At 41.7% G+C, this 128,702-nt stretch overlaps 2 protein-coding genes across 3 annotated transcripts in view; both read right to left on the reverse strand.

Moving 5' to 3' along the window:
- LOC146811212 (uncharacterized) overlaps positions 1 to 13,722 on the reverse strand; it is a 101,691-nt gene extending 87,969 nt beyond the window's left edge. The window contains exons 1-7 of the mRNA XM_085618256.1: positions 13,685 to 13,722; positions 12,718 to 12,783; positions 12,356 to 12,421; positions 11,797 to 11,850; positions 6,682 to 6,723; positions 2,715 to 2,789; positions 185 to 250 (exon numbers count right to left, since the gene is read on the reverse strand). Coding sequence (XP_085474382.1) covers positions 185 to 250; positions 2,715 to 2,789; positions 6,682 to 6,723; positions 11,797 to 11,850; positions 12,356 to 12,421; positions 12,718 to 12,783; positions 13,685 to 13,693 — 378 coding nt within the window. The 5' untranslated portion in view covers positions 13,694 to 13,722. The remainder of the gene's footprint in view (positions 1 to 184; positions 251 to 2,714; positions 2,790 to 6,681; positions 6,724 to 11,796; positions 11,851 to 12,355; positions 12,422 to 12,717; positions 12,784 to 13,684) is intronic.
- A 42,350-nt stretch (positions 13,723 to 56,072) lies between these two features.
- Positions 56,073 to 119,613, reverse strand: LOC146811213 (uncharacterized). Of its 2 annotated transcripts, XM_085618246.1 has the most exons (18): positions 119,504 to 119,613; positions 118,236 to 118,313; positions 111,751 to 111,791; positions 110,786 to 110,851; positions 110,408 to 110,473; positions 109,868 to 109,921; positions 104,725 to 104,766; positions 100,854 to 100,928; positions 98,295 to 98,360; positions 93,755 to 93,787; positions 86,099 to 86,131; positions 82,875 to 82,907; positions 82,390 to 82,422; positions 78,048 to 78,080; positions 77,855 to 77,887; positions 58,995 to 59,018; positions 58,884 to 58,898; positions 56,073 to 56,270 (listed from the first exon to the last, which is right to left on the reverse strand). In XM_085618246.1, the coding sequence occupies exons 1-17, from the start codon at positions 119,550 to 119,552 to the stop codon at positions 58,890 to 58,892; spliced, it is 768 nt and encodes a 255-aa protein (XP_085474372.1). In that variant the 5' UTR covers positions 119,553 to 119,613; the 3' UTR covers positions 56,073 to 56,270; positions 58,884 to 58,889. The 2 variants fall into 2 exon arrangements, with proteins under 2 accessions (XP_085474372.1, XP_085474373.1); XM_085618247.1 differs by lacking the exons at positions 58,884 to 58,898; positions 58,995 to 59,018 and having other exon boundaries at positions 119,504 to 119,610.
- Positions 119,614 to 128,702: the final 9,089 nt, after the last annotated feature.

A 128,702-nucleotide genomic window follows, 5' to 3' on the forward strand; every position in this document is an offset into this window, starting at 1 on the left:
GGGAAGAGTATCTCAGATGATGAGAAGTGGAGGTACATAGGAGTCATATGAAAATCACCTTTTGGCACTTAGTTCTCACTTCTGCCAGAATCCACTAGAAAATGTTTGCCTTTCTATCTTTCGATGTTTAAATTAGTAGGCATTGAACAGACAGGAATATATGTATTAAAGAAAGAGCTTTTACCAATATTCCGGTCAAACATAGGCCAATTTCACCAGCAGCAAGTCCAAGGCCATGCAAAACTCCACCCTGTAAGAGGACAGAAGAAAATAAGCCATAGACACCTTGTAGTAGAAGCAGACCAGGCCGCACAAACAACATCTATTTGAACATTCAGATTTGTAAACTGGCTCCATATCCCACAATTGCCTGTTAAATCTATAGGGCAGATTTTCTCACAAAAGTTACACAAAATGTGTTTTGTGATTGAAAGTTGGCTGAAACTAATATCCATTGATTTGCGGCAAGGGGGATGTTCCATGGATAGTACAACTTTGTTTCCATGCAACCACCCACAGTTATTCATGCGAAACCTCATCTCCTAACAATAGTAGCCAAAGTTTTGCACCAACAAATAATGAATCTTTGAGGAAAGTGTAAAAAGAAGAAACATTTATATTTCTCTAAACTTTCCCAACTTTGCATATGTGCTGCAGACACATCCAAAGTTAGGAAAAGTTTTAAAGTTTGTCTAGGAACAGTATTTTGCAATAGAAGGGTACTCTTCCAGTACAAAACCTGTGCTAGACATGATGCAGACAACTTTGTAATAAGGTGCAATGGTGTGTGTATGTGGCGCTAGGGAACTTAAATGTGCACCAGTGCTAGGGGAGAGCAGGATATTTTAGAAGATATGGTGGTTTTCTGCTCTCCTCCTCTCTCACAACACCACCAGCAACTTTGGTTGCTGCACTGCATTTGTGACATCTTTGTAAATCTGAGCCTATGTACCTTCTAAAAATGAGGACTTGCACTGTCTGCAACACGTTTAAAAGCATGAAATGCAGTCATTGTTGTCAGATCTCTCATATACAGGCTACTTCGCCACAATGAACAGATCTGTGATTATGTTGTTAGTCACTTTCTTAGACACACTGATAATTCAATAGAGTCACTTAGCAGTCATTTCTTGGTTTGGTATCAATGATTATGGCCCTCTTAAAACTCTTATGAGATTCTGTGCTCACATCTGTTTTTCTAATCCTAATTTCTAGACTCACATTTGCAGAGCCTCCGTAATCACGAGAGATACCACTGTCTGAGGAAATATGAATACCACAGAGCTCAGTTTATCCCCTTTGCAGTATTACCTCCCAAACCACAATGTGCAGCTTGAAATGTGAGATAAAAGTTTAATATGTGGCATGTTCTCACATCTTGCATTGTATAATTTAGAGTGTTGCTATTTTTCTCCACTCAGCATTTGCCAGATTTTGTCTGATGAAATTTGTTTTGGAATTTTACATAATGTGTAATCCAATGTCGGTGCAAACGCCCATGTGCACTCAGATCCAGATAACCAAGGCACTTCCAGCAGTGTCCCCTGCCATTTTCTCCAACAACACAATAAATATATGTCTCTGTCAGACCTTGACTGCAAAGTGGATCTGTATTACATTTATAATAGGTATGCTCTACATACCATGTTCTAAATACATGTATTTTTATATTGACATATATTTCATGTTAACATTATACTCTGTTGGCATGTGTATCTAGACCTGTATAACTCTAATGATGTTTGCAACATGTTCTGAAACCTTTCAGAGTTTGAAACAAGATGAAGAAGACATCATGGACCTGATCAAAGTACTGGGTATATTCCTCTTTGTTCAACTACCAGTTGTATGACAAAATTCCAATGGCAACGAGGGATCCATCTTCCAGCAAGTGGGCTCTGCTTTCAAGAGCTCTGATGAAGATGGCTTTGATACGTCACCCCCCCTATAGTCTAGTGATTCAGCAACGTATCCCAATGTTTCAAAGTTTGTCTAAGTAGTACTGCAATATTTACAAGTGGTTTGCACTGGAATATGCCTCCTATTGGCAAGTAGGTTCCGTAGGTTACTCCTCCATCTTAATGTGTGTTGGATTTACTGTTTCCTTTTGGTGAATTCATCTAACACCCATTTAATAGTTGTACAACTAAATATTAAAGCTCAGAATATCGAGATACAAGAATACTGTGGACAAAACATCGTAGACCAAAATATCAAAAGGTAAGTACACAGCTACATACCAGTAAGATGTATTTATCACAAAGGAACATATGCATGGAGTTAGGTACTCACCTTTGGGTAATTTGGATTCAATGTTTTATCCTCGAGATTTGTACACTATGAATATTCTGGCTTTGCTAATCAGAGGGCATACCTGTCTAATTGTTATTGATGTGCATAAGAATGGTTGCCTTTCTACGCAGACTGAATGAAAGCCCAAGCTATGTGAAGTAGTTTGCTGAGTGGTGGGTGGCAAGCAACCTAACTTTTATGGTGAGAAATATACACTCAATGTTGGCAGGTGTGCGGCTGACAGGTGGTAGAGAAACTTTACGATCTGCATCTTGTTGTAAAGTTCAGATACCACACAAAAAGGTTATCATGCATTAAGTGTATTGAAGAGTTTGTAAATGTAATGCAAAAACAAGTTTTATAAGTAGACTTAATCAGGAAATTATCAGGCGCCATGTTTTTTTGTAAGAAAGTTAACCTACCAGTGCTCCTCCTAGACCAGCAAACAAACCATCGCAAGTACGTTCCACGTATGCAATGTCTCCATAATTTCCAGACTAAGACAATTTTAGAGAAAGAGACATTATTGATTGTTAATTGATTACATTATTTTAACACCCGTTGAATAGATAGCCTTAAACATTTTTTTAAAACATCACAACACAATGAACCTATGCTGCTTTGATGAAACATGGCTAAACATCTGTTTTCTTATTACACCCTCGTTATGATGCTTCATTGAGAGGATGCAAGACCTAGGTAGGGCTTTCAAAATTAGGAACAGACTGATTACACAGAGAGAGAACATTACATTTTGTACATCTCCAAGATCATGAGCCAAAGATTTCTCTTTAGAAGAGTAACAACAGTCATAACACATTGAAAGTTATTCAATAGGCAAATGAAAAAAATATAAAAATGAAAAGTCAGATGTATGTATTTAAAAATGTCGCAAGTGGTGCCACCTAGTGCTGTTAGAACTGAATCACTGATCAGAGAGAATAGAAAATAAGCATTGGCAAATCCAATAGGTCTGGCCTATTGTTAGGAGAAATGTTTGGTAACGATTTGCTGCCTTTGTGTCAGCCCCTGCTGTAATAGAAAGAAAATGTCATATAGAGAGAAGAGCCATTTTGTTGATTACACTGAGTTAGTAGAAGTAGGCTTTACTCTCAAACAAGAGTGTTATGAAAAGGAACCAGAAGATGAAATTGACAATTTACCTGATAAAGTTAAAAGGAATGAATAATGAAATATTGCATAGTAAATATTTTTCACAACAGACCAGCATTGTCATTGTATCTTTAAGAAAGCCTATGTGTGTGAATGCCTTTACTTTATAAAGAAAAAAGGTTGCAAATCCAACATGTTGGTATGGCAGTTAATGAGTGACAAAGAGCAATTAGTGAATGGCACTTTGTCCTTAGGGAAGGTATCAAACAACAAGCAACTCCATAATGAATAATCAATAAAATCTTCATTGAAATGCTGCCATTTCAGCAAACTAAATACACTGGCATTTGTCTAATAACAGGACAACGCATCAGTCATTTCGAAAAGCTGTAAATGATAAAATACATATTGCTCACTATTTAGCAGTTTGGTAGGACAGGTAATATCGACCAACATGCATCACCTTTCTGTCTTAAGGTTGTATTTGTTTGTGATATGCTTAAACCTCAGTACCAAACCTAATATATTTCAAGCGTTCTGAAGTTTGATTTTTTGAGATACTGCTAACACATGTTATGGAGAATATATCACCTGCATATCCCCAGCAGTTTTTATTTTCATTTTGCTGTAATGAACACTCAAGTTATTCAATCTTCTCTCCCTTCACAGTGAGTGCTTGAATTTGGCATTTTTGGAAATGCTGTCATCAGATCTAAACATTTCCAAAAATGTCAGTTTAATGCGGAGTCTTTTACTTTCAATAGCCTTTGATTAAGGGACTGAGCGACATGCGGTCTCCCTATACATGGATGATGTCCTTTACATACATGACATCCAACAGGGACTTGGGAGCATCAACTCAGTGCTTGAACAACTTAAGAATGCCTCAGGTCTGGGAGTGAACTGGGACAAGACTTGTCTTGCTCCATTGACACCGTAATGCCCTCCACAGCCCCACATGGCAGGACCCCACCAGGTGCACTGGGAACCATCCACGTTCCGCTACCTTGGCGGTCACATCTACCATGAAACCCATGATCTACGTGATGGCAATCTTACGAGGGCAATTACCACCTTGAGGCCACAGATATCCTTCTGCAGCATGCTATGCCTCATGGTGCAGGTGAGCTTCCCTCTCTAAGATGGTGATGCTCCCCATCTCCTGTATTACTTCCAGAACCTGCCGGTCACTGTACCACTCTCCACATTCCACACACTGCATGGTATGTTGGGCTGCCTTATCTGAAACAAACGGTGGAGACGGGTTGCAATGAGGTCGCTCCAGCTGCCTTTTGCGTTGGGGTGACTAGGGGATCCTAACTTCGAGCATTATTATCTTGTGGCGCCGTGGCCATCAATATGGCGGGCAGTCAACATCTGGCTGAGCCGGCTCATCCTCACTGGGCCGAGCTGCTCAAATAATACATGAACTTCTGTTGCCTAATGGTAAACTACCCCTGCATTCCAATACCCTATTGAGCTTCACTCCGACACATGTGCCATACATGCCGGACATCAGAGTTAGATCTATAGGACCTTTTCAGGGATCTGCTTTGAAGTGAGAGGGTGGAACTTTGAGAGGTGGGAGTGGCAGTCACACTGGGCACCTTGTTTCACTAGGAAGGTCTTGCACCCTTTCAGCACCTACACAAACATCATGAGAACCCCCCCCCCACGATTACCTAGTGCACCGCACAATACTGGCTGAATTACAGCGGCTTTGGCATATTACAAGAACCTGAGACACATCCATTTTTCCACGCAGTCTACGTGAGGGATCACATGGTTCACATGTACGATGGCCTCTAGTTTTTGGGACTTGATGCAGCCTACAAAATTACACTGGGAACGAGACATTGGCTGTAAGAGCACTCCTAAAAATTTAGATAGGGCTCTCATCTAACCCCGTAAAAATTCCAGCAATGCAAAGTTCCAATACATTCAGCTCAACATCTTACATTGGGCCTATTTTACCTCTGAGAGACTGCACGGCAGATGTGTAAGCGAGTCTGTGTGCCCCAAATGTGACTCCGGAAATTCAGATATGGCACATATGTTCTGGAACTGTCCAGAGGCACATTTATTATAAGGGGCGGTCTTAGATGCCTTGGTAGAGGTTACGGGTAGAGTGGATCTCAGCACCATGGAGGTGGAATTATTGGGGATTTTCTGACATAGGAGATAGAGAGGCCCAACAGTCCGATTCATAGGCTTAGTCCTAATAATAACTAAACACGCAAATGCCATGAATAGGAAAGGTGCCTACCTTCCGAACATGTCCTACTGGTATGTGGCAATGTTAAAATGGAGTAAAGCTGAGTCCACAGCTCTGTGCAGAGAGGAGCTGAGGGGCCTATGAAGGGTCCCAATCATGCAGGAGTGGAATATTTTTGTGTGTGAGTTACAGGTCCACTTTGAGGGGACCAGGGAAAGGGTGTCCAACAGTGAGTCATGACTCTGTTCCCCCACTCTTTCTTTGCTCCCAAAGCCAGGCCTGGAGTGCCCCACCACCTTGGTTCATTCCCCCTTCTGAGTGTAGCTGAAGTGGTGCTGGAACGCTGTGCGTCTGCCTGCTGTGGGTGATAACAGAACTAAATATAAATTGCCAGACATAGGCCCCTCTGCATAGGAGACACAGATGTTGACTCTGGAACTGTTAGTGCTGTGCCTGTTCAAACTGTTAACCATATCATTTGTCACGGTTACATTAAAGAATAGACCAATGTCCCCTTCAGATGTTTCCTCTACTATATGTGATAGAGTGACCTAATGGGACATTACACATTGATTATCTGAATCATTAAATGATACTATACTATGTACAATGTGCATTGTGCTCATGCTAAAGCCTAATAAAAGCGTTCCTGAAAAAAAATCCAAGAGCATTTGATATTTTTTTAAGTGAACATTACATCGCATGCCGGTGCAACGCAAAAGGTGTGCAGCAGTGGGTAGAAGGTGTTGGATTTAACTCCAACACCTTCCCTACTGTTGCACACACTGGAGTTGGAATAGAAAATTAATCTATTCCAACTTCCAGTGCTTCCCCGACAGAAAGTCGGAGTGAAGTTTTGCGTTGCAACGGCTTGCAATGTAATCACATGCATTGTAACGCCACATATTCGCACATGCAGGGGCATTACTAATGCCAAGCAAAGATAACTCAACTCTTACTTTGGTATCTCTCATCCCTACATGAAATGAATTTCGAAACATGCCACAACAGTGCAACTATTCCTAGATTAGCGATAGTAACATACAGGATGGCAAACTTACTTGAGCAATCCTCACTAGTTCCATGTAGATGTTGTAGTCATTCTGTAACAAAATAAAACATATTTTGAGCTTCAGGTTCAGACAATGGCGATTAGTTGGCACTTGCCTAATAATTGGACCAGTGGATAGTTTTACAGATTTGAGAAATTGTAATAGGCGATATGAAGGAACATAAAGCATGCATAACACATCAATCACATGATTACATGAAATACATTTTCTAATTTGATCATTAGAATAAACCAATCGAACAGAATGATGGATGGCAAAGGCATGTTATGTCAGTGAATACATTGCAATATTGGGAATCTACACATTTACCTAAATCCTGATTCACCAATTCACATGCGGCAGGAGGGGGTTGAGATAACCAATATATGGTCCATTCTTTTGTGGACTACAAAACAGAAGATGAGGTCAGGTATATGAGGCTGAATGTAAGGCCAGTGAGATGAGAATAGTCCAAGAGCCCTCAAATAGATGTTGGTGGAACTAGGGCACCCTTTTAAAATTGATTAATAGTTAATATATTTATCTCTTTCTTTCCTGCCTCATTCAGAGTGTAGGGGAAGCCAAATTACCTAATTTTGCAATCACCACCAGCTCTACAATCAAAAACTCTTTTTTGTTGACTTCAAAAGGGCCATTCAATTTAGTGTGTGTCCTCCCAGTTTTGTTCCTACTAGTGTCTTTTTTGCTGGGTCTGCCCTTTACTCCATTGCAGTTTCAGACAGAAAAGTTCAGAACTGTCCCATGCACACTGAAAGAAAATTAGAAGTATGGGAGGAACATTAGTTATATTGTGTCTGAAGAAGAGAAATCTGTCTCTGTATATCTGTCTTAAAAAAATGTCAATGATGGCATGTCCAAAATCGCAGTTAACAACACAGACAATTTTAAATTTGGTGGGCCTGCCACACTTGCTTGAGGCGCACCAGCAATATGGCCATGACCCTAACTCACAATTTAGACAGTCTTTGATTTAGATATGAGTCACCGGAAGTGGGAAATTTCTCAGCAATGAGATGCAGGTAGACATCTCATTAGGTAGACACTAAATTACTTATCATGTACAAATTGACAAAGGCTCCCCCAACTCAGGGAGCCATGCATATGGTGGCGAGCTGGGCCGAACCAGGGATGTGGTGCATCATGACCTTTCTGGGGAAGGTCAGTGCAGGATTGGCTGACTGGTGGCGCTGTACCAGAAGCGTTGGGGTACTTCTGGGCCTGTCCCACCAATTTTGTCAGCTTAGCCCATAAAAGGTGCTGAGAGGCGGCAAGTGGGTCTCTTTTTCCCACTGGCCACCTTGGACAGGACGCCACCTCTCTTCCCCATGTGCTTGGAACCCAGAGTATTGCCCGCATGTTTCTTTGTTTCTCTGTTTCTTTGTTTTAGGTTCCTGCGGGCCAACGCTGATTACTGTCAGCACTATGGTAAAGGTCTTGAATATCCTTTTTCAGAATCTTCACATCCAACTTGGCAGCCAAGGTCCAGCAAATGCCTCCGGGAGCCACAGGGGCTTGAGAGCCATTTCCCGCCATACCCAAGTGCAATTTGGGAATTCCAGTACTCAGTGGTGGCTCCTGTGGGCATTTCTAGGCTATGGGGGTGAGGGGGCACTGGGGGGTTTTAGGGTTCCTTTGTTTGCATTGTTGCACCAGTATCATTCATTACTTGGTTTTGTCTGCCTTGGTCTAACTGGAATTCAGGTGAAGCGCTCCAATGCATTTGGCCGAGTTTGCACTAATGTAGTTAGTCCTGCAGGAGAAATTGATAAGGCTATTTTGTGGCTGCGTGGTTTGTATCAAGCAAACAAGCAAGGTCTTATGCACGTAGGTATTCAACTACAGAGCACACCTTAAATATGGGAATGGTCTCAAATATCCCCTTTTTAAATATTTACATTTCATCCAGTCTCTGTGAAAGGTGAAAATTCAATTAGGACCATTTATTGATGGCATCAACAGGAAGAAACAGCAAGCGGGAGCACTGCTAAGTCAACCTTTGCCAGCAAGTCCCACAAGCTTATGCTTTTCTAGACACATTCCACACCCCTGCCACTCCCAGCACAGAAAAAAAGGCTCTTCTCCAACCGAAAGGGCAGACTTGCTTTGTGTTGGTTGTCTGCAAGCCTGGTTGGCACGAGGAGGAGTCTCCTGAGATGGTGCGAGTGGGGTCAGCCATCGTTTCCAGTCCAAACCATGTGCACAATAGAATGGGTAAGTTGGTTAAGCCAGCCGGGGGGTTACCTATATCCCAGAGTGCATCAAGGGTGGGCGGTTGGTTCTCGAAGGATGGGGTACACGGCCCTGAGGAAGGTAACAAAATATTCTTGAGGACTTGGTGTCATGGCTAGGACATGTCCAATGCAATTTGTTTGGGGGGAGGCCAGATAGCAGGTAAACTATACTGGCCTGTGACTTGTGAGATCATGATTGGTTAGACATTTATGCTCTATATAAGGTATCCTTTTCTTTTTACACCAAAATAAGAACAGCATCACAGGACCCTCCAAGGAGTGCTGGCAGCGAGTTCAAAGGAGGTTACAGGGGCACAGGGGTTGGGGGTGGCCTTTGACATGCTGTCCTTACCTGCCATCCACCCCTGCGGGCACACTGGGCGCAACCTAGCACAGGCCCTTGGAGAGGCAAATGATGGGTGTAGGAGGTGTCCAAGAGAGGTATCCTAGTGGGCAGATGGGCCCCCTGCATAGGAGTATCCTGGTAAGGGAGATCCTTGTGTGAGGTCCTCCCATAAGGAGGAACACACCCAGGTGCAGCTTTGATTGGACACAGGATGTTAAGAGTAAAGGACACTGGGGCCAGTTATGATCTCACCCAAAAATGAATTTTGAGGATGCAACGGAACAGAAATGTAGTTATGGATAAGAAATAAATGTATTAGTGTCTTTGTTAAGGCTAGGCATTGATTCCTATAAACCAACTGTACAAATGTTTGTTACTGTGCATATAGTAAAATGTGTTTTTTGTCTCGTTTATATGTGTAAATAAATATGGTCAGGGATTTATGACCACAAACCCAAAAAGAAGGAGCTTGCTTGTGTTTTGACAAATGTCAGAGGTTGTTGGAGTTGAGGAGGAGGGGTCAGTCAACCAGGAGGCATCGGCGATACCAAGCCATAGTAAATGCGGCCTAAAACTACAGAAGATAGAAACTTTAGAAACACAATCTATTTTGGAAAGTCTGTAGTTGGAAAAAGAACTTTGTGCAACAAAGGGAAAAGGTGAAAGCAAAGAGGCAAAAGGCTGTTTCCAAGATGCAGAGGAAAACCACAATTGTGGATGACGAGTACTGATGAGCACAACTAGAAATTCAAAGTGAAGGAAGGATGCAGAGGAGACTGTGGAGACCAACAAAGTGAGTAAGAAGAACAATGTTGAAAGAAATCAGAGACATGTGCAATGATATCAAAGTTTAAAAGTAGGAAAACATATTTTACACTTGAATGCCAAGGTAATAGGCTCAGTGACAAGGTGAACAATTGGAATTACAGCAGGAAAAGATGCACAAAAGTAGAACACCAAGAGGGGAAGAGAAAAACTTGTGAGGTGAAGACAGAAACTGCACTCTTTATCAAAAGTTGCTAAAAAGAGTGAAGGAATATGTCACAGATGGAATAGTGATGGTAAAGAAATGCAAAGGGATTACAAAGTAAGGATAGAGAGAATGTATTTTTATTTTTTATTCTTGGTGTAGTAATTTCAAGTTTAAGTGATTGTTGCATATGAGTGTGAACTATGTGTGGTCAAAAGATGTGCACAAGAAGCCAGGGATGATCCTTATTCACGGGATGATGTCCCCCTCGAAAGGCATACTCCCCATCAGAAGATTATCTGTCAACTCCTTTATGATTTGTCATAGGCATCAAATTTCATGGTGATGCATGAATTTTCCTCATCTTCGTATTGTGTGAGCTTTTTTTAATATAAGGGCATTATTAGAATAGGGCTAGAACCCATGAGAGGCAAAAACAATACATCGTTGAAATTAGTGTTTACCATCCTCTCCTTGCAGCACAGACAAAGGTTTATCTTACGTGTCCAGCATAGATTTCGGAGGCCTGATCGATGCGAAATTTTAAGAATATACGTGTCAGATAAATTCACATAGAATGAATCAAAGCCCTTGGCTGACCATGGTCAGAGATGTTTTAAGGCATCAGCAAAGTGGGCAATTGCCAGGGCCCCCACAGTCCAAGGGGCTCCTCGGAAAGTGGACTTCCTCTCAATTCCACCTACTTCTCTGTATTAACCTCTCACCTTCTTCTCTGTATACCCCTACCCCTAGCCTTACCTCTATCTCTGTCTCTCTCAAACCAGTGCCATATTAAGGTTGGTTGAGCTGAGGGCAGGACATATTTAACAAACTTGTTGTGATCGATTTACTGAAAGTTTAACTTATGATTAAGTATTGTTTGGCATCATCTGTGGATGAATTATTAGAATTAGGTAATAAAATTCAAAGTTGTTATGAACAGGGGCCTTTCCATGTTATTTATTTACACTTAAATAATGGGTTTAACTAAATCACCTGTGTTGATTGGTAATCAAACACCATGCAAACAAAATGCACATGAAATGATGCAATTTATAAAAAACTCTGGATTATGCCTGAACACATATGTGCAGACCCACATGTTCCACATTCAATGGATGATCTTTTCCACTTTGGCTCAGACCCTTTCTAATTCTGCCTCCAGTTCGTAATGGTCTTAATTGCTTATCTATTGACCTCTTGAAAATGCCATGGGAACTTGCATAAAGTTTCATAAAATTAACATCAAGCTACCCTGTGCAAAAATTGATTATGTGGGCAAATGTTGAGTTTAAAAGACATGGAAGATATCAGTTAGGGGACTGATTAGAAAAAGTCCCCTAAAGAAAAAATAATGCAAAAGTTTGCTCTAGTAAAATTTGAAAAACGTCATATATTTTGCTGATGTAAAACAGTGTGCATGGGTCTAGTCATACCTGCAGGATCTCAAGTCTGCATCAAATAGGCTTCAACTATATTCAGTAACTGTGGCCTGAATCAATTGACCTATCACAGTGGTTTACAATAGGGTAGCCCTAGAGCAAGAAAACTCTTACCTGATTAAGGAAAAGCTGTTGGGTAGGTGTTCCACAGCTGGCTGCAGTAGTTTCCTGAGGGTAAAGAGAACTTGGTTTGTAGTAAATATATATTCTTGAAGACATCATCCACACTGATAACCCAGCTGTCAGTGATGCATCACTTTTTCAGGAACACATGTGCAGTAAAAGGTGCACTCAACTGGATGCGTGACTTGGTAATACCCTTCCTGTAAGACATTCTTTTCTGACTTGGCTCAGACAAGCAGGTTTACGTCCCTGTAAATCTCATCTGGGTTTTATATTATGTGGAAGATATAGCAACAATGTGTGGATTTAAGGACACAATGAGTTCAAGCTCCTTCCCCCTAACCCTAGATCTGCCCTGGGCGTGACTGTCGACATGCATCACTGGCATCGTTGAAAAACCCCTTGCGCAGTACCTGCCACCCCCGTGTGTCCTCTCCTCGACAAACAGCAGTGGCTGCTTCTTCTACTCAGATACACAACATACACTAGTTGAGTCTCAGAGTCAAATATCACACACAAAATATCATGACATTAAAATTGTTATCATTACCACAAATCTGATGCTGTTTTCTACAATAAATTTGTAGGATTCTGCTTTCTTGTTCACAGGCCCATTCTGAAAGAAACAAAGATCAGAGAGTTACTTCAGTATTTGCCTGTAAAGTGTTCAGGTGGGTAGGTTTTCGGTGATGTACTGTGTGCCAAGTGGCTCTGTGTGAGGAAGGAAGTTGCAAGGGCCTTCATGTGATGGATATAGGAGGGACACCAGCCTGGTCGTTTGTAAATGAGATACCCTGGCATCAACGCATTACCTTCCCATCCCCCTCTCATTGCAACAAAGCACCTTCAGCCACCCTCACCCCCACATATTTTTCTGGATTTGGTGTTAAAGTAAGATGCAGAGACTCTTACCCGGACTGCATTGTAGAGGCAGACAGACCCTTGGAATAAATAGGCAAACATCTGTGCTTGATCCTTCTGCAAGACAGTTTAGGTATAAGTCAGTACATTCCTAGATCAAAAAGCAATTTTATAAATATCCATCTGAAGCCTAATTTGAATTAATATACTCAGTCTTGTCAGCTTTGCCACAAACACCAAAACCTAGGTTAAATAAAAATTACTCCTGGCAGTATGATACTGTTCTGCTGAAATTAGTACTGAGCAAAGGTGTAAGTACTTTTTGGGGAAATTACTGACAGACAGTAAATACTACAATCAACTGCAAAGGTTTTGCCATTGTTTTAACAGGTAATAAATGAACTAGGAATGAAATTAAGCAAAATACAAAAAATCTAAATTTTAGGACCACTTAAGAGCAAAACACACATCCATTTTTACTTCATGCTGCAATACCTACTAATTTCAAGTTAACCTCAGAGGTGTTCCTAGGGTTCTTCTCAAAATGAGGCCATGAAGTCAAGATCTGGAATCAACTCTAATATACTATTGAAAGGGCTTTAAGTGGGATAAACTCTGCCCTTCAAATGTACTTTATAAATATAAAACCCCCTGAAAGATTACTACAAAATACTAAGTCCTCGAACTCCTCACCCACCAGTGATACCAAACAATTAAGCAGAGAACTTCTCACTGCACCAAACTCCCACAAACACCTACAGATGGAGTAAGGAGAACCTCAGCAAACTCTTCAATCATAATCACTCAGACCTAATGTAAAGCACCACACACTATTCCACAGGTACACCACTGACTTGTAGTTTGTCTGGTGACAGACACTGCTGATTTTTATTTTGTTTGCTTTTGTCAGCACTGTTCACCATTTGTTCCTACAGCGTAAAAGCTGCACCCCGTACCCCTTTACTTTCCATGCACCCCTATGTGCCTTAAGACCATACATGCTTGCCCTGTTACTTACGGAATACATCTTCTGTTCTTCAACACTTCCCTTAAATCCACCTGGAATGAAATAAAACATTTAGCATACCATAGCAGCATAAATAAAGTATGTGATCTGGTCTCTTGTGTGAGGTTGGCTGGAAGGAAATGCAAGGAGAAGCATCTCTGGTGGTGGACTTTACGCGTGACTGGCAACAGTAGTATTGTGTTGCGACACTCCTGTTGGGTTGATCGACTTTCACAGAAGCAATGCAAATATAGGACTGTTAGGGTTGTAGTTTGTTAAATTTATTCTCCCAGTTCTGGTTGTGGTATGGGCTGTACTCTGCTCCATGACAGGTAAACAGTAAGGAGTAACATTGGTAGATATAATCTCAAAATGTCATATGCTAACTTCTCAGGAATAAAATAATGAATGATTGTTTGTAGGTGCCTTTGTGCATTGTATTCTGTACCCAACATAATAAATACATATCCATATCCACTAAGAGGTTAAGGTAATAGAATCATTTATGTGTCCAGAATATTCAAAAGTCAAAGACCATCCAAAGCTGCATTTGAATGCACCATTAGTTGTGGTACATTTAGCGTTTGGACAAAGTGAAGAATTGACATTTAAAATGGAAGCCCCAATTGTCTCTTTTTGTTATGAAATAGCTCTGATGAAGCCAAAATGCCTTTTTTATTAAAAGGATGAGCTTTTGCCTTTGCCAAATCTTGTCTATAGAGAAATATCAAAGCATGCGTCAAGATGCATGCACACGCATGTTTGGCAATGTTGAAATTGATTTCCTATTTAGGGATACCCGTTCTTCTATGACTACCATGCACATGCACAGGTCATAATAGGATCGCCATTTCCTTTTTTTTGTGTATTTACGGTTCCAAGATGACAGATGATTACTTTGGAGAAGTTCATTAAAAAAATGTGTGTTAAGTCTCCTTTTGAGAACATTGTGCTGCAGTAGCAAAATACAGCAGCCGGGCCCACAACTCAATACATAAATAAACTACATAAAAATCAAATAGATGTCACAGGGATGGGAGGGTGTGGAATGGTAGGGGTGGAGAGTTGGCAGTAAGAAAACACTGTTGATAGGAGGGAGCGAAGGGGAAGACACAAATCAAGGCCTATATTTACAAAAATATAAGTAAGAAATAAAAGCTGGGAGTATCGGGGAAAGCAACATGCACATTGGTGGGGCAATGTGAGGAGAAAATGTGAGGAGAAAAAGCAGCATACAGGCAAGAGTGCCGGAAAACATATTTACTCCCATGAAGTCCTGGAAATAAAAGAACATTGTAGTTTCCTGAATGCAAGCACAAGGAGATGATGGTTGGAATGTCGAAACTTAAACATCAGCAGAGGACGGATACAGGTCAACCAATCAAAATAATGTGAGACCGAAATGCTCTAGGGTGGGTCAAACACAAAAATAAGAAGGAAATCCATTGAATCAAGAGGAGGGAAGGGAGATAGGCTACAAATCCCTTCAATCATGTGTAATGAAGTAACCCAGAAGCCATTCTAAATATTTGTGAAACAATAGGCCTGGCCAAAAGACAGCTAAAACGTTGTGTAGGCATGACCCCCAAAACATTTTTAGGCTTTTTTTAATAGATTTATACAGCGCAAACTCGACCCGAAGCTATTGGAGCGCTTTACATGAGCACCAGTTAAGTTACACAAGGACACATTCATTTTTTTTGGTAGGCACGGGGAGATTACGTGATTTTCCCAGATTCACAGGACGTGGAGTAGACCCCAAAGCTCGGACCTTGGTTTCCCAGCTCCAAGGTAGGCAGTCTAGCCGTGAGACCACATCCTCTCCATGTACATGCCTCAACTTATGCCTCAACTACAAGAAGTGTGGAGCGGATTTCTAGTGGAGCTATCTGCTTGGCATTATTATCAGTAACCCGGTGTTCATATCCCCGAAAACTCCAGGTGCAGTAGCACTGGACAATTTTGCCAGCTGAAAAATCTACATTGGACCACTGTACACATGTCCTGCCCCCCCACCTGATCCTTAGCGTAGGCATGGTGAATGCGTGTAATTCTCCTCCATTAGATGACCTTCTCTCCTTCCCTTTTCCATCCCTTTACACAGAGGTGCTGCAGATGTTACCAGTGCTTGGAGCTGGTGGTAAATACCTGTCTCAAACCCCTTGGAATCAGGAATAGTGTGTGAAATTGTGAAAGGTGATGTAGGTCTGCAGACTTTTCCCCATTCGGAAGGGTTTAACTCATAAAAGAAGGAATTCTGTGTCACAAAATTAGCTAGTACCAGTAATTCCGCTGCTTGGAATAAACACAGAGAATTCATCAAAACTCATAGTGGGGCTTTAGGAAGGGCCGTACCAGTGCCAAATATTGGGGGTTCTCCTGTTTGGGATCGCGGACCTACCAGAGATTGGCATGGGCCTAGTGCCACTGGTTAGGAGAGGAGAAGGGAGCTGGAGGGGGGGGGAGGTGAAGTTAAAATGAGTTTGTGTTTTTCCTTTCCTTTCTTTTTCCTTTCCTTTAATGCGCCAGCCAGGAGGTTGTGGGGGTGTATGTTGTACTCCTTTTGCATCATAAAAACGAATAATATAACATTGATTATAAAGCATAGAGAGCATGTAATTGCTCTGTTGTGGAACATGGCTCTAACTGATGATACATTTCTTTACTTTTTCAGAGTTTGATATAAGTATTTGACATGGTGTTTAAACCTTTTTCAAGTTTTTAGAAATTGTGGAGGAGGACTTGTTTTTTACATCACAATTCATTTGCTCCTCATTCGTGTTGTGTCATCTGTATGACAGAATTTTATTTTGTGTATATTATATTGGATACAGTAATTGCAAACTCAATTTTAAGTGAAATTCGGTGTATATACATTCTTAAACAGCATGTTATAAATGAAGGGTTTTGTGTTTTTATGTTTTTGTTTATCAAGTTGATATTGCAACATTTTGCAAGAACTATGCCATAAAGAGGCAGTCTCCCTACAGTGTGGATGTCTACCTTTGGTATATGTGGTCCACATGTTTGCAAGATTTTTAGAAGACCCACAAAACACCCCAACAATGCATTTCAATGGGAATATTTTCCCCAGTCACGTGCTATCTTGAGCGTCTGACATGAATCCGCTTCATGTGAACCAGTGCTGGGCACCTCTACCATGAGATCACTCTTGAATGAATCTTCTTTTACAACAATCGAGAGAAAAATACTCCAAATGATTCACTGTCTAAGATGAATAGATAGTGGATCCAACACGTTTTATCACATGGAGGAGGTGAATTACTATCTGTCAATCATAATATTTTGTAGAAATCGGAAGGGGCTGGGAAATTGTGTAGATAGAAATTATGGCTTATGAGGTATATAATTATAAAAGGTAAATATACTGCAGAATTGTATTGGTGTCTGCAACGACCTACACGACAAGCTACTATATTGTTTTACTTTTATTTTATTTCCTTTGGTGAGCATTGATATAGTGCTTGAAAACCCTCATGCCTTGTTGTCAGCCCCCTGCAGAGAGATGTGTGAAAGACAAGAGTCTGGATTGTTCTATTTAGGAAACTCAGGCAGAAGACTGAGAAACAATATTAAGCAGAACAACCAGGTTACATTGTACACATTGGGAATGCAGGCATGCCATGACATTTAAATCGCAATGCCTTGTTTTGTGCCGATAACCCCCTAAGAGAGAGCAGCATTTTCCCACTTGACCCGAATATATAGTTTATTTCAAACCAAATGTGTTATAACAAATTTGGGGGCAGACCTAGTTCACCATATTCTTTTATTGTTTGACAAAATAATCATTGCTGTCCTGCAAAGATTTGGGGCTTGAGTCGCTTTAATAAAATAAAAGTACAGAAATATGTTTATGACTTGGCCTGTACCTACATATGTGTGTTTGTTCAATTCACAAACATTGCCAACAGTACAGCTGAAAAGCAGCGCCACAAAGGAAGTTGCCAAGCTTACTACTGAAAGTGTCAATGTACCTCTCCCAGGAGCTCTTGTTCCCGGTTTGCAAAAATGTAGAAAAGGTAAAGTTCTGCACAGGAGGAATAGAGCCAGCTGTGCGAATGCATATTTCTTTTTTTTCTCAGTGAGCAGGGCCGGCTTTCGCGCTGTTGGAGCACGTGTGACAAATGACAATCATTTTTGGCGCCATCCCATGACCTCCTCCTCAGATTTCCTCATGACCACCGGGCAAAAGTACCCCTCATCTCTCCATAGCCCCTCTCTCACATACATTTTTTTTGTTTAAAGCACTGGTAAAGGCTGATTTTACTAATAAGAATGTATAGCTGCCCAAACAAATCCTTTTCAGCAACATTAGGACTAGATAACAAAGGACCACACCAGCTTCTTTTGTTGGGGGGACTCTGCAGTACTGGCAGAGCTTGAAATGGAAAAATAGAAGTGCAGGTACTCAGTTGCAGAGTACCTGCTTATTTCTGAGAAGTGCCGGTACTCTCCAGCTAAAAGTATTGAATTTCTCTTGAGAAGTGCTGGTACTCTCCCCCTCAAAATAAAAAAATTCTGGCACTCAGTTTCGAACAGTACTGGCCTATTTAAAGCACTGAGTACTGGGGAGTCTGCCCTTAATCTAATTATTCTCCTTGTTTCATTGCAGTAATTCTTTCTGGTTGACTTTGCAGCTGCCTCTGGCTGGCAGGGAAGGGAACAGCCAGAGCTTTAAAGGGTATGATGTTCTGAACAAGCAATGCACGAAGAGACGCAGGGCCAGAACCATTGAAGCGCTGTGCGCTCGCAGGTGAGAGTAACTTAATGGCCTCATTTTTTGGGAATTGTCTAGGGCAGCGTTGAAAGTGTTCTTGCTGCACTGCTCAACATCAATGTGAAAGGGCAGGAATTCACCAAATATATGAAATACGGTGCATTCCTGTCCTTTCCCACTGCGCTGGCATACAATTTGCTGCAAGTGCCAATGCAGGCATCTATGCATCATCGTGCAAGGCTGTCTGTGTTGGATGCTGGATTGTTTTTTGCAGCAAGGGGGCACCTTCCTGCGCAAAAACAATCCCAAGAGGAGTTTTTCTCTTTCTATGTGTGATATTCTGCAGCACACATGAAAAGAGTAAAAAAGCGAGGAGAACTAAAAATATTTCTACTCTCTGTACCTGCTCTGGGAGACAAAAGGTTTTGACACTGCTCCAGGTTTACGTGATTAAGTAATTCCAGTACAGTGTCAAAATCCATGAGTGTTGCATGGGAAAACCCACCACAACGCCAATGGAGCGCCTTCCTGCCATTGAGTAACGCAACACAGTGACTTGCACTGCTTTCTCTTACTCCTTATCTATGAGGCCATGCAAATCTAAATTGTTATTTAGATTTTATGAATAAAAGGTTGGGGGTAGGAGGGAGGGAGTACCAGACAGGACAGTGAGAGGGCAAAATAGAAATGGTACCTCAATCACAGCACAAGCAGCGGACGGACACTCATTAACTTAAATAAAACTGTGCTTGGTTCCTGCTCCACAGAAGGCAATGGAAGTGATACTTGACCTGCACTGGCCAATTAAGAGGCAGTGAAGAAAAGTGCCTCTAAAACCAGCAAATAGTAAGCAATAGGCGGGCTCTAAGCCCGTTATTGCAAACAATAGTGCCTTGCAAGCAAGAGCATACTCTAGCGCATTTTCACGCAGGCTCGACCCTAAAAGAGAGAAAAATGTAACCACTTTTATTAAAATGTGCAAAATACGCAAAGCCCAATAGTTGAATATTAGCCAGTTAAGTTGGGCCAAGTCAGAGGTAGGGAGGAAAGACTTGTACTTCCAAACTTGTCCTTCTACTGTTTGTTTTTTCTCTATTTTGGTGAAATGAAAATGTAACATTTATAGGAACAGGTCTGCCCTATATGTCCAGGACAGCCAGCATCTTTACCTGAAGACCCGCCTTGATAGTAGGTGTACTTCACAGTCTGCACTTGTCTCCGGTCCCTTCGAATGCTGTTTACGGTACCTGCAGAAGAAGTTTGAAATGATGTGTCTGAAGATCAGTTGCACCTTAAGATTAAGAGCTAAGCAGATTTTCATGTTTAGCACCTCCTCAGTGTCTTTCTGCAATGGGATTTGAGGAATTGCTCTGTTCTTTTTGGAAATCAAAACATTTTGCAGAAAAATTCTCCTCACCAACAAGGATTTCAGACATGATCCCACAAATGTTTCAAAGTCTCCCCGAATTTGCTTTTGCAGAGTCAGACCTTACATTTTAATTTTGATGCATAAAGAGAAGACTTAGCAGTCCTAAATGATTGTTTACACCACCGAAGACCCTGCTGTCAGAGGACATGTTTAAGGAAGGGTATTCGATATGTAATGTGCCTGTGACAGAGGCAGGACCTCAAATGAAGTGATAAACTGAGTTAAAAACAGACAACATCCTGCTGGGTGAGTGTGTCTGGCAGTTAAAGTGGAAGAGGGATGGAACTGAATCAACTGAATGGAAAGGATGTAAATATGTATATGATATACATGTTTACATTTTTGCATTTTTATTCGTCATAGTTGCTCCTCACTGCTTTCTTAAAAGTGTTATCCAATCAAACGTTTTATGACCGATAGACTGCCCTCTTGAGCTAGATTCATCACGAAATGGTTCATGTCAAAATCCATCTGCCACTTAATAGTAATTATATACATACATAGATACATGAATAGATAGACAAAGAAATAAATAAACAGAAAAATATGTATTCAGGCACAGTGGCTTCTAGATTTGAGATTCAATCTCAGTGTTCGGATCATGCTGTTTGCAAGTCAGTAGTTACTGGAAGGACAGAGCTGCAGTCTTTTTTTGCCAAGCTCGAGGCATTAACAATGTATAGAAGGGGTGTCCAGCGTAGGTTCAGTGGCACCTGATCCATGCCAGAACTTTAGGATAAGCATAAACAATGTAAATTAGTTCTGCTAAAATTCATTCCATGTAGACTTATATTTCCTGGCATGGTTCTGGCCCTCCTTGACCCACGTTGGACACCACTGATTGGACCCAGCATGATTTGGTTCAGTAGTTTGTTACCACCCTCAGATTAATGAATGGTGCAGACAGTAAAGTTACCTCTGGTTGGACAGGACACAATCATTTCTGAACTAACTAGAATTTGGATTAACTTTATCAGGGAATCTCTAGAGAGAGAATATGCTTCTTACCAAGGGAGCAGCAGAGAGCCACTACCAGGAAGGCAATGACCATCTTCATGTTGGCGAGAGGAGAGTTTGTCGATGTCAAGCTTAACCTGTTTGGATCTTGATGACAAGCTCTGAGCAGAGACCCTGTACTTGTACCAATCTCGGATGCTACATCTCAACCCCCAGAGTGACGTGGCAAGGCAGGTGCTATGGTCAGCAAACAACACACATCCTAGAGCGGTGAATTAATGTGCTTCATTGCAGTCAGATGTCAAAACCAAACATCTAGCACTTGACACTAAACCTCTAAGCAGAAAGTAAACATTCCCAGGGCTCTAAGATTTGAGCTGACGTTTGCTTTACCTACCACCTTCTTTTCCCAGCAATAATGACTATTGCCATATCTAAAAGGTATTTTCAGTCGTGAAAAAGTAGCGTTTTTTAAATTACTGTTCCTTATAATTCTGGACTTCCTCCAGTTGCAGGGATAATACCCGTATTCTCCAGATCGGACAGTTAACTTACCTGCTAGAACCAGAGGATAAAAAGCAGTGACAATATTGGTTGCACTATATTGTTTACTGTCTTCTGGAAGAGAATGGAGGGGAATGTTCAAGTTATTTTTCAGTGGCCGGGAACCCTCTGATTACTATGTGGCTACCCCTCATTGCAGAAGGATCAGTGGGCACATTTCATTCCACTGTCTAGATGGACAAAAAGATAGTGCTCTGCCCATGGCCTAGTGTTTTCCGGATTCATTGAACAATGAGGAAATGGAAGCAGCTGAGTCAGACTGAGCTCCAGAGGTTGTCATCACTCTGAGTAGGAGTGCACCTCCCAGGTTCATGCCGAACCCCACAGTTGAGATAAATAGCGTCATGCCCTGTGTCTGATTGAACTGGTAATGTTGTGTATGCAAAGATACCACCATCTTGAATTTAATGGTTGTGAAAAGGAACAGATTAGTGAAATATTGCATTTTGTGATTTCTAAACGTGAGTCTGAAAGCAAATGCCAGATTTAATGAATTCTTACGCAAGGCAGCACAGTAGCCACAAATACTGTGCCCCATTGCATGAGAAAGAGAGAGCAGGAGAGCGCCATATCTAGAGTTATGGCTCTCTCCTCTCCTCTCCCTAGCGCCAGCACCGAATTTTACTACTGAGCGCCATGCACACACCTTTGTGCCGCAGTGCAAGGGTGTGTGCATACGTTTAGCATAGGTTTTGAACTGTTAGAGTTCCTTTCCATTACAAAATACTATGTCTAGAAAACGTTTCCAAATGTGACTGTGTGCTGTATAGTGCAGCACACATGCAAAGTCACAAAAGAAAGGAGAAATGAAGCCAGTTCTCCGTCTAACACCTTCTTTCAAGTGGCGTTAAGTTTTGATGCAAACAGCTGTCTTAAATTTTTGATAGAATTTTGTGTCAAACAGCATGCGTGGTTGCATGGAAATGCCCATGCACCACCCATGTAATGCCCCCTTGATGCGTAGCACTGTTTGATGATACTTTTTGGCAATTTCTAGAAAGTAAATAACAAAAATAACATTTTGTGTTGATTTACATCACTTTTGTCATGCAAACACCCAGCAAAATGTCTGTAAATCTGACCCTAAACGTGAAAATAAAATACCACTACTATTTTAAAAGCCCTGAATCTTTCTATTCAGCCACAGGATGCACAATGCGTCTTTTCAAGGCGGTTTAATTGTTGCCACTTTAAAAGTATGTCGTGATCACCAATGGGATGAAGGCAAGGCTTGAAGATGATTCCTCATCCTTGCTTCACCTTGCCATGGGTCTTTAAGGAGGTATTAGTGATCCAAGTGTACTGCTGGAGACCAAAAACGTTGTGAGGAACCTTTTTAGAAGAGGTTGAAATAAAAATGTTTGCCAAATTGACATACTTAACACTTCCAGAAGGTTGCAAATATATGTACATTTCATGTAACATAAAGTGGGTGAAAATTCTTGCAAACAAATATTTTGCAGAAGAATTTCTCTCAGTGAGTGAAAATTCTTGAAAAAATATATTTTGCAGAAGAGAATCTCTCCCCCAAATTTTAGCAAGAAAATTCAAGCTCTATTAAAGTGTTTTGGTGGATTTGTTTTCACAGTTTAAATTCCATAATCTTCACCAAGATTGCAAAATTTTGAACAGAATGTTACATTGGATTGTTATCAACTTTGCAACTTCACACACTCAAAGTCCACACCCATGCCCTCATTCGAGGCATTAGTTTTGCACACTTCAGAAAACCTCACAAGCTGGTCTGCAGATCCACCTCTTTACCTCTTTGTTAGTGGGCTTGGCTCACCAACTATGAGGGTCTTCTCAAATTGCTTCTAAGTACTAGTTTTTAATCAGCAAGAAAGCCATATGACTCCAGCTGAAATGCCTTCCTGAACACATTCATCAGAGCTGCAGAAATGAAGCGAGCAATAACAGTGATGTTGAATTTGGCCTTTTATATGAAAATCCTCTAAATGGAGAGTTAGGGCCAGATGTAGGTAGACAATTTGAGATCGCAAATGCAGAAATTCGTAGAATCACGATCGCAAATAATCCATGTGAAATGTAGATATAGAAAAAGCGATTTGCAAAATAAAGAATCGCTAAAATTAAAGGAAAACAGTTAGCGATTCCTTATTTAGCGAATATGCCACACCAACTCCCTAATTTGTGATTCGCTAAATAAGGAATCGCTAAACAAAATCGCAAATCAATGTACAAAAAATCGCAAATAGTGAATTTTTGAAAAATCGCTATTCAGGAGTCGCAAATTAAAACTGACTAAAAGACGGTGGTAACCAGGCTTAATCTCTGTTCACTGATCCTTTCTACTTTAACCAGGTGTAGGCAGGCAGTTGGTGTTCCAGCTCCTGGTAATTTCAAATTCTGAATACCGCTCCTTCAGACTCATAATGGGGGCCAAAAGTAAATACATTTTATACATGAGCTTTTTCGCTGCATTAATAAATATAGAGTCTGGTGATTACTATTATGGGCATCATGTAGCAAATCATTTTTAAGCATGAAAAGTATCCTCCAGCAGGCCTACTTTATTTACTCACAAATGCTATTCATTAACATGTGGGTGGTAAGCCCCATCTATGCCTGCCCCCTCCCTTATGCGTGAAGATTTCAGCCACAAGTGCAGCGAACACTGCAAAAAGGGGATATACATTTTCTGATGAAAATGTTGAAGGATAACGGAGAAGTGGTTGGTTAATGAGAATATCTACTACTTAATCGGAGGACTGAAAAGGAAAACAAGGAGACGCCCAGCTAGGCACATGCAAATGTATTACCACTCCTACAAAAGAGGGTGGGAGAAGGAGGGACAGAATGTACAGGCAGACAATCATTATGACGGGAAGGTCCAGGTTAATTATGATTTCTGCTTCACACCTGATTGGATTCTTGATATCACATCAAAAAGGTGATAGGAGAATGCTTGCAATAAGTCTTACATCTGGCAATTGCTTTGAGTAGCATTCCAAACCATTGTTCTTTTGTCCACAATGCCACCTAGGATTAGACGCAAACACATTCAAATCGGTCTTACCCTTGCTCAAATCGGAACGGTCCAACCTGAACTGCCAAGCGAGGTCCTCTCTGAACAGGGACTAAAGCTCCCCAAGACCAGTTTTGCCCTGATTGGGGCTCTTAAGTTGGGTCTAGCTTAGTTCCAGAAGCACAGTGAGCATGAAACCCACATCAGTACATACCCTAGGCCACTTAGGCTAGTAAATCAAACACATGAAAGGTAAGGAGAGGATGCTTGCAATACATCTAACCACTGACAATTGCTTGGGTTAGCATTGCAACCCATCGTTCTTTGACCACCAAGACACTTCGGATTAGACTCATATGCAAATCATACCTTTTGTGTGTTTGGTATATTGCCGTAAGTAGCAAGGTTATGCCCAGACATGGGGCCCATGCTCATTGTGTCACTGGAAGTCACTACACTGGACTAAAGAGCACCAATCAGTGTGAAACCAATCTTGGGTTGCTCCTGTTTCAGCTCAGGGAGGGCCTGACCTGGCAGTTCAGGCTGAACTGTTCCCATTAGAGAAGGGTCAACAGTGACTTGCATATGGCCGGGTCCAAACTGAGGTGGGATGGTGGGTAAAAGAACAATGAGTTGGAAGTCTACCCCGAGTGATAGTCAGTGTTTAGATAACATTGTAAGCATGCCTTCCTCCAACTTTTGTGTGTTTGATATGGCGCCTTAAGTGGCAAGGGTATGCACAGATATGGTTCCCATGCTCACTGTCCACTGGAACCAGGCTAGATTTAACTGTAAACCCTCAATCAGGGTGAAGCTGGTTTTGGGTTGCTTGTGGTCTGGTTCAGGGAGACCTGGCCTGACAGTTCCGGCTGGACTCTTCCTACTGGAGCAGTATCAAGACTGATTTGCAAATGGCTGGATTAAAAATGAGGTGGGATAGTGGGCAAAAGAACGGTTGGGTTGGAATGCTACCCTGAGTAATTGCTAGTGGTTAGGAAAATTACAAGCATGCCCCTCAACACTTATTTATGTTTGATTCTTGACATCACATTCATCAATATGTCTGGTTGCAGACCGGGAGGAGGTGCTCAATTCACCTACAGCCTGCTCCCTGGTCACCCCACCCCATGTAAAAATACTGGCTGCACTCTATTTGCTGGTCATTGAATCTTTCTAGAAGGTTACTAAGTATACTGTAGGGATCTTTTATGTAAACCAATTACAATGCGTGCAACAGATTTGGAGATGTACCAGTTAATCACTGTTAGACATGGCCGGTACATGTGGATTTTCCCAGGTAGTGAGGAACTCCCCACTAGGGCTTCCCCAGCTCTTCCGAAGGGATACTCCTGGGATGTTGAAGATTCTCTTGTGTGGCCTCTGGGCACTTTCCCCCATAAATATAGTGTGAAAGTGTGCATGCCCTTCCTAATCACGTTAGGAAGGGGCAAAGACTTGATGTTCTGAAACAGGGGCTGGTCTGCCATTGCAGATCATTGTGTGCACACAGGCTTTGCGTGATTGCTCCTTTGCATCATGGTACAATTTGCGCACCCCTTAGCATTGATTGTAGTGTTAACACTACAGTCAACACTAAGTAAGCGTGCTCCCCTTACTGTTGACACTACAGTCAACACTGAGGGGAATGCATGTTGTGCAATGGTGTACCGAGATGCAAAGGAGCAAACTTTTCTGGGATATAATGTAGTGTCTGGCCACACACTTTTCCCTGCCTAAACTGATTTTTATGACCTCCTCTACCATGTATTACACATTCCTAATGTTCCCTTTTGTAAAAATTGCATTCTGGTCCATTGATTACACTCCATCCGGACCTAGCCGGAGAGTACGACCGGGCCGGAGAGTACGGCCTGGGTGCGGAGAGTACCGCCCGACTGCGGACATAAAGATACGACTCGTAAATGATCTCTGTGAATACCATAGGTCGTATAGTTAGAATATGTCTCAGATTACCTTTGTGAATTAGCCCCTGTGTGTCCAACCTGCCATTGCAGATCTGTGTGTGCACTAGCACTCGTGCACCCAGGTAAAGAGCTATACCTTGTCACTACTTATGAGGCTTGCTCTTCCTATAGGTTAACATGGAGAAGTGATTGACATAACTTCGGGCTCCAATAATGGACTGAAGTGGAGCACTCTCATAATGCTGTCTATCAATGGATTCGCATGCCAAACCCTTTTCAATGATAAAGGGGGGTTTTGGCGTAACTCACTTTGGAATGCTACTTTTAGAATATGGACTTTTCTAGGCTGTAAGAGTATTGTTTGCCCTGGTGCCTGGCTCCAGAGGACACCAGGTGTTGGGGCCGCATATCTGTGCATTCCCCAGTCAAAGTCAAAAGCCATGGGCATATCATGAGAATGACAGACCTCTGCCATTTGAGGGCTGGATGGGATGGATTGTAGATCGAGGTTTTGACACTTGGCCTCTAGGGGCCCGATCATGGCCCACTAAAGATTAAGATGTACATTCCACAGCCCCATGGTAGACAGGCCTACAAGTTAGGGGAGATATCTGTGGTTCAAAGGGAAACCCCCTAAACCACCCCTAACTTCAAAGACACATGACTGGTGCTGGGAAACAGCCTGAACAACAAAGTCAGAAGCACGCAATATCTTAAGCACGTAGTCTGAACAACACGAAAATCTTAACCACACATGGTTTAAGCACACAAATTGATTAACCACGCACGACTGAACAACGCATTAAGCACAGTAAGTACATGATGTATTATGCATATTTAACCATATATATTACACTAATAATAATTTGAAAAAGGAAAATAAATAGGTGTTCATAAAAGACTTACAATGAAAGCTAGATGGCAGTGTTTGCTTAAGATACTGCGTGCTTCTGAGTTCGTTGAACACGCTGTTGTTTTGGCAACACGACGTTTGGTGTTACCTAGGATGAAAATATTTCTGGCCCTTAATCCACTTATTTTTACTTTCATGCCTCACATTTGTTTAAATAAGCATTGAAATTAGTACAATAGCACAGTTGGGTTTCTTAACTGATTTGCAATATAAATATTACAATTCAGATTCGTAGGGCGTGTTAAATTAGCAAAATTCAATATTATCACTTCACAGATCCATTGCATTTCTATCCCAGAATGCACCCCAATATAGGTTTGCATAATTACTATGCAAGATAGATTTATTTTGTGAATGGATTAATTTCTCAGTCTTAGTGCTGCCATGTTAGCAACTAGGTAAGACCGAGCTGACATTACTGCACTTCTAACTCAAAAAGCACAAATCACGGCCACTAAGATTCTCCTGGGAAACTTAGACTAGAGCATATTCAAAATGTCCTGAGCCCTCCGTATGATAAATGTAATACTTTTAACCTGGAACCAAATGTATGTATATTTTGGACAAGATATTATTATGAAGAGCAGCTCTTTAGATTGAAAGAAACATAAATCATGTATATTGAAAGGAGGGGAATCTCCACACATATAGATTTATGCAAATGCCTGGACACAGGAAGGCACACAGAAAGCTCTGACGTGGATGGTATTAACCAATTGTGAGTGTATATATCTGCCAACTAGTAGGAGTATGCATCTTTGGGAAACAGCCTGAACAACGAAGTCAGAAGTGTCAGGTTATCAGTAGCACAAGAAAATAATTAAACGCCACTAACCTGATCAAGTGACCAGCGGGAACGATGGTTAGATGTGAAGTCTCCCAATTCCCCTGAATGCACCTCCCAACAGAGTAATAGGAACTCTACTGCTGAAGATAGCACCCCGGGGGAAAGGGGAAGGGATAAAATAACAAACGATGTGCAGCTACGCTTGTTTTGTCCCTGGTCTGGTCTAGGGTTGGGCTGACATCCTTCAGGGTTTCAGTACTACAGAGCGAAGAGAAAACAACAGGAGTGAGTAGCACCTCAAGTAAACACATATCAGTTCATTCAAAGTGAAACCATACACACACTTACAAGGAGCCCTGCTGCAACCTTCATTTGAAGTATATGTGGATACTGAAATCTTTCGGAAGGTCCACCACATAAGGGGTAAAAACAGGGAGACCATCCAAATCTCACAAGAAATACAATGCAAGATTTCAAGTAGCATCAAAATTCAAATAATATCCAAGTCTGAAAAGCGCTCCTAATCGCTGTTACAGTCACAGCCCAGAGCCAGCAGGAAAGGTAGTCACAACAACAGTTTATCGTGGAAGTGCAACAATCAGCTGAACAAAGGAGCGATAAACGTGTTATCGAGCACTAATAGCAGTTCCGTGACCTACGGAATGTGCCCAACTGTAATCCGCTGTTAAAGAAACACAGTGCAAGTGTAAAACAAAAGGAAAAAGCAATGTCGCGGTTTAGGAGAGAAGCGCTCCGGCGCTCCTCCTTACTGTTAATTCACAGCGCAACTGTAAAAAAGGAAAACAAAGTCGCGGGCGGAAGGGAAGCGCTCCGGCGCTCTTCCTTGCCTGTTACCTGGCTAATCCTAGGCTTGGAATGCCCGGTCGGAGGACAGGAACGAAGTACAGCTCTTGGCCATGATCAGGCAGCGCAGAGTCTTCGGGAAACATGAGAGACACGGATGATTCTTTAGCACAGGATCTGGCGGGTAATACCATCCGCCTACGACGAGGCTCCGATCCAAGATTGTCAAGCACTGTTCCCCGGAAGAGGAAGTGCTTAAGTAGGGGCCGGGCTACAACCAACGTTTGTTTCTGTGATATCCCACTGCGTGCTGGGGAACGTAGTGCAGCGGGCTATTGCTCCATTTGTACCGGTGTTAGGACATAGAAAGAAGGGTGTTACAGTGTGTGTAAGCCTGCCTTAAGGATTCCCGTAGTGTAATCACTACAAGAAGCTAATGGAATGCATGGTTAAGGTACAGTTAATATATTAGCAACTATTTGCATTGTTCATACATGCATGCTAAACACTTCCGTGGTTTAGCCATTGTCACAGTTCTGCTTGTTTGGTTAAGGCATGCGTGCTTCACGCAATTGTTATTCTGTCATACAAGCACTGGTGCCATCCTTCAGCAAAGGGTGAGATGAACTTCCGGGGACCAGTAAACCAGGACTGCGTGGTGTATATTGCCAGAGGACTCTGTTGTGCACATGGAGGATTACTGCCCATGAAGGGTACTGTGTGCCCCTTCTAGTGGCTGGCCTGGGACAAAGCCCTGCTGAAGTATGGTGCCCTGAAGTGTGCTCTCCAAAGGCCTGTTGGTTGGCTTCCTGTTTCATGAAGATCTCAGGGGCATCAAAGGTCTCCTGCGAGGGACCTACAACATCTACCTGTGACATCTTGAGAGTGGTGCCTTCTCAAATGCCCATCTCAGCTACTCGATCGAATTGGGTAGTGCGGTGTGAGCATGAAGCTAAGATTTGTGTCTGGAGACCAGAATGTTTGGTCTGAAGCCCTTGAAATCTTGCCTGCATTTAAGGGGTGTGGAGCTTGTATCGCAGGAACCCTGACACTCATAAGCATCTAGTTGGTGGTGAGCGGATTCACCAGTTGTGGGACTTTGTGTGGACCGTTTTAGTAGCAGCGTTTCTTTCTACCTCATGCTCTGCTGAACTTGCACCTGTGTGTTGCCTGGTGCAACCCATTCTAACATGCACTGGTCATTGTGCCTCATTTCCAGGGAGGTATGGATTTTGCCACTCTTCGTGTTTGAGACCTGAAGTGTCTGGTGTGATCCATACCAACGTGCACCAGACACTGTGCCCTGATTGCCTGCCCATGACCCTGATCATTGTGAAAGGGGGGCCTCCTCCTACCAAGAGGCTCCCCTGTCTTACTCCCCATTCATTGGTTCCTCCCTTTTGACAATCATCACAGAACACTAACTGCCCTTTCCACACCTAGGCCCTCCTTAAGATATCTTGGTATTGGGTAGTAGCATGAGAGAGATTGACTAGGTTGAAGGAACACTTTTGAGACAGTCAGAAGTGGGTCAAGAGACTGCGTGCCTCCATTGTGTTGTGGAACCTGTGGGTGAATGTACCTAGTGGCTGTAATCTCCCCTTGTATATGTCTAACTCCTAATTAAAACTTGTTAAATATCCCCACCTGCTTCCTGAGGACCCAGACTAAGTGTGACTTTGGCCGCGTGCAGCTTCATATCTAGGTGGACGGGCTGGGAATACAGAGTCAGCAGTATGTTATCCATTGATCTGCTGGGCACCAGTAGTACAGCATTAGGGTGCTGAGTGCGTATGTATGCAAGAGAGCTCCGTACAGACTGGGCTGGTACCTGTAGTAACGGGTAGCTGAGCGGAGTGAGTGTGTGTGAGTGGGAATGGTAGCCTGTGGACTGCCTGTGATTCACGACACTGGCTGGTGGTGCTGCTTTATATGTTGTCATATCAAAAGCACAATACATTTGACATTGGGTTTGCCCGTGTGGCTCCGGCCTGCAGTGCTGCCAGAAAGTGTTATTGTTTCATTTCTCTACATATCATTGATATTGTTGTGAGTCAGGGTAAACACTTTAACTGTGTGGGATTGTATTTTCAGAATTGCTATGGTAGGCCTGGGCTGGACAGCGTATCACACCGCATAAGGGTGCTCTCTCTCTCTCTCTGGGTGGAGGGGAATAGGAATTGTCCACAGCGTGCATACTATTGATATCATAACCATACAAGTGGGCCTAGTACTGTTAGTAATATTTTCAAATGGGTTTTATGCCCAAAAGTATATAATGTTTATGTGATAATGATTGAATATGTGTGTTGAATGTAAACGTTATTTACATACATCCTGCGTGAAATCTCTTTTGTGACACTCACTATATTTATCGCATGTGACTACTGTGCCTTTGCTTTACACATTGCCTCTGTGGAAAGCCTGACTTCTCACTGCCAAGCTACTCAAGGGTGAGCACAGGTTATACAGCAAGTGGATTCACCCGTTCTTAATGGGAGTGGTAGATTCTACCTGACTGGGTGTATCCCTTCAGCCAACCAGAAAGTGCTGGTTCCAACAATCACCATGCCAGATTCACTGTTAGAAAAGCAATGTTTGGCATAGGAATACAACACCTCTACCCAGTTTCCTCCGGAACTAGATGAAATTGATTCCGCATTTGGCACTTCAGCCACCCAGCCAGATAGAACAGCATTTCCAAAACAGACACCACTGGCACTCCTTCAGTTTACAAACCGTCTGTAATGACAGGGGCTGCTTCACACAACAGCTCTATTTTGCAACATTCCACATGAGTTGGTTGCTGGGGATGTTGGTGATATGTGGCTAAGGTCAATTTAACCTACTTACACTAGGTTTGCTTGTATACCTTGGGTATGGATTCACAAAGGTATTATTTCATAACTTCACCCATTCACAACATACATTCATGGGGCAAAGATTGAATGTAAACATTTATACAATGTCTGCTATATTCTCAGGGTAACTGCATTAAAAATATCATGTCTTTCCTGCATGTGATGCTGTATATTCACTCTCCCTTGTTCCATTTCCTCATTCTCTTCCATTATCCAATCGCACAGCTTCGACGAAGGTGCAACAAGGCACACACACAAATGCAAGCCATTATTGAATGAACTTTTGGCATCCTTTAAGCCACCCTTCAAATATATTTATCATACAGAAAGGTGGTCAATGACTCCCTAGAATTGCACAAGATCATTCTAGTGTATTGTCTTTGCAATGGTGCTTACATGTAGACTTTACCCCTAAACTGCGGCTCCATCCATGATCCCAGGGTAGGACATAGAACAGCTGTCAGGGTCTGCAGGTGTGTCACAAACTAGTGACCTCACTTTTCACCTGACTTGCAAGTTTGGTTGGTAAATCACAAAGATTTGACAGCTTCGAGCGGATAATGAGTTGTGAATGTGACACCATCCTCATATACAATTTTAAGATACTACTGTTGCAACATCATTACATAATTACCAAATTTGCAATTCTAAATGTAATATGTATCAATTGATATAACTTTCCTTTATTCATCAACATATTCCATATTACAAGTGGATACATGATTCATCCACACTTGTAATTTCCATCCTGCTGCTTGTTTTGTTCCAGAAACCCCCACTTGGCTAAGGCAAAAGAAGATAGGATCCCAAGTTTATACCTGGAGGAATTAGAGGATATCAGAATAAGGTCCTCAAAAATAACCCCAGCTTTTCAAGGGACTAAAAAGCCAGCTGAGTAATGCAGCACGTGTTCAAATCTGGGAGGACATTGACATTACATTGGGAGTTCATAGCAGTTGAGCGAAGGAGTGGTGCTTGCACTGGAAGGACGCCCGGTGCTGAGCATGCCTGAAGACACAGGATTTGTTAGTTGATATCCTTCAGCCTCATACGTGCTTCTTACCTATTTATCAACGCCGTGAGGGGAACGGCTGGCTCCTACCCTCGCCGCTCTGGTTCTCTGCTGTCAGCAGGGTTGTTCTGCTCCTTGCCCGATTCCAAGCACCGCCGTGAGGGGAACTGCCCGGACCTGAACTCTCCTTCCCTGGAGGCTGTGCGCGGGACGCGCCGGACGTCACTAGAGGGCGCCAGAGGCCCACATAAGCGACGAGCGCTTCCCGCAGCGCGGGACGCGCTTCTTACCTATTCATCAACGCCGTGAGGGGAACGGCTGGCTCCTTCCCTCGCCGCTCTGGTTCTCTGCTGTCAGCAGGGTTGTTCTGCTCCTTGCCCGATCCCAAGCACCACCGTGAGGGGAACGGCCCGGACCTGAACTCTTCTTCCCTGGAGGCTGTGCACGTGAGGCGCCGGACGTCACTAGAGGGCGCCAGAGGCCCACATAAGCGACGAGCGCTTTCCGCAGTGCGAGACGCGCGCGGGCTCGCCCGGGCCAAGGGCGGGCCTGTCCTTGCCCGTCAGAGGCAATATTTGACTTTCGAATATACGTCTGTAAGTACTGATGCCCCGTCTAGGATAAGCATAGAAGCAACTTATTCCTGCTATCCACAGTGACTTTATCATTAAATTGGGGCCAGCGGATCAATTATAATGGGAAAAAGGAAGCAAATGGAGGGAGGGGGCCCACTAGTAAGTAAAAGAGGGAGGAAAGCTAAAAAAGTTTCCCATCCCGCCAGCAATTGTGTTTTAACCAGGATTGAGGGCATTGTGAATGACTGTGAGGACATTTTGGGTGCCAGTACTGACTATACTCCAGCTGTTGACGGGGACCGGTCTGTGGATATGCCAGCACAAGGTCATCCCCAAATAAAAGTTGTTCCCGCAATGTTTAATATGAAGCCACCCATGAACCTTTCTACTTGTGCGGTAGCTAGATCAGTGGAGGGTACTCCTGGGTCTTCTTCCTCAAAAAACAATTTAGATCAAAGTGCCGCTATTGAAGCTTTTAGCGATTGTTTATCTGTCCAACTACCCTGTTCAAATAGGTATGCTATCTTAGATTCCTGTGAAGGTACCAGCCTAATCACCACCCCTAGCAAAGCAGGAACGGCCAAGCCCCCTGTTAGACCACTAACATGTAGTCGTTGTGGCCCCCAGAACGATGCCCTTCGACAGAGAGTGGAAATTCTTGAAAGGGAACTGGCTCTGCTGAGGGAGAAGGTGGACTTGCATGGAAACAGGCCCTCTGGCCATCCCCCCCCGCTATACCGACTAGTGTCAGCTTAGGTCGGGAATTGGTGGGTAAGTGCTCTGAGGAGGCTGGGCATGGTTTTGTGAATGGCCAAGTGTTCCAAGCTCGGACATCTACCGTCAGTTCTATCCCCCATAGGCATTCTAACCCACATTTTGAAAGGGGCTTTGGTAAGGATAACAGAGGTAGCGAACTAGATAGGCTCCCCCCAAGAGCTATCTTAGACAGTCCAGAGCAGTCTGTCTGGCCTCGTCCAGGGTCCAATAGGGGCAGATTACATACAAGGGGCCCATTTTCCACAATTTACATGACCAAGGTCCCAAAATACACTAGTTCCTACCGTTATGAAAGCCAAGAATCCCTTCTTAATAAAGTAATCCATTGGACAAGATACGTGAGGGGATGCAGGTCGGTAATACGGGAGGATGTGGCAAAAGTCACGAGGATTCAAAAAGCTGGTTCGCTGACAGACTGCATTGAGATTAAGGTATTCAATGCTGTAATTGCTGAAAATTTGGTGGCACTTGAATTTCGCACTTCCCCCCCAGGGCACTCGGCAATCCAATTTCGCAAATCCCCATTACGGTCATCGGAGGGCGAAGGAATCGAGTCCAGCTTAAATACAGTAGACTGACTGGATACTACTTCATCATCAGGCCCTGGTTTTAAAACCAAGGTGGGGAGGAAAAATGATACAGTCTCTAGTTCTTCCCATAGGGGGACTGGGCTAGAGGACCCAGGGTGTTTAGTGGCCGATTATAACAGGCACACAAGCGTAGGAGGCACCGGAATTGGGGACAACAGTTCAGGGAAACTACGCTTTCTTTCCTGAAATGTAGCTGGGCTGAAAAAAAAATTACTGCTTCCCGAGTGGATCAGGCAAAGGCCGTCCAGCAGGGGGGCTTCACATTTGGCTAAATATTTCCTTAAACTGGTCAACGCTTATGCACACAACCCCCTCAAACGACATCCTATATCTGACGGTGAAAGGCCCTAAAAATGGGTTCAACTTGGACATATTTAATGTCTATGCTAGAGGGTCTCCCGGGGCACAATCTTCCCCTACCCTAGCAATATTGGAGAGAGAATTATCCAATAACAACCCTAACTCAGTTGTTATTGTGGCAGGGGATTTTAACTGTACCTTTGAACCTCTCTCCACTGAGGACGTTCTGGGCATTGGAGAGCCGGATACTAAATTTGCAATTCCCCCCCTTAGCCTAACTCCAATCAAGAAGTGGACTCAAAGGGCTATACAACTGAGTGCCCTCACATTGGAGCATAACTTAAGAGCTGTCATTGGAAGGACACGCTCTGATTTGAGTGGGGCAAACACTCACAACAGACTCAGTTGTCCGTCAAGGATTAATTACATTTTGCTGGTCATACGGCTTTGGCATGACTTGGTGGACATGGTAATCCTTCCATCCCAGGATAGTGACCATAATCCACTTTGTATGCTTTTAAGCTATAATTGGTGTGCTTCTAAATCTCACACTGCAACAAAACTGTAAACCAAAGAGGTAGCCCCATCTCACTGTAATCGACGCCTTAAGTGGCACAGGGTCTCACATGAAGAGGATACATTGTGCAAAATTAGAGTCCTCGTTGAGCAGAAGTCCCAGGAGCTTGACCTTCTCTGCCAACCCCCTAAGGAAGCCCAGTTTTCTTTTTTTTACAAATCATTACCAAGATTTTATTGCAAAAATGGGACTGTTTTTTACCATACCGGAGTCTCGCTCATTTAGAAAAAGCCCTGGGCCCTCTAATATGTGGTACTCAAGAGCCTGCAGGGAGAAGAGACGCATGTTAACAGCATCTCTCCAAAGTAGCAATACTCTTTCTGTTAGACACGCCAGGAATGACTACGCTAGGACCATTAAGGAAGCCAAGCGTACATGGGAAGAAGTGTATTGGCAGGATCTGAAGTCCGCCGCTCTTTTAAAAGACGGCACATTGTTTTGGGGTCTGATTGATAAAGGTAGCCGTACGGGTGATGATCCGATCCACAATCATATCACGGCACAGCAGTGGCACACACATTTCACTGGCTTATACAGTGCTGACAATAGACATCCACTCCTCAATAGTGATATGCCTCCCTTACTCTCGGAAGATCCCCCTTCAGATGTGACCTCCGAAATTACTAGCTCGTGTGATTTTTTCAAGCTTAATGAGGTCTCCCTTGCTATCACAGGGCTAACATCTGGGAAGGCGGCTGGCCCCGATGGTATCCCTGGAGATCTTCTTCTCCACGATCCAAAATGATGGGCTGATTTCATTCTGCGTATACTGAATTTAATTGCTAAAGGTCACCCTGTCCCGGACTCTTGGATAGGCGCCGAAGTGGTAGCTATTTTTAAAAGAGGGAATAGGGAGGATCCTGCCAACTATAGGCTGATTAGTTTAATCGATGTCATACAGAAGGTGGTTGGTAGGGTCCTCCTTTTGAGGGTCACGAGGTGGATGGAGGATGCTAATGTACTTTCACATTGTCAGGCAGGGTTTAGACACGGGGTGGGTACGATGGACCAGGTCTTTCGTTTTTTATGATCTACTGGAAAGTAGTAGTCATTGGGAAAGGCAGTCTATATCTGGCCTTTATCGACCTTAAAACCGCATTTGACCTGGTCCCTCGTGCAAAACTCTGGCTGGTGCTGTCTGATTTGGGTTTCCCACCCCTGATCCTTGATATTATTAAACGCCCTCACGAGGGGAACTTTGCAAAAATTAGATGGGGTAATCAGGGCCAGTTGACAGAGAGGGTGGCGGTGGATAGGGGAGTTCGCCAGGGTTGTGTGCTGGCCCCAACCCTGTTCTCTCTCTATATAAATGGGGTGGTCGATTACTTAAGAGAGGTTCCATCGGATGCCCCAACCCTGACAGGGGAGAAAACCCCAACCCTCCTCTTTGCCGACGACACCCTTCTGATGTCAAAAAGCCCAAGTGGTCTTCAAAGGCTGCTTGACAGGTTTAGTCAGTTTTGCGAAGCACGGGGCTTAGTAATCAACACTTCTAAAACAAAACTAATGTTACTATCCCCATCCAAACGCTTTAGGAATAATATCTCACTTAATGGCATGCCTCTAGACACCGTGGACTCTTTTGATTACCTGGGCATCAGGATCACTAATACGATGAAATGGACTGGCCATTTAGCTAAAATGCTTCTCAACCATAAAAGGGTGGCGGGGGCAATTTTAAGGAAACAACTGCTCTCTTTTAGCAAGCCAGTCGTCTCGGCCCTAAAGGTTTATGATGGGAAAGCTCTACCTTCAGTGCTATATGGGGCGGAGATTTGGGGGTTTGAGAATACCTGCGATCTGGAGAAATCTGAGAATCACTTTTTAAGAGGTTTGTTCTCTCTGCCTTCTTCTACCCCCTTGATACCACTCCGCATGGATCTGGGCAAACGTTCCATTAGGGACTTAGCAAGATTACGCCCATTGCTTTATTGGGTCCGCCTGAGACGCACTCCTGAATTGGCCAGTTATGCAGATGCACTGAACGAGGTCATCAATTTAAATTCAGGTAATAAAATCAAATGGATCTGTAAATTAAGCAGCTGGTCACAGACATTGGATATGGGGAGGCATGGACTAACCAGACACCATCAAATAAGCAATTCATCAAAAAAGCCTACTGGGATTGGGTGAAGGGAGAGGCAGCTCATAATTCCAACCGAGGCACCCTCACTAATCAGTTCTTCGAGCATAAGTTGGTGGCTAAATGTGAGCAGTATTTGGACTATATACAATGTCCCCGCTAAAGAACCCTTTTTATGAAGTTCAGGTTCGGAACCCTGCCGCTTAATACTCTGGTAGTGAGGTGGAAAAACCAGATCTCATTATCTGCAGACTGTCCTGGTTGTCCCACCCCCATCGAATCGATTCCACACTTCCTCTTTGCATGCCCGGCATACAGGGCGGCTAGGAGGAAGTGGCTCAGCCCCATCTGCAGAAATCTGGGCTTTGTGAACTATAGGGTGGCGTTACGTTGTTTTCTAACTGATGTTTCCTCCCTGGTGGTAGTCTGCGGGCTTGCCAAATTTTTGGGTTGCGCCTGGTTGATACGTACCAAAATGCTAAGACCTCACAAGAGTTTGGACACTTGAGATATACAAGCATTTTGCTTTGTTTATGATGTGTTTTCTATTGCTCCAATTTGTATACATTTTATCTATTTATTCAACTTTTTAACATTACACGCTGTATTATGATGAACTTTCTTAAGCTGATCTGATACTGTTCATACTTTTATGATATTTTTTATTGAATAAAGTGATATTCATTCATAGTTGATATCCTTCAGCCTCATACACTGTAGTGCACACAAGGGTCCTGAAAACATCTTGATCTGAATTTTCTACTGAGCTGAGGGGTCATGAGTAGCAGCATGGCAGTAAGTTTTACCATATAAAAAATAAACATGTATCTGTGGATTGAAAATGTGTTTAATACTGTTTCAACACACAGAAACTTGCTAGTGAAAAATTATCAGTGTTTTGAAAAAGTTCAGGTCACCTTTGTCATATGGCCTTTTTTATTAAGGTTAATAGCTACTATTGTTAAATACACCTAACACATTGATCTAGCTAAATTCTTTCATGTCAGACACACATCATAAAGAGTGTGAAACACATGTTGTGGCAATTTCGACACAGTAACACACATAATATGTCATGAAAGCTAACTTAAATCTTGACTGTGTTATGCTAAGCTTCTATCATATTATGCTGTATTAGTAACTACAAATATAACCCCAAATGCATCGTCTATTTGACTCACATACGGATGTTGTTTTATTTTAATTTGAGGCATTCTGTAAAAGTAAACCTGTTTGCTAACTTTCTCTAAACAGCCCAGAAGTCATGGGACTCAGAGTTGTACCTTTCACATTTCACAACCGTATAACTCAGTTTCAAACCTGGCAAGTGAAAGCGGGATTCATTAATTATATTTTCATCTCAAATCCTTTCAATACTTCCATGGATGGAAGATCCTGCCACTTGACATTTGATACACTTTTGCAAATTAATTTTCACAGAGATGTAGGGAGAGAAAACATATATTTCTAATAGGTTTATTTTCTACAAATGTTAGCACATTGCTCCAACTGACTTATTTCTTCTAGCAAGCACCATGCTCACTCAAAATGACACTTGTCTTTGATCCTTTCCTGTGCTACTTGCTATTTTAAATTAAACACTACTTGGACTTTAGGCTTACCAATTTGTTCTGTTTTATTTTTAACTATGTGAATGTCAGGGTGACACTGCTTTAAGGAGTCAGAGCATCCTGTGTGCTAATGTCATATTTCTCTATGTAGATCGTAGACAAATAATTATGTTCAAATGGGTATTAATATGTTCTTTTGCTGCACCTTTCTCTGTCATACCCACCCACTGTCAAAAGTAGCAAATGCAAATTATACCATGCATGGGAAAGGAGAGAGTTGTATGTGACAAAGTCACTCTGTCATTGAATATTTTAATGATGAAGGATATCTACTATAGATGGATTGGCACTTGTATAAATGTGAAGAGTCAATCCTCTTCCGTTTTTGAGCAGTAACTATACTTCAATTTATTTGTATTCAGTATTCATCTTCCAATGCTCCAGCTAACACATGTTTGACTCAAACCCATAAGGCCAAGGTCTCTTCAAGGCTCCAAAATGTAAATACCATGTTATGTTTCCTTGAGTCAAAGCAGCAGCATCAATAGGTAGAATACGTTGATTTGGTCATTGATGTTAGGCTTTATCATAGATGTATCCCTCACCTCTTCTGCATGATCATGATCAAAACAGTGCATCGTGGTGGACAGTATATCAAATTCCACTTCTTGTTGAGAGAGTAGACTTCTGGCAGCATCTTTTGTCCAGCTGCAGCTCCCATTCTTTACTTATTTTGTTGTTTTATTTACAGAATATTTTATAGCCTTTTTTATTTGGAATATATTTTTTCAAATGGGCTAAAAGGAAACCTGACTTTGTTGTTGCATCGGCCATAGGCCCCCTAGCACCATGATTTAATCTTTAGCCTATAACACCGTCTGACTTTTCAACCTCGGTACACCCCTGAAAATCAAAACTTAGAGAGGATGCACCTGACAATTCGATGAACCCCAAAATTTGCAGGAGTATTTGATTTTGTGATTCCAGAGACAGATAACACATCAAAAATGAATTGTTCACGTGCCTTTGTGCTAAATATGTTCCAGAAAGCTGACCTGATGTATTGTCAGCATACGATATCCCTGCTATTATGCCCAGTACTATAATTTCTAAATGATGCTTACTCTCTGTAGCTCAGCCAGCTTCATAGAACAGGTGGATGAGTGACTATTGGCTCTATAAGTTACCATTATTTCCTGTAACTAGCAGAATTCCTCACCTTGTCTTCTTATCTACCACAGTGAGTAACATTGTTAAACCTCCATTTCTCTTGTGGTATACATGTTTAGCTCTTGTAAATCTGTAACGTAACAGAATTTTCTGAGGTGAAAGCATCTGTTTTAAGCTTTTTCCATTTATAATTTATGAATTATTAATAAATAGAATAATTAATGTATTTATATGGTAAACATTGCAAGCTTATTTGTAGGCCTGGGCGTAGTTCGCGAAGTAGCACTTCGCGAAGCTACGCAAAGTGAAGTTCGCACTACGCGAGCTACGCGTAGCACTTCGCGAACTGCGTAGTACCTTGTTCGCACTGTGCCAGATGTCGTTTTCAATGATTGCACAGTGCGGACAAGCAACCGGCACTGTGCAATCATTGAAAATGGCATCTTGCACAGTGCGAGCTGTAGTTTTCTGCTGCTCGAGTAGATTTTTACTCGAGCTTCAGCTTTCTTAACGCAAACTGGTAGTTTCTCATTGCGAGCGGTTGCGAGCATACGCGACCACTCGCAATGAGAAACCTGACCTCCTCGCGTTGGGAATCTCGCCGGGAGGTTTATTTTCCATGCTCGCGATCGCCAACTTGAAGTTGCTGATCGCGAACAAGGAAAAAGTCTCGCCGGGATGTCATTTTGCTTGCTCGCGGTCGCCAACTTGACGTTGAGGACCGCGAGCAAGCAAAAAATGTCCGCAGCACTACGCAACACTACGCTACGCGTGTTCGCACTGTGCTACGTGCAGTTCGCGTAGTGCGAAGTAGCGCGAACTTCGCAAACTACGCGAGCGTAGCGTAGTGCTTCGCCCAGGCTTACTTATTTGGTGCCTAGATGCCTTCAAAATGGTAAAAAAATATATACATACCACAAAATCAAACTACACTGTCAACTAAACAGAAAATTGCAGGGCTGCACGTAAACAATCGACCCTGCAGCGCAGGCACCCTTGTAACATGGGTCAAGGGTGCCTTCACTGATGCTAGGCAGTTTTTTTTATGCTAGCGCTAGAGGAAATGTAGGGGTGCAATGTATTTTCGCAAATATGGCTCATCCCTGAATTTTCAAAATGTCAGGGTGCAGCGTTGCCAGATTTGGCGTTACACCGCACTCTAACATTTTCTTGTATATATCCCCTAAGCGGCATTATTACAAGGGGATCTCGTCATCAGAACTTCAATTTTAGTGACGTTCAGGTGGCGATATCCCCTTCTCCTTTTTTGCAAAGTGGCGTTAAGCCACTTAAACTAAATATAATATGATTCAATCAAGAACGTTTAGTTGAGTTTCTCTCCACTCACCCTGAGGCCATGCTCATGCCTGCTGATATGCTGTTACACTGGGCTGCTGTTCTGTTGGATTTCTAAGGCCCTTGATCCAGACTTTCTCGTTTCATGTTAAATAATTTCCCATGTTAGTACTTTAGTCCTTGTCTTTAATCGTGTGAAGTGAATCGCTTGTATTTAGTCAAGTGAAGCATTTTATGTTGTGTTTTTTCTCCTTGTGGTTTAATAGAGTGCAGATTTTCTTGTTTGAATCCTTTTATATGTATTATTTTAACATGCGCTTTTGTAAGTTTTCAGTTATTCCTTGTATGTTTTGTCTCTCCATGTTCTACTCTTTTATTTGATTAATTTCCTTTCTTCGTGATCACTGTCATATTTTGATGTAAAATAAATACCATCATTGTGCTGTATACCATTAATAGCATTTGTACATAAAATATATGATATGGAACTGAAGAAGCGACATGTTGTTGTGAACAACGTGTTGGCCTTACTAGATAATACCTCTTGATTTAAGAATAAATCAACATCGGATAAATACTGAGAAATTGAATTTATATATTGCTTTTTAGTTTAAGACCTAAAAAACAGTCAGTGTTTCTGGGAATGAACATAGGACAGGAGGGTTTAGTCCTGTAATTCTTTTGAGGTCAAGTGTGAAACCCATTAGAGAGCCTCTGTTGCCCTTCCCTCTCAATTAGAGAAGACATGTTTTTCTATTGTTTTTAGGCAGCTGTTCCTCAGATCTTTAGTGTAGTTCTTCAATCAGGATAATGCACAGTCAACAGACCCCTGCCTTGTAATTCTTCAATTTTTAGAGGTAGAAATAGGGCACAGAGTCTCATATTTATTTTGTTTATGAATTGTCGCTGTTTTATTTAGTGCGACCCCATCCAAAGGTTTTGGAGTACCTTATATGAGCAACAGTTACATCTTACAAGACCACATTCTTTCTTGTTTTTCTTTTCTTTTAAGCACAGGGAGATTAAGTGATTCGCCCAGAATCACAGGAAGTTGAGCTCACACCCAGACTCAAGCTTTGCTTCACAGTGTCTTATGGTTTTTACGAATCAAATAGGACTGTGCATCTGGACAACATAACCATCAGAATATGGAGACTGAGTCCACACATATCAGCAGAGTATGTTGACCTAATTCCTAGCTAGTTCACAGTGCCTCATCTGTACCCTTAATGTTACCAGGGTGCCAGATGGTATCTATAACCTCAGAACATGAACACTCTCATTCCCCATTGAAAATTGTGGATAGAGATCTCCTTGTTTGTTGTCACTCAGGCATGCCCAAGGGAGGCACAAGAAAGATACACTTTGGATTTTCAAACATTTATTGAAACAATTGTATTCTTGTGTAAAAATTGTTAGCTGGAATTATTATTGGGACGAAGCAAAGGATTGTAACCAGCATTACAAGAATAGTCAAAAAGATATACAGTTCACTCATTATAACATTGATGTGTGTTACCATGATTATATAATTCTATTTATACTCCTATCCAATACTGCCTCCACTATCAAGATCATAGTGTGAGTACCCTCTGCCAGATCTAGTGGGACAACACAACCCCCCTTACCAGTGTATCAAGTATCAGGAAGCCAATATGATGTTTAGCAGGCTATTGCCCTTTGCAGGATGAAGATTAGAGCAGCAGGACTGCATCTCAGTCACAGTGCACAGCTTTCCAGGATACTCCAGGCAGAAGTGCTCCTCTGCAGAATTTTGCACAGATGCAGTTTATGTAATAAAAACACAGTTCCAATTGCACTGTTTCAAATGTGCAGACCTGATGTGATTGTTTGTCTTGAGACTTGGAAATATCTCCAACCAAAAGCAAGAGCATTGCATTCAACGTTGCTAGCCCTGGACAGAGGGTACAGGCAACAATGATAATATGCCTACTAGGACATGTACTGCATCAGAATAATCTCTAAGTCAGTTCTAAGTCAGCTGCGGCCGGTATGACTTGCGAGTGGAGGGGTAGGGGGTCATGCTGGGAGGGGGTCGCGCATGGAGGGGGAGTTAATTTAATTAAAAAACAACAAGATTTTTAAAAAGTACCTTCGCCTCCGGTCCTGGAGTCCCACGTCGCGTTTCCTGCTTAGTGCTCACAGGGAGCAGGCAGCCTCCCTCTCCTCCCCTAAGCCAATCGCTATGCTTCAATGGCAGTGTTGTGATTGGCAAGTACGCCGTCAGTACAGGCATCTATGGGGAGGCCGTTTTCTCCATGCAGGCTGCGCAGCAGCCTACATGAAAATACAGAGTGTGCTATGACTAGTTTGTTCGGCCCTGAGGCTGACCAAGCAGCCAGGGCCCAGAACATTGTCTAGCCACTCCTCCCCAAGCCGCCCACCCGCCCGCTCCTAACAAGGCATACCCTTCTTCTGCTTTCTAGCAGTGCGAGAAGCAGAAACTTAAGCTGGTATTTATACCATTTTACATTTCTGCTTGTTGCTCTGTGAGAAAGCAGTGGGGTGACGCTCCGATGCCCACGTGGAGAAGTAGTCCCTGCTCTAAGTATGTTATCATGTAATTGCAAGGCATGTAAAAAGTCATCTTTTGGCGGCCATGCTCCGTTAATGTTTTACAAAATACTGTGTATCTCAAGAGTACTCTGTTCCCTAAATATGTTTGTTGTTTGCAGGTCTTTCTGTCTAACCCTATAATCCATCACCAGCCACAGTGGGCCAATGAACACAAGGAGCATAGAGAAAGTGGGATGCCTTAGCTATTTTATTACACATTATTTAGATGAGACAGCAGGATCACAGTAGAATGTTGGTCAATCGCATGCATAACTGCATCTGGAAGATGAGTCCTTAAATGAAGAGTCAGAAGAGAAAAGGCTCCGGCAATTAATTTTGATTCTGTTTAGAATTTTCAAGGTGATGCAGATTCCAGGCCAGGCATACTAAAACACAAACAAACTCAGCGTCAGCTGGTTCCTAATACCTCCTTTGTCAACCTGCATTTTCATTGTTGTATATGTGTGTGTGCTCTAACAACCTCCTACTGAAACATCTTGTTGCTCTTTAGAGAGTACCTAGGACAAACACAATGTAGAATATTTAGCTGGATTTTGTTGCTTTTATTGCACAAAACGCAGTACTTTCAAACTATTTTTATTAAAGGGGTGACATCAAACACATACTTTTTTTCCAATTGCAGGCCTTGTCTATGATTTTTCCCCTCAAATCTTAGCGTACTAGCGCATTTGAACACTTGCATTCTAAGCTGCACTTACTTTACTACTGCAGTCAGTGTAATCTGAGCCGCTTCATAAAAGGTAACAAAACCTGAATTTTCTAATTGCTCTTGAGGCCCATTGTTAGCTGTTCCTTCTTGAATGCATTTCCAAAAACGTCTTGCTTCTACAATTCCAAATGCACGTTTTCAAACAGCAAAACTACAGCATTTAACCAAACGTCCCCTTCTGAACATCATATTTAAACATTTGATTTACTTTTTACTGCAGACAAACCAAACCTATAATGCTGTACAGAAAGAAGTGCTCACAAAAATATGCTTTTCTTTTTTTTAAAAAAGCAAACGTGCTATGCAAGCTTCTTTAAAATAACCAAATGAAATACCAAAGCATTTACATGCGGGCTATATCTGCTGCCCAGATCCTCTCGGACAGGCCTGAAGACCGTATGGGTATATACTAATTAGATGTCCTTAAAAATGAAAAGACATCTGACCTGAATACAAGTAAGGAGGACACATTTAATCATACTTTTACGTTATTTTCACTCCATTTTATTACAACAGGTTAGGTTTTCCCACAGCCAGTTTTACCGGGTGTGGAAAATCCTGACTCGATGTTTGCAGCAAGTAAAACTGTAGAAGCCAAGTCCCATTCCCCTTTTCTTCCATAAATCATATTTCAATCCCTGTGTGTGGTGGATCTGCTTGGATGTAATCCATTCCAGGTTGTTTCCCTCATCTGGGCATAGGAGACAAACATATATGTCTTTCTTTCTACTGCAAAGGAGGAATTGTAAGAATCGCAAGATTGTACAAAAGCCCACGGTTCATATTGTGTCTTGGCTTGGATTAGATCTCAGGAGTACAAGTGGATTACAGATGGATAAGGCAAAGTATTTCTTCAATATTTTGTCAGTTAACTCCATTGAACTTAGTGAAAAACATGGGTATGTTTAGAATTTTACATAATAAGAAATGCCAAAAAAGTGTCAGAGCCCAGTGTGCGTGCAATTGTTATGATGTAAAATGTGTGTTTTATATATTCCTTCCCACTTACACATTCGTGAGCTTTATTTAACTTTTAAACTAGGTGGAATTTCCTTTAGGCGCACTTTGTTTTGGGATGTTGAACCTAAGTACCATGCTGAAATCACTAGCATTCCTGAATCCCTTCCAAAAACCACCAGGAATTAATTTCACAAGTTAATGAAATATAATCCTGTAAACTGCTCTTTTATGCCCTATTTATCAACATGGAATCTCTAGTGGGGCTCCTCCAAAGACCCCCATCCATCCTCTGTTGATGGTTTGAACTCACCTGCCAAGTTTGAGTCAGTGCTTTACTTCTCCAGTCAGATTAGGATGTCAGGATAATGCATGTTTGAGAAAACAGACCCAAAAGATAGAGGTTAGCAATGGATGGGCCAGGTTGAGGTCTGGTTTAGGTTTCCAGGTAGCTGGTGTGATAAGTGCCCTAATAACCCAGAAATATTAGACACACAATTGATCGTGCGATGGAACACTAGCAAGAGAAATCATAAGACTTGTGAAGCAGTGCCTAGCACTGTACAAAATGTTAGAAGACTTTAAGTAATTCCAGTGTGTATTTGCTTTTGAATCCTTCAGCCTCTTGCGTAGGCTCTATGAGTTACAAGTACTATCCAATTAGTGGCGGCATCCACTACATTGCTTGTTCCTGTTGGTCAGAGCTTTCAGAGCATTCATTTGACCATTGCATTTTCCCTTGCTACTCTCGTCTGGTTTTCAGGTTTCAGTTGATGGGTCAAGAGAGATACTTGTGATAGATGAGGATCATAGTAGGAGGTGGAGGCATAGATTCATTTTCATTGTCTTCAGAAGTTGATTCTAGAGGTTTAGAGCAACTCCTTGATCTTCCGTAAAAGTTCCTTGGTTTCCCAGCAGATCGAGCCTGCAAATGCTTCAGTAGGGTCCGCCTAAGCTTCAGCCATTCTCCTTTGCTCAGGGACTCCTCTGGGAAGGTGGTGTCCAGAGGTTGCCTGCCTGTTGTATGCTGGATAAATAGTGGTTTTCACGCCATAGTACAAAATATTGAGGGTCATTGTTAGATTTGTACATGGTCCTAAAGAGTAAGCCATATTGAGACACATAATGCAGAGCAGCAGTAATTAGTCTGTCTGCACAGAACTACATAGCTCCTACATGTGCCAACTTCAAGAACTGTTGACTTTGCATTTTTTTAAAGGTGGTGATGCCTGTTTTAAGTCATGATTCAGAGACACCTAAAGCATAACTTGGCATTGTATATCAGCTGAATGCTGCAGTTGCAGGATTTGTAGTGGTTACAGTAGACAGAGTATAGCTGTACAGTGCACACCAACTAGTATATTTTTAGCGGTTAAGTAGCCGAAGGCTTACTTCCATGGCTTGGTGACGATTATGTGTAGAAATCTGCTTATGCTATAGCTCTGTGAACACCATGGGATGTAATATAAGTTGCTTTATTCTTATTTACTCTGCATTCTGATGCTCTAGAAAGTGGCGTGGCCTGCACTTTTAGCCAGTGATGGGGAATGTAACCTTGTAGGTGAATGAGTGAATAGCTGCAAGATATTGTCTCTGATAAGTCTGTGTAGTATTGCTCATATAACCTCTGCAGTCATGAACTTCAGTGTGTCTTTGAGGTTCGACATGGGAGATGATGATGGTTAGGAGGTTGCCTTTTGTGTGCTAAAGAGTTGTATGAATCTCCTTTTCCACTGTACCCTTTCTTATTCCAGTGGCCGCTCCTCCGCTAAGGTGGAGGAGCATTGCCCAACTGCCGCAAAGCAATGAAAGAAACAACAAATTACAATGATAATAACTCAAGGTTATTTTAATTGTATTTGTTCCTGCTGCAGTTTTGCAGGCTGGCGGGACTGCTCTCTTCCCAGAGCAGTATAAGAGTGGTTTGCCCACGCCAAGTGCACAATGATTGTTTGGCTTGCCCTCTGGGGCCATCCAAAACAGTCATGTGCACTTCTCGTGTTCTCCATGCAGGCTGCATTATAGCCTGCGTAAAGAAGATGCCCAGGCACCCATTCCCTGGCTGAGCACTGATCCACCTCGCTCAGACCAATCACAACGCTGCATTGCAGCATTGTGATTGGCTTAGAGGAGGGAGCCTAGCTGCTTCCTGTTCCAGCCCTGGAAAGGAGAAACTGAGATGACGAGTGGGAAAGCGGCGAGAAGGTACGTTTAAAAAAATGCTTTAGATCATGCCCACCAAGCCCGCCCACCACTCCAGATCCGTGCCGGCCACTACTGCCCTAGTCCCATCCTCTTCCTCCATTCCTTGAGTTCTGATATGCTTCAAGCAAAGCAGAGTTGCATATATTTGAGAACTAGGGTTCCTTATAGTTGGGTGGAATCCCTCCATCTCATGAAGCTTTGTCTGTGTTTTGTAAGGGCTAGAAGGAGTTGGTTTCATTCAGTTATAATATGTAGACATTATCACTGTTTAAGTATTATTTGTGCGAGTTGAATAGGTATAATACTTCATACGCCATAAATAGCTTTAACCGAATCAAAGTCTCTATTTCACAGTCTTTTAAACCTGAAGGTCCATAAGCAATAGCTCTATCTTGTGGATTCTTCCTGAAACTGTTCCGTATCCTGATGAGGAAAAAGGGAACACATTACCACACACATCAGGATTCCAAAGCACTGAGTCTCATCTCTTTCCGGTTATGCTTTATATATCATCACTACATCCTTGTAAAAAACTCTAATTGGATACCTTCTTCCCGCTGTCTAGCCTTTGAAACTCTGTCTATTTTTATTTGTTTGTTTATATGCTCGACTTTCAGTGGTTCTGTTTGTTGTATCCTAAGACAGGTAGCCAGAAAAAGTTTTGTAGGTTTCTTTATTAGCCTCTGGTTCAGGATATTAAATGTGTACAACAGACCAATAGAATGATGTTCCTTAGAATCCAGTGCTGCTCAGCCCATCTCCAACTGTCACCACTCATCCACTCATCCACACAGGCACCCAAGCATTCTATTCATCACAGTCACACCAACATTCCAATACCAACTCTCACTCTGGCTGAGCAGCAGGGCGATAGCTAGGCAGGGTAACCTGCATTAACACGAAGAGTATATGTCACTGTTGCTCCTTGAAAAAGACTCAACCTTCCATTCTGTGTTGATACTCACCATGGCTACATTGGTTAGTCTACCCAGGGCAATTGGCAAAGCGGCTGCAATTCACCTATACATGATGCTTCTTCAGTGGCCGGCATCCATCTCAACCACATGCTACTGTCACACCTGTCTCTGGAGCTGAAAATGAGTGCTTCCATGTAGCCCCCCCATATTGATTTTACTGTTAAGGTGGTTTGTCTATTATGTCTTTGAGAGAATGCCATAATGCCATTGTAGTTCAGATATTCCCTGCATAGAGGCTGCACTGTCCTGGAGGGTCAGCCTTCATCTTGCAGCACTTTTAATCCACCAATGGCAAAGCCAATAGTTCCAGTATTGTCTGTCAGACTTTTGACTTTGTCATAGTTTGTTTTGTTTTGTCAATTTGGTGAAGCGGATGGGCTCTTAACAATATGGAGCATGAACATTAGCTAAAAGCAACAACATTGTTTAGGCCTTGCAAATCAACCTTTGCCACAGCAGCCCCTGATAGGGAAGGGAGCTACTTTGTGTGGATGTTCTCTTTGTGAAAAAGTGGAATGCTGTCATTCAACCTGAAGTTAGCCACTGGTTGATGTGCCCCATGCTGAACTCTAATGGGCGGTAACTACTGGCTAAAAGAGAAAAGTCTTGGTGAATGCAAGCCCTAAAAAAGTATGCAGTGCCCTAAAATGGACTCTTCAAAACAATCCAAGCAAACATTTGTAGGACCCTATTTATTTCATAGTTTACACAAACAACCATCACCTAGCAACAATTTGTGCACCTACCGACGTAGCCTATTTCTGCTTGCCTCCGTGGACCAAACCTTTTAGCCCTAAATAGCCAGGTCCGACCCTGAACCCTTTAAGTACATAAGGTTATCGATCCAACATTGAAGCCAGTGGAGCACTTCAAGAGCAAAATGATGAGACTTTGTTTGCGTGTTAACACTATCTTTCTTGTAAGCTGTTTCTTAACAACACAAATAGTAAGATTTCTCTTTGGTATTTCTCTCTACTCTTACTTGTTATCCAGTATTTTATGTCATTTATTTGGTGAAAGTTAGGCTGTGTTTTGTTCTCTACTTACTGGAGGTGTTAATCATCATCTCACCAGAACTCTGTGACCAACCCTAGTGTTCCTAGATCCCAGAGCAACTCTGTCTACTCAATCAGTGATTGGCTCTTACAGGTTTGTCATTGCATTGGATTATTTGAGCTTCTCAAATATATTTTCAATTTGCCTTGGCATATAATTTATTGTATTGTAATTGTATTTATATAGAGTTTAATGCCATGATGAGTTATTGAAGTAATTCACAGTAAGTAGCACACTGCTCCGGAGCCCAAGGTTAATGGTTTATCCAGTGGTGTTGTTGGGTATTAGGAGTTGTCACATGTTCTAAAAACAATACATCTCATGCAGGTGCTCTAGTTCGATCTGTGTTGTATTACAATTAATGCCAGTTAGATGCTATCAATAGTGGGGGATGTGTTGTTTCAGGCAAATAGTTGATAAAAAATAGTAGGATGGTGAAGGTTAGATATTGTTAAGTTTCAGAAGTAGTGTCACAAAAAAGTAGAGGCTGTGATCCATGAAATGAGGTGTAAGCCATTTTAAGAATTACAACAAAAGAGATTAAGATGGACAGGCATTTGAATGAGAGGAGGCTAATCTCGGAAATAGAAGACATGCAGAGAATAGAAGGTGAGGAGAGGATAACACTTAAGAAAGAACAGGAATCAATTGGAAGGAAGTCAGGGTCAATTTTGCATGCTGACTTTTAGAAGAACAGTGGGAGAAGGCTTTCTGAGATAGCAAGCAAGCAGTCTGAAGAAATACACTATAGAATGAAATAACATTATATATTGATCTCCATGTGTAGGGCAAACCACTTAACCATGCAGGTTCAAGTGTAAAGATCATATAAATATTAAAAATTGAATCCTCCTTGATGTCAAGCATAGCACATCACTTTTATACATATACTGGATACCAATCTTGGAACAGGGTCAGTCCTGCATAAATCGAAGTGGCATAGAAAAAATAAAAAGCTTCAGTAAATATTCTTCTCTCACTACTCTCTATTAAAGGTTGTTTCACTCAATGACACTGGCTAGAAGCATCTTGTCAATGTGCAGTTAGAATAATACCTTGTTTAGTTGCTGAATCACATGTTGTATGCGTTTTTGTGGGTGGTCACAGTGGGGTACATTAATTGTACGTATTAGTGAATCAGAGTAGTAGAAGCCTGTTCATTTTATTATAGAAGTACCTGATCTGCTCATGTGTACAAGATGAGGGTAAAGTCAGACAATGAAAGTATATTGCTGGCTGTCCTGAAGCTGGAGGGTGGAGCTCTAGACACTAAATTGGGGACAGAAGAAACAGGGCTCTGCTAAAAATTTGATTAGGTTCATTGCTGAGAAGGGGCTGCTAATCAGTCTTTTTGTACCTCTGACACTTGGTAATTGGTGGCAGTGAAGGGTGGGACAACAGTCTCTATAGTTCAGAGTGAGTAGTGTCCATTAGGTGAGGTCAGAATGTTCTCTCTTTACCGTCTGTGTGGCTGTTGATATCCAAGAGTGGAATGTTTGCACCTCTTTCTGCTTCTGTTGTGGGTACGTCAACTGGAGGTTACCTTGGTGAAGGTGTTCCACTCTGCACAAAGGCTGTGTCTGCAGAACAGCCTGCATAGTGACTTCAAAATGGTGCAAAGTGTCCTATGCATATGGGTAAGGCTCCCTAGGTGTTTCTTTCTGCAGGTCCTTTAGCAAGACGGTTGACTTTTCCAACAAAATCAAAAAGATAATCATTTTTACACTGTTCTTTAACCACAATATGAAGTCAAATTTGACACCTATTACATAGATGCTAGAACAATAACTGCACACTACTATATCACTTGACTGTAGCATCCAAGATGGACTATGACTTATTACTACAGAGAACGAGCTGAGAGGATTTTACCGCAGTAGTGCTCAAATATTCCGATAACATTTGTTTAGCATTTAAAGGCTTTACTGACGGCTGGCCTGGAACCAGCACTGCTGACCTGTCTGAATTCCTTGAACAGAAGGATTAAGTGAAAGAGAAAGGGAGCATCATTAAGTAGACTCTGTCTGTACCACAATGCCACTAGAATTATATATTCAAGGATGTGCTGATGACTGGCAGGTCCCATAAGCTCTCTCTCTCTCTCTCTCTCTCTCTCTCTCTCACTCTCTCTCTCTTTCTCTCTCACTCTCTCTCTCTGTCTCTTTCTCTCTGGTTAACCAAGGCCCACGGAACTATTCTAAAGACTAATTTAGATGAGTTTCCTTTTTGGCTTCTGTGATAGTGATTATGGACTTATTGAAGATTAGCGCCTCCAACTGGACAATGGTTCATGTGTTTTCATTTTCATTCCCTTTCAATAAATACTGAAAATGATTTGTATTCAGAGTCATAGTTTCACACATTCGGCTACTAATTGCATTGAGTGTATTGGCAACAGTGTAATTTTGTACCACTATTTTCCGATTACATATACGCAACACTGGTTACATTTTGCCTGGACATTTGGACCAACTAACCAGTGTTTTACTCTTTTTCTTCAATTGTCGGTTGTTGAAAATGCTATTTTTCTACTAATTACAAATAGGTACTGCCCATTTAATTTATTGTTCCACTCGTCAAGTAATGCAAACGTCAAAGCAAAATTACCCCAAAATAGTGAATAGCAATACATTTAGGCCCATATTTACCTTTCTTATGCAGCGCACCACAGCTAACTACCTTGCTGTGCTGCCTGAAAGGTAAAGGGCAGGAATGTGCCATATTTACCAGTATATGCCACATACCTGTTCTTCCCTAACACTGGGGCACTTTTGGCTGCGTAACGTCAATGCAGGCACCTCTGCATCATGATAAAAGGGTGCCTGCGTTGTAGGAAGGATTGTTTTTGTGCAGGAAGGGACACCTTCCTGCACAAGAACTATCTTGAGAGCCATTTTCCTCTTTCTGTGTGCGCTGCAGAATGCAGCACATATAGAAAGAGGGAAAATGAGGAGAAATAAATATATTTCTCCTCGTTGCGCCTCACCTGGGGTGGTGTAGTATTTCAACACATTTCCAGGTCTACCATTTATAGTAAATCTGGGAATGTGCTAAAATCCGTGGATGGATGCATCGGAACACCCATGCTTCACCCATGGAATTCCTTCCTGCGGCAGAGTAATGCAACACAGAAATTTGCGCTCTGTTGCGTTACTGTAGATTTATTAAGCCACTCCACGGTACACAATGTGGCCTTGCGTGGCTTGATAAATCTCATGTAGGTTCTGCGTCAACCTTGCACCCTCTTGCTTAGCATTATGGTGATGCTAAACCTTGATAAATCTGGTTTAGAATTTAGTGGGCAGGCAACTACGTCACAAACATGATGGATATCCCATCCACCATACTGCAAGTACCCTTGGATCTAATGCACTCGCAATAAGACAGACCAGGTATTTATCTCCTTTGTGGCGGAGTAACCAGGCCACTGAATTCAAAATCAGGCCCTTAGTCACACAAGGTTTGCTCCAATGCAGTCGTTTTTCTCTTTGTTTGGCTCTCTAGTGCTGAATGCTTTTCACTCTTTCCTTAAAACCTTATTTGTTGCAATAACTTTGTAAAGTGTACTGGTCGTCCTTTGATGGTGGTATGCATTTACTATAGGCATGCATTTCATGAGGGCGATGAGCAAGCCCTTTTATGGGGAACTACAAAGTGAGAACAATGTCTAGTGCAATCCATCATTACCTCTAAAATTACGAGAACATGCAAGTATGGGGTGGGAAAGAGAAATGGTGTCATTTAGGAAACGGCAATCAAAGTAGCATATTGTAAGTACATTTCTGCAGAGACAATGTGCAGTAATAGAGGCATCTTAACTAATGAATTTACTAACTTTAAAATGCTCCCTATGTATGAAAGGACAGGTGATGAAATTACACTCAACCCCCCCCCCCCCAGCTCAGAAACTGTTTGTACAATTAGGGTACCCGTCCCTCCCAATGAGAGTCTTCTCTGCAAAGTAGGTCTGTGACCAAGGTGTGGGGAAAAAGTGCCCAGTATGTGGAGGGCTATTGGAGAATAAACCTCATACATGTATATATTTTATTTCCATGCTCATGGTTCCCAGAGGACAAAATGGCTACTGCCATTGTGTAAGAATCTTGGCCCTAGACGTCACCTGGGGGCACTTAGGATTTTAAGGAGAGATTCCTCTAGGTTGGTGGTATTTGCTGTTTCAAAATACCTTATGGTTGCCTGGATCTGGTCGTTCAAAGTGTACCCAAGCAACCAACTAGGAATTGTTAAGGTAGTTATGTAACAAGGATCAGATGAGTTCTTCTCCATTTCACTCTTAATTTAATCTGAACTGCAAGTAGATAGTTCATCATGAAATGTAACCCCTGATATTTATCCATGTATATAAGATAGATCTTTAATTCATACATATTTTAGCAGTGTTTCAACTCAGATGTATAGGTCCATGTTATACACTAGCCAAAGAGCCAATTTGATAAAACCCTCACAAATGGATATGGCCCACTGCTACTTTGTTATGTATACACATGTTTATTGCTTTGAACCCATATGTGGGTGTTAGACGTACTAGCCCTTTTATTCTAACACTTGCACTGAAAAATTTGAAAATTGCACATTAAGGTGCATATTTATAAAAGCGTTGTGTCACTTTTGCACCACCTATAGTGCATGACGCAGGGCTCTCATAAAGATTTATGAAGCCATGCAAAGCCACCCTGCATGGTTTTGAGTGGCCTCATAAATCATGAGTAAGGGGATGCAACTCAAATCTCTGTGTCACCATACAGTGCACCCAGAGGGTTTTCTCGCGCAACACCCATGGAATTTGACACTGCCCCATATTTACAAATTGATGTAAACCGGTCAAAGCTTCAAATCCGGAGTCCTCCCGAGATGAGGCGTAACCAGGAGAAATATGTTAATTTCTCCTAATTCTTTAGTCTTTCCATGTGTGCAGCATTCTGAAGCACATATAGAAACAAGAAAATGACTCATAGGATTGTTTTTGTGCATGAAGGTGACTCTTCCTTCACAAAAACAATCCTGCCTGCAATGGAAGCCCCCTTTCACCATGTTCAAACGGTGCATACGTTGACACTAGGCTGCCAAAATGACACCAGTGCAGGCAGAAAAGACAGGAATGCACTGTATTGCTTAAATACAGTGCATGCCTGCACTTTCACTTTGGCGTAGAGCAGTGCAGCAAGCTGCTTTGTTGCGCTGCTCTTTGTCAAAATGCCATAAATGAGGCCCTAAGTCTTTAGAATTCACAGTTATTTACTAAGTCTTTAGAATTTACTATTTGCACATCCATTTGGGTGGAAAAGATCCTGGTGAGGACACTAGTTAAATCTACACTTTATTATTCAAACATCTGCACAGGCTAGTGTATAAGGTACCCCAGGAACAGCAGGATGTGTCCCGTGTTTAGTGGAAATAGAGAATCTGCTGATGGGTTATGTGAAAAATTGGGACTTTAGTGCATAATGTTTTGCACTTTGGAAATTTTGGGATGTACGTATATGGCATCTATAGTACCAATTGGTTTTGTTTGTATTTGCACTTTTATGATCTTGGATTATCGAAATAAAGTCTTATGATGATGATGAAACAGCTCAACCCATTTCGCAGCACTGCATTTTGACATCAAGGTTCAATTTTCCAACTAGCATTATAGATCGCATTCATAAGTACCCCAAGTAGTGTGTGACACTTCCATCCATTTCTGGCCTTGTAGCTCAGAACATTGTGCATCATTGGCGCTATGGGTTTGGACCTTAACATACTAGTAAAATAGTAAAATGTCAGAATAGCAGGTGTCAAACATGACCTGGTGTTGCCTAGTGGACATGCTCATTTAGTGTGATACAAGATATGGTGCATCGCAAGGGTACTCTGTTCTCAATAGATGTCTGGTGTTTTCAGATCTTGCTCTCTAACCCTATAAAGCATCACTAAGCCACGGAGGACCCAATCAACACCAGGGACACAGAGAAAGTGGGATGCATTATCTATTTTATTACACATTATTTAGATGAGACAGCAGGACCACAGTAGAGTGTTGGTCAATCACACGCATATCTGAATCTGTAAGCTGAGTCCTTGAATTAAGAGCCAGGAAAGAGAAGAATCAAGCAATTAACATTCAATTCTGTTCAGAATCTTCCAGGTGATGTAGATACCCGGCCAGGCGTTACTAAAAGGAAATTACAGAAAATAGCAAATAATTGATTTGTGTGAAATAATAGAAGTACATACATACCTAAAGAAACTACTCAATGAAACACCAACAATCTCAGCATCAGTCAGTTCTCAATGCCTCCTTCGTCAACCAGCATTTAAATTTTTGTACGTGTGTGTGTCTGTGTGTGTATTCTAACACTCCCATACCAAACCATTTTGATGCTCTTTAGAGAGCACCAACGACCAACGACATTGATGAAAATTTAGCTAGTTTTTCTTGCTTTTATTGCACAAAACGCAGTAGTTTTAAAATATTTTTTATCATAAGGGTGATGTCAAACACATACTTTTTTCCCATTATTTCAGGTTTACCAAAACTCCTTGAAGTATTGATTGTATCCAACTGCAGGCTTGTCTATGATTTTTTTCCCCTCAACTGTTAGCATACCAGTGATTTTAGACAATTACTGTCTAATCCACACTTCTAAACTTTACTACAGTACTTTTTTAAATTTGAGTCTTCATAAAAGCCCTGAAATTTCCAATTGCTCTTAAGGCCCATTGTTAGCTGTTCCTCCTTGAATGCATTTCCAAAACGTCTTGCTTTACAATTCACAATGCACATCTTAAAACAGCAAAACAACAGCATTCACTGAAACGCCGCCTTCTGAACATCATATTTAAACATTTACATCACGTTTTACTAAAGACAAACCAAACCCTACAATGCTATACTGAAATAACTGCACTCAAATAAGCCCGGGCGTAGTTCTCCGCTTCGCCCACGGAGTGTACGTAGCGCTGCCTGCGTGCCGCCCGCCGCCCGCCTCCCGCCCGCCCTCCTTTTAAAATAAGGTAAACTATGATAAAAAAATAAAATAAAAATGCCTTACCTGCGCAGCGTCCGGGGGCTCCGTCTTCCTCGTTGACGACAACTTCTTTTCACAAATGTGCATGCGCGGACGCCCGCGCATGCGCATTTCTTGCGAGAAAAGAAGTTGTCAACGAGGAAGAGGGAGCCCCGGGACGCCGTGCTGCAGGTAAGGCATTTTATTTTATTTTTTTATCATAGTTTAACTTATTTTAAAAGGAGGGCGGGCGGGAGGCGGGCGGCGCGTAGTGGGGCTACGCGGAGCGCGTGAGTGTGCATAGATTTGGCCACACTACGCGATGCTCCACGTAGCCCCACTATGCCCACTACGCCCAGGGTTACACTCAAAAGACTTGTTTCTATTTAAATTGTTTTTTTTTTTAAATATATCACAATTGCTATGTAATCCTGTTTAAAATATCCAATTAATTTACAAAATACATAACAATTGACATTTGGGCTATGTCTGCTGCCCAGATCCTCTCTGAAAGGCCTGAAAACCTAATGGTTATGTAGTACTCAAAGTTGCTTAAAAGTTAAGAGACATCGGACCTGAATACAAGTAAGGAGGAACACATTTAATGCATGCTTTTATTCATTAATTTCGCTCCACCATATTAAAACAGGTTAGGTTTTCCCACATTTAGTGTTACCCGATGTGGAAGAGCTTGACCTGATTTTTGCAGCATGTAAAACTGACCTGAAAAATATCATGAGAATTTTTCTGTAGTAGCCAAGTCACATTCCCCTTTTTCTCTATGAGGGGAAACATACATGTTGTCCCTTGTTAGAAAATAAATCCCACCCAATCTACCCACCACCTTCAACCACTTCCCATCCTATGTGTGAGCCCCTGCATACATTTACCACCTGGTCAAAGAAATAACCCATGCAGTTGCGACTTCCATATGATGTTATAACTAAACAAATTGCCCTCAAATCGTTATTACCCATGCCATGGATCTAAACTGATTTTACTACTTTGTAATGGTGCTATGACGTGAATTTACCACGTGCTAAATCCATTCCAGTACCATATTACTCCTAATTAGTTCCACAGACTGATGTTTCATCAACACCTGCTGTTGTCCACACAAATATTCCACAGTGGCACATATATTTTCTGGCTCCACCTTAGAACATCTGTGCACTGAGCCACATGGCTGAAAAGGGCTGTAATCTTTTTTTCCGTGGCAAAGAATTCTTAGAATATAAAACGTATCTATACAAATTCAATGGTACATACACATTGGGTGCAACCAGTTCAATATAATGAAGGTATACGATAGTTGACTTTGTAAATGTGGAAGCAGTGTTTATATTCAAGGTGAATAAAACCACTAGTAACAGCGAAGCTCATTGCAGATGAAAAACAATACTCTATCAACACTATGAACATATCACCTCAATATTAGCATGTGCTTGGGAAATGCATCTAAAGTAAGTTTGGAGTAATCTTCAAGGAGACCACAAAGTTTACACTAAATGTAGATTATTGTGGATTGGGTGAGGGGATTGCTTCTTGCTCTGAATTGTTAAAGTCCAGAACTGTATCACATCACATCCATGGATCCAGTGACATTAATTCATACAGGCTGTATTGAAATGTGTTTTTCTTCAATCAAGTGGTACTCTGAACAGAGCTCAGCAAAGTGAAAACAATACCCACTCCAGCTCTGGATTTAAACCAGTGAAAATGGATGCTACCTTAAACAGTGCATTGTAATACACATAGTAAAATAAAGGGTTTTTTACCGGCACTCATAAGCTCTGCAGAAGGAAAAGTAAAGGAACAAGTTAGAATCAATGTCACTTCACAGACATAGATAATTTTGGAAATATGGTTAAAAGAAACGTTTATTTTACCAAGAAGCCTCCACTGTGACCACCCTGCAAATGGAAATATTAAGAGATCAGGGTCATTGATAGAAATCCTTACTTGGTAAATCTATTATAAAACAGACACAATCTTTGTTTTCCTTACACTTCATTTGAAGAATTATTTTCATATGAAGTGTGGCTTTCAAAATGTATTCCCATCAGAGAAGCAGTTCCCAAAGTGAGACACACAGACCTATTCCTTGCAGCATAACATATCATTACACTGTTGCTGCTCTTTCATTAAACATGATACTCTTTGGTCCTCTTCCTTTCTGTATGTACTTTGTGAGAGGTTCACCAAAGCACCATTAGCACCCTTTCCCCTATCCAGCATCTCAACAGGCCTTAACAAACCTTGAATTCTGACATTTTTCTCTTTCATACTTTAAATCTCACTGATTAAGAGACCAAGAATCTGAAAGTATTCAGTATTAAACATAGAGGAGCAATTGATGTACTCTATTAGACCACACTTTATTATTCTTATTTCTTGGGGCGTTTCATCAAGCAGGGGCTGAGAAAAAGGAAGGTTCCGAAAAGTATGTTTCCCATGTTAATTCCCATTGAGTCTTAAGACATGCCTGCAGCTCGAACCACTGGACGGAAAAATGGGTGCATGAGTGTCTGAGTGGATCTGAACTGGGTTTATAAGTGTCTCAGAGGATCTGCAAGTGGATTCATGAGTGTCGGAGCACATTTGTGAGTGGGAGCGTCAGTCTCAGAGTGGGTCTGTAACTAGACTTGCGAGTGTTTGAGTAGGTCTGTCAGAGGATTAATAAATGACTCAGTGGCTCTTTGAATGGGTGTATGAGTTTTGAGTGGGTCTGTGATTGGATCCTCGACTGTTGGCTTAAGGATTTGTGATTAATCATGAAATTGTCGTGAATTAGTCGCAATCACTGATAAACAAATTAGAATTTCCTTAATTTTCACAACAACTACTTAACAGACTTACACCAGATAACTGAAAGCATGATCTGTGAATCAAAATCTACCTTCCTTCCAAACTCGGTGTAATTCTGTTGATGAAAAAACTCTCAGGATTGTTTGTGTGTAGGTAGGTGCACAAAAACTCCTCTGCATGCAACAAAGGCACCCTAGCACCATGGTGGAAAGGTGCCAGCATTGGCGCTTGGCAGACAAAACAGCACCAGTACAATGGGTTAGGATAGAATTGCGCTGTATTGGATGAATACTGTGCGTTTCCACCCTTTACCTCTGGTGTGGCGCAGCAAGGTGATTAGCTGCACAGCGCTGCATCACAAACTCTAAAAAATGGCCCTTCTACTGGATAGTCAGTCCACAACTAGAGTGAGGATCTCTTGAGCTCTTGTCCAATGAGTGTGTATTCATGTGCTACAAGAGACCTCACTCATTTGAAAAGGCCACTGGATGATGCAGTACTTGACATCAATCTTGTTTAGATGAACAACATATTATTTTAATTACATTATTTTTATTCTGTTTATAAGTGAAACGATGAACAGAGTCACTTCCACAAAGGGCCAGAATTTTGCGGACAGAGGTGAATCCATTGGTATAACAGACTACATTGCACCTACCATAGCGAGGGTCCTCTGCCCACCAGGTTTAGAGGTGTCCGTCAGCCCAGCAGGCATTTCTTAACATTGTCAAGAACTGCTATGGCAGCAGTCCCTGTTACAGTATTAAAATTATGTTACCCTTCATTAAACTTTTTACATGTTTTAGTTTTTTCAAAAAAGAAATCTCAAAGCAGAATTTTGTCTACCACATGTTGGGAGTTGTCTCCTATGCTATGGGGGTCATTTTGCAGTTGTCACTGCCACTTATTACCAAGCTTTACTTGGTGGTTAGAGACAGTGAAAACTGTCCATTTGATTCTGAATCTGGTGGGCAGTCGAATTGCCAAACTGTAGAAATTTCTCACTCCATTGGGCCGTCAGAAGAGCACATCAGTGAAGCTCCATCTCAATTTTCTAAAGCGATATAGAAAAACAGCTGTAAGGTATTCTACCAAATTTGACAAAAATATATATCTATACCTATATCTATATGAATCTATATCTATATGTCTATATATTATCTCTCTCTCTTTGTCTCTCTCTCTCTCTATATATATGTGTGTGTGACATAAATCCTGTCTTTAGTAAAATGTATTTCAATTTCTATTTTATATAATGTATAAAATCAATTTCGATAATTTTATAAGGAAGGAATATACAGTAATTGCACAGGTAGCATATGTGTATAAGTTATGCAATTTTGTTTTGTATTTAATAAGAGAACAAAGAAAATGGAAGTATTTCTTTTCAACCTGTGCCTATGTGCGTGGTACCCATGGCAGTATAAAGTAACTTTGTAATGGTGTCTACGCTTTGTGAGCAAGGTGGTTGTACCATCGAAATGCCATAGGTTTTAGGGACGTTATAGTTAGTTGGATATTTCACTCATACAAAACCAAAGAAATTTGGCCATTATAGGTAGTAGAGCTAACTATAACTCACACCCCCGCAATTCACTGCTGATGACGTCACATACTACATCACTCATGACATGGTCAGTGACATCACTGATGACATCACTGATGCCATCACATATGACATCACTGATGACATAATCCAGTGAATGTGTGTTTCTTTAAAGTTTAAATATGTTTTAAATATATATATATATATATATATATATATATATATATATATATATATATATATATATATATATATATATATATATATATATATATATATACATATATATATATATATGCTAAGGTGTATTGAAGAATGAGTGGGTGTATAAGTGTCTGAATGGATAAGGCTGCATGGGTTGGTGAATAGCTACATGAGTGTCTATATGGGTAATTGATTGGTTGTCTAAGTATATGTATGGGTGCCTGAGTGTTTGTGTGGGTGGCGGGTGAATCTGTGCATAGATGTGTGAGTGGGTGATCAACTGGGTGTATGGATTCAAGAGTGCATCTGTGATGGACTGTATGAGTAGGCGAGTATGTGTATGGGTGTGTTGGTGAGTAAATGAATGTCTCAGTGGTACATGTGTGAGTAATTACATATGTGAAAGGTAGTATATGTGAGTGTTGGAATATATAAATGACTACAAGTGAGAGTGGGTGAATGTGAGAGTGGCTGTATGGATGTGTGCTTGTATCAGTAATTGTATAAGAGCATAAGTATGTGTTAATATCTGTTTGAGTAAGTGAGGTGGTGTGTGTATAACTGTATAGGTGAGTAAATGGGAGTGTGATTAATTATTTGCATGACTGACTAGGTGTCTGAGTAACTCTATGGGTGATTGGCAGTGTGTGAGTGTCTATATAGGTGTATGAGTGCATATGATAGTCCTGTACTGATGAGTGACTGAAAGTATGAGTGACTGTATGGGTGAGTGAGTAGATTGGTATGTAGAGCTAAGAATCAGTGAGTGGGTATGTAGTTATTGGTGTTGGAGTGTCTATGGTTTTGATATTGTAGTCTGTATTTTGGAGTGGGCGTATCAAAGATTTTATTAGGGTTTGAGGAGGTGCATCAGATTATCACATGGATGATGTCATCAGTGATGTCATCAGTGATGTCAATGACCATGTTATAAGTGATTTAATATGTGACATCATCATCAGTGCTTTGCGGGGCGCAAGTTATAGTTACCTCTATTAAGTATAACGGACAAATTTCTCTGGTTTTGTACGAGTAAAATGTCCAACTAACTATAACATCCCTGAAACCTATGGTTTTTTCAGTGAATTTCTAAGGTTTATTAAATGCTAATTTCTAACTATAATGTGCCTGAAACCTATGGTTTTTTCAGTGAGTTTCAAATGTTTTTTAAATGCTAATTTCTAACTATAACATCCCTGAAACCTATGGTTTATTTAGTGAATTTCAAAGGTTATTTAAATGCTAATTTCTAACTATAACCTCCCTGAGACCTATGTTTTTTTAGTGAAAAAAAATAAATAATATATATATATATATAAATATATATATATATATATAGAGAGAGAGAGAGAGAGAGAGAGAGAAAGAGAGAGAGAGAGAGATGTATATAAATACACATTTAGAAAATAGGAGAAGGAAAGAAATTAGATCAGAAAAATACTGCCACTTCCAGAGCCATAAAACCAGTGCAAGAGAGCCAATGGCTGAAGTTCTCTGTTTGTAGCCATGATGCCATTCAGTGTGGGGAAATGGGTCGCTGATTTCAGACACTGGCTTTGGTACCAAATGAGTCCCAGCACTTTTCTGATCATAGGCACATCCACTTGAAAATAAGAGCACTTCAGCGACAGGACTGGTGGGCCAGTTGTTCAGTTTTCCAATTTTTCCAATGGTTTCTTTCCTTCTCACCCTTTTATTGTAATTGTCTTTAGAGCACACTATAGCTCCCCAGAGAGCGCTGAAGGCTGCTTGCCTGCCATTTATTTAATCTGCAGTGCACCGCATCCTGCGAAGCCACAGCCTTTAGTCCAGGCGGCCGTCATGGTATGGTATTATCCATAATTACACTGTATTACCATTCGAAGATGGTCAACACATTGGTTCGGGGCGGCCAGGGCTTAAAATGTGGTGAAAAATGAGGTGGAGTTTCGTAAAGGAGAGTGGCCTTGGAAATTATGGGTCTGACTGATCTTCCTTTCACAACTCATTCATATGCAGTCTGTTAGACACTTGTGCCCTTTTTCTCTTCAAATCTTTAGAAATCCCCATGTGCACATCTTACACCCTATCTCTTTCCTCTTCAACACCATCCTTTCACTCTACTCTGACTGTATACTTCTTCAGTCTCCATCACTTTACCATCCCAGCACACACATACAAATAGCCCCCACTCACCTCTAGGCACTGTATTTGCCCATATTTTGACCTTTGTTTTATCTCCTTCACACAAGTTTGCAAAGAATCACAGTTATGCAACAGACATACGTGACTAATAATATTTGCTCTCTGCAGAGAGGCCAAGGATTGGATGTCCATGTATTGTGAGCACCTTTTCACCCATTTACAGCCCCTGTGAGGAACTCTCACTTTCCTCAGCCTCGACTGCAAAACTATCAATCGTAGTCCATTATAAACATACGGATGCAACTCAGCTCAAAGTTTACAATATACAGAGTATTATGTTTCAAAAAACTACAGAAACATAACATCAAAAATAACAAAAACTTGTAGTGAATGGACGATAAAGTAAAATATGTAAAATATTTAAAAAACAGAAAATAAGTTGCTGACTTCGATTACAATACCATGTTTTAAATTAATTGCCCAGAAATCGATCAGTGTTTTTGTCTGTAAAGTTAAGGGCATACCTAAAGGCCCCAGTGAGGACCCATTTCTATGTTAGCGTTTAACCACTACCAGGTCTGAGACTCAGAGTTACTCTGCCCTCATAAAGCTCTGGTGGCAGCCATGAAGGAACTTCAAAACTATCAAATACCATGCACAAAACCATTGTAAGATGCCTACCTGCAGATAGGTTTATTTGTATTTATTGAAAGCTCATGTTTGTCCTATGTTTATTCTTTCAATTTATCTTGCATAAGTGTTGGAGTCTGTCTGGAAACTTTCTGTAGCTATATAAGGGTGGGAATGCACAAATGAGTCAATGGATGGATGAATGCATGAGCGCTAAGTTGGGCAACAGAGTGCTAGCATGATGAGTTTTTGAAAGCCTAGACTCATTATTTCTTAGGAGGCAATAATTTAAAAGACAGGCGTACTAGCATCCACAATCCTTTTATTTTGTTTTTGAATTTTAGATTTCTTTGTGTTTTCCTCTTCTCTCAATGCCACCCCTATTTTAACAACCCCCCTGCGCACACACTTCTTCCTACGTTCCTCCTCTTCTCAGCTCCCTCGCCCCTACCTCTCCCCTCTTTCACTGTGTACTCTGTGTCTCGACTTCCTTCCCCTGCCCATGCCCAGCCTCTTTCATCTTCCCCTCCCACACCGCCTCCCCTCTGCCCATCCATCCATTACCAGCAGCTGGTCCAAGAGAAGCTACTGTCTCCGGAGCTTGGCCTGGAGGGATGCTGCTGTGCCCAGACCTCCCAGAACAGCTACTGCACACCCTCACCAGCGACTGACCTTCCCTCCCCCCACCCGCCTCCCGCCGGGGTACCCGGGGGAAAGTCTTCATCCACCGCCTTTGTGCGCTGCGCGGACGTCGCTCCATTTCTTATCTCTCCTGCAGCTAGCTACCTGATGACTCCAGGGGCTGGAGGCATCTTCAGCGCCACCCCCTCCCCCACTGGCACCATCCATCATCTTAGCTAGAAAGAGCCGAGAAAACACAGCCCTGGGGCACTTTCCACAACTTCCAGGTCAGAAACTGATCCTGTGGCAGACAACCACTAACTTTTAAACCATTTATATAGCGCCAACAGAACGGTATCTCAAGGCTGAGAGCTGACGTTAGCATTAAAGCACTTTGGTGCTTCGTGGGCCGCCACAGAATGGCAAGTTGGCCGGATTCCAATCTGCGGTTGTATCAGCACCTCCGCAGCAGGCGCAATAACCCAGCTGGCATCCATGAACGATCTCTCCTTTGGTTAAGTCATTACTGAAATTAGTTTCATATCACATCTATAGGCAACAAATATCCACATGTTTCTGCTTTTCTTCCTATAAAGCCCTTGTCTTTACTACTTTACATAAAAAGCACTCTCCTACCTAGTGCTCAACTCCACCAAGATCCTCTACTTCCCAGCTAGATCAGCCTCCTATGCACTTGACTGACATCTTGACAACATCCAGGAACCTTGGAGTACAATTTACCGTCAAATAGAGACTGGCATCATTCTCTACAAGAACCTTAACAGAGTCATACCTTCACTGCTCAATAACGAGAACATTTTCCAATATCTCCTTTTTTATGCTAATTTGCTACTGATAAATATAGTGGTCTCCAGTAGGCTGGACCACCACAATTCCCAACTGGTGGAATTTTCACATATTCATTTTTTTCTCCCTAATCAAATTATACATTATTTCAACATGAATCTTCAACGTCTGCCAAGACACACACAATCCTCATCACACCAACATCAAGTAAGTGGACAGATGGTAGACAAATCACTTGCATGGTACAGTAAAAAGAATCCAGCCTGGTGTCTCAAGCCATGAACAGTACATCTCCATCCTACCCCTCACAATCTATGAGGCAATGCCTTCCATTCCACTCAGCCAACCTTTACCTGCTTACTCAAATCCCCCTTTGCTCCTCCTAAATTCATATATTTCAAGCTCTCTGCCACTTCATTGAAACATTTATTCTAGCTTCAATCCATCCCCTCCCTCAATTAGTTGAAAAACTCAAATCATGTCCACCTGGTTCAAGAATGATAATGCCAGAATAATCTCTCTCCTCTTCCCACAAATACTGCATTGCATAAATATATACCTAATGACAATCTTAGTCAACACGTCTACCAACACCTCCCACACATAAAGTTCTTTAGGGGCCCATTAAAGGATATGAGAATACTACAATGCTCATTGGTTAGCCAGAATGCCCTTATTACATTGTTTGTCTTGTAGAGCATGTATCTGGAGGTCACCCACCTGGCTTCTATCACCACAATTTCTTTGAGTTACCGAGCAATGCTGTGTTCTGGTCTTTGGCACTGCATTTCCAACTATGCACACAACTTCTGTTAGGACAGGTATCTACTCCAGTCAACTAATGGACAAAATAAAATAAATACTCCTGCTTTCTACCACAGCAAATGTATGCGTTTCCACAATGGAACGCAGCCTGTGGAGGACACTTCTGCAGGCGCATCACCAAGAAACAGTGAAAACCCTGTAAGCAACAAACTTGCAAATGCAGAAATTCCATTGTACGCTAGTTTTTCTGTTTTCATAAGTGCACCTCAGATGCCCCTCACTCCACCTGGCCAGGTGGCTGGGCTGATATTTATTCTACTCAATAATATCCAACAATGCTGGGTTGATATGTATCAGGTCTGACATATCCCTCTCAATTACGCGTTTGTCCCCTTACCAGATACTAATGTGCGGATGTTGATTCTTACAGAACCAAAATCCACATGTCGATCAGTAAGCCTGCCGAAGTTTATTGTACAAAAACCAGAGGAGTGCCATTAGCTGTGAAAACTCCTAAATGCAATGTGTACCGGAATAGAAATTACTGTACAATACCTCAACTGCAATACGCAACAAGTTTTTCTCTGCACACTTGCCCCTGATACACATGCAGTCTCTCTACATGCCCCCCAGACACACATGCAGTCTCTCAACATGCCCTCCAGACACACATGCAGTTTTTACACATGCCCCCTGACACACATGCAGTCTTTACACATGCCCCCGACACACATGCAGTCTTCATGCATGCCCCCTAACACATATGCAGTCTTCACACATGCACCCTCTTGCTTTGAGCATGCTGAGCATTTCAGATCTCACACTCCAAACTGTCAGCAGAGTAACACACAATGAGAGCAAACCCTGCAGAATGCGAAGAAGGCCCACTTAGTCTCCCATATCGCACAGATAATCATTGGCCTTGGCTGAATGAGGGCCACTGAAGGATCTGGAGGCTCCTGGAAGCTGTGCCCTTTGTACACTCCAGTCTCTTACACACATTTACACATGCTCCTCACAACTGCTGTTTCTGCAGATGTCCCACACACTTTCCCACATTATCTCCATACATACCCTAAGCACCACTACCTACGCTGCCTCTACTCGTGCTTCTCTCTGTATACCCTTGTCACACACCCTCGTACTGCCTCTACCTGCCCCTAACTCCTTAAACACACTGCCTCTATACCTCCCTCATACTGCATGCACCTGCCCCTCACACACCTGTTCACACTGCCTCTACACCTCCCTCACACTGCATGCACCTGCCCATTGCACACCTGCTCACACTGCCTCTACACCTCCCTCACACTGCATGCACCTGCCCCTCGCACACCTGCTCACACTGCCTCCACATCTCCCTCACACTGCATGTACCTGCCCTCGCACACCAGCTCACACTGCCTTTACATCTCCCTCACACTGCATGCAACTGCCCTCACACACCTGCCACAAACAGCCTTTATGTTTCCCTCACACTGCATGCACCTGCCCCTCGCACACCTGTCACAAACTGCCTCTATGTTTCCCTCACACTGCATGCACCTGCCCCTCGCACACTGCCTCTACACCTGCTCACACTCCATGCACCGGCCCCTAGCACTCACACTGCCGCTACACGTCCCTCATACTCCTCACTCTGTACGCACCTTCAACTCACACTCTTACTCATAATACCTCTACACGTCCCTCATGCCCCTGCACATTCTGCCATGGCAAGCACCAGAAGCTTGCAAGCTCGGGTGACATTACCCCTCAACACTGCTCGCAGACTCTGGGTTATGGTAAAGCCTGTTCACATCAATCTGTACAGATAGAAGGGCGCAAACATGAAGTCATCTCCAGACAGAGGGGCGCTTCTGAGAAGAAGAAGGGAGCGCTGCTGCGAGCAGTCACGGTAGCCTCTGCTGCCCACCCACAGCTGTGTGCCCCACACTCCCCGCCGCCCCGCAGCCAACCCTGCCCCAGGATTTACCTGCACACTGTGATCAGGTTCTTCCACTCCACTGTCGCATTCCTGCTGATGCTCTTTTTGCGGAAGAAGCTGAGGCTCAGGGAAGCCATCTCGGACCGCAGCCTTTGTTTCTGGCGCTGGTGCGCTACCTCCTCCCTGGCTGGTGGAAGGGCGTGATACCTCAGCGCTGAGAGGCAATGGCTAGCACGAGGCGGGGGCTGGAGTGGTTCACTGGTGTTTGGAGGAGCCCCTGCCGAGCACTGCTTTGTGCGGGCTCCCACCCGCAGGGCAACACAGACAGGTTCTTCTCTGATGCTCCCTCTACACACCAGCTAATCCCCGGGACTTGTCAGGTGTCCCTCCTCAGCACTCAAGTGCTTTTTTCACTGTTATTACATCCAAGCAGCAGGTTTGAAACACAGTTTTGAGTGAGCTACCTTTCAACAGCATTAGTGATGCACTAACCGCTCAACACATTCAATGTCTACCACAAGCAGCCCAGGATCCTACTGCGGACAGGTCATCTTCGCTATACTGATCAGTTGGCAGTTATTGAGTACTGTGCTTGCTCTGCAAGGGTCCAAATACTGAGGTTGCTTTTTCATTCTGGGATTGCCCCCGGGACATGGCCCGCCTGGGGGCCTCATTAAAATGAAGCACGGGAGTCTGCACTTCATTTAAAAAAAATGTTTAGTGGGATTCGCAACCCCCAACGTCAATTCCGCCGAAACTATTTAAAAAATCTATATTTTTGGCCCTAGGGGTCCTTGTGGGACCCCCTGAGCAGGCCTAGGGGGTCAGGGTGTTTCTACCCTGCTTCCTTTTCTTCTTTTTTAACTTCTTTTTCACTGTTTTCTTGTAACTCAGGTCTACTTCCTGGTTTGGAGTGTTAGCAGCCAATCAGAGAGAAGCTTGTGCCTGGGAGGGTTCGGGAACCCTCCATGGTGCTCAGATATATAAATGTTTTCTTTCTTTAATTTTTCAGCAACTACTCAACGGATCTACACCATTTAACAAAAAGGGCTCTTTCTGAACGAAGGACTAACTTTTCGCCAAATTTGGTGTAATTCTGTTTAGCAGTTTGGGCTCTAGCTTTGTCTAAAGTATCCTATGGAAATTTACATGGGGAAAACGTGTTTTGGGACCCCCTTTTTTCTCGGCCCCCACTTGAAGAATCACCCCAAAACGTTCAAGACAGGAGCTGACCGGAACGCTACACTAGTTTTGAAAAATTCGCAAAGCTTCGTGAAACGACGCAAAAGTTATTTGGGGAAAAAAAACGCTTTTTGAATAGCAACAAGGTCCTAATTAAAACTACCTTCTGGTGACTGCCAGTAGGTACTATATATAAATATATATATATTCACTTAAAATACCATAGGTTTCACACATGTTATAGTTAGCTGGACATTTCCCTCGTAAAAAAACAATGAAATTCCCCCGTTATAGTTAGTGCAGGCAACTATAACTCACGCGACCGCAATCCTCTGCTGATGACGTCAGATATTACATCACTGTATTTAGACACCTATTTACCCATGTCTTCTTCCATTAATCTTTAGCTATACATATATTACAAATATTTATTTTTCAGAAAGACACATATGTAATCAGTGATGTAATATCTGACGTCATCAGCAGAGGATTGCGGTCGCGTGAGTTATAGTTGCCTGCACTAACTATAACGGGGGAATTTCATTGTTTTTTTACGAGGGAAATGTCCAGCTAACTATAACATGTGTGAAACCTATGGTTTTTTAAGTGAATTTGCAAGGTTTTTTAAATGCTAATTCCTAACTATAACGTGTGTGAAACCTATGGTTTTTTAAGTGAATTTGTACGTTTTTTTAAATGCTAAGTTATGTATTTATTATTATTATTTTTTTTTCAGGTTTTTCACCGTGTGCGCTTCGCGCACTGTGCGTTCGCTGTGGGCGTTCGGTGCGCTTCGCGCACCGAGCACCCACAAGGCGTTGTGCGTGCCGTGCGTGCACGGTGCGCGTACCCCGCGCTTTTTGTCAAAAAAATAAATGTTTTTTTCACCCTTGGGGGTCCTTCAGTGACCCCCTGACACAGGCTAGGGGGTCAGGAACTGTCCACCCTGCCCCCTTTTCACCTTCTCCACCTTTGTTTTTCATTGCCTCAGACTGCGAGAGACAAAATGGCGGCCGACACTTCCTGATTTCGACCGATTCGAATGTTTACTGACATCTAACAACCAATCAGAATTGCGCTCGCGCCCGTCACTGTGCGCGCACCGTGCGCGCACGGTGCGCGCCTATAGCTATATATGTACTTTTAACTGAAATTTTCTCAGGAACTACTGAACAGATTGACTCCAGATATTCAAAAGGCACATCCCTGACCTGAGGACTACCTCTCTGCCAAATTTCAAGTAATTCTGTTCAGCCGTTCGGGCTGTACCTTGGACTAAAGGTCCCTATGGAAAAATGCATGGGGAAAACGCGTTTTGGGACCCCCCTTTTTTCTCGGCCCCCGCTTGACTAATCACCCCGAGACTTTCAGGGTAGGAGCGGAGCGGAGCGCCCCACCTATTTTGAAAAATTTGCGAGGATTCGTCAACCGGCGCCAAAGTTATTCAAAATAGAATTTTCAGATTTCCTATGGAAACACGGTCCTAACTATAACTATCTACTGGCGACCGCCTAGTAGATAATATATATATATATATATATATATATATATATATATAGTACTATAGTATTTATATGTATTACCTACTGGGGGACTGGGGGTCATCCGTACGTAGTTATAGTTAGGACATAGAGCCTGATTATAAGTTTGGCTGTCTTACCACCATACTGCCACCGCTGCAGTCTCCTGCCCGCCGTATCAGGATGTTCTTGCTGGGCCAGCAGCTGTGTTTTTGATGGCAGGGAATATTTTTTCATATGTGTTGATGTATTTGGGTATATTTTGGTTGCACAAGTGTTAAATGTACACAAATGCATGACATATGAAAAAATACCTACTACCACTACTTTCCTATTGCTGTGGCCCGGATCATATGTGCCCAGTCCAGTCAATGGATACATACTGAAAAACTGACTTACCTGGACTTCGGCACCAACAGGGTCATTTTCTTTGGGGTGAAGATGCTGCTGTGAAAGGGAGCCCTGGAGGAAGGGAGCCGTGTGGGAGACTGAAGAGAAGAAAATGAAATGGGTGAGTATGCACCCCAATTCCTTCGATTCTGCCAACTCAAAGCAGGCAGTCTTCCTGCCATGGTCGGCTCGACAGAAAACCAACTCGTAATTCCGATGGTGGTGAGCTTGTCAAAACCACCCTCTAACAGCTGCTTTCACCCTACCGCCGGCAAGGCAGACGATGAATGGCTGGTGGTGGCAGCAGTGCTCTGGCAGTCCTTCGTTCTACAAACCGCCAACATCTTAATATGGGGGCAGACCGCCAACTAGGTAGCGGGGTTTCCGGGTTCAATGGCAGTTCCCTTACAGTCAAACTCAAAATGAGACCCTTAGTTTCCATAAGAAAAGCGCTTTTTGACTTGCCTATATATTTAGTGCCATTTGATGAATATTCACGATTTGTTTTTAAAGTCCACCAGTGATTCTCGTTGGGTATGGTAAGTTTGGGGGTGATCTGTCAAGCGGAGGCTGAGAGAAAGTAGGGGTCACAAAAGTGCACTTCACATGTTAATTCCAATAGGTATTTTGACCACGACTACAACCCAAACCACTGAACGGAATTACACCAACTTTGGCAGAAAGGTATCTCTGGGTCAATAAGGGGCCTTTTTGTTTTTTTGTGTAAATCTGTTCAGTAGATTAATTGAAAGGAAACCAAATTTGTATCTCTAGGGAAGCGACCGCTCAGCGAATCCCCCTATCTCGTGCAGAGATCTGATTGGGTGCCACCACTTCCATCAGAAAGTGCTGGCAGCCATCTTAGGACTCGTAATTAGCCAAGTCCCAAGCAAAGAGCTTACAAAAAGAGAAGGGGCTGGGTAGGAATACCCATATACCCTAGGTCTGATGCTGGGGCCCGTCAGGAATAAATAACTTCATTTCTTTACATTTTTGCAGTGAAACTTGTGATAGATTCATGAATTAACAGGATAGCGCTCAGGGCAGGCCAGTTCCTGGTAGTTAGTGGCAATGCAAAATTAAAAGGAGGGGGGCAACTGGGGGCCTCCTCCTAAGGCTCCTTTGTGCCCCAGAGGCCACCATCTCCGCTGTTTTTTTTATAACAAGTACACTGGCTAGATGCGGCCCATGTGGGTGGCTACTGTACGTGTATGTACCCCTTTTATTCTTCCATGTAGGCTGTTTGCTGTGCATATGAATATACTCCTTTCTCTCCCGTGAATGGCATCAGTGTGCGTGCTTTGCTTGTAATCCTTTCTCCCAAAGGAAGTTTTATATTACATATTACCTTCATTGCACTGACGCACAACGGTGATTGGCAGTGTAGCTAGGGACCCAGCACAGCCTCTCTTGCAGACCCATACTGTGAGGGAGCACACGGCCTGGGGACGGAGAAACAACATTTTTGGAAATAGTCTCTGATTGAGAACGGTGCCTCATCTCATGCTGTTACCCCAGATAGCCTACAGGCTGAAGCTTCTGCCTCCAGATACAAAGAGAAGGATCTTATGCTGTAAGGTAGGACATTTATCGCTTTTCTTTTCTGTGCTCCACCTTTGTTAACACATAGACAAAGGCATGTTACAAGTCAACATGCAAAAAGATAAAGAAGGGAACTCCTTTAAGAACAGTGCATCTCACTGGAGTCTTTCAGAGGCAGGTAAGTGGGGTTGTAAAATTCTTTCCCATAGGCTACACAAGGACCTTCCCAGAAAGACCCGTTTTTGTTATTTGTTTCTTGGAGTCCTTAGTAAAAAATTGGTGATGGCACCACAGACATCCATACTTTGTTCATGCCCAGGAAACATTTCTTACTTCCAACTTCATTCAGACTGTCTAAGAATGCAGAGCCTGCTCATCTCCCATAAGACACCGACAGCTGAGGCTCCAGTCTGCAGTGTCCAGTGTCTAACTTCACCCCTCCCCCACTAAACTGTGCAAGTTAAGAGGGTTCATGGGGCTCATAATAATGGTGCATTTGAGATAGTGAAGCTCATTTACATTCAGCGCACATTACAGACTGAATGGTCTTTGGTGCCTTAGCAAAACGTTTTAGTATGACAAAACAGGTCACGTTCTATCACTTCAGAAGAGCAGAGATTATAGGATACTGGAGATAATAAATGGTGGGTAGCCGCAGCGCTTGCAAGATGTTTTATGGCCTTGAGGCACTGAACACAGAAGGTTTTATTGTCATCAATTTCAAATCTAGTCAGTTCATTGGCTTGCGAAGCTTACTTGGCTTTTTGGGATTAGTCCTGAAACTGTAGATTGGACATGGGTTTGGGCACCCAATCCGCAACCCAATGACATGCCTCCTGATCTAAGAAGGCTTCAGAAAAGTAGCCACTGCAAATGGCACGGGTGTTTGTGCTAATACAATGTATTCATCTGATTCTGTAAATGTTCTGCTTTGAGCTATTTTTAGCAAAAGGGCCTTTGTGTTGATGTCTAGTTTCCCAAGTGAAAGATCGGAACATACACATAGTTTCAGATTTTTGAGGTAGGATTAAAAGGAGACTCTCTGGGGAATTGAAGGCTGTAACTCCACTACAGGTCAGGCGGGAGACGAGGATGGGCAGACGCAGACTGCCCCTCCTAATGAGATTCAGGATGGCTGCCTTCATGACTGCAAATGGAATTGTCAGCGACAGGTAGGACACGCACTGCAGTGGGAGGGTTCCATCCAGCGGCTAAATTGCAAGAAACAATAGAAGTACAGACGTACTTTCACACAGGATGCTGTACAAACACACACCTACGTGCCGTCGAAGCAAATTCACAATTATTTTCCTGCCATTAAAATTGCCCATACCTGCAAAAACAGGAGGACTGTGGCAGCTACTTTTCCTGATAAGGAAAGGGAAATTTCACTACATTTACATTTCAAATGTCTTCCAGGCTGCGCTTCAGAACCAGCATTTGTGTAGTGATGCCCCTCACAGCAGGGCAGTCTCCAGACTGGATTGCTCACAATAGAGGCACAAAGAGGTGTGGCGGCTCTGCAATGAAGTGTAATTAAGGTAGACAAAGGCTTGGGGGCGTGGCGGGCCGAGCAGCAAGATGGACGCTCTTTGAGAGTCTCTGCTGGCCGCAAAATAATTCTTCACAATCCTAATAAACTGGGAGCCTAAAACTGCCCTGGATGTAAAGCTTACATCAGCAACAAAGGCCGGAACCGGCTGCGGCACGTATAATTGAGGAGCAACTGCACAATTGTCTGTAATCAGAGCGCAACCCCCGACCGGCCTACGTAGTCAGAAGAAATAGGCAGATGCGTTGCCGCTATGACGCCAAGGCGGGGCATGAATATCCTGTTGTAAAGATGACTGGGTGGGCGCAGGCGAGTGCCCACCCGTGACAGCTGCAACTGTTATTGAAATAAGGCCGCTTAACAACTGACTGTTGTCTAGCAGTAGTGTAGCAACAAAGAGATGGTTTTACCTGCTTCTAGTACCTATTAAAAATTTCTGATATAGCACAATCTTCACAAGTAAATAATGTTGCTTCTTTATACATCCTTGCATCCTCAAACAGCATGCTGTCTCAAAAATATTCACTACAGTCCTTGAATCCGGCATTTAAAAACTTCCTTTGATTAAAATTCTGTTTGCCGCCTCTCCTTTTTTATTCTCTCTTTCAAATGTCTCTCTTCATCCCTTCCAGGCTCTGCATGCCTCCTCTGTCTCAGGACAACCTACTATGAGAAATGCATGTTTGACTATTCTCTATTTCATCAAATTTCTCCCAACTCATTTACACGATCACAATCTTCCCTCCTTCTGCTGAAAGTCATACCTCTGCAACCTAATCATAATTAATCTCTTCTAACTCCTGCATTTAATCCCATCAACCATGTGCCACAGACCCATACAGCCATCACATACCTAATCACCGACCTATACAGCCACTCACACACACATACTCTCAAATGTTACAGGATACTGTTAGGAAATACATTTTTTTTTAAACCTTTGAAATTCAGTTGAAAAACAATGTTTACAGGGACATTATGGATAGGAAATAAAATTTAACAATGCTTCAAAATTCCCTTATAAAATCAAAGATTACAGTGTTGTTATAGTTAGAAAATAGAATTTAAAAAACCTTAGAAATTCAGTAAAAGAAAAAAGTTACTGGGACTTTATACTTAGGCTCAGATGTTACACGCAAAACACCATGGATATTCAGCATTTATAGTTACATGAGCTAACTATAACGAATGCCCCCGCACTGCACTTCTTATGATCTCGCCTAGTACATCACTCATGACATGATCAGTGACATCACTGATGACATCTCAAATGACATCACTGCTGGCATCATCTAGTGAGTGTAAGTGTTTTGTTAACATTTCTGAAACTTAAAGATAAATACTAATCTACCCTATACGTTAAATTACTATACTCTCTCTACTACTGATGAGTAATACTATTTCTAAAGTGTCATCTGAGTGGCTGTGTGACTGTATCACTGTGTGAGTGGATGTCTGAGTGGCTGTATAGGCATGTGAGTGGGTGTGTACCTGGCTGCATGGCTCTGTCAGTTGATGTGTGAGTGGTATCCATTGTTGTTTTAAAATATGTTCCTACAGTGATGCTACATTTCCTAGGGTGTCCTTATGAGAAAAACAGTTGGAACACAGCGGCCTCAGCCACGTGTGTTCTGACATTGCAAGCCCTACCATGCTTGCCTTAACCACACATATGCCTTGACAGCGCATATGCCTTAACCACGCATATGCGTGGTCAAGTTGCTGGCTAGCTGGCCGAAGAGCAGGAAGCAGGAAGAGGAAGGATTGCAAGGCGGTAAGGTAAGTGGGGTTTTGGGGTGGTGGTAGTTTGTAGGGGATGGTGGTAGTTATGGGGGCTAGGATAGTTTTGGGGGCCTGGGGGTCTGGTAGTTTTCAGGGCTGGGGGGTCATGAGTTTTAGGGCTCAGGGTAGGGGACATAAAAGGGAATGTTTATAGGCTGGGGGGCCGTTGGGCTGGTGCAGGGGGCAGGCGGGGGTAGGTTTTAGGTGGTAGGACTGGTTTTAGGGCTCAGGGAGGGTGGCTGGTTTTGGAGTACTTTTTAGGTGGCTGGGTTTTAGGGCTGAGGCCAGGGGACTGGAAAGGGGCAGTTTACAGTTCGAGGGGGCACTTGGGCAAGGGGCAGGGGGAGGTAGGGAAGGTTTAACAGGGTGGGGATGTTTTTAGGGCTCAAGAAGGGGGCTGGGGTTGGAGTAGTATTTTGAGGAATGGGGGTTGAATTTTAAGGATCAGGATAGACGTCAGGGTAGTTTATATGCCTGGGATGGATAGATTAGACGGTAGGGGGCAATTTTTAGGGATTAGGGGAGAGGGACAGGAGTGTGATCTTTACCACACATGTCCCTTTACCAGTCATGTATTTACCATAAAATTGCGTGGTTAAGGCATGCGTGGTAAAGGCATGTGTCGTAAAGACACGGTCATGGTTAAGACCGCGTGGTAAGGCATGAGTTGTATAGGCATGCGATGTTCCATCACACAAACTCCATATGGACACTTTTTCCTGAAGACTGGTACACCAATGCAATTTCCCTTTCCGGGAAACTGGTTTTAGACATTTGTTTGCATCACTTACTAGCAGGTGTGATCTCCACCTACCAGTATGAAATAATTACCTCTTATCCCATGCTCTTCTGCCTTTAATATCGTATTACTCTTTTCAACTGATTGGCTCACTCAGAGAATTGACATAGATACAGGAATGGGATGACACAGTGTGCATATATATGTACGGTATAGTCACACCTTTAGTTATGAACTTGAGCAGTAGCTTATTGATATGCCATTAAGTGGTCTCAATACTCCTGAGCTTGAAACACGGAAACTTTGACTTTAACTAAAATCACAGGAATCACCACTAATGTAGTTTTATCTTTTTAATTTTGTAAACAAACACTGTTGTATTTAAACCACTATCCTTGTCATCAAACAGAGCTGATTTTTTGTAAAAGGGATGGTGACATCTTCTAAAACTAGTGGATAAAATGTCATGTAACAACCAAGAGTCGTGAAGTCCTATCTCAATGGAAATATGCTATCAACAGCCCCTACTCATAATTTTTGTACAATGAAAAGACATGAGTAATATAAATGTATAATTTATATGATATAGATGTATATATATTTTCCTTACTGTAGCTCCGGCTCCTATGTTCGTAACACCTTTCTAGAGGACAAATAGAGGACAGCATTAGTAGAGAGGAAGGTGTAATACTATAAAATATGATTCATTTATAGATCAAAAGCAATCCATATGTGAGACCAACAGTTTTCAGCAGGAGTTCCCCTTCACACTTCAACGATATAGAATCAGAGCTAAAGCTTACCACAAGTCCGGTTAGTGCATTTCCAATACCGCCCTGGGGAACAAATACACATCAGGTTAGCAGGGAATGAGACACATTGTTAAGTCTTCTGCAGGCAATATATGTTGGCGGGACTTTAGCAGTGACATACCTATCAAAGGTGCAGCAGACAGTAAGGTTGAGGGGGGTACCTTCAGATTTCCCAACAATCATGCTGGCATATCTTGTTAAAATATGTTATGCCCTGCATTGTATTTTCATATCTTGCAGTTTACTAGTTCACCTGCTGATCAGCCACAGTGTGTGTTTGGAGTAGAATGTTGAGAATGCTGTGATGCTTAGAACGTTGGGAGTCTGACTGGGTGAGGTATGACAGTTACAGATGGGCTGAGCAGCAGGCAGGCTGCTCCTGGTGGGGTTAGATACTACCAAGGTCTGACTACTGGGCTAACCTACAATACCTTAACTTGTTACCTGTACTACCTGTTGGATGTACCAGTAAACCAACTTGCTGTACTACTGGAATAAAGGTACTAAAGAACTTACATGGTTATCAGCGTCTACTTCATGTAAGAGTACAACATATTTTTGGCGACGAGCGAGAGTTGGAAACGTACTCACTGCCCTGGAAGATGGTACAGTAACAAGAACAAGAAAGAAGAAGAATTTTCAAACAGCGCAACTAAAGAAGTAACTCAAGATGTCACTAGCAACAGAAGAAAGTGGCACAGCACTCTTCGCAACCCCACCAGTGTCCTGTATATCGGACAGCCCAAGCAACAGAGTGCTGTACTGTGTGGTTGTGCGTACACCCACAAGTTCTGCGCCTAAAAGGAAAGTTAAAGTCTTGGGAAAATTTATCTTCATGTTCTTAGGCGCAGCAAAGATCAAGACAAACATGGACTGCTGTTTAGTGCCATATTCTGAGGATTCCTGCTGTTGGCGCTACTTTGGAGGAGCTTGATGGAGTAGTTACAATTTACAGTGCATTTTGTATACAGCACAAGTCAAGTCTGACATCTGGTGGTGTTTTGAAGGCTTTGAAAATACGTTTTTGCCTCATGATTTTACGTCGATTTTATAAGGATTTGCAGTGTTTTTGATGCATTTATTGGCTGTTTTCTCTCACAACGATGTGATTTAAAAGTTTTGTGAGTATTATGGGCCATTCTCAGTGTGGAGATTTCACACGAAGGAAAGTGTGTGAAGTGTAGTTGCAAGTTGGGGACGACTACGAGTTACGTGGTGTGGCAGGTGAGACATATTTTTGTTTTGTCTTTTTCACATTGATTTTTAGTCCGTTTTGAGACCCCTGCTCACGGTGATTCTCAACCGCCTATTTAAGTTTAAATTCAAACGTTGCACGAGCTGTGCTTGGCGCGTGAAAGCCTACCTTCACGAAGACGCTCGCGGCTTCTTGGGTCTTCTATTACGTCTAACGAAGTCTTCATACTGCTGGTTGTTAGACGCTGGGCACACAGAGCGTGCCGTGAGCCACTCGACGCGGCGTGTAAATACGTGCCGCCATTTTGAGAGGTTAACATTTATTTTTGCCAACCACGTAATTACCATTGGAGGCGCGTGCCATATCCGCCAACCACGTAATTTTGCCAATTAAGTTTTTTTTTTGTTTCTCCACGAGCGCAGTTCCTTCGATAAAGTTTTATGTAGCAGGAAGATGTTCTTGTAAGCGTGCCGTTTGGTTTACTTTCCAGAGGTCAGACGGTGTTATTTGATACATCGCCGGTGAGTGGCAGTTTTGATGCTGATCCTTTCAGTTGCAAAAGCATTTCGAGGCAGAGTTTTGATGTCGCTTCATGTGAACTTGGGGAAAGTCAGATTTTCAGAGGTTGTTCCTGGTACACGACTTTGGGGCTGAACATATCTAATTGGAGAGTTGGAGACTGCACAATATGAATGGCGAAAATGTTTTCGGGTGAGAGATCGCTCACCGGTGTGGCATACAGTTTTAAGATGTTTTGCATTTAAAATGTTTGCAAATTTTATGTAATGTTTTTTTGGAGTGTGATTTTCCACAGTATTTGTTTCCCTTCATATGGGTAGGACATGTAATGTCGGGGTGGTAATCACAGGTTCATCTCTAGTTTCAGGGGTGTGGTTCAGTTAACGCTCATCGTATAGTTACAGTACCCTTAGGCAAGGGATGCCCTATTAGTGTTATTGGGCAGAGGCTACACGTATGCCTGGTTTAGTTAGTGAGTGTAAAGTTGAGGTGTTTTGTCCTCAGTGGTTCATTCTCCACAGGTTTAGTGCCCTTACGCAAGGGATGCCCTCTTAGTGTCTTTGATGGGCTGTGTTTACACGTTCCCTTATTTTAGGGATGGGTATGGGTTTGATTCTAGTTCCTTCCCATTTAGAGTTATTGGAACCCCTGTTCTGGGGTGGGTATGTGGTCATGTTACACATTAAGCGGTACACGCGGCCTTTTTATTGAGGCGAGTTGGTGAGTGAGATTTCTACTCACAGTTCCCATATTTTAGGGATGGTCATGGTCTGGGTACGAGCCCCTTTCCATAGTGCGTTACACGCAGCCTTGACTAAGGTGGGTTTATGGGTATTTTTCCCATTCATGGTTTACAGATTAGTTCTTTTTGGTAACCCGGACGCGGGTCATGTTTTCATGGTTTCCACCAGTTAACATAACATTGTACCCTCTCACAGGGTTGGTTTAGATTTATGGGTACGGTTCCCCTACACAGGGTGTATATGTTAGTTATATGTTATAGTCTTGGACCCTTACATTAGGGTGGACTTTAGGGTCATAATCCCGAGTTTCTGTACCTCGCATGAGGAGTGAAGGTTTGGTTTTAATCATCTTCACAACATAGGTAAGTTTCCTTTTGCTAGGAACTGTGCTTTTCATTTGTTCCCTTTCTTTTGGGATTGTACTATAGGGTTGGTATGTGTCGGTTGGGTCCCATGCTTTTCAAGGTCATTCCTACTCAGGATGTGCATGCATGGGAGTTAGACTCAAATACAGTGGCAAGATGGTTACCTTTTGTCTAACGCAATGACACTTTCTCATTTTGTTTTTGGGAGAGGATGGGTTGTTGTACTCAATTTTACAATTGTTGTATATTATCCGTTCTCTACTTTGAATGGTTCATTATCTCTCGTGATGTTCTTAATTGCACATCCCTGGTTTTGATTCATTCTTTTCGTGGGTAATTTTGCTATGTTTGAGATTTGGCAATATGTGCATTATGCTTCAGAATGTTTTTTTAGATTGAGTTGGGTCGTGGGGTTTGTTTCCCTTTTTGCTATATGCTACTTATTGTCTCATTCTGTTTTGTTTTTTATTGCCTTTGAATCTTTCGTGTTGTTTAACACTTTTAGGCATCTCTGAGTTTTGAATCATTTTATTACAAGTGTATTTTCGTTTGTGTATGGTTTGCTCATATAGCATTGTTGTATTTCCATAGTACAAATGTCACTTTCGTTTTTCATTTTAAAAGAAGGGGGATATGTTATGCCCTGCATTGTATTTTCATATCTTGCAGTTTACTAGTTCACCTGCTGATCAGCCACAGTGTGTGTTTGGAGTAGAATGTTGAGAATGCTGTGATGCTTAGAACGTTGGGAGTCTGACTGGGTGAGGTATGACAGTTACAGATGGGCTGAGCAGCAGGCAGGCTGCTCCTGGTGGGGTTAGATACTACCAAGTTCTGACTACTGGGCTAACCTACAATACCTTAACTTGTTACCTGTACTACCTGTTGGATGTACCAGTAAACCAACTTGCTGTACTACTGGAATAAAGGTACTAAAGAACTTACATGGTTATCAGCGTCTACTTCATGTAAGAGTACAACAAAATACATTATGAGAAGCAGAACAGGGGGGCTTAAGAGCCAATGGAAAGAGAGGAGTGTTAGACGTACTTAAAACACAATAGTTTTCAAACTAACCAAGTTTTAGGGCAGAGACTAGAGACAGAGAGAGGGAGAATGTCAGTGTGTGTTTGTCAGTGTGGGCATGTAAAGATCCAGGCTTAAATTTGACAGTGACTTCACCATACCAGACTGAAAGCCTCTATACCCAATTATATACTACAAATACACCCCCCTCCTCCCCCCAAAGCTCCGCCCCTGGCAGCAGGTCCAAAGGATACTGAAAATTGTGAACAGTAGCAGCAGCATAGATTGTGACATAAATCTAAATATGATGTTTATATTGGTGAGGTGTAACGGCCTATTCTGCAGGGAAAAGAGAAAACAGCAATACTGGGAGGAGGGGGTGGAATATTGTAAAACATGATTGCATTATCAGTCAGAATCAATCAAATGGGGCTATCTGTTTCTTGCAGGCTCCCTCGCCTGTGCTCATTCAAGGTAATGCTTACCGCAACTCCACCTAACAAATTAGCAGCACCGCCCTGCAAGACAAAATAAAGAATAACTGAGCAGCTGGCTGATACACTGTAATGTCTGCTATCGGGAATCGGTGTGGGAGGGACTTTGGCAGAGGAATAGACATCAATGGGACAGCAGTTGCAGTGGCTTAAGGGGCCCAATGCATCTCAGACATGGCTGTTTTTACTAAACAATTGAGATTTTGGGGTTTGTTTTCAACCCTTGCATGTGGGCCCATGGCACCCTTTCTGCACCACTGGAATTTGGTATCTTATGGGCCCACACATGCATGTTGTGTTGCAGTAGAGTCAACATTGCAGTTATTGTATTTATGATGAAGAACAGTAGTGGCAGGGTAGATTGTGACACACTTCAAAACATGCAACAGATATGGTCAAATACAACTCAAGCATGGAAATATAATTTCTTCAAAATAATCCCTAATGCACCTATAGAATATGATTTAAATTTGTACCACGATTCCGGTGACCAAATTTTCCGCACCACCCTGGAGGAGGTAAAAAAGTCTGAATTAGAAGGGAGAACAAAACCTGTGTTGCAAAATTTCATTAAGTGCTGTAGGGTGGTCTGTCCTGTGAGAATCATATGTAGCAATGAGCATTTGTTTCACTGTGATTAACACTGCTCTATTAATTACCACAGAAAAATGACCGGAAAACAATTTTAGCAGAGAAGAATGTTGCTCACTCCAAAACATGAAGGATGACCACCTCTCAAGGCTCAGATGGAATTGTTTTTTGCACTGGCATAATTAGCAAAATTTCATGTCATTTTTTATAATCAAATGTGAACTATTATGCCACATTGCATGATTACATGTTGTTAGGAAAATTTGCCATTTGTAGTAAATTTGGTTACTGTGAATGTGCAGGAAGAAATCGAATGACATAATGAAAGCAGTCTTTGTTTGCAGATTTTTGCACCATTTAATTTCCATCAGAGCAGAATGCATACTCCACTGATCTATGAACATATTTTAAATCAAAGTTGCATCCACCTGCTAAAGTTCAAACGCCACCCTTTGCAAGTAACATATCAGCATTGACAAAGTGAGAGTGACAAATTGCGAAACCTTTCAGGAGATAGATATCATGTAAATGACAAGAGTGGGGTTTCTATATATTCAGCAGTGGTATTTACCTCTCTCTATGATCTTGGCCCCGTTATGGAGGCCTGTATTGGAGGATCAGGTATTTCTGTGAATGTGACACTTGAATGCGGACAAACCGTCATTTATGAGTAAAAATATTCACTTGTACTCATGCATGGGGTTGCACATACTTAAATTCCTCCAATGAGGCAGAATGTCCTGTAGGAATAACTCTGCTCAATAAGAAATGTTATGGTTAATCAAGGCCAAGGGATTTCTACCAAATGAATGTCCTTGAAGCGTTGTGAGTACTCACAAACGTTTGTCAGGCACGTTCCCATTAGGAGATTTCTGATTGAAAACCACTGTTCCTCATGAAAAGTTGCAACTATTCTTTATATGTGAAAGTTTATGCAGGTGATTCATCGTGAGACTTTTCAGTCGCAAGTTCATGAAGCAGGGCTAACATTCTATGGTCCGACTACATGGGAGCAGATTTGCTACACTGACATTATATTATCTGTAAACAACTTCTTTTCTGAACGTAAATTCACATTTTGCAAAGAACAAAGGTGAGTTTTCAACGAAGAGGAATGTATTACACACCCATGCTCAACATAGGACTGCAAATACATTTCTGAAAGGGGCATGTTTAAATGTCAGGATATGAAGGCAACTCGTAAGCATAAACATACAAATGTATATTCGAGACCTTGATGAATTCGGCGATTCTGACCATCACACAGTTTTACATGAATGTGTAATGTTATAAGAAAAGTTAAGGGTTGTGTTTTCTAAATTTAAGTCTTAATAAAAGTGCTAGGACTGGACCAAAATGACCACATTATTGTCTGTTTAATTATTCCCTCACAAGCAGAATGCCCATACTGAATAATATGTAATGCAAAAGGTTGAGACTAATACAATGTTTTGCAAAAGCATGCAGTTTAATGCACTTTACATAATTGACTTTAAATAATAATGAAATCCTTATGCAAGCACCAAAATGAATGATGTGACTTCTAGACTTTTGTTCTCAGTATTGATGTGCGCATAACAGAGGACTTTGGGCCTAATTTAGAATTTGGCAAATGGTATAGTCTGTCACAAATGTGACCGATATCTTGCCTACCATATTACAAATGCCATTGAACATGCTGTACGATAGCCGACTGATAAGGGAGTCCCTTCAGGATCTCCTGGTCTCTGGATCATCGTTCTGGCATGGATCACAATGCAGCCCCTCCATCTAGCCACGCATGTTCCGGAGTTGAGTGAGACTATCGCTCGATCTCCCATGGCAGACAGTGGAGCCAGGATCATGGAACGGGGCATTACAGCAAGAACAATACAACAACAAAGGAGAGGGGTAATGCAGGAGACCACCATCTTGGCGGTGAAGCCCACTCCAGCGGGAGGGTGGTGTGCTTTGTGGCCCGGCCTGGGCTTGTCTGACGTGTGCTCCCGGGTCCGCTGATGTGCTCCCCCATGCCCAGTAACCAGTGCATAGAAGGCTGCTGAGCACCATCGGGTGTTTAGGGAGGCTGCTGCTGATCTTTGGCCTTGTGACTCCGGGTCCAATGCCAATGCACTGCTGTGCCCAGCCAACTGGTACCAAGGACTCTATTTTGGCTGACATGGAGGCCCCAACACAGTGCCAAAGGTGAGCCGGTGTGCCGGTGGCCCCCTCTAACTTGGACATCCCTGCGACCCAAACCACTCTGACGCTACCCCTCCCACATCTCAACCCCCAGTCTATGTGCTGGGTTCAGCAAAACTGAAGCAAACTAGGATTCCTCCAGGAATGCAGCCCATGAGTACAACAGCCCCTAAAGGCCTGCCTGAATGTGCCCTTCAAGAACTCCAGCAATGGCCAGATCATGCTCTGTAAAAATGTGATATATATTTGTCCAACCCTAATCGCTTCAACTCTTCTTAAAATGTAATCATGGGTGAATTTGAATCTTGTATATATGTAACTGTAGTAGACATTTGTACTTACTACCATTCTTACGTGAGTTTAGATTTTTTTGTTTCGTATATTTTATGTTATTCGAGTACTCTGAAGTCCTTATATAATGTAACTGATTCTATTGTAAAGCACTCTGACACCTTCGGGTAAAGTTTGAGCTATATAAAAACGCATAAATAAATCAATCAAATGTGACAGATATGTGACAGATATCCTTTCCTCTTATTACACGTGCCTTTGGATATAAAGTACTTGTAATAGGGTGGACAAGACATTAGTCACATTTGTGAAGCAGTAGCCTGGCCGCCGAACTCTAATTGAGGCCTTAACCACTAGAGTTGAGTTTAAAACTCATTGTACAGAATGGACAATATTGGAGAGACTTCGCAGCAGGTGGTCGATATTCCTCACTTTCTTAATAATAATTGCAGAGGTATATTTCTTACCATGTAAAATTGTTTTAAACCAATTATTCAACTGTACATAGTGTGCGTGTGTGTGTGTGGATGCATGTGTGTAGAGGGGTTCAAGGAGGGCTAGTACTCGGAGGTGTTGCAACGCATATAAATGAGAGAGTTTGTGACAAATTATTTTTTAAATTAGAGACTGATCTTACCACAAGGCCTCCTGCTGCATTAAGAATGCCTCCCTTCAGGAAAGAAACAAGAAACAATTAAAGAGGGAAACCTTTCACCTCACCACACAGAAATATGAAACTGCATATGAATAGCATTTTCAGCATTAGAACCAGGCAAGTTTAGAACAATAATGGACAAAGACAATAGAATTAGAAGGTTTAAAGGACATTTTTACAAAATGATGACAATGTAAATGTCAACACGAAATGTTGGGATGTATACTTGTATTTTTAATGATGCTCATGTCTTCCTTCTCCATGGAGCTAAACTGGTAGAGATTCTAAAGAAGGATCCTAACACCATAGAAATATTGCATCCAAGCCCCTAAGCTTTCCTGCAATGATGCTGCCCAAAACATTCTACCAACTTGCAGGTATATTCACACCATATAATATATGTAGGGGCAAACCCTATGTGTTTAAACAGACAGAACTAATATCATGTGGCAGTGTTGCTTTACTCTCTCTCTCTCTATCTCTGGGTATATATATATATATATATATACATATATACATGAATATATATATAGTTATGGGTTGTGGCCATGACAATACCTGCACTTTAACCTTTCTATGTTTCAATGATTTTCTTGGGAAAATATATAACATCTAATCTTTTTGGGAGGGTACAGCTCCCCCTCTCCCACCTCATTTGTTTTAACCCTCTCCATCTTTCTACCTATAATCGAGGAATGTGTGTGTGTGTGTGCATGTATATATATACATATATGTATATATATGAATATATATATGCAAAGAATGTAAAAATCAAAGGTTAAAGCTTAGTTACAGTTAAGAAAACTATATTTAACCTTTCTTTTCTATGTTCCAATGTTTTTGCAGTTTAACTTTTGTTTGTATAGAAACAAAAGATTAAATACAGTTTTCTTAACTGTAACTAAGCTTTAACCTTTGAGATATACATATATATATAATATATATATATATATATATATATATATATATATATATATATATATATATATATATATATATATACATATATATATATTCACTTAAAAAACCATAGGTTTCACACACGTTATAGTTAGGAATTAGCATTTAAAAAACCTTGCAAATTCACTTAAAAAACCATAGGTTTCACACAGGTTGTAGTTAGGTGGACATTTCCCTCGTAAAAAACCAATGAAATTCCCCCGTTATAGTTAGTTCAGATAACTATAACTCGCACGCCCGCAATCCACTGCTGATGACGTCAGATATTACATCACTGATGACATCTGTGTCTTTCTGAAAAATAAATATTTGTAATATATGTATAGCTAAAGATTAATGGAAGAAGACATGGGTAAATAAGTGTCTAAATACAGTGATGTAATATCTGACGTAATTATTAAGGGAAGCCTGATTCACAAACATCAACGTTAAAAAATATGATGTGGGTTCTCAGATCTTTTTGTTGTTACATGTTAGGTATACGGCCCAGATTTAGTCACACAAAAGTGACTAGATGGCCGCCACCCGGTGAGCTCCTCCGCGTTTTCACCCGTTTTTTTTAAATAAAACGCCGAATGTCTGTCAAAATTTTGTTTTAAAGGAGGTCGCTGCTCAAATTACAGGCTTACCAGCATTGTGAAGCGGTTTCAACTCGTTTTCATCGTGGGAAGTCGTGTTTCTGGCTCCCTGGTTCCTGCTCCGAGCTCTGCATTGAGGGACTGCCTGGTTAGTCTGTCAGGGGGGCGGAGCATACTTCAGGAAAGGGCCTGGGTTGGGCCTAGCCACACCCCTAGTCCAGTTTAGCTGCTGCACCAGTATTTTGGAGGATTGCTTTGCTTCTTTTCGCTTTTTTTACTCATAATCTATTCATTTTTAATCAAATTTTATTATCTTTTCTCAAAAATGGATAATAAAAATAAAAGAAAACAGCAGATTTCACCGCCCCCAATAAAATCAAAGGTGGTGGAGTCATCTGAACCCTCGCTTTCTTTAATTTTGGAGGAAATTCATGCTCTTTGTGCTAATACAGAAACTATTGCGACTGAAATAAAAAATGTACGAAAGGAAATGGCGAGTATGCCGATGAAAATCTCAGACAACTCAATTAAAATACAAGACAATAAAGTTAAAGTCGATGCTTTTACTCCACTTGTGGCGAAAATATCACCTCTGTGCTCACAACTTCTGGACATGGAAAATCGCAATAGACAATATAATCTTCGCATATTTAATTTACCAGAAGAGGTTGAGGGATCTAACTGTCGACTATACTTAGAGAACTTACTTCCTGGTCTTTTAAATGTCAAATTTCCAGAAAAATTTGAAATCGATAAGGCTCATAGAATTCCTTCACGTCGCAATCCCAACATAGCAAGCCTAGACAAATGATATTTAAAGTTCTCCGTCACCATCATTTGGTTCTGATCAGAAAAGCAGCTAGAGAAATTCCTTCATTGTTGGTCAATGGTCACAAAATCTTTATTCATCAAGATTTTGCCAAGGAAACTGTTGCAACACGTAAGGGATTTACTGATCTTCGCCCACGATTGAGAAGCCTTGGATACCAATATGGCCTTTTTGACCCTTCAACTATGCGCATTTGGAAAGATAATTTTTCAAAATCCTTTCAGCGTCCTGAAGATCTACGACAATTTCTGGATCAACAAGTACAGCAATCTATGGACACTCAGGGTCCTATCACTTGATTCTTTCATGTATGATCTTCTTTGACAGATTTATATAACTCATAATATTCTGGGCTCCAGCGGTTTCTGGCCATGCTTGTAGAGCGTGTGTGCGTCCCAATCTTCATATTTATGTGTTTTGTTTGTCTTTTTTGCTATGTTTTATTTCTTCCATTCCCTTTTGTGTATTTTGGAGCTACTTTCTTCTTAACATTTGTGTCTTTTTCTGACCTTCTTCTTTCTAACACTTCTCTCTTTTTATTTTGTCATGGCTAACATTAAAGTAGTGTCACTGAATGTTAAAGGTTTATGCCATCCTGTGAAACGTACAAAATTTTTGGATTATTTAGGTAGTTGCAAAGCTGATTTTAGTTTTTTGCAGGAAACTCATATAGATGATAAAATTTTAAACTATATGAAGAAAAAATGGGTTGATAATATTGTTTCTTCTCCTGCTAATGGCAAGAAAAATGGTGTAGCTATATTATGTGCGAAAAAAGCACATTGCCAAGTTTTGAGCAAAATTACAGATACGGATGGGAGATATTTAATTGTTAAGGTTAAAGTTCATGATTCTATCTTATTTTTATTAAATGTTTATGGCCCTACTGCAGATGACCCTGTTTTTTGGGCTACTCTTTCAACGGAGGTGGTTAAAATTGGTAATGTACCTTTAATTGTTGCAGGTGATTTTAATGTCATATCTGATCCTTTATTAGATAGAATATCTCGTACTAAATTCCACCCCCCTAAGGTTTATTTTGCTTTTAAATTATTTCTTCAAACCACTAAGTTAGTTGATATTTGGCGGTTACACTTCCCTACAGAAAAATGTTTTACTTTTTTTTCTAACCCGCATAATTCTCATTCTAGGATCGATTATATATTAGTTTCGAAACAGCTGATCAACTGTGTTAGTAACCCCAAGATTGGCAACATTGATGTCTCTGACCATGCTATGGTTTCTTGTATTCTAAATTTAAATCCAACCTTTACTAACCAGCCTAGATGGAGAATGAATTCTGGTATAGCTCTCAATGAACTTAATAAACCAAAGCTCCTCTCTGCCATTCATGATTTTTTTCAATTTAACCCTGAAGGTACTACTTCATTGGTTAATAGATGGGATGCTTTTAAAGCTTATATTAGAGGGGTAACTATTTCTATTATGGCTCACGAAAATAAGACCTTTAATGCAAATATTAAAAAGCTAGAAAAGCAATTAGCGGAATATGAACGACTTTTTATTTCGTCTAATGACCCTCAATATAGAAGTAAGTTGCAAAAGCTTCGATATGAATTTAATACAATTCTTAGTAATAGAGCTGGTGTTCAGATTTCTAAGGCCAAAGCTAAATTTAGTTTTAATGCAAACAGATCTGGAAGATTGTTAGCGAATTACTTACGTATCAAAAAGGATAAAACTCAAATTACTTCTATTCATGGATCCAATGGTAAAATTGCTTTATCTCATAAAGATATTGTGAATGAATTTTTGGATTTTTACTCTAAGTTATATGATAAACCTGATTTTCATAATGAATCTTTAGTTGATTCTTTTTTATCCTCATGTGGTTTACCTAAAATTTCTCCATCAGATAAAATGGGGCTTGACTCTCCAATTACTAAGGAGGAAATTTTGACCGCTATAAAATCTCTTAAAAAGAATAAATCTCCGGGTCCTGATGGTATCCCAGCGGAGTTTTATAAAGAGTTTCAATCCCTTCTTTTACCCTTATTATTTCAACTTTTCACAACGTTTGGCTCTACGGGAATTACTTCAGGATCCTTTACTGAAGCTTTCATTATCGTTCTTCCCAAACCTGATAAAGACCCCACCCTTGTATCTAATTATCGCCCTATCTCTTTAATTAATCAAGACTGTAAATTATATGCCAACATATTAGCCACACGATTATCCCCTGTACTAGACTCTATTATACATTCGGTTTTATGAAGAATAGACACTCTGCAAATAATACAAGAACTTTATTACATGTCATTGAACAAGGTCTTACGTTAACTACTCCTTCAGGAATTATGGCTTTGGATGCTGAAAAAGCCTTTGATAAATTGCATTGGCAATTTTTATTCCATGCTTTATCATCTTTTAACTTTGGAGATAATTTTATTCGTATGATTTCAGCTCTATATTGTGCTCCTACTGCTCGTTTATTTATTAATGGCCAAATTTCAAATCAATTTTCCCTTTTTAGAGGTACTAGACAAGGATGTCCCCTTTCCCCGCTACTATTTTTAATTGGCATTGAACCTTTTCTTACATCTATAAGAAAATGTGATAACATTAAAGGAATTATTATTAATGAGATTATTATTAAAACTTTAGCGTATGCTGATGATGTACTTTTATGTATTAGTGACCCCTTATCCTCATTTCCTTCTTTATTAGAGATTATAACAAAATATTCTATGGTGTCTGGCTATAAATTAAACACTAATAAAACTGAATTTTTCCCTTTAAACATTTATTGTACTCCTGATATGATACCTATGAATGAAATTGTTTGGCAAAAGATTAAATTAAAATATCTTGGTATTTTATTTTCCTCATCTATAAAATCTACAATGACTTTAAACTGTAATTTTGTCTTAGATTATATTAAAGATAAAACGTCTAAATGGGCATTGCTGCATCTTTCATGGTGGGGTAGACTGGAATCTATTAAAATGAATATTGCTCCAAAAATATTTTATACTCTTTCCATGATTCCCTCTCAGTTCCCATTAAAATTTTATAAATATATTGATAAACTTCTCTCCAAATTTCTTTGGAATAACAAATCACCTCGCATTAGTTATAAAAAATTAAAAATGTCTAAATGTAATGCTGGATTTGGTATCCCAGATTTTTTTCTGTATCATAAAGCTTTTATTTTAAAACAAAGTGCCATATGGTTTAGTCATTTCCCTTTACATAATCCACCCTCTTGGCTCCTAATTGAAAAATCTATGGTGAAGCCGTTCCCATTACCAACGCTGTTAACTATGTCTAACACCTCCTCAGTTTTTCATAAATCTATCGTTCTCAAATCCACTAAATTGGTTTTTAATGATTTAGATTCTATTTTTCTATACCCCATGTATAACACTGTTGAATTATCATTATGGTATAGCAATATCATTAAACTAAATAGGAACATTAGATTTTGGTCTTCGTGGATCAAAGCGGGTATTTTTTATCTTAAAGACATTTATTCCAACAATACCTTTATACCGTTTGAGGATCTACAAACAAGGTTTGGTTTAACCCAATCTGATTGTATTAAATATGAATATTTAATTAATTCAATTTTAGATTCCTTTCCACAAGCTATTCCGACTAGTGTTACAGCTGATCTATCCGTGTATATCCAAACTATATCGCTGAAAGCTAATGGTGTTTCCATTTTATATAAAAAATTATACGTTAGGAAGTAACATATCGATGATTGCAACCTTTTGGAATAATTAACTTTCACTTACATTGTCTAATGATTCATGGGAAATTATATGGATTAGAAGTATTTCTGGTTGGTTACCTGTCTCACTTTATCAAACCAATTCCTATATTTTATTTAATTCTTTATGGACTCCAATACGTTTATTCCAGGCTAAACTCCTTCAATCTGACACTTGTTGGCATTGTAAATTGCATCCTGGTTCGTTACGACATATGCTTTTTGATTGCCCTTTAATTGCAAAATTCTGGACAGAAGTTTGGGATTTTATTAAGAAATTGTTGCATATACATGAAGACTTATCATATAAAATGTTAATTTGCAAATCAGTTACATTATCACAATCTCTAAGTTCTTTTGAATGTAGGCTTTTTGATTTTTTGATTTCTGCTGCGTTAAAATCTATTACCTTTTGTTGGAAAGATGTTTCTAAGTTATCAGTTCATGCCTGGTGGTCTTGGGTTATCTTTACAAGAAGAGGTGCTCAATTATCTTTGTCTGGGGTTAATCATAATCCTATTTCCCATCACTCTTTTTGGAGTCCTGTTGATCTCTATTTTGCATCTTAGGGGTATGTTTATGTATTGTAATGCTTTTTACGATTTTTATACTAATTAATATGTCATAGTAGCTCTATTTATTGCTTAATCAATAATTTGTTATTAGATGTTTCCCTTCCCCCCCTCCTTTTAAGTTTATAAGAATATGACCAATTTCTTTTCTATTGGAATGAATTTGATAATTTTTGTATGTCTATGTTGTTGATGTTCATTAAAAAATTTCAATAAAATATTTTGAACACAAAAAAAAAGTGAGACAAACTCAGCACAAAGTATTGTGCTATACTTTACTTTCCAACTCAAATAATGATTTGCATTGGAATGTTGCCTAAAATTACACGTTGTGCTTCTTTGCATCAAGAGGATTTACCATGGGTGGTACATTGGAATTCCCATGCAACCGTCTATGAGTTTTGACACAGCTCCTTTCGTACTAACATTTGTAGACAAGTATTTGTGCCAAAACTTTATGCGTCTTCTAGGCCTGCGTGAAAGTCACAGGAACAGACATTATTACCACTCTGCAAGTATTCTGCACCGTACAGCACACATAGGAAGCTGAAACAGTATTACAGCATGGTTTTTGTACTGGAAGGGTCCCTTTCCAGTACATAAACTGTGCTTGACAGAACCCCCTTGCACTGTGATGCAAGGGTGTGAGCTTTGACGGATGGCAGTCCAAAGTGAGCCAGTGTGGGGTGAGAGGAGAACACTGCCGTATCTCAGTATACATGGTGCTCTTCTGTTCTCCTCTTTCATTCAATGCAGCCACACTGCTCTGCATGAAAGGTTAGTAAATCCGGCCTGTGATGAATACCTAACACTTAATGAAACACAAATGTGCCCAGGAGAGGAAGTGCATTTTTATCAGAAAGCCTTACTGAGAAGATTTAAACATTTATAAAGTGATTCTGTCTGTGCAGGCAAACAGTAAACGTCATCATAAATTGGTTCAAACAATAAAGTGAACTTTACCACAAGACCTCCAGCTATTCCTGCAATTCCTCCCTGAAAAGAAGAGAGAACATTAATTAGAAGTACAGGATTTCAAAGAGAAAAGCCCTTACACAGTCATAGCCGGTTATGGAAAAGGCACAGAGACAGATTCAGAAATTACAAATAGTGTAAGCCTTTTTCAGGTGAACAAGATTTTAAAAAATACACAAAGCAAGGCTCTTTAAACCAAATGAAAAATCAATGGCCTTGAGGCAAAGAGGAGTTTATGTCACAAGAGACCAATGCGCTTTTATTCCTGAATGATGCAAGAAAAATATATGTCTAAGTATGGAGGATTTAAGACAACTGATGACCCAGTAGCTCTTTGGCAATGGATTGCCAGGTCAAAAGTTTCAAAAAGCAGAGTCTCCAAAGGCGCCACTCCCTGAAACCTAACATCATCCCATCTCTAAATGAAGCAGAGGAATGGCATGTGTGGAGCGATGGTCGCCCTGCTGATTTATGGGGAGGCTCCTGCTCTGCCAAATCCTGAACAAGCCCCTTGGTCTCTCACTTTATGTCTATTCCTCTCCAGTATATATACCACTCTCTCTCCCTTTTCTACACCATCCAACTCTAAATGAAGTCTTAAATGAAGATCCCAGTGGCCCATCCTCTACCTGGGTCGTGAACACTACCATAATCTTCTACTTGTTAAAGGAACCTGAAATGTATTTCCCAATTAAGGCCCAGATGTACAAACACTTGGCATCAGGCTTGTGTTACTTTTGTAGCGCAAACTCCAAGCAAAGCATTCAGGTGGTATCTGCAATCTAACGCAAAGACCGATTTTTGTTGAATTGTAACCTACAGTAACACAGAGCTGAGCAATGGGCTGTCTTGCATTTATTTAGGTCAAGGGTGTGTGTCATGGATGGCGCATGGGCATTCCCACGCAACCACCTGTATTTTTTTGCCTCAAATCCCTATCTACAAAGAATTATAGACAGGGATTTTCACCCAAATTCTGCACCTCCTCAAGGCAGGTATAACGAGAAGAAATGTTTTCATTTCTCCATGTTTCTCCCATTTTGCATGTGTCCTGCATTGTACAGCACTCATGCAAAGTGGGAAACGCCTTAAAGCATAGTGATCCGGAAGAGAGCGCTTATAGTATAACACCTATGCTTTCCACAATGCAGAAACCCTTGCACTATTTCACAAGGGTGTCTGCATAGGAGAATGGCAGCTTTAAGTGCACCAACGTAGGGAGAGAGTAGAACAGCGTCATGTCTTAGAAAAATTGTCACTGTTCTGCTCTCTGCCCTCCATGCAGAGCAACTTTTCTGCTGCCATGCGCAACTTAAGTGATATGTAAATCAGGGCCTAGTTGTATATCACAGAGCAAAATAAAAAGTCACAAAATATTATTGTAGGAAGGTTAGATCTGACTGTATGGTTACCCCCACTGTTTGCCTGGTGTTTTTCTGGTTTTTGACTAGGCTGACTGGGATCCTGCTAGCCAGGACCCCAGTCTATCTGCTTTCTCCCTAAAATTGCAATGCATGTACTTTGGCACACTCCATATTGGATACTTGGGTAACCTTATAAATCCCTAGTATATGGTCCCCATGTACACAGGGCATAGGCACCCCAGAGGCCTCCCATGGGCTGAAGCATGTATTATGCCACCCATGAGAGACCATGCAAAATGGAACTACAGGTCTGCTACTGCAACGTGTGTAAGCTGGTGCTTATACCACTTACCTTAGACATAGGTTCACTATATCTATTTGTCACTACACTTAAAATGTATAAGTCACTCCTATAGCAGGCCTTAACAATCCTGAAGGCAGGATGCTGTGTTTTATGTGAGAGAGTGGCCCTGCATGAGCAGAGCCTCTCTGCAGCCTTCGTGGACCATTCTCCCGTGTTGTCTGTGACTCAGCCGGACACATAGGTAGAGTTGCATTATGACCTCATGGTAAATGCTATCTCGAAAACAGCTGCATAGAAACATATCGTGTTTGGTATCAAACACCTTGGAATCATATCACCACACCAGTAACTGGTGTGGGAGGTATGATTCTACCATTCTGAAGCGACCTTCGTGGGGTCACTGGTCTAAACGGTGCCAGCCTTCTCGACCCGGACACCACAAAATAGAAGCTGCCAACCAGAGACATATTATTGCCCTCCTGCTGCTGAGCCAAGCTCGAGAAGATGAAGGCAGCACAATAGGCATCCTGTCACAGGGAGGTGTAACCATCTCCCAAACAGGATTTAGTGTATGAGGCTGGGTGGGTGCACTCTGAGAGTGTCTGAAAGTCTGCACTTGTGCCACATTTGGTGTCCCTATGCATAGTCGAGCTCAAACCAGTTCTGGGAGCCATTGGTTCCTGCGCTGGCATGAATCTGGACAAAGGACATGGGTATAACCACCCCTGTGTCCTGCACCTCCCCTAGGAGGGTCCCCTGTATCTGTCCAACCCTCTCCCCTGGGTACAAAAGTGATTACCTGGCTGTAAGATTTTAGATTTTACGTGGACAAGTTTCTACAAGAAGAAACCACTGACATTCAACAGTCTGGACACCTTGGACATCGCTGGACCTCGACTGGGCTCAACTTTGTCACCCTTTCCGTCCGAAGCTTAGTTTGTGCGTTTGCTACATACAGGCTCCGTGCAGGACCTGTGGTGCACTTAAGACAACTGAAGAATCTCCCTTGGAGTGAAGGAGTCACTCCCCTGCATTCGCAGGCACCGAACCCCAACTGACTGGTCTGCTGCTCATGAGCTCCTGTGGAAGATTTCAGCAACACAGGAGATAGGTTTCCAAAGGTCCATGAGGTCGATCTGCCCTCTCATCAAGTTTGAGGCCAACATCTCTCGTAGGGACTGCATTACCCAAACCCCTGTGCACCGCGTCCATTTGCAGTTGCATATGCTTGTTGGCAATTCCTGAACTTGTGCATTGGACTCCTTGTAGTCCTCACCCTGAGCAGTATTTGCACCTAAGGACTCTGGCCTCCTCGCACCAAGTGCTCCGTGGGTTGGTACTTTGCATTCTTGTTCGTGGTCCCCTCGCGACTTCTGGTCATTCGGCCTATGGGTCCTTCTTAAGGTCATCTTGATTTTTCATGGGCTTTCCTGGTTGCTCCAGACATGCCCGACTCCCCATTGTTTGGTGAGTCCCCTGGACTTTGCTGGTCTGCACCGTAACCTGTTTAACCTTCCTGCATGGGTGGCTTTGCCAAGGATTGTTGGTGCTCCCGCCGGACACCGACCCCCCAATTCGACACCGAATTGGACCTTCTACGCTCTTTGCCGCTGCCAAGGCTTGTTGGTGCTCCCACCGGACACTGACCCCTCAGTACTCGACATCCTTCGTGCGACAGCTCGCCTCCTTCTCCTGGTCAGCCTAGACGGCTCCGGGTCCTCGCAACTGAAGAGTCAAGATCACAGTCAACACACCTGAAGCACCCGACATCGGTGGGCATTTGTCTACCGAGCCCCTGGTCACTCCAAAGTGACCCGGACTCTGTCCCCTCTGCTTTCAGGCTCTTCCCATCTAGAATCCACGTTTGGATTCCACCGGACTCTTTTCGTGCTTCCAGCAGCAGCATTTCTTTGTTGAGGATCCGAATCAAAGGATTTCATAGGTTTAAAAGGTTTAAATAGGTTTTGTATAAATAATTTAAGGACAACAATTAAGCCCTAGCAAGATACAATCTCCCTAACAGAAGGTTTCTAGTGTGCCAGTCCTTCTGAGTGGCATTGGACATTTTTTAGTACTCAATGAGCTTGATATTTGGTAAAATCTCATGTTTGAATTTTGAATTATGTAGCATCTTTTTTTGCTTCGTACCTACCAAAACCGTACCTGGTGCCATCTGACATAAATATATTTTCCAAAATATTGTTAACATAAATATCACCCCATTAAACTTAATAATAGAAAAGCTACTCCTAATCAGACATTATTTTTTCAAACTTATTTAGGACAACATATTTATGCAGACGATATACTGGCATACTACAGCCTGGTTCATTTGGTCTTGTGCCAATCCATTCAGTGATCATAATATTGTTAACCAGAGTGAATCCATTCTGTGCTATAGATACATGCTCTGAAAATACATTAAAAAAATTAAATTCCCGGTAATAGATTTGCAGCAAACAAATAAGTTACTATATAGCTTTTGGTAAGACAAAATGCTGCATTGCTTGCTGAAGTTCATCTACTCATTTCATAATCTAGGTTGGGCTGTTGCAGTGGACAGGGGTGAATCTTATGCATATCTACTTGGAATTTGAAAAAATATGTTATGATCAGACGAATGACTGATAGTGAAGCTTTGGTGTGATTGGGTTTGAGCACTCTACATTTTGTAGTGTGAAGAGTATCTCAGATGATGAGAAGTGGAGGTACATAGGAGTCATATGAAAATCACCTCTTGGCACTTAGTTCTCACTTCTGCCAGAATCCACTAGAAAATGTTTGCCTTTCTATCTTTCGATGTTTAAATTAGTAGGCATTGAACAGACAGGAATGTATGTATTAAAGAAAGAGCTTTTACCAATATTCCGGTCAAACATAGGCCAATTTCACCAGCAGCAAGTCCAAGGCCATGCAAAACTCCACCCTGTAAGAGGACAGAAGAAAATAAGCCACAGACACCTTCTAGTAGAAGTAGACCAGGCCACACAAACAACATCTATTTGAACATTCAGATTGGTAAACTGGCTCCATATCCCACAATTGCCTGTTACATCTATGGGGCAGATTTTCTCACAAAAGTTACACAAAATGTGTTTTGTGCTGGAAAGTTGGCTGAAACTAATATCCATTGATTTGCGGCAAGGGGGATGTTCCATGGATAGTACAAGGTTGTTTCCATGCAACCACCCACAGTTATTCATGCAAAACCTCATCTCCTAACAATAGTAGCCAACGTTTTGCACCAAAAAATAATGAATCTTTGAGGCAAGTGTAAAAAGAAGAAACATTTATATTTCTCTAAACTTTTCCAACTTTGCATATGTGCTGCAGACACATCCAAAGTTAGGAAAAGTTTTAAAGTTTGTCTAGGAACAGTATTTTGCAAAAGAAGGGTACTCTTCCAGTACAAAACCTGTGCTAGACATGATGCAGAAAACTTTGTAATAAGGTGCAATGGTGTGTGTATGTGGCGCTAGGGAACTTAAATGTGCACCAGTGCTAGGGGAGAGCAGGATATTTTAGAAGATATGGTGGTTTTCTGCTCTCCTCCTCTCTCGCAACACAGCCAGCAACTTTGGTTGCTGCACTGCATTCGTGACATCTTTGTAAATCTGAGCCTATTTACCTTCTAAGAACGAGGACTTGCACTGTCTGCAACACGTTTAAAAGCATGAAATGCAGTCATTGTTGTCAGATCTCTCATATACAGGCTACTTCGCCACAATGAACAGATCTGTGATTATGTTGTTAGTCACTTTCTTAGACACACTGATAATTCATTAGAGTCACTTAGCAGTCATTTCTTGGTTTGGTATCAATGATTATGGCCCTCTTAAAACACTTATGAGATTCTGTGCTCACATCTGTTTGCTAATCCTAATTTCTAGACTCACATTTGCAGAGCCTCCGTAATCACGAGAGATACCACTGTCTGAGGAAATATGAATACCACAGAGCTCAGTTTATCCCCTTTGCAGTATTACCTCCCAAACCACAATGTGCAGCTTGAAATGTGAGATAAAAGTTTAATATGTGGCATGTTCTCACATCTTGCATTGTATAATTTAGAGTGTTGCTATTTTTCTCCACTCAGCATTTGCCAGATTTTGTCTGATGAAATTTGTTTTGGAATTTTTCACAACGTGTAACACAATATGGGAGCAAACTGCCATGTGCACTCAAATCCAGGTAACCAAGGCACTTCCAGCAGTGTCGCCTGCCATTTTCTCCAACAACACAATAAATATATGTCTCTGTCAGACCTGGACTGCAAAGTGGATCTGTATTACATTTATAATAGGTATTCTCTACATTCCATGTTCTAAATACATGTATTTTTATATTGACATATATTTCATGTTAACATGTGTATCTAGACCTGTATAACTCTAATGATGTTTGTAACATGTTCTGAAACCTTTCAGAGTTTGAAACAAGATGAAGAAGACATCATGGACCTGATCAAAGTACTGGCTATATTCCTCTTTGTTCAACTACCAGTTGTATGACAAAATTCCAATGGCAACGAGGGATCCATCTTCCAGCAAGTGGGCTCTGCTTTCAAGAGCTCTGATGAAGATGGCTTTGATAGGTCACCCCCCCTATAGTCTAGTGATTCAGCATCGTATCCCAATGTTTCAAGGTTTGTCTAAGTAGTACTGCAATATTTACAAGTGGTTTGCACTGGAATATGCCTCTTATTGGCAAGTAGGTTCCGTAGGTTACTCCTCCATCTTAATGTGTGTTGGATTTACTGTTTCCTTTTGGTGAATTCATCTAACACCCATTTAATAGTTGTACAACTAAATATTAAAGCTCAGAATATCGAGATACAAGAATACTGTGGACAAACATCGTAGACCAAAATATCAAAAGTTAGTACACACAGCAGACGCATAGATTTACTATTCCCAACTTCACAGCTACATACCAGGAAGATGTATTTATCACAAAGGAACATATGCATGGAGTTAGGTACAGAAAATATATACTCACCTTTGGATAATTTGGATTCAATGTTTTATCCTCGAGATTTGTACACTATGAATATTCTGGCTTTGCTAATCAGAGGGCATACCTGTATAATTGTTATTGATGTGCATAATAATGTTTGCCTTTATACGCAGACTGAATGAAAGCCCAAGCTATGTGAAGTAGTTTGCTGAGTGGTGGGTGTCAAGCAACCTAACTTTTATGGTGAGAAATATACACTCAATGTTGGCAGGTGTGCGACTGACAGGTGGTAGACAACTTTACGATCTGCATCTTGTTGTAAAGTTCAGATATCACACTAAAAGGTTATCATGCATTAAGTGTATTTAAGAGTTTGTAAATGTAATGCAAAAACAAGTTTTATAAGTAGAGTTAATCAGGAAATTATCAAGCGCCATGTTTTTTTGTAAGAAAGTTAACCTACCAGTGCTCCTCCTAGACCAGCAAATAAACCATCGCAAGTACGTTCCACGTATGCAATGTCTCCATAATTTCCAGACTAAGAACATTTTAGAGAAAGAGACATTATTGATTGTTAATTGATTACATTATTTTAATACCAGTTGAATAGATAGCCTTAAACAATTTTTTTAAAACATCACAACACAATGATCCTATGCTGCTTTATTGAAACATGGCTAAACATCTGTTTTCTTATTACACCCTCGTTATGAGAAGATGCAAGACCAAGGTAGGGCTTTCAAAATTAGGAACATACTGATTACACAGAGAGTGAACATTACAATTTGTACATCACCAAGATCATGAGCCAAAGATTTCTCTTTAGAAGAGTAACAGCAGTCATACCACATTGAAAGTTATTCAATAGGCAAATGAAAAAAATATAAAAATGAAAAGTCAGATGTAGGTATTTAAAAATGTCGCAAGTGGTGCCACCTAGTGCTGTTAGAACTGAATCACTGATCAGAGAGAATAGAAAATAAGCATTGGCAAATCCAATAGGTCTGGCCTATTGTTAGGGGAAATGTTTGGTAACGATTTGCTGCGTTTGTGTCAGCCCCTGCTGTAATAGAAAATGTCATATAGAGAGAAGAGCCATTTTGTTGATTACACTGAGTTAGTAGAAGTAGGCTTTACTCTCAAACAAGAGTGTTATGAAAAGGAGCCAGAAGATGAAATTGACAATTTAACTGATAAAGTTAAAAGGTATAAATAATGAAATAGTGCATAGTATATATTTTTCACAAAAGACCAGCATTGTCATTGTATCTTTAAGAAAGCCTATGTGTGTGAATGTCTTTACTATATAAAGAAAAAAGGTTGCAAATCCAACATGTTGGTATGGCAGTTAATGAGTGCCAAAGAGCAATTAGTGAATGGCACTCTGTCCTTAGGGAAGGTATCAAACAACAAGCAACTCCATAATGAATAATCAATAAAATTTCCATTGAAATGCTGCCATTTCAGCAAAGTAAATACATTGGCATTTGTCTAATAACAGGACGACGCATCAGTCATTTCGAAAAGCTGTAAATGATAAAACACATATTGCTCACTATTTAGCAGTTTGGTAGGACAGGTAATATCGACCAACATGCATCACCTTTCTGTCTTGAGGTTGTATTTGTTTGTGATATGCTTAAACCTCAGTACCAAACCTAATATGTTTCAAGCGTTCTGATGTTTGATTTTTTGAGATACTGCTAACACATGTTATGGAGAATATATCACCTGCATATCCCCAGCAGTATTTATTTTCATTTTGCTGTAATGAACACTCAAGTTATTCAATCTTCTCTCCCTTCACAGTGAGTGCTTGAATCTGGCATTTTTGGAAATGCTGTCATCAGATCTAAACATTTCAAAAATGTCAGTTTAATGCGGAGTCTTTTACTTTCAATAGCCTTTGATTAAGGGACTGTGCTACATGCGGTCTCCCTATACATGGATGATGTCCTTCTTTACATACATGACATCCAACAGGGACTTGGGAGCATCAACTCAGTGCTTGAACAACTTAAGAATGCCTCAGGTCTGGGAGTGAACTGGGACAAGACTTGTCTTGCTCCATTGATACCGTAATGCCCTCCACAGCCCCACATGGCAGGACCCCACCAGGTGCACTGGGAACCATCCACGTTCCGCTACCTTGGCGGTCACATCTACCATGAAACCCATGATCTATGTGATGGCAATCTTACGAGGGCAATTACCACCTTGAGGCTACAGATATCCTTCTGCAGCATGCTATCCCTCATGGTGCAGGTGAGCTTCCCTCTCTAAGATGGTGATGCTCCCCATCTCCTGTATTACTTCCAGAACCTGCCGGTCACTGTACCACTCTCCACATTCCACACACTGCATGGTATGTTGGGCTGCCTTATCTGAAACAAACGGTGGAGACGGGTTGCAATGAGGTCGCTCCAGCTGCCTTTTGTGTTGGGGTGACTAGGGGCTCCTAACTTCGAGCATTATTATCTTGTGGCGCCGTGGCCATCAAAATGGCGGGCGGTCAACATCTGGCTGAGCCGGCTCTTCCTCACTGGGCCGAGCTGCTCAAATAATACATGAACTTCTGTTGCTGAATGGTAAACTCCCCCTGCATTCCAATACCCTATTGAGCTTCACTCCGACACATGTGCCATACATGCCGGACATCAGAGTTAGATCTATAGGACCTTTTCAGGCATCTGCTCTGAAGTGAGAGGGTGGAACTTTGAGAGGTGGGAGTGGCAGTCACACTGGGCACCTTGTTTCACTAGGAAGATCTTGCACCCTTTCAGCACCTACACAAACATCATGAGAACCCCCCCCCTGCGATTACCTAGTGCACCGCACAACACTGGCTGAATTACAGCGGCTTTGGCATATTACAAGAACCTGAGACACATCCATTTTTCCACGCAGTCTACGTGAGGGATCACATGGTTCACATGTACGATGGCCTCTAGTTTTTGGGACTTGATGCAGCCTACAAAATTACATTGGGAACGAGACATTGGCTGTGAGAGCACTCCTAAAAATTTAGATAGGGCTCTCATCTAACCCCGTAACAATTTCAGCAATGCAAAGTTCCAATACATCCAGCTCAACATCTTATACTGGGCCTATTTTACCTCTGAGAGACTGCACCGCAGATGTGAAAGCGAGTCTGTGTGCCCCAGATGTGACTCCGGAAATTCAGATATGGCACATATGCTCTGGAACTGTCCAGAGGCACATTTATTATAAGGGGCGGTCTTAGATGCCTTGGCAGAGGTTACGGGTAGAGTGGATCTCAGCACCATGGAGGTGGAATTAATGGGGATTTTCTGACATACGAGATAGAGAAGCCCAACACTCCGATTCATAGACTTAGTCCTAATAATAACTAAACACGCAACTGCCATGAACAGGAAAGGTGCCTACCTTCCGAACATGTCCTACTGGTATTTGGCAATGTTAAAATGGAGTAAATCTGAGTCCACAGCGCTGTGCAGGGAGGAGCTGAGGGGCCTATGAAGGGTCCCAATCATGCAGGAGTGGGATATTTTTGTGTGTGAGTTACAGGTCCACTTTGAGGGGACCAGGGAAAGGGTGTCCAACAGTGAGTCATGACTCTGTTCCCCCACTCTTTCTTTGCTCCCAAAGCCAGGCATGGAGTGCCCCACCACCTTGGTTCATTCCCCCTTCTGAGTGTAGCTGAAGTGGTGCTGGAACGCTGTGCATGTGCCTGCTGTGGGTGATAACAGAACTAAATATAAATTGCCAGACATAGGCCCCTCTGCATAGGAGACACAGATCTTGACTCTGGAACTGTTAGTGCTGTGCCTGTTCAAACTGTTAACCATATCATTTGTCACGGTTACGTTAAAGAATAGACCAATGTCCCCTTCAGATGTTTCCTCTACTATATGTGATAGAGTGACCTAATGGGACATTACACATTGATTATCTGAATCATTAAATGATACTGTACTATGTACAATGTGCATTGTGCTCATGGTAAAGCCTAATAAAAGCGTTCCTGAAAAAAAATCCAAGAGCATTTGATATTTTTTTTAAGGTGAATTTTGGTGTGTGCGTGGGGAAACAGCCTTTTTACCGCAACCGTTACAACGCATGCGATTACATCGCATGCCGGTGCAACGCAAAAGGTGTGCAGCAGTGGGTAGAAGGTGTTGGATGTAACGTCACATATTCGCACATGCAGGGGCATTACTAATGCCAAGCAAAGATAACTCAACTCTTACTTTAGTATCTCTCATCCCTACATGAAATGAATTTCGAAACATGCCACAACAGTGCAACTATTCCTAGATTAGCGATAGTAACATACAGGATGGCAAACTTACTTGAGCAATCCTCACTAGTTCCATGTAAATGTTGTAGTCATTCTGTAACAAAATAAAACATATTTTGAGCTTCAGGTTCAGACAATGGCGATTAGTTGGCACTTGCCTAATAATTGGACCAGTGGATGGTTTTACAGATTTGAGAAATTGTAATAGGCGATATGAAGGAACATAAAGCATGCATAACACATCAATCACATGATTACATGAACTACATTTTCTAATTTGATCATTAGAATAAACCAATCGAACAGAATGATGGATGGCAAAGGCATGTTATGTCAGTGAATACATTGCAATATTGGGAATCTACACATTTACCTAAATCCTGATTCACCAATTCACATGCGGCAGGAGGGGGTTGAGATGACCAATATATGGTCCATTCTTTTGTGGACTACAAAACAGAAGATGAGGTCAGGTATATGAGGCTGAATGTAAGGCCAGTGAGATGAGAATAATCAAAGAGCCCGCAAATAGATGTTGGTGGAACTAGGGCACCCTTTTAAAATTAATTAATAGTTAATACATTATCTCTTTCTTTCCTGCCTCATTCAGAGTGTAGGGGAAGCCAAATTACCTAATTTTGCAATCACCACCAGCTCTACAATCAAAAACTCTTTTTTTGTTGACTTCAAAAGGGCCATTCAATTTAGTGTGTGTCCTCCCAGTTCTGTTCCTACTAGTGTATTTTTTGCTGGGTCTGCCCTTTACTCCATTGCAGTTTCAGACAGAAAAGTTCAGAACTGTCCCATGCACACTGAAAGAAAATTAGAAGTATGTGAGGAAAATTAGTTATATTGTGTCTGAAGAAGAGAAATCTGTATCTGTAAATCTGTCTTAAAAAAATGTAAATGATGGCATGTACAAAATCGCAGTTAACAACACAGACAATTTTAAATTTGGTGGGCCTGCCACACTTGCTTGTGGCGCACCAGCAATATGGCCATGACCCTAACTCACAATTTAGACAGTCTTTGATTTAGATATGAGTCACCAGAAGTGGGAAATTTCTCAGCAATGAGATGCAGGTAGACAGGAAGTCAGGCCCTCACTGAAACTTACCCAAGGAGATGAAACTAAATTACTCATCATGTACAAATTTACAAAGGCTCCCCCAACTCAGGGAGCCATACATATGGTGGTGAGCTGGGCCGAACCAGGGATGTGGTGCATCATGACCTTTCTGGGGAAGGTCAGTGCAGGATTGGCTGACCGGTGGGGCTGTACCGGAAGCGTTCGGGTACTTCTGGGCCTGTCCCAGCAATTTTGTCAGCTTAGCCCATAAAAGGTGCTGAGAGGCGGCAAGTGGGTCTCTTTTTCCCACTGGCCGCCTTGGACAGGATGCCACCTCTCTACCCCATGTGCTTGGAACCCAGAGTATTGCCCGCATGTTTCTTTGTTTCTCTGTTTCTTTGTTTTAGGTTCCTGCGGGCCAACGCTGATTACTGCCAGCACTATGGTAAAGGTCTTGAATATCCTTTTTCAGAATCTTCACATCCAACTTGGCAGCCAAGGTCCAGCAAATGCCTCCGTGAGCCACAGGGGCTTGAGAGCCATTTCCCGCCCTACCCAAGTGCAATTGCGGTATTCCAGTACTCAGTGGTGGCTCCGGTGGGCACTTCTAGGCTATGGGGGTGAGGGGGCACTGGGGGTTTTTGGGGTTCCTTTGTTTGCGTTGTTGCACCAGTATCATTCATTACTTGGTTTTGTCTGCCTTGGTCTAACTGGAATTCAGGTGAAGCGCTCCAATGCATTTGGCCGAGTTTTCACTAATGTAGTTAGTCCGGCAAGAGAAATTGATAAGGCTATTTTGTGGCTGAGTGGTTTGTATCAAGCAAACAAGCAAGGGCTCATGCACGTAGGTATCCAACTACAGAGCACACCTTAAATATGGGAATGGTCTCAAATATCCCCTTTTTAAATATTTACATTTCATCCAGTCTCTGTGAAAGGTGAAAATTCAATTAGGACCATTTATTGATGGCATCAACAGGAAGAAACCGCAAGCGGGAGCACTGCTAAGTCAGCCTTTGCCAGCAAGTCCCACAAGCTTATGCTTTCCTAGACACATTCCACACCCCTGCCACTCCCAGCACAGGAAAAAAGGCTCTTCTCCAACCGAAAGGGCAGACTTGCTTTGTGTTGGTTGTCTGCAAGCCTGGTTGGCACGAGGAGGAGTCTCCTGAGATGGTGCGAGTGGGGTCAGCCATCGTTCCCAGTCCAAACCATGTGCACAATAGAATGGGTAAGTTGGTTAAGCCAGCTGGGGGGGTTATCTATATCCCAGAGTGCATCAAGGGTGGGCGGTTGGTTCTCGAAGGATGGGGTACACGGCCCTGAGGAAGGTAACAAAATATTCTTGAGGACTTGGTGGCATGGCTAGGACATGTCCAATGCAATTTGTTTGGGGGGAGGCCAGATAGCAGGTAAACTATACTGGCCTGTGGCTTGTGAGGTCAGGATTGGTTAGACATTTATGCTCTATATAAGGTATCCTTTTCTTTTTACACCAAAATAAGAACAGCATCACAGGACCCTCCAAGGAGTGCTGGCAGCGAGTTCAAAGGAAGTTACAGGGGCACAGGGGGTTGGGGGTGGCCTTTGACATGCTGTCCTTACCTGTCATCCACCCCTGCAGGCACACTGGGCGCAACCTAGCACAGGCCCTTGGAGAGGCAAATGATGTGTGTAGGAGGTGTCCAAGAGAGGTGTCCTAGTGGGCAGATGGGCCCCCTGCACAGGAGTATCCTGGTAAGGGAGATCCTTGTGTGAGGTCCTCCCATAAGGAGGCACTCACCCAGGTGCAGCTTTGATTGGACACGGGATGTTAAAAGGAAAGGACACTGGGGCCAGATATGATCTCACCCAAAAATGAATTTTGAGGATGCAATGGAACGGAAATGTAGTTATGGATAAGAAATAAATGTACTAGTGTCTTTGTTAAGGCTAGGCATTGATTCCTGTAAACCAACTGTACAAATGTTTGTTACTGTGCATAAAGTAAAATGTGTTTTTTGTCTCGTTTATATGTGTAAATAAATATGGTCAGGGATTTATGACCCCAAACCCAAAAAGAAGGAGCTTGCTTGTGTTTTGACAAATGTCAGAGGTTGTTGGAGTTGAGGAGGAGGGGTCAGTCAACCAGGAGGCATCGGCGATACCAAGCCATAGTAAATGCGGCCTAAAACTACAAAAGATAGAAACTTTAGAAACACAATCTATTTTGGAAAGTCTGTAGTTGGAAAAAGAACTTTGTGCAACAAAGGGAAAAGGTGAAAGCACAGAGGCAAAAGGCCGTTTCCAAGATGCAGAGGAAAACCACATTTGTGGATGAGGAGTACTGATGAGCACAACTAGAAATTCAAAGTGAAGGATGGATGCAGAGGAGACTGTGGAGACCAACAAAGAGAGTAAGAAGAACAATGTTGAAAGAAATCAGGGACATGTGCAACGGTAACAAAGTTTAAAAGTAGGAAAACATATTTTACACTTGAATGCCAAGGTAATAGGCTCAGTGACAAGGTGAACAATTGGAATTACAGCAGGAAAATATGCTCAAAAGTAGAACACCAAGAGGGGATGAGAAAAACTTGGGAGGTGAAGACAGAAACTGCACTCTTTACCAAAAGGTCCTAAAAAGAGTGAAGGAATATGTCACAGAGGGAATAGTGATGGTAAAGAAATGCAAAGGGATTACAAAGTAAGGACAGAGAGAATGTATTTTTATTTTTTATTCTTGGTGTGGTAATTTCAAGTTTAAGTGATTGTTGCATATGAGTGTGAACTATGTGTGGTAAAAAGATGTGCACAAGAAGCCAGGGATGATCCTTATTCACGGGATGATGTCCCCCTCGAAAGGCATACTCCCCATCAGAAGATTATCTGTCAACTCCTGTATGATTTGTCATAGGCATCAATTTTCGTGGTGATGCCTGAATTTTCCTCATGTTCGTATTGTGTGAGCTTTTTGTAATATAAGGGCATTATTAGAATAGGGATAGAACCCATGAGAGGCAAAAACAATAAATCGTTGAAATTAGTGGTTACCATCCTCTCCTTGCAGGACAGACAAAGGTTTATCTTACGTGTCCAGCATAGATTTCGGAGGCCTGATCGATGCGAAATTTTAAGAATATACGTGTCAGATAAATTCACATAGAATGAATCAAAGCCCTTGGCTGACCATGGTCAGAGAAGTTTTAAGGCATCAGCAAAGTGGGCAATTGCCAGGGCCCCCACCGTCCAAGGGGCTCCTCGGAAAGTGGACTTTCTCTCAATTCCACCTACTTCTCTGTATTAACCTCTCACCTTCTTCTCTGTATACCCCTACCCCTAGCCCTACCTCTATCTCGGTCTCTCTCAAACCAGTGCCATATTAAGGTTGGTTGAGCTGAGGACAGGACATATTTAACAAACTTGTTGTGATCGATTAACTGAAAGTTCAATTTATGATTAAGTATTGTTTGGCATCATCTGTGGTTGAATTATTAGAATTAGGTAATAAAATTCAAAGTTGTTATGAACAGGAGCCTTTCCATGTCATTTATTTACACTTCAATAATGGGTTTAACTAAATCACCTGTGTTGATTGGTAATCAAACACCATGCAAACAAAATGCACATGAAATGATGCAATGTATAAACAACTCTGGATTATGCCTGAACACATATGTGCAGACCCACATGTTCCACATTCAATGGATGATCTTTTCCACTTTGGCTCAGACCCTTTCTAATTCTGCCTCCAGTTCGTAATGGTCTTAATTGCATTATCTATTGACCTCTTGAAAATGCCATGGGAACTTGCATAAAGTTTCATAAAATTAACATCAAGCTACCCTGTGCAAAAATTGATTATGTGGGCAAATGTTGAGTTTAAAAGACATGGAAGATATCAGTTAGGGGACTGATTAGAAAAAGTCCCCTAAAGAAAAAATAATGCAAAAGTTTGCTCTAGTAAAATTTGAAAAACGTCATATATTTTGCTGATGTAAAACAGTTTGCATAGGTCTAGTCATACCTGCAGGATCTCAAGTCTGCACCCAATAGGCTTCAACTATATTCAGTAACTGAGGCCTGAATCAATTGACCTATCACAGTGGTTTAAAATAGGGTAGCCCTAGAGCAAGAAAACTCTTACCTGATTAAGGAACAGCTGTTGGGTAGAGAGTCCACAGCTGGCTGCAGTAGTTTCCTGAGGGTAAAGAGAACTTGGTTTGTAGTAAATATATATTCTTGAAGACATCATCCACACTGATAACCCAGCTGTCAGTGATACATCACTTTTTCAGGAACACATGTGCAGTAAAAGGTGCACTCAACCGGATGCGTGACTTGGTAATACCCTTCCTGTAAGACATTATTTTCTGACTTGGCTCAGACAAGCAGGTTTACGTCCCTGTAAATCTCATCTGGGTTTTATATTATGTGGAAGATATAGCAACAATGTGTGGATTTAAGGACACAATGAGTTCAAGCTCCTTCCCCCTAACGCTAGACCTGCCCTGTGCGTGACTGTCGAAATGCATCACTGGCATCGTTGAAAAACCCCTTGCGCAGTACTCTCCTCGACAAACAGCAGTGGCTGCTTCTTCTACTCAGATACACAACATACACTAGTTGAGTCTCAGAGTCAAATATCACACACAAAATATCATGAAATTAAAATTGTTATCATTACCACAAATCTGATGCTGTTTTCTACAATAAATTTATAGGATTCTGCTTTCTTGTTCACAGGCCCATTCTGAAAGAAACAAAGATTAGAGAGTTACTTCAGTATTTGCCTGTAAAGTGTTCAGGTGGGTAGGTTTTCGGTGATGTACTGTGTGCCAAGTGGCTCTGTGTGAGGAAGGAAGTTGCAGGGACCTTCATGTGATGGATATAGGAGGGACACCAGCCTGGTCGTTTGTAAATGAGCTACCCTGGTGTAAAACCAGAGCACAGGTGCATCAACGCATTACCTTCCCATCCCCCTCTCATTGCAACAGAGCACCTTCAGCCACCCTCACCCCCGCGTATTGGATTTGGTGTTAAAGTAAGATGCAGAGACTCTTACCCGGACTGCATTGTAGAGGCAGACAGACCCTTGGAATAAATAGGCAAACATCTGTGCTTGATCCTTCTGCAAGACAGTTTAGGAATAAGTCAGTACATTCCTAGATCAAAAAGCAATTTTATAAATATCCATCTGAAGCCTAATTTGAATTAATATACTCAGTCTTTTCAACTTTGCCACAAACACCAGGACCTAGGTTAAATAAAAATTACTCCTGGCAGTAAAATACTGTTCTGCTGAAATTAGTACTGAGCAAAGGTGTAAGTACTTTTTGGGGAAATTACTGACAGACAGTAAATACTACAATCAACTGCATAGGTTTTGCCATTGCTTTAACAGTTAATAAATGAACTAGGAATGAAATTAAGCAAAATACAAAAAATCTAAATTTCAGGACCACTTCAGAGCAAAACACACATCCATTTTTACTTCATGCTGCAATACCTACTAATTTCAAGTTAACCTCAGAGGTGTTCCTGGGGTCCTTCTCAAAATGAGGCCATGAAGTCAAGATCTTGAATCAACTCTAATATACTATTGAAAGGGCTTTAAGTGGGATAAACTCTGCCCTTCAAATGTACTTTATAAATATAAAACCCCCTGAAAGATTACTAGAAAATACTAAGTCCTTGAACTCCTCACCCACCAGTGATACCAAACAATTAAGCAGAGAACTTCTCACTGCACCAAACTCCCACAAACACCTACAGATGGAGTAAGGAGAACCACAGCAAACTCTTCAATCATAACCACTCAGACCTAATGTGAAGCACCACACACTATTCCACAGGTACACCACTGACTTGTAGTTTGACTGGTGACAGACACTGATGGTTTTTATTTTGTTTGCTTTTGTCAGCACTGTTCACCATTTGTTCCTACAGCGTAAAAGCTGCACCCCATACCCCTTTACTTTCCATGCACCCCTATGTGTCTTAAGACCATATGCTTGCCCTGTTACTTACGGAATACATCTTCTGTTCTTTAACACTTCCCGTATATCCACCTGGAATGAAATAAAACATTTAGCATACCATAGCAGCTTAAATAAAGTGTGTGATCTGGTCTCTTGTGTGAGGTTGGCTGAAAGGAAATGCAAGGAGAAGCATCTCTGGTGGTGGACTTTACTCGTGACTGGCAACAGTAGTATTGTGTTGCGACACTCCTGTTGGGTTGATCGACTTTCACAGAAGCAATGCAAATATAGGACTGTTAGGGTTGTAGTTTGTTAAATTTATTCTCCCAGTTCTGGTTGTGGTATGGGCTGTACTCTGCTCCATGACAGGTAAACAGTAAGGAGTAACATTGGTAGATATAATCTTAAAATGTCATATGGTAACTTCTCAGGAATAAAATAATGAATGATTGTTTGTAGGTGCCTTTGTGCATTGTATTCTGTACCCAACATAATAAATACATATCCACTAAGAGGTTAAGGTAATAGAATCCTTTATGTGTCCAGAATATTCAAAAGTCAGAGACCATCCAAAGCTGCATTTTAATGCACCATTAGTTGTGGTACATTTAGCGTTTGGACAAAGTGAAGAATTGACATTTAAAATGGAAGTCCCAATTGTCGATTTTTGTTATGAAATAGCTCTGATGAAGCCAATATGCCTTTGTATTAAAAGGATGAGCTTTTGGCTTTGCCAAATCTTGTCTATATAGAAATATCAAAGCATGCGTCAAGATGCATGCACACGCATGTTTGACAATGTTGAAATTGATTTCCTATTTAGGGATACCCATTCTTCTATGACTACCATGATTTATCATGCATGCACATACACAGGTCATAATAGGATCGCCATTTCCTTTTTTTTTGAGTTTACTGTTCCAAGATGGCAGATGATTACTTTGGAGTAGTTCATTAAAAAAATGTGTGTTAAGGCTCCTTTTGAGAACATTGTGCTGCAGTAGCAAAATACAGCAGCCGGGCCCACAACTCAATACATAAATAAACTACTTTAAAATCAAATAGATGTCACAGGGATGGGAGGGTGTGGAATGGGAGGGGTGGAGAGTTGGCAGGAAGAAAACACTGTTGATAGGAGGGAGCGAAGGGGAAGACACAAATCAAGGCCTATATTTACAAAAAATATAAGTAAGAAATAAAAGCTGGGAGTATCGGGGAAAGCAACATGCACATTGGTGAGGCAATGTGAGGAGAAAATGTGAGGAGAAAAAGCAGCGTACAGGCAAGAGTGCCGGAAAACATATTTACTCCCATGAAGTCCTGGAAATAAAAGAACATTGTAGTTTCCTGAATGCAAGCACAAGGAGATGATGGTTGGAATGTCGAAACTTAAACATCAGCAGAGGACGGATACAGGTTACCCAATCAAAATAATGTGAGACCGAAATGCTCTAGGGTGGGTCAAACACAAAAATAAGAAGGAAAACCATTGAATCAAGAGGAGGGAAGGGAGATAGACTACAAATCCCTTCAATCATGTGTAATGAAGTAACCCATAAGCCATTCTAAATATTTGTGAAACAATAGGCCTGGCCAACAGACAGCTAAAAATTTCTGTAGGCAAGACCCCCAAAACATTTTTAGGCTTTTTTTTTACAGATTTATACAGCGCAAACTCGACCCGAAGCTATTGGAGCGCTTTACATGAGCACCAGTTAAGTTACACAAGGACACATTCATTTTTTTGGGTAGGCACGGGGAGATTTCGTGATTTTCCCATAATCACAGGATGTGGAGTAGACCCCAAAGCTCGAACCTTGGTTTCCCAGCTCCAAGGTCGGCAGTCTAGCCGTGAGACCACATCCTCTCCATGTACATGCCTCAACTTATGCCTCAACTACAAGAAGTGTGGAGCGGATTTCTAGTGCAGCATTCTGCTTACCATTATTATCAGTAACCCGGTGTTCATATCCCCGGAAACTCCAGGTGCAGTAGCACTGGACAATTTTGCCAGCTGAAAAATCTACATTGGACCACTGTACACATGTCCTGCCCCCCCCACCTGATCCTTAGCGTAGGTATGGTGAATGCGTGTAATTCTCCTCCATTAGATGACCTTCTCTCCTTCCCTTTTCCATCCCTTTACACAGAGGTGCTGCAGATGTTACCAGTGCTTGGAGCAGGTGGTAAATACCTGTCTTAAACCCCTTGGAATCAGGAATAGTGTGTGAAATTGTGAAAGGTGATGCAGGTCTGCAGACTTTTCCCCATTCGGAAGGGTTTAACTCATAAAAGAAGGAATTCTGTGTCACAAAATTAGCTAGTACCAGTAATTTCGCTGCTTGGAATAAACACACAGAATTCATCAAAACTCATAGTGGGGCTTTAGGAAGGGCCGTACCAGTGCCAAATATTGGGGGTTCTCCTGTTTGGGATCGCAGACATACCAGAGATTGGCATGGGCCTAGTGCCACTGGTTAGGAGAGGAGAAGGGAGCTGGAGGGGGGGGGGAGGTGAAGTTAAAATGAGTTTGTGTTTTTCCTTTCCTTTCTTTTTCCTTTCCTTTAATGCGCCAGCCAGGAGGTTGTGGGGGTGTATGTTGTACTCCTTTTGCATCATAAAAACGAATAATATAACATTGATTCTAAAGCATAGAGAGCATGTAATTGCTCTGTTGTGGAACATGGCTCTAACTGATGATACATTTTTTTACTTTTTCAGAGTTTGATATAAGTATTTGACATGGTGTTTTAACCGTTTTTCAAGTTTTTAGAAATTGTGGAGGAGGACTTGTTTTTTACATCACAATTCATTTGCTCCTCATTCGTGTTGTGTCATCTGTATTGCCAGAATTTTATTTTGTGTATATTATATTGGATACAGTAATTGCAAACTGAATTTTAAGTGAAATTCGGTGTATATACATTCTTAAACAGCATGTTATAAATGAAGGGTTTTGTGTTTTATGTTTTTGTTTATCAAGTTGATATTGCAACATTTTGCAAGAACTATGTCATGAAGAGGCAGTCTCCCAACAGTGTGGATGTCTACCTTTGGTATATGTGGTCCACGTGTTTGCAAGATTTTTAGAAGACCCACAAAACACCCCAACAATGCATTTCAATGGGAATCATTTACCCAGTCACGTGCTATCTTGAGCGTCTGACATGAATCCGCTTCATGTGAACCAGTGCTGGGCACCTCTACCATGAGATCACTCTTGAATGAATCTTCTTTTACAACAATCGAGAGAAAAATACTCTAAATGATTCACTGTCTAAGATGAATAGATAGTGGATCGAACACGTTTTATCACATGGAGGAGGTGTATTACTATCTGTCAATCATAATATTTTGTAGAAATCGGAAGGGGCTGGGAAATTGTGTAGATAGAAATTATCGCTTATTATTATAAAAGGTAAATATACTGCAGAATTTTTACCATACTTAGTCTTTATTCGATTCAACAAAATCATAAAAGACACAAACATAAATCAAACATTACATATAAAAACACATTAAAATTTTTAGATTCATCAATAAATAAGTTAAAAAGGTATTTCTAAAAAGCATTAAACTGATCGAACTAACAGCAATTTTGAAAATACATAATTAATAGACCCCCATCAACAACTACAGCGTTTTGTAAAATCATTTTATAGAGTTTCACGCTAGGCAACAGCAATATGGGTTGCGTGGAGGGGAATTATCTATAATTTGGTGCAGACTTTCACCCTTAAGGTCCATGCCCAACCCAAAAATTTTGCTAATGGGATAGAAATGGTTGGGGAAGTGCTGGTGCATAAAATTCTTAGAGCAAAGGCACTGCTCGTGGTACCCAGGTTCCTGCACAATGGTGACAACCACACTCGCCTAGGAACAACTAATGCTGGGCAGACAAACAGAAAATGGGCAATAGATTCTGCTTGTACCCCACAAGCAGGGCAGATTTCATCACTAGGACTAGACCACCTGCCTGTAAGAGACTTAATTGGAAGAGAACCTGCTCTCAGGTGCAGAATTGTATTGGTGTCTGCAACGACCTACAAGACAAGCTACTATATTGTTTTACTTTTATTTTATTTCCTTTGGTGAGCATTGATATAGTGCTTGAAAACCCTCATGCCTTGTTGTCAGCCCCCTGCAGAGAGATGTGTGAAAGACAAGAGTCTGGATTGTTCTATTTAGGAAACTCAGGCATAAGACTGAGAAACAATATTAAGCAGAACAACCAGGTTACATTGTACACATTGGGAATGCAGGCATGCCATGACATTTAAATCGCAATGCCTTGTTTTGTGCCGATAACCCCCTAAGAGAGAGCAGCATTTTCCCACTTGGCCCGAATATATAGTTTATTTCACTCCAAATGTGTTATAACACTTTTGGGGACATACCTAGTTCACCACATTCTTCTATTGTTTGACAAAATAATCATTGCTGTCCTGCAAAGATTTGGGGCTTGAGTCGCTTTAATAAAATAAAAGTACAGAAATATGTTTATGACTTGGCCTGTACCTACATATGTGTGTTTGTTCAATTCACAAACATTGCCAACAGTACAGCTGAAAAGCAGCGCCACAAAGGAAGTTGCCAAGCTTACTACTGAAAGTGTCAATGCACCTCTCCCAGGAGCTCTTGTTCCCGGTTTGCAAAAATGTAGAAAAGGTGAAGTTCTGCACAGGAGGAGTAGAGCCAGCTGTGCGAATGCATATTTCTTTTTTTTCTCAGTGAGCAGGGCCGGCTTTCGCGCTGTTGGAGCACGTGTGACAAATGACAATCATTTTTGGCGCCATCCCATGACCTCCTCCTCAGATTTCCTCATGACCACCGGTCATAAGTGCCCCATATCTCTCCATAGCCCCTCTCTCACATACATTTTTTTTGTTTAAAGCACTGGTAAAGGCTGATTTTACTAATAAGAATGTATAGCTGCCCAAACAAATCCTTTTCAGCAACATTAGGACTAGATAACAAAGGACCAACCAGCTTCTTTTGTTGGGGGGACTCTGCAGTACTGGCAGAGCTTGAAATGGAAAAATAGAAGTGCAGGTACTCAGTTGCAGAGTACCTGCTTATTTCTGAGAAGTGCCGGTACTCTCCAGCTAAAGGTATTGAATTTCTCTTGAGAAGTGCTGGTACTCTCCCCCTCAAAATAAAAAAATTCTGGCACTCAGTTTCGAACAGTACTGGCCTATTTAAAGCACTGAGTACTGGGAGGTCTGCCCTTAATCTAATTATTCTCCTTGTTTCTTTGCAGTAATTCTTTCTGATTGACTTTGCAGCTGCCTCTGGCTGGCAGGGAAGGGAACAGCCAGAGCTTTAAAAGGTATGATGTTCTGAACAAGCAATGCACGAAGAGACGCAGGGCCAGAACCATTGAAGCGCTGTGTGCTCGCAGGTGAGAGTAACTTAATGGCCTCATTTTTGGGGAATTGTCTAGGGCAGCGTTGAAAGTGTTCTTGCTGCACTGCTCAACATCAATGTGAAAGGGCAGGAATTCATCAAATTTATGAAATACGGTGCATTCCTGTCCTTTCCCACTGCGCTGGCATACAATTTACTGCAAGTGCCAATGCAGGCATCTATGCATCATGGTGCAAGGCTGTCTGTGTTGGATGCTGGATTGTGTTTTGCAGCAAGGGGGCACCTTCCTGCGCAAAAACAATCCCAAGAGGAGTTTTTCTCTTTCTATGTGTGATATTCTGCAGCACACTGAAAAGAGTAAAAAAGCGAGGAGAACTAAAAATATTTCTACTCTCTGTACCTGCTCTGGGAGACAAAAGGTTTTGACACTGCTCCAGGTTTACGTGATTAAGTAATTCCAGTACAGTGTCAAAATCCATGAGTGTTGCATGGGAAAACCCACCACAACGCCAATGGAGCGCCTTCCTGCCATTGAGTAACGCAACACAGTGACTTGCACTGCTTTCTCTTACTCCTTATCTATGAGGCCATGCAAATCGAAATTGTTATTTAGATTTTATGAATAAAAGGTTGGGGGTAGGAGGGAGGGAGTACCAGACAGGACAGTGAGAGGGCAAAATAGAAATGGTACCTCAATCACAGCACAAGCAGCGGACGGACACTCATTAACTTAAATAAAACTGTGCTTGGTTCCTGCTCCACAGAAGGCAATGGAAGTGACACTTGATCTGCACTGGCCAATTAAGAGGCAGTGAAGAAAAGTGCCTCTAAAACCAGCAAATAGTAAGCAATAGGTGGGCTCTAAGCCCGTTATTGCAAACAATAGTGCCTTGCAAGCAAGAGCATACTCTAGCGCATTTTCACGCAGGCTCGACCCTAAAAGAGAGAAAAAATGTAACCACTTTTATTAAAATGTGCAAAATACGCAAAGCCCAATAGTTGAATATTAGCCAGTTAAGTTGGGCCAAGTCAGAGGTAGGGAGGAAAGACTTGTACTTCCAAACTTGTCCTTCTACTGTTTGTTTTCTCTCTATTTTGGTGAAATGAAAATGTAACATTTATAGGAACACGTCTGCCCTATATGTTCAGGACATCCAGCATCTTTACCTGAAGACCCGCCTTGATAGTAGGTGTACTTCACAGTCTGCACTTGTCTCCGGTCCCTTCGAATGCTGTTTACGGTACCTGCAGAAGAAGTTTGAAATTATGTGTCTGAAGATCAGTTGCACCTTAAGATTAAGAGCTAAGCAGATTTTCATGTTTAGCACCTCCTCCGTGTCGTTCTGCAATGCGATTTGAGGAATTGCTCTGTTCTTTTGGTAAATCAATACATTTTGCAGAAAAATGATCCTCACCAACAAGGATTTCAGACATGATCCCACAAATGTTTCAAAGTCTCCCCGAATTTGCTTTTGCAGAGTCAGACCTTACATTTTAATTTTGATGCATAAAGAGAAGACTTAGCAGTCCTAAATGATTGTTTACACCACTGAAGACCCTGCTGTCAGAGGACATGTTTAAGGAAGGGTATTCGATATGTAATGTGCCTGTGACAGAGGCAGGACCTCAAATGAAGTGATAAACTGAGTTACAAACAGACAACATCCTGCTGGGTGAGTGTGTCTGGCAGTCAAAGTGGAAGAAGGATGGAACTGAATCAACTGAATGGAAAGGATGTAAATATGTATATGATATACATGTTTACATTTTTGCATTTTTATTCGTCATAGTTGCTCCTCACTGCTTTCTTAAAAGTGTAACCCAATCAAACGTTTTATGACCGATAGACTGCCCTCTTGAGCTAGATTCATCACGAAATGGTTCATGTCAAAATCCTTCTGCCAATTAATAGTAATTATATACATACATAGATACATGAATAGATAGACAAAGAAATAAATAAACAGAAAAATATGTATTCAGGCACAGTGGCTTCTAGATTTGAGATTCAATCTCAGTGTTCGGATCATGCTGTTTGCAAGTCAGTAGTTACTGGAAGGACAGAGCTGCAGTCTTTTTTTGCCAAGCTCGAGGCATTAACAATGTATAGAAGGGGTGTCCAGCGTAGGTTCAGTAGCACCTGATCCATGCCAGAACTTTAGGATAAGCACAAACAATGTAAATTAGTTCTGCTAAAATTCATTCCATGTAGACTTATATTTCCTGGCATGGTTATGGCCCTCCTTGACCTACGTTGGACACCACTGATTGGACCCAGCATGATTTGGTTCAGTAGTTTGTTACCACCCTCAGATTAATGAATGGTGCAGACAGTAAAGTTACCTCTGGTTGGACAGGACACAATCATTTCTGAACTAACTAGAATTTGGATTAACTTTATCAGGGAATCTCTAGAGAGAGAATATGCTTCTTACCAAGGGAGCAGCAGAGAGCCACTACGAGGAAGGCAATGACCATCTTCATGTTGGCGAGAGGAGAGTTTGTCGATGTCAAGCTTAACCTGTTTGGATCTTGATGACAAGCTCTGGGCAGAGACCCTGTACTTGTACCAATCTCGGATGCTACAGCTCAACCCCCAGAGTGACGTGGCAAGGCAGGTGCTATGGTCAGCAAACAACACACATCCTAGAGTGGTGAATTAATGTGCTTCATTGCAGTCAGATGTCAAAACCAAACATCTAGCACTTGACACTAAACCTCTAAGCAGAAAGTAAACATTCCCAGGGCTCTAAGATTTGAGCTGACGTTTCTTTACCTACCACCTTCTTTTCCCAGCAATAATGACTATTGCCATATCTAAAAGATATTTTGAGTCGTGAAAAAGTAGCGTTTTTTAAATTACTGTTCCTGATAATTCCAGACTTCCTCCAGTTGCAGGGACAATACCCATATTCTCCAGATCGGACAGTTAACTTACCTGCTAGAACCAGAGGATAAAAAGCAGTGACAATATTGGTTGCACTATATTGTTTACTGTCTTCTGGAAGAGAATGGAGGGGAATGTTCAAGTTATTTTTCAGTGGCCGGGAACCCTCTGATTACTATGTGGCTACCCCTCATTGCAGAAGGATCAGTGGGCACATTTCATTCCACTGTCTAGATGGACAAAAAGATAGTGCTGTGCCCATGGCCTAGTGTTTTCCGGATTCATTGAACAATGAGGAAATGGAAGCAGCTGAGTCAGACTGAGCTCCAGAGGTTGTCATCACTCTGAGTGGGAGTGCACCTCCCAGGTTCATGCCGAACCCCACAGTTGAGATAAATAGCGTCATGCCCTGTGTCTGATTGAACTGGTAATGTTGTGTATGCAAAGATACCACCATCTTGAATTTAATGGTTGTGAAAAGGAACAGATTAGTGAAATATTGCATTTTGTGATTTCTAAACGTGAGTCTGAAACCAAATGCCAGATTTAATGAATTCTTACGCAAGGCAGCACAGTAGCCACAAATACTGTGCCCCATTGCATGAGAAAGAGAGAGCAGGAGAGCGCCAAGTCTAGAGTTATGGCTCTCTCCTCTCCTCTCCCTAGCGCCAGCACCGAATTTTACTACTGAGCGCCATGCACACACCTTTGTGCCGCAGTGCAAGGGTGTGTGCATATGTTTAGCACAGGTTTTGAACTGGAAGACTTCTCTTCCATTACAAACTCTATGCCTAGAAAACGTTTCCAAATGTCACTGTGTGCTGTATAGTGCAGCACACATGCAAAGTCACAAAAGAAAGGAGAAATGAAGCCAGTTCTCCGTCTAACACCTTCTTTCAAGTGGCGTTAAGTTTTGATGCAAAAAGCTGTCTTAAATTTTTGATAGAATTTTGTGTCAAACAGCATGCGTGGTTGCATGGAAATGCCCATGTACCACCCATGTAATGCCCCCTTGATGCGTAGCACTGTTTGATGATACGTTTTGGCAATTTCTAGAAAGTAAATAACAAAAATAACATTTTGTGTTGATTTACATCACTTTTGTCATGCAAACACCGAGCAAAATGTCTGTAAATCTGACCCTAAACGTGAAAATAAAATACCACTACAGTTTTAAAAGCCCTGAATCTTTCTATTCAGCCACAGGATGCACAATGCGTCTTTTCAAGGCGGTTTAATTGTTGCCACTTTAAAAGTATGTTGTGATCACCAATGGGATGAAGGCAAGGCTTGAAGATGATTCCTCATCCTTGCTTCACCTTGCCATGGGTCTTTAAGGAGGTATTAGTGATCCAAGTGTACTGCTGGAGACCAAAAACGTTGTGAGGAACCTTTTTAGAAGAGGTTGAAATAAAAATGTTTGCCAAATTGACATACTTAACACTTCCAGAAGGTTGCAAATATATGTACATTTCATGTAACATAAAGTGGGTGAAAATTCTTGCAAACAAATATTTTGCAGAAGAATTTCTCTCAGTGAGTGAAAATTCTTGAAAAAAAATATTTTGCAGAAGAGAATCTCTCCCCTAAATTTTAGCAAGAAAATTCAAGCTCTATTAAAGTGTTTTGGTGGATTTGTTTTCACAGTTTAAATTCCATAATCTTCACCAAGTTTGCAAAATTTTGAACAGAATGTTACATTGGATTGTTATCAACTTTGCAACTTCACACACTCAAAGTCCACACCCATGCCCTCATTCGAGGCATTAGTTTTGCACACTTCAGAAAACCTCACAAGCTGGTCTGCAGATCCACCTCTTTACCTCTTTGTTAGTGGGCTTGGCTCACCAACTATGAGGGTCTTCTCAAATTGCTTCTAAGTACTAGTTTTTAATCAGCAAGAAAGCCATATGACTCCAGCTGAAATGCCTTCCTGAACACATTCATCAGAGCTGCAGAAATGAAGCGAGCAATAACAGTGATGTTGAATTTGGCCTTTTATATGAAAATCCTCTAAATGGAGAGTTAGGGCCAGATGTAGGTAGACAATTTGAGATCGCAAACGCAGAAATTCGTAGAATCACGATCGCAAATAATCCATGTGAAATGTAGATATAGAAAAAGCGATTTGCAAAATAAAGAATCGCTAAAATTAAAGTAAAACAGTTAGCGATTCCTTATTTAGCGAATATGCCACACCAACTCCCTAATTTGTGATTCGCTAAATAAGGAATCGCTAAATAAAATCGCAAATCAATGTACAAAAAATCGCAAATAGTGAATTTTTGAAAAATCGCTATTCAGGAGTCGCAAAATAAAACTGACTCAAAGACGGTGGTAACCAGGCTTAAACTCTGTTCACTGATCCTTTCTACTTTAACCAGGTGTAGGCAGGCAGTTGGTGTTCCAGCTCCTGGTAATTTCAAATTCTGAATACCGCTCCTTCAGACTCATAATGGGGGCCAAAAGTAAATACATTTTATACATGAGCTTTTTCGCTGCATTAATAAATATAGAGTCTGGTGATTACTATTATGGGCATCATGTAGCAAATCATTTTTAAGCATGAAAAGTATCCTCCAGCAGGCCTACTTTATTTACTCACAAATGCTATTCATTAACATGTGGGTGGTGAGCCCCATCTATGCCTGCCCCCTCCCTTATGCGTGAAGATTTCAGCCACAAGTGCAGCAAACACTGCAAAAGGGGATATACATTTTCTGATGAAAATGTTGAAGGATAACGGAGAAGTGGTTGGTTAATGAGAATATCTACTACTTAATCGGAGGACTGAAAAGGAAAACAAGGAGACGCCCAGCTAGGCACATGCAAATGTATTACCACTCCTACAAAAGAGTAAGACGAATGTCAAAGTTACACTAACATCTACTTCAAAAGTACTGCAGACTGAGCACGCTCAAATTTACTCCAACCAACTCTTGAAGTAACTCAAGCACTGCAGATGGCCAGTCACTGGTCCTGCAAGGGGGTCTCATGGGAATCAATGGAGGCAGGGGAATAGTACTAACAGCACCTAAGGGAAATAGGAAAAAAGAGAAAAAATTATTCACATTTTATTTGAGATAGTTTTTAAACTGCTTTATGAAAACCACTAATTGTGTTTGCTTCTGTAAGTAATACATATAGGGAACACACCTTCATTCAAATCCAAGACTCCTGCTAATGCAAGGGAGTGTGGAAATCAGCAGTCATGATGCCAGCAAACCCATTTCCAACTAAACATCACTGTAAGATCAATCAGTCACACACAGCCTACCCATGTAATAAATCAAAATGCAGAACAAACATATTTTCCTCATGTTGGTGAATATTGTTGTCTCATTGCCCTTCATTTTGAGGAACAATTCCTTGAGGGTGGGAGAAGGAGGGACAGAATGTACAGGCAGACAATCATTATGACGGGAAGGTCCAGGTTTATTATGATTTCTGCTTCACACCTGATTTGATTCTTGATATCACATCAAAAAGGTGATAGGAGAATGCTTGCAATAAGTCTTACATCTGGCAATTGCTTTGAGTAGCATTCCAAACCATTGTTCTTTTGTCCACAATGCCACCTAGGATTAGATGCAAACACATTCAAATCTGTCTTACCCTTGCTCAAATCGGAACGGTCCAACCTGAACTGCCAAGCGAGGTCCTCTCTGAACAGGGACTAAAGCTCCCCAAGACCAGTTTTGCCCTGATTGGGGCTCTTAAGTTGGGTCTAGCTTAGTTCCAGAAGCACAGTGAGCATGAAACCCACATCAGTACATACCCTAGGCCACTTAGGCTAGTAAATCAAACACATGAAAGGTAAGGAGAGGATGCTTGCAATACATCTAACCACTGACAATTGCTTGGGTTAGCATTGCAACCCATCGTTCTTTGACCACCAAGACACTTCGGATTAGACTCATATGCAAATCATACCTTTTGTGTGTTTGGTATATTGCCGTAAGTAGCAAGGTTATGCCCAGACATGGGGCCCATGCTCATTGTGTCACTGGAAGTCACTACACTGGACTAAAGAGCACCAATCAGTGTGAAACCAATCTTGGGTTGCTCCTGTTTCAGCTCAGGGAGGGCCTGACCTGGCAGTTCAGGCTGAACTGTTCCCATTAGAGAAGGGTCAACAGTGACTTGCATATGGCCGGGTCCAAACTGAGGTGGGATGGTGGGTAAAAGAACAATGAGTTGGAAGTCTACCCCGAGTGATAGTCAGTGTTTAGATAACATTGTAAGCATGCCTTCCTCCAACTTTTGTGTGTTTGATATGGCGCCTTAAGTGGCAAGGGTATGCACAGATATGGTTCCCATGCTCACTGTCCACTGGAACCAGGCTAGATTTAACTGTAAACCCTCAATCAGGGTGAAGCTGGTTTTGGGTTGCTTGTGGTCTGGTTCAGGGAGACCTGGCCTGACAGTTCCGGCTGGACTCTTCCTACTGGAGCAGTATCAAGACTGATTTGCAAATGGCTGGATTAAAAATGAGGTGGGATAGTGGGCAAAAGAACGGTTGGGTTGGAATGCTACCCTGAGTAATTGCTAGTGGTTAGGAAAATTACAAGCATGCCCCTCAACACTTATTTATGTTTGATTCTTGACATCACATTCATCAATATGTCTGGTTGCAGACCGGGAGGAGGTGCTCAATTCACCTACAGCCTGCTCCCTGGTCACCCCAGCCCATGTAAAAATACTGGCTGCACTCTATTTGCTGGTCATTGAATCTTTCTAGAAGGTTACTAAGTATACTGTAGGGATCTTTTATGTAAACCAATTACAATGCGTGCAACAGATTTTGAGATGTACACCAGTTAATCACTGTTAGACATGGCCGGTACATGTGGATTTTCCCAGGTAGTGAGGAACTCCCCACTAGGGCTTCCCCTGTCTACACGTGCAGCTCTTCCTAAGGGATACTCCTGGGATGTTGAAGATTCTCTTGTGTGGCCTCTGGGCACTTTCCCCCATAAATATAGTGTGAAAGTGTGCATGCCCTTCCTAATCACGTTAGGAAGGGGCAAAGACTTGATGTTCTGAAACAGGGGCTGGTCTGCCATTGCAGATCATTGTGTGCACACAGGCTTTGCGTGATTGCTCCTTTGCATCATGGTACAATTTGCGCACCCCTTAGCATTGATTGTAGTGTTAACACTACAGTCAACACTAAGTAAGCGTGCTCCCCTTACTGTTGACACTACAGTCAACACTGAGGGGAATGCATGTTGTGCAATGGTGTACCGAGATGCAAAGGAGCAAACTTTTCTGGGATATAATGTAGTGTCTGGCCACACACTTTTCCCTGCCTAAACTGATTTTTATGACCTCCTCTACCATGTATTACACATTCCTAATGTTCCCTTTTGTAAAAATTGCATTCTGGTCCATTGATTACACTCCATCCGGACCTAGCCGGAGAGTACGACCGGGCCGGAGAGTACGGCCTGGGTGTGGAGAGTACCGCCCGACTGTGGACATAAAGATACGACTCGTAAATGATCTCTGTGAATACCATAGGTCGTATAGTTAGAATATGTCTCAGATTACCTTTGTGAATCAGCCCCTGTATGTCCAACCTGCCATTGCAGATCTGTGTGTGCACTAGCACTCGTGCACCCAGGTAAAGAGCTATACCTTGTCACTACTTATGAGGCTTGCTCTTCCTATAGGTTAACATGGGGAAGTGATTGACATAACTTCGGGCTCCAATAATGGACTGAAGTGGAGCACTCTCATAATGCTGTCTATCAATGGATTCGCATGCCAAACCCTTTTCAATGATAAAGGGGGGTTTTGGCATAACTCACTTTGGAATGCTACTTTTAGAATATGGACATTTCTAGGCTGTAAGAGTATTGTTTGCCCTGGTGCCTGGCTCCAGAGGACACCAGGTGTTGGGGCCGCATATCTGTGCATTCCCCAGTCAAAGTCAAAAGCCATGGGCATATCATGAGAATGACAAACCTCTGCCATTTGAGGGCTGGATGGGATGGATTGGAGATAGAGGTTTTGACACTTAGCCTCTAGGGGCCCGATCATGGCCCACTAAAGATTAAGATGTACATTCCACAGCCCCATGGTAGACCGGCCTACAAGTTAGGGGAGATATCTGTGGTTCAAAGGGAAACCCCCTAAACCACCCCTAACTTCAAAGACACATGACTGGTGCTGGGAAACAGCCTGAACAACAAAGTCAGAAGCACGCAATATCTTAAGCACGTAGTCTGAACAACACGAAAATCTTAACCACACATGGTTTAAGCACACAAATTGATTAACCACGCACGACTGAACAACGCATTAAGCACAGTAAGTACATGATGTATTATGCATATTTAACCATATATATTACACTAATAATAATTTGAAAAAGGAAAATAAATAGGTGTTCATAAAAGACTTACAATGAAAGCTAGATGGCAGTGTTTGCTTAAGATACTGCGTGCTTCTGAGTTAGTTGAACAGGCTGTTGTTTGGGCAACACGACGTTTGGTGTTACCTAGGATGAAAATATTTCTGGCCCTTAATCCACTTATTTTTACTTTCATGCCTCACATTTGTTTAAATAAGCATTGAAATTAGTACAATAGCACAGTTGGGTTTCTTAACTGATTTGCAATATAAATATTACGATTCAGATTCGTAGGGCGTGTTAAATTAGCAAAATTCAATATTATCACTTCACATATCCATTGCATTTCTATCGCAGATTGCACCCCAATATAGGTTTGCATAATTACTATGCAAGATAGATTTATTTTGTGAATGGATTAATTTCTCAGTCTCAGTGCTGCCATGTTAGCAACTAGGTAAGACCGAGCTGACATTACTGCACTTCTAACTCAAAATGCACAAATCACGGCCACTAAGATTCTCCTGGGAAACTTAGACTAGAGCATATTCAAAATGTCCTGAGCCCTCCGTATGATAAATGTAATACTTTTAACCTGGAACCAAATGTATGTATATTTTGGACAAGATATTATTATGAAGAGCAGCTCTTTAGATTGACAGAAACATAAATCATGTATATTGAAAGGAGGGGAATCTCCACACATATAGATTTATGCAAATGCCTGGACACAGGAAGGCACACAGAAAGCTCTGACGTGGATGGTATTAACCAATTGTGAGTGCATATATCTGCCAACTAGTAGGAGTATGCATCTTTGGGAAACAGCCTGAACAACGAAGTCAGAAGTGTCAGGTTATCAGTAGCACAAGAAAATAATTAAACGCCACTAACCTGATCAAGTGACCAGCAGGAACGATGGTTAGATGTGAAGTCTCCCAATTCCCCTGAATGCACCTCCCAACAGAGTAATAGGAACTCTACTGCTGAAGGTAGCACCCCGGGGGAAAGGGGAAGGGATAAAATAACAAACGATGTGCAGCTACGCTTGTTTTGTCCCTGGTCTGGTCTAGGGTTGGGCTGACATCCTTCAGGGTTTCAGTACTACAGAGCGAAGAGAAAACAACAGGAGTGAGTAGCACCTCAAGTAAACACATATCAGTTCATTCAAAGTGAAACCATACACACACTTACAAGGAGCCCTGCTGCAACCTTCATTTGAAGTATATGTGGATACTGAAATCTTTCGGAAGGTCCACCACATAAGGGGTAAAAACAGGGGGAACATCCAAATCTCACAAGAAATACAATGCAAGATTTCAAGTAGCATCAAAATTCAAATAATATCCAAGTCTGAAAAGCGCTCCTAATCGCTGTTACAGTCACAGCCCAGAGCCAGCAGGAAAGGTAGCCACAACAACAGTTTATCGTGGAAGTGCAACAATCAGCTGAACAAAGGAGCGATAAACGTGTTATTGAGCACTAATAGCAGTTCCGTGACCTACGGAATGTGCCCAACTGTAATCCGCTGTTAAAGAAACACAGTGCAAGTGTAAAACAAAAGGAAAAAGCAATGTCGCGGTTTAGGAGGGAAGCGCTCCGGCGCTCCTCCTTACTGTTAATTCACAGCGCAACTGTAAAAAAGGAAAACATAGTCGCGGGCTGAAGGGAAGCGCTCCGGCGCTCTTCCCTGCCTGTTACCTGGCTAATCCTAGGCTTGGAATGCCCGGTCGGAGGACAGAAACGAAGTACAGCTCTTGGCCATGATCGGGCAGCGCAGAGTCTTCGGGAAACATGAGAGACACGGATGATTCTTTAGCACAGGATCTGGCGGGTAATACCATCCGCCTACGACGAGGCTCCGATCCAAGATTGTCAAGAACTGTTCCCCGGAAGAGGAAGTGCTTAAGTAGGGGCCGGGCTACAACCAACGTTTGTTTCTGTGATATCCCACTGTGTGCTGGGAAACGTAGTGCAGCGGGCTATTGCTCCATTTGTACCGGTGTTAGGACATGGAAAGAAGGGTGTTACAGTGTGTGTTAGCCTGCCTTAAGGATTCCCGTAGTGTAATCACTACAAGAAGCTAATGGAATGCGTGGTTAAGGTACAGTTAATATATTAGCAACTATTTGCATTGTTCAGACATGCATGCTAAACACTTCCGTTGTTTAGGCATTGTCACAGTTCTGCTTGTTTGGTTAAGGCATGCGTGCTTCACGCAATTGTTATTCTGTCATACAAGCACTGGTGCCATCCTTCAGCAAAGGGTGAGATGAACTTCCGGGGACCAGTAAACCAGGACTGCGTGGTGTATATTGCCAGAGGACTCTGTTGTGCACATGGAGGATTACTGCCCATGAAGGGTACTGTGTGCCCCTTCTAGTGGCTG

This window comes from Triturus cristatus, chromosome 7 (genome assembly GCF_964204655.1).
Source record: "Triturus cristatus chromosome 7, aTriCri1.1, whole genome shotgun sequence".
In the NCBI taxonomy this organism is placed as follows: domain Eukaryota; kingdom Metazoa; phylum Chordata; class Amphibia; order Caudata; family Salamandridae; genus Triturus; species Triturus cristatus.

What these genes read in the sequence shown, in the direction of transcription:
- LOC146811213 (XM_085618246.1), bottom strand. Translation starts at nt 119,552, where the DNA reads ATGAAGATGGTCATTGCCTTCCTCGTAGTGGCTCTCTGCTGCTCCCTT. An exon ending in AAAACAGCATCAGATTTGTG is followed by an intron (nt 109,922 to 110,407) that starts GTAATGATAACA and finishes CTTTACCCTCAG; the next exon opens with GAAACTACTGCAGCCAGCTG. An exon ending in ATTTGGTCACCGGAATCGTG is followed by an intron (nt 82,423 to 82,874) that starts GTACAAATTTAA and finishes TTTGTCTTGCAG; the next exon opens with GGCGGTGCTGCTAATTTGTT.